The sequence below is a fragment of the Rhinatrema bivittatum genome, chromosome 11 (genome assembly GCF_901001135.1).
Source record: "Rhinatrema bivittatum chromosome 11, aRhiBiv1.1, whole genome shotgun sequence".
In the NCBI taxonomy this organism is placed as follows: domain Eukaryota; kingdom Metazoa; phylum Chordata; class Amphibia; order Gymnophiona; family Rhinatrematidae; genus Rhinatrema; species Rhinatrema bivittatum.
In genome coordinates this window covers 46266988-46389032 of record NC_042625.1, presented here as the reverse complement: position 1 = coordinate 46389032, position 122045 = coordinate 46266988, and the positions used below count along the sequence as shown (strand labels likewise).

At 45.8% G+C, this 122045-nt stretch overlaps 1 protein-coding gene across 2 annotated transcripts; it reads left to right on the top strand.

Annotated features, from left to right (window-relative positions):
- The first annotated feature begins 47931 nt into the window (after positions 1–47931).
- Positions 47932–121605, top strand: ZDHHC8 (zinc finger DHHC-type containing 8). 2 transcript variants are annotated; one of them, XM_029619989.1, is made up of 11 exons: positions 47932–48077; positions 93534–93655; positions 97084–97241; positions 106074–106246; positions 106796–106898; positions 108202–108293; positions 109037–109169; positions 109532–109646; positions 111513–111622; positions 112625–113664; positions 115421–121605. In XM_029619989.1, the coding sequence occupies exons 1-11, from the start codon at positions 47974–47976 to the stop codon at positions 115602–115604; spliced, it is 2334 nt and encodes a 777-aa protein (XP_029475849.1). In that variant the 5' UTR covers positions 47932–47973; the 3' UTR covers positions 115605–121605. The 2 variants fall into 2 exon arrangements, with proteins under 2 accessions (XP_029475849.1, XP_029475848.1); XM_029619988.1 differs by having other exon boundaries at positions 47935–48201.
- The last annotated feature ends 440 nt before the right edge of the window (positions 121606–122045 follow it).

Genomic DNA, 122045 nt, shown 5'->3' with positions numbered 1-122045 from the left:
CCAGTGCCCCCTCCCCCCCTTCCAGGTAGTCTTACCTCCCGGGGCTGCTGGACAGCTGAGTCTTTGTCTCCTGCTGGCAGTCACTTCCGGCTCTCGTCCTGGTGATTGTGTTCCCACTGCTGCCACCACTTGTCACCTGGCACATAAACTCCAGATCCTCTTGTCCCGGATCTGGTACGTGGTAGGCACACTCCTGTGTATAAAACTCCATCTGAAGTCAATTATAAATCCCTCCTCTGGTTCCCAGGAGGCTCCCCTCATGGGGTTCGAACCCAGTGTCTAGCTGGCTGGGGGACTGAAGCTCTCCCGGTGAGCTATGCTGTTTGTTTTTGACTACTGCAGCATACTGAGCCAACGATTTCAATGTATTAGTCACTTTGACTCCTAGATCTCTTTTCTAGGTGGTAGCTTAGTGATCTGGGTATGTACAGGGAAAGGAAAATTGGTTCTTACCTGATGATGATTTTTGTTCCTGTAGTACCACAAATCAGTCCAGACACCTGCCTGCGGTATAAGGGGGAGAGTACTCTGCTCGTGTTCATAGTTTGTCGGGAATTGCTGTAGACTGGTTAGGTCACTGAGCTGGGGTGTTTTTTTCTTTTTCTTCTGCTCTTGGGTTTTTATTAGCATGTTCACAGCATCACAACCCGCTTCTTCGTGGGAGTTAGGGTGGGCTGTTAAAATTCTTTGTTTTGGTATCTTGGATACAGTTCCATACTGAGGGACTGCAGGTGGCACTCTGTTTTATGTATCAGTTTCAATAAAACTTTCTGTGACCATATGCTGACTGCTACAAAACCCAGGAGTCTGGACTGATCTGTGTTACTAAAGGAGTGAAAATTATCAGGTTAAGAACCAATTTTCCTCTGCTCCTGCTGCATGTGGCAAGTTGTGCCTGCTTTGTGGTGAGCGAACAGAGAAGTTGCAGGCCTTAGGCTTATGCATGGCCTATGAGGAGGGTGGCTCAGACACCTCTCCTTCCACTAGGTGAAGAAGATAGCGATTAGGGAGCAGCAGTCCCATGTTACAAATGTATGTACCGGCCATATATTTGTAACATGGGACTGCTGCTCCCTAATCGCTATCTTCTTCACCTAGTGGAAGGAGAGGTGTCTGAGCCACCCTCCTCATAGGCCATGCATAAGCCTAAGGCCTGCAACTTCTCTGTTGGCAGTGACTGCAACCTTGCATAGGGAAGATATCCTTGTGTATTCCTACTTGGACTGGCTTATTCGGGCAAAGTCCATGGAAGATTGCCTGCAGTCATTCAGTGGATGGTTGTTATCAAAGGCTTTTGTTGGGTGATACATTTTCCCAGATCCTGGCATACTTAGGGGTGCTATTCAAGATGAATGTATGCAAGGTGTTTCCTACAAGACAGCGGATGATAAAACTGCAGGAGCAGGGTGACATTTGTTGTGTCTAAAAGTTGCCAGGATCTGGGATTATCTACAGATGGGGTCCCTGGTGTCAACACCAGACCTGGTTTCTTGGGCCTTTGCACATATGAAACCATTGCAGAAAACCCTTCTTGTACATTGGAGTCTTCCATCATAGGAAGATTCCTATTCCTAACTTAAGTCATGCATGTAGTCTAGGAGTGTTGATAAACTTTGATCTCTCACTAACACAACACATCTCCGCTGCAATTAAAAGGTCATTTTTCAAATTACATATGTTAAAGTGCCTCTGTCTTCTGCTTTTTTTTTTTATCAAGACTTCTGTATGGTTCTTCAATCCCTTGTTTTCTGTGGACTCAACTTTTGCAATGCACTCTACCTGGGTTTACCTAATTCAGCCATCTGTCCTCTCCAACTAGTCCAAAATGCTGCCGCTCATATATTATCTGGTACTTTATTGAAAAACCATATATCTCCAATACTCTACTCTCCTCATTTGGCTCCCCATCAAATTCAGAATCCAATATAAAACGCTGTCCATTCTTCACTCACTCATACACAACTCATCTTCAACTCGGCTGTTTTCCAATTTGCGAATCTACAAACCAACAAGACATCTAAGATCCTTAAATAAAAACCTACTAGACATTCCATCGGTCAGAGCTTTTTCTGTTGCAGGTCCATCTATTTGGAACACCTTACCAAACATCCTTTGTCAAATTTCAAACTTGCAGGAATTCTAGAAATCACTAAAAATGTACCTCTTTCAATTAGCGTTTGACACACTCATATCAGAACACTCCTAATTTCTCTTGATTAACCATCACTCCCTCATTTCTCAGCTATATTACCTAACAATATTTTTTGTTTTGTGTCCTTTTGTTTACTGAAACTGGATATTAATTTTATTCATTACTCATTTTTAATCATTATCATTCAGTCTTATTTTTGTTATTTACTCTGTTTTATACTATATTATGTTTGTTTTTGAATTTTCAATTGTATATGTGAACTGTTTTGATCAATTTTATTTTCTAAAAGCGGTATACAAACATTTTTTAATAAATACATTTATGATCAGGTTGCCTGTTTGGGGAATCTAGGTCAGGGCTTTCCTGATGGCTCTCGTGGGACAATTTGCCCAAAGGTGGGGGCTTGGAAATTCCAGATTGGGTAAAAGTGAATACAGGTGAGAGGCTGGGGAACCATTTCACGGACAGATAGCTCTGGGCTGGTGGGCTGTATCAGGCTTCTTGGTTCATCAATCGGTTGGTGACAAGGGCAATATGAATGGCCTGACTAGTCTTTCAGCTCTTAGACACAAGGCTGTGAAAATATTATTGCACACAGCATTGTGATGGTGTATATAAAGAGACTGGGAGGAACGAAGAGCCTAGTGGCTTACTTGTTGGTAACTCATGGTTGGTGTGGTGAATGCAAGCAGGTTATCTCAGCAGACATTCTTTGGACCCTGGGAAGGGGAATTAGCAGAAGAGACTGTCTTTCATCAGGACCATGAGAGGTAGCGCCTAGTTAGATCTGATGGCAAAGAGACAGAATGCCAAGGTTCTGAGATTCTTCAGTTGCAAAAAGGAGGTTGGATCAGAGGGTCTTGATGTCTTTTCCCAGTCATGTCTTTGAGAGGTTTTGCTTTGTCTTTGATCTCTGATAGACTAGTTAGACACACAAATGGCCTCCAGGAGAGGTGAATCTGGTGGCTACTAGAGTGTCCCAGGCATTCTTGGTTTGTGGATTTGATAAATCTCAAGTCTTATTTCTGTGTGTTGTTTTTTTGCATTGGGCTCTGATCTTTTTGGAATAGGTGGATCACTTTTGTTTCACAGCTTGGCTTTTGAGAGGAGAAGGTTAAGAATTAAGGGATATTCAGAGAAAGCTATTACAGTTCTGCCTCAACCAGTGATTCTATCCTGTCTTTTTGCAAAAAGGTTTGCAGACGAGTCTAGCCTCAAACTCTTTTAAGGTATAGATGGTGCTGTCCTGTTACAGAGGTAAGGTACGCAGTTCCTCATTGGCATCACACCCAGAGTTGCATTTTTTTGAGAGGAATATAGCATTTGCATATGATTCAGCGTGTTGTTCCTCTGTGGAATCTAAATTTTGGTGTTGATGGCTTTATGTAAAACCCCTTTGAACAAATAAGGGTATCATTGAAAGATCTTCCACTGAAAACTGTATTTTTGGTGGCTCTGTTCAGTGCCACCAAAGTTTGTTTCAGACCTTGTGTAGGGATCCCTTCAGTCTTTGGAGGATGGGTTTCTTTCACACAATACCATCCCTTTGGCTGAAGGTGGTTTTCTCCTTCCACTTGAGGTAGTTAGTTGTCTACTTTAAGGAAGCCCATTTTCTTCTGTACATGCCAAGGAGCTTTGTGTCTTGGCTGTATCTAGAGTTCTGAGATATTTGAAGGTCACAAATGACTTTTGTAAATCGGATCATCTTTGTTCAATAAATGTAACAAGAATGAAAAAGCGTAGAAGGCATCTATTGCTAGATGGGTTAAGGAGGCAATAGTTTCTGCTTACATTTATTTACAAGGGCTTTCAGGTTCCTGTAGTGTAGGGCATTACACTCATTCTACTAGGGTGCTATCTGTGTCCTGGGCAGTGTGTCAGTGGGTGTCCCAACAAGATATTTGCAAGGCAGCAACTTGGTCGTCTTTACACCCTTTCCAAGCATTATAGGCAGGATGTTCAGGCTCCAGACGCAGCAGTGTTTTGGGGAAAGTATGTTGCAAGCAGGTCTTTCTGGTTCCCACCCAGTTTAAGGAAGCTTGGGTACATCCCATCCTTCTGGGCTGTTCTGGGGGATGATAAGGAAGGAAAAATGTTGGTTCTTGCTTGCTAATTTTCTTTCTTTGAGTCTCAGACCAGGCCAGAATCCCACTCTGTTTCTGAAGACCGCTTTTCTGTGTGTGTACTTGATGATCAAATCCTCATGTATGAGGGGGTGTTCAAGTTTTCTTTTTTTTCTGGTGTTTCCTAGTAGTTTACCTTTGCCCTACTTGAAACAGAAGGGTTAGTTCTCTTAGTATAACCAAGCTAAAATTAAAAAAAAAAAAAAAAAAAGACTGTAGGTGGCACGGTAACTTAAGTACAAGTAGTATAGTAAAGCTTTCTTCTGTCTCCATCTGCTGGTAGGGGAGAAAAACCCACTCCTATGGATTGGTCTGTGGAACGTGAGAAAAGAAAAGTGGCAGGTGAGAACCAATTTTCTGTTTTTGGTTGAAGGACCCTGGTCTCTTCTAAGAGAATAAAGGACCGTTTGCCCATAGGAATCAGCCCAGATCCGCAAATATAGGCACTTTTTTTTTTTTTTTTTTTGACGCATGAGGCCAAAATACTGTTTTGACTAGAAATAGTGCACTGGAACTTAAGACCATTGTCTTATCTGTGTAGCCTAATGCCTGCTCTTTCAGGAGCACATTACTTTGCTAATATAATTGGCAGATTTAGCCTTTTTTTGTTTTGTTTATAGGCATAAACAATTGCTCTATTGTATAATTAACAAAGATGCAACCTGTTCTGTACAGTGTGGTCTGTCTTACATCCTATAACAATAAAATAGTTCTACCTGATTCCATCATATGGTCTCTTCATCTATACATTACACATAGTGAGAATGTGCCCTTGGACTGGGTTAAATGGCAGTTAGATTTATCACAGGACTAAAACTACCAGTGAGGACAATGACCAATGTAAATTATTTTGTTTCTATGAAATGCATCCAGAAAATCTTTATATATATATATATATATATATATATATATATATATATATATATAAAAGGTTTGCATAGTTTTGGGGTTTTTTTCTTCTAATAACCATTCATGCTGCAGTTTAGTTTCTTTAGATGTGAATCTGGTACTTAGGTTCAGAACATGTGATATCAATTATTTTTGGGGAAAAATATTTTGCCAGTACTCAAGTTATCTAATAGGGGCTTTGACTGTTTTTCTGTTTTTCTTTAAATTAATTTGGTAGAGGTGGTAAACTTTAAAAAGCAATAAAGCATATACACACTTTTGTTAAAATAACCAACCAACTAAAGCAATATCAGTACACTTCTCCTTAAGATACTTGTCATAGAATATGATGGCAGAGTCTAGTTGGCCTGCATTTTAACCTGATTCCCTACAGCTTTAGACCATCTGCCCTTGTCCCCACTCTTTCTCAAATTTCATAGTAAATGGACATGGTGTATGGTGACCAGAAAAAGACTAACCTACCCATTCTTCTGTCCTTATTTCCTTTCTACTCTTAAGGCTATGCCTCTGCTGCCCACCATACAGTGTGACTGCTTGTATGCATCACTATCAGTCTGTATCCTCTTCCTCTATTGTACTTTACCCTCCTGCATAGCTGAGCATGCAAGATCCCTTTTTTTGTTCATACCCAGCATCCCTCTGTTCTTGAACAACCACATGGTCCCACAATAATATATTGACTACTATCTTGGCTGATAGAACATATAGCCCTTCCACATGCTCACCCACTATGTTTATAGCCTGCTAGACAGATTCAGCTGCTACCCAACTTATTACAGCTTGATAGACAGAATTTTTAATGTTTTGTATTTACTTGGGGCTGCTGGAACAAATGGCCAACACTTTACATTGTTTGAGTAAGACATTTTAACCTGTAACATTAGGTCATGCTTCTGCTATTTTTTATTTATTTATTTATTTTGCAACAATGGCTCCTGTGTTTTTATAACATATCTTAAAGTCTGTTCCATTTTAACCTCCACCACTTTTTCTAAGGGAAAAAAAATGCCCTGGTGTTGCTCCTGTGTTTACTCCATTGGAGTTCCATTGAAAAAGTTTATTTCTTATAACTATTAATATAGTTCAGATATCTGAATGTTCTGTCATATCTCCCCGTCTTCTCCTCCAGCCTTTACATCTCATAGGGATGCTGTAGCTCCTGTTCTAGATGTTCTGTATCCTCTTCGAGGTAACTGGATGCCATTTTACAGATGAGGTCTCACCAACAATCTATGCAACAACAATGGTTTTCTTTTTACTGTTAGTTACCATAAGGGCTTGTTAAATGCATTTTCTTCCTGGGATTCATAAACTTCTCCCTTGGATTTCTGCATGGCTTAGTAGTGAGTGCTAGTTATCAAGTAATGAACTACTCCTTCAGCTTTTAGATTTGTTTCTCATACCACCTGCTCTCTCAAGTGTGTATACTCTCTTGGAGATCTTCACATCATTTGCCTAAAGATGTTTACTACTTCCAATATCAAACAGAATGAGCCCCAGTCTGGATCCCTGAGGCACTCCACTCCTCTCTTCAGCTTGACTCCATTCACTACCATGCTCTGTTATCTCCCTCAGCCAATCTAGCCTAATATATTAAGTCCTATCCCTAAACTGCTCAGTTTGTCTCCTATGTGACAGTGTCTAAAGCTTTGCTAAAACTTAAGAACACCACATCCAGCACCTGTCCTCAATCCAGTTCTGCAACGATCCAATCAAAGTAATTGATCAGAATTTTCTGATATTATCTCCCTCTGGTAATATACCATGCTGTAGAGGAAAAACTCATAATAAAAACTTTTTAAAATATATCTGAATCAAGAAAACTTTGAGGAAGTCTGTTGGACCATTAGATGACCGAGGGGTTAAAGGGGCTCTTAGGGAGGATAAGGCCATTGAGAAGGACTAAATGAATTCTTTGATCTGTGTTTACTAATGAGGTTGGGTAGATACCAGTTCCAGAGACGAACTGATCGAAATCACTGTGAACCTGGAAGATGTAGTAGACCAGATTGACAAACTAAAGAGTAGCAAAGCACCTGGATCGGTTGGTATGCATCCTAGGGTACTGAAGGAACTAAAAAATGAAATTTCTGATCTATTAGTTAACATTTATAACCTATCATTTAAAATCATCCATTGTACCTGAAAACTGGAGGGTAGCCAATGTAACCCCAATATTTAAAAAGGGCCCCAGGAGCGATCCGAGAAACTATAGACTTGGACCGGTGCTTTTCAATATATTTATAAATGATCTGGAAAGGAATACAACAAGTGAGGTTATCAAATTTGTAGATCTTACAAAATTATTCAGAGTAATTAAATCACAAGCAGATTGTGATACATTGCAGGAGGACCTTGCAAGACTGAAAGATTGGGCATCCAAATGGCAGATGAAATTTAATGTGGATAAGTGCAAGGTGTTGCATATAGGGGAAAATAACCCTTGCTGTAATTACAAATGCTAGGTTCCATATTAGGAATACCACCCAGAAAAAAGATCTAGGCATCATAGTGGATAATACTTTGAAACTGATGGCTCAGGGTGCTGCAGCAGTCAAAAAAGCAAACAATGTTAAGAATTATTAGGAAGGGAATGGTTAATAAAATGGAAAATGTCATAATGCCTCTGTATCGCTCCATGGTGAGACCACACTTTGAATATTGTGTAAAATTCTGGTCGCTGCATCTCAAAAAAGTTTGCAATGGAGAAGATACAGAGAAAGGCGACCAAAATGTTAAAGGGGATGTAACAGCTCCCCTATGAGGAAAGGCTAAAGAGGTTAGGGCTGTTCAGCTTGGAGAAGAGATTGCTGAGGGGGGGATATGATAGAGGTCTTTAAGATCATGAGAGGTCTTGAACGAGTAGATGTGAAGTGGTTATTTACACTTTCGGTTAACAGAAGGGACTAGGGGGCATTCCATGAAGTTAGCAAGTACCACATTTAAGACTGATTGGAGAAAATTCTTTTTCAGTCAACGCAAAATTAAGCTCTGGAATTTGTTGCCAGAGGATGTGGTTAGTGCATTTAGTGTAGCTGGGTTCAAAAAAGATTTGGATAAGTTCTTGGAGGAGAAGTCCATTAACTGCTATTAATCAAGTTTACTTAGGGAATAACCACTGCTATTAATTGCATCAGTAGCATGGGATCTTCTTAGTGTTTGGGTACTTGCCAGGTTCTTGTGGCCTGGTTTGGCCTCTGTTGGAAACAGGATGCTGAGGTTGATAATGGACCCTTGGTCTGACCCAGCATGGCAGTTTCTTATGTTCTTATGATGCTTTGGATCCTGTAACCTTCAGGATTCAAGATGGTTCATTAGCCGGTCCTGCTGAAAACTCTCCATTGGGTATTAGTGAATAACAAGTCTTTTTCATTATCTCCCTCTAGCATTTCTGCTTTTCTCCTTACATACCTAAAAAGGTCTGTCATCTTGCTTACCTCTTTAACTTTCTTTTCTTTTACTTGTACTTTTTCCATCCTCATTAGTTTCTCTGCCTCTTTCTGTCTTTCCCGTGCTCCTCTTTGTTTCCTAGCATGTAGCAGATGGACTCAGGACCAATGGGTATAGTGTGCTCCTGATAGTAGTTGGAGACGGATCAGATTTCAATCTGACGTCAGCCCCAGTACATATACCCCCTGCAGGACGCCATGCTCTTTAGTATTTTCCGTCTCCATAGCAGTTCGGGACTCTATACATGCTTGCACAGCGTTAAGAGTATTCTAACCAAAGAAATCCAAAACAAGAAGAAATCTTTCCTCTACAGACGAGCCCCGCTCTCCTGCGGTGATACCTATGGGTCCCTCCCCCAGTTGAGAATTCCTGAGGTGATTTCCGCGATCCCTCAGAGGTAAGCCTCGGTCCGGCAGCTGGTTCCTGGCATGGAATTAGCCCCCGACATCGGGCGCGGCTGAGAGGCAGCGGGTGCAACTTCGAGCGCAGCGGTGAAGGTACTTTTCCCTCTCCCCCCACAGCTGGAGACTGCCCGGAACAAGACCGGGAAACGCCGAGACAAGGTAAGGTAGAAAACTTCCTAAAAGTCTCTCGTCTCTGAGGCTCAAAGAGATGCACGAATCGCCAGCCAGCATCAGTGCCACTGGGTTGATCAGCCCTATCCAGGCTAGACCCTGGTCCGATAGGAGGGTCCTCCCACATGGAGACCCTCCGAGGTGGTTGCCATATTGCTCGTGTGGTTGCCGTCGCCATTTTCGCTTGATCACTGCCCTGTCTGCCGATTTTGATCCGGTGCGCACAAAAGTGCAGTGCGCATAGCGACGAGCACGAGGGTGCCGGGCACACAGCCACATGCTCCACTGCCTGGCGCACACTGCCCGTGCGCACAGCAGCGTGTGCATCTTATTGAGCACGCACTCTACCTACACGCACAACTTCGGCGCACCCGGAGCGCATAACTAAGCCTCCTGCCGTAGACTTGAATGCACAAACTGAAGGTTTCAGCAATCCCATGCGCACAAACCATGGCACCATCGGACAAGAAGCTTAAGGCTCAGGTCCTCTGCCCAGCATGCCACATTAGAGCTGCGCAGCACGAAGAGGCTATGGCCCTGTGCCTACAGTGCAAGGAGACTGGGTGAACCAGATCAACATCCTCACCAGCCAGTACTGGGATCCGGATCCACCGACAGTACACCGGACCTCGCTACCCCTAGCGGGAGCCTCCTCCAAACAGGGCTCCCGGGGATGCAGCGCCTCTCAATTTAGACCCAGCATCTTTTTTCTGGGTAGAATTCTTCAAAGGCCTACATACCTTTGTCCAAATGCAACTGGCGTCTCCGATGACACAACCACAGCGTCCCCCAGAGGACCCTAACAGGCCAGAACCCTCTAAACCCAGAGAAGTGCCTCTCCCGCCCAAAAGCCCTAACATTGGGGATACGGACACCTCTGACGAGGATCAAGACTCCCTGATGGAAGGAGAAATCCCTCCAGGAACGGAACCTTACCGAAGCATGAGGCGGTTCTTCACCAAAGGCGAGCTTTCAGACCTTGTGGCGCACAGCTTGAAGGAGCTCGCTATCCCAGGCACAAGTGCCACAGGGGAACCGAAGATGAACCCCCTCCTCGAGGGACTCTGTCAGACCTCCCACCATTTTTCTTTGCTGCAAGCCATCCAACAGCTGATTGACCTGGAATGGGAGTCTCCGGAGGCCACGTTCAAAGGGGGTCGGACCCTGACAGCCATGTATGACCTGGACCCCTCCGCCAAAGTGGATGCCATGGTCTGCGCGGTCACAAAGCGCACTACCATCCTAGTCAAGGGAGGAGTGGCACTCAAGGATGCCCAGGACAGACGTCTGGAATCCATCCTCAAACAGTCATTCGACATTTCACCTATGTCACTTCAGATCACTGCCTGCTGTGCCGTGGTGACACACGCCTGCTTATCTAAGACCAGGAAAGCCACCACGCCTGTCGAAGCATTAGAAACAGCAGTATCATTCCTCACAGATGCGATCTCCGACCTGGTATGCACCGCAGCCAGAGGCGTTTCGTCTGTTGTGGCAGCCAGAAGATAACTCTGGCTCCGAAGCTGGTCAGCCGACGCAACGTCCAAGATGAGACTCACAAGAGTATCTTTTAAGGGAACCCTCCTGTTCGGAAGCGAACTGGAGAAGTTAGCCGACAAATGGGGTGAATCCTCACTACCACGACTACCAGAGGACAAGAATAAGAGAAGCCAGCGCCCCGCTCCCTGAACATCTAAGGGCAGGGGATCACAGCGCTTCAAACCGTTCAAAGTGCATATCAAACATCTCGCCCCGCAGGCAGGGGCCAGTCCTTTCGGAACAAGCATAACAAAAGGGGAGCTAGCTCTGGTTCAGGCCCTAGCCACACCCCGCAATGAAAATCAGCCGGCCCATCCAGAGGAAGCAGGCTTGCCCTATTCTACCAAAGATGAGTCGAGATAACTTCAGACAAGTGGGTCCTAACCATTATTCTAGAGGGATATTATCTGGACTTCCACAACATCCCTCCGGACAAATTTGTGAAATCTCCCTGCCACGACCCCTCCAAGAGGACGACAGTGGAAACCACGCTGACCAAATTGCTTGCCTTAAAGGCTATAACGCCGATGCCCAAGCAGCAACAAAATACTGGGCACTATTCCATCTATTTTATCGTTTCCAAGAAAGAAGGTACGTTCCGACCCATCCTGGACCTCAAGTCTGTCAACCGTCACCTGAGGGTCCCTCGCTTCCGCATGGAAACCCTACGCTCGGTCATAAGAGCGATACAGCCGGGAGAATTCCTCACATCCCTGGATCTGTCAGAAGCCTACTTGCACATCCTGGTCCACCACGAGCATCAGCGTTTTCTACGCTTCGCGATCCTGGACCACCACTGCCAGTTCCAGGCACTACACTTTGGGCTAGCCACAGCGCCCCAAACATTCACCAAAATCATGGTGGTAGTGGCGGCGACGCTGAGGAAGAAGGAATCCTCGTACACCCATATCTGGACGATTGGCTGATCAGGGCAAAATCCCCAGAGGAAAGTCATCAGGCGACCACCAGAATCAAAACTCTATTGGAGAACCTCACGTGGGTAAGCAACACGAACAAGAGCTGTCTGCAGCCCTCCCAATCTCTGGAATACCTGGGAGTCCGGTTCGACACCAGACAAGACAAGGTCATTCTAACTCCTACAAGGAGAACAAAACTAATGAACCAATTGCGAAACTTGTTAAGCAGTCTTCGCCCCAAGATGTGGGACTACCTCCAAGTCCTTGGCCTCATGTCATGCACACTGGAAGTGATTCCATGGGCAAGAGCTCACATGCGGCCCCTATAGCATTCCCTACTGTAACTATGTAATCCGATGTCCCAGAACTACTCCGTCAGCCTCCAGCTCCCGGAGGAAGTTCGAACCCAGCTACAATGGTGGCTACAAGATGACCATCTGAGCAAGGGAGTAAGGCTATCCCCGCCGACTTGGATCCTTCTCATCACAGATGCAAGCCTACAAGGGTGGGGAGCCCACTGCCAGGAACTGACCATCCAGGGACAAGGAAGAATCAGGATGGAACATCAACCGACTGGAAGCACGTGCATTCAGAGTAGCCTGCCGACGGTTCAGTCACAGACTCCGGGGCGAATCGGTCAGTCATGTCTGATAATGCCACAACGGTGGCCTACATCAACCGCCAGGGAGGAAACAGGAGCCAACATGTGTCCCTGGAAATAGATCCCCTAATGGCGTGGGCGGAATCAAACCTACGAGAGATCTCAGCTGCCCACATTGCGGGAAAAGGCAACATCACTGCGGACTACCTCAGCAGAGAAAGTCTAGACCCAGGGGAATGGAGGCTGTCAGCCACAGCCTTCCAGTTGATAGTAAACCGCTGGGGAACCCCAGCATGGACCTCCTGGCAACCCAATCCAACACACAAGTTCCCAACTTCTTCAGTCGCAGACGGGAACCACAATCCCAAGGGATCGATGCCCTCGTCCAGGCCTGGGCACAGAAAATCCTGCTATACGCCTTCCCTCCGTGGCTGCTACTGGGCGGGATCATCCGCAGGATAGAACATCACAGGGGACCAGTACTACTACAGGCCCCAGACTGGCCAAGAAGGCCATGGTACACAGATGTGCAAAGAATAACAGGGAGCCCTCTACCTCTGCACAGGAACCTGCTCCAACAAGGCCCGATCCTCCACGAAGACCCAACTCTATTCTCTCTTACGGTCTGGCCATTGAGAGGACTCTCCTGAAGAAGAGCGAATACTCGGGGGCAGTGATTGACACCCTGCTCGAAGCACGCAAGTTTTCCCACATCTCTAACATACATAAGGATATGGAGAATATTCGAAGCCTGGTGTGAAGACCGCGACATCCTCCCCGCGGACAGTCAAAATTCCCACGATTCTGGAATTCCTGCAGAACGGCTTACAGAAGGGGTTGTCTCTCAACTCCATCAAGGTGCAGGTGGCCGCGTTGGCATGCTACAGAGTCAAGGGCAGCAGCCTAGCCTCTCACCCGGACGCCTCCCGCTTCCTGAAAGGGGTCAAACAGATCCGACCACCCCTAAAGTGGCTGGTGCCTCTATGGAATCTCAATCTAGTCCTAGATTTCCTAGCGGGAACCTCCTTCAGACCCATCCGTGGTCTGTCCCTCCGACTACTAACATTGAAGACTGCATTTCTAGTGGCAGTCTGTTCAGCCCATCGCATCTCCAAGTTTCAAGCACTGTCCTGTCGAGAACCGTTCCTCAGGCTTACACCGGGATCCATACAGCTTCGCACGGTCCCCTCTTTCCTCCCAAAAGTGGTTTCTCACTTCCATCTAAACCAAACCATCTCGCTGCCATCGCCAGACGAGCATAAGGACTTGGAAGAATCTTGCCGTCTTCGCCACCTGAGCATCGGCAGACTCCTAGTCCGATACCTGGAAAGGGAATCCGTACGAAAGACGGACCTCCTATTCGTCCTTCACAGCGGGAAGAAACAAGGGGAAGCGGCCTCGCGGGCAATCATAGCCCGCTGAATCAAAGAAGTAATCAAGGCAGCCTACGTAGAGGCAGGCAAGCCGCCACCTCTACAAGTCAAGGCCCATTCCACTAGAGCCCAGGCAGTGCCCTGGGCGGAAACCAAGTGGATGTCACCCGCCGAGATCTGTCGGGCGGCTACATGGTCTTCCATCCACACCTTCTCTAGGTTCTACCGCCTGGATGTTCAGGCTCGGGAGGACACAGCATTTATAAGGGCAGTACTGCGTGGGCCACTGGCAGCCTCCCACCTGCTTCGGGAGTAGCTTTTGTACATCTCATTGGTCCTGAGTCCATCTGCTACACACTAGGAAATGGAGAAATTACTTACCTGATAATTTTGTTTTCCTTAGTGTAGACAGATGGAGTCAGCATCCCGCCCATAGCTGCCGACACTCACGGAAATCTCGGGGGACAAACCCTGAGAGCAAGAGTTTTAGCCAAGCTTCCCTCTAATTAGGACACCCATACCTACTGGGTGTCTGTGTTTCTCGGTTGAGTGCACTGGGGATCTCCAGCTATAACCACATCAACCAGTTCAAATTAACCAAGTTATGCAAGTTAATCAAAGTTAGCCAAGTTAATCAAGTTATTCAGTCATACATATATCCATAATTGCTTTTCGAAGAGAATACTGAAGAGCATGGTGTCCTGCAGGGGTATATGTACTAGGGCTGACGTCAGATTGAAATCTGATTACTGCTATCGGGAGCACACTATACCCATTGGTCCTGAGTCCATCTGTCTACACTAAAGAAAACGAAATTATCAGGTAAGTAATTTCTCCATTTTAAATGTATTTAAAATGTATTCTGTTCTGCTGCTTCCTAGTATCTCTGTTCAGCACTGCTTATTTGTTCCCCTTATTTTAGCCACCTCTTTTGAAAACCATATTGGTGTCTCATATTTTTTTTACATAAGAATTGTTTCTATTCCTATAGTTCCTTTTTAGTTTAAGCAACTGTTTGGGGTTTTTTTTACTTTTCAATCATCCTCCGTCCCTCCGCCCATTTTATTTAAAATTTGTATTTTTGCAATCCAGAATGTTGAGCTATGTGTGACCCTTCTCTGCCATGCTATCACTGGGCCTGAGGTGGTCACCTACATGGGCATTAGAAATGCTAGTATTTGTAATTTCGGTACTGTTTGCAAACATGCCAATCGAGCCAGTTCCATGCATCCAGAACCTTATGTAAAAAGTTATTTCCATATGTTATTCTTAGGTTTAACCCCTTCTGGTTTCATGATTCCTTGACTGTAGAACTTCTTTTCTTTTAAAAAAGGCTTGACTTGCATATTATCCATATCCTGGAGCTACTGCAGTGTCTCTTCACTCCTTTAGTTTTTGGGTTCAGCCACCACTGATGTTTTTGTTTTAGTTTTGTTTTAGGTAGGTGCAGGCAATCCGACTATAATTTAATTGTAAAAGTTCAAAAGTTGGTATTGCATTTTATCTTAAAAGATAAAAGTATTTTTTAAAGTTGGCAATTTGAACTTTCCTATTAGCCTACTTTCAAAAGGGTAAAAGGCAAAATAATTGCTGTGTGTTCCTAACAACGTTTCTATTTAATGTCCTTTCGGAATGAAATTTAGAGGATATGTCGAAGGAAGGCATCTATTTATAAACAATTGATATTCTGCCTGTTTCCAAAAATGGCCTCAGGGCCGATTACATTCAAATTGAAATTAAACTTATAGGTACAATAACATTAACTGCAGAGTTATTTGCAATCATAATTGAATCAAGTGTAAAGCCATACTAGCATTACAGGTTTCTTTCTTCTCCACCAAGCAATCTATCGAATAGCCTGGTTAAACAGCCGAGCCTTAGCTTTTTCCTGGAAAGTGAGGTAGCACAGCTCAAGGCAAAGGGCTACCTCATTCCAGATTTTTGGTACATAGCAGCTGAAAGCACTAATTTTTGTACATCTGGCAGAAGCCAGAGGAGAAGAGGAATCAAGGGCCATTTGAGAAGAGTGGAGTTCTCTGGTGAGAGTGTAGGAGGAAAGACGAAGCAAAGGGTTTTGAATTTATTTTTCTTTTCAACTGGGAGCCAGTGCAACTGATTTTAGGGATAGGCCTTATGTGGTTAGTTGTTTTAGCTCCTACCAAAATTCTGGCAGCAATATTCTGCAAGAGTTGGACGTATTCAAGCTCTGTTGAGTGTTGCTGTTGATCAGAGGGTTATGATAGTAAGTTCAGTTGGTGATTAATGCATGAATTATGGTAGCTAAGTTGTTTATCAAGTTAGTTCTGCAGTTGACTAATATAGCATAGATCATCTTTGAGAGATGGGATTCTAGGGTGAGTTTTGAGCAAATTGTACCCTGAGGCTTTGTACTGATTACTTAGTATGGAGATTGGGGGGCCTGATAAGGAAAGTAGAGATTATAGGGGATTACTTAGCCAAAGAAGTTCAGAGTTGGAGGCATTCAATTAGAATTTGTGGTTACTAAGCCTTTGGGCTAATACAAGACAGATTAGTAATAGAAGAGGTTTAGTCAGCTCTTATTTTGATGCAGAGTCGGATGTTATCTATGAATAGCTGGCATTCAAAATTGAAGAGCTGAATAAGGTCTCAGTGGATGGATGTAAATGTTGAACAGAATCAGGGGATATCCATGGGGCTGGGTCCTGTTTTAGGCTGCAGATGAATCTGGGGGTGAATGATTTTCTGGAAGATTTTCTCCACCTCCTGTGAAGTGGTGTTCCTCAAATCTTGACAGCATACTGGCAGAAGAGAGGTGAGGTTATCCATCAGCATTCTGCCTGGTGTGGTGGTTTTATTCAGATCCACTTATGTGCACATCCTAGCAAGTAGGCTGGATTAATTCTGAGTGGAAATTCTTGTTTTTGGAATAAAGGATATGATGCAGACACTTAAATATTTCTGTAGATAGTGTACAAGAAACCAAACCTCTTTTGATGGTAAGGAAGTTCTAAAAAAAAAAAAAAGTCAAGGTATGAGGCTGTAAAGAGGTAGATGGGAGAAATAGCAGAAAATATATTTTTTCTTAGCATCCTGTCATATGAATCCAGAACAAGTGGGTTATGTACCAATACCAGCAGATGGAGAGGGAGCAAACTGACATCACAGTATATATACCTCTGCAGTGACATCAGCCTGCCAGTATACTCAGTCTCCAGCAGATGGGACATGCATCTCCCTACTGGGGATTGCTTCAATTTTTTTAAAAAGTAGAAATAAGAAAAGTACATTGCCCTGCTCTCCTGCGGTGATACCAATTGGTTCCTCCCCCAGTTGAGAATTTCTGAGGTAATTTCTGTGGTCCGTTAGCTGACTTTCAGCTGGTATGGACTTAGCTGCTTGAGCAGCTGAACGGCAGCGGGTACAGGAAGCCAAGCATGATGGTTCCGGCAGATGCCCTGTCCCCGTGCAGCCAGAGAATCTCTGTGCTCAGCCAGAAAAAAAAGACTTATAAGGAGATTTTGTGTTGGATAGGGCTTCCGCCTCCCTCGCTGTCTGTGCTTGGCATGCAGGTCCGATGTTCGTGCCGCTCTATGGGAGGTTGAGTGACGTGGGCAGCTTGGTGGGTTGAGCAGCCTCCTTAGGCTAGGCCCTGCTCTGAAGTGTTTTGCTGCGCACCACGTGGTAGGCCGCAACAGCTTTTCATGCGCCTACTAAGGCTGCCCTCTACAGGAATGTCAATCCAGTGTGTGCGTCCAGGTTGTGTGCTCAGTTTTGGGCACACTGTCTGGCCTTGTAGTCTGTGCACCCACGTTAAGCGTCATTTGCCTCTGTGCACAAGTAGTGCTGAACGCTTTAAGTTCTTGTGCGCTCAATTTTTTTGTCCACCTAGGTAAGCGCTCCTAGGTTTTGGACGCATTAATTTTTGAGTGCCTAGTTAAGAACATAAGAAATTGTCATGCTGGGTCAGACCAAGGGTCCATCAAACCCAGCATCCTGTTCCCAACAGAGGCCAAACCAGGCCACAAGAACCTGGCAATTATCCAAACACTAAGAAGATTCCATGCTACTGATGCAATTAATAGTAGTGGCCATTCCCTAAGTAAACTTGATTAATAGCCTTTAATGGACTTCTCCTCCAAGAACTTATCCAAACCTTTTTTGAACCCAGCTACACTAACTGCACTAACCACATCCTCTGGCAACACATTCCAGAGCTTTATTGTGCATTGAGTAAAACAATTTTCTCCGATCAGTCTTAAATGTGCTACTTGCTAACTTCATGGAATGCCCCCCTAGTCCTTCTATTATTTGAAAGTGTAAATAACCGATTCACATCTACTTGTTCAAGACCTCTCATGATCTTAAAGACCTCTATCATATCCCCCCTTGGCCGTCTCTTCTCCAAGCTGAACAGCCCTAACCTCTTCAGCCTTTCCTCATATGGGAGCTGTTCCATCCCCTTTATCATTTTGGTTGCCCTTCTCTGTACCTTCTCCATCGCAACTATATCCTTTTTGACATGCGGCGACCAGAATTGTACACAGTATTCAAGGTGCGGTCTCACCATGGAGCGATATAGAGGCATTATGACATTTTCCATTTTATTAACCATTCCCTTCCTAATAATTCCTAACATTTGTTTGCTTTTTTGACTGCTGCAGCACACTGAGCCGACAATTTTAAAGTATTATGCACTATGATACCTAGATCTTTTTCCTGGGTGGTAGCTCCTAATATGGAACCTAACATCGTGTAACTACAGCAAGGGTTATTTTTCCCTATATGCAACATCTTGCACTTGTCCACATTAAATTTCATCTGCCATTTGGAAGCCCAATCTTCCAGTCTTGCAAGGTCCTCCTGTAATGTATCACAGTCCGCTTGTGATTTAACTACTCTGAATAATTTTGTATCATCCGCAAATTTGATAACCTCACTCGTCGTATTCCTTTCCAGATCATTTATATATATATTGAAAAGCTCCGATCCAAGTACAGATCCCTGAGGCACTCCACTGTTTACCCTTTTCCACTGAGAAAAATGACCATTTAATCCTACTCTCTGTTTCCTGTCTTTTAACCAGTTTGTAATCCACGAAAGGACATCGCCTCCTATCCATGACTTTTTAGTTTTCTTAGAAGCCTCTCATGAGGGACTTTGTCAAATGCCTTCTGAAAATCCAAATACACTACATCTACCGGTTCACCCTTATCCGCATGTTTATTAACCCCTTCAAAAAATGAAGCAGATGTGTTAGGCAAGACTTCCCTTGGGTAAATCCATGTTGACTGTGTTCCATTAAACCATGTCTTTCTATATGCTCTACGATTTTGATCTTGAGAATAGTTTCCACTATTTTTCCCGGCACTGAAGTCAGGCTTACTGATCTATAGTTATCCGGATCGCCCCTGGAGCCTTTTTTAAATATTGGGGTTACATTGGCCACCCTCCAGTCTTCAGGTACAATGGATAGATCAGAAATTTCATTTTTTAGTTCCTTCAGTACCCTAGGATGCATACCATCCGGTCCAGGTGATTTGCTACTCTTTAGTTTGTCAATCTGGCCTGCTACATCTTCCAGGTTCACAGTGATTTCGTTCAGTTTGTCTGACTCATCACCCCTGAAAACCATGTCTGGAACTGGTATCTTCCCAACATCCTCATTAGTAAACACGGAAGCAAAGAATTCATTTAGTCCTTCGCAATGGCCTTATCTTCCCTAAGAGCCCCTTTAACCCCTTGGTCATCTAATGGTCCAACCAACTCCCTCACAGGTTTCTTGCTTCGGATATATTTTAAAAAGTTTTTATTATGAGTTTTTGCCTCTATGGCCAACTTCATTTCAAATTCTCTCTTCGCCTGTCTTATCAATGTTTTACACTTAACTTGGCAATGCTTATGTTTTATCCTATTTTCTTCAGATGGATCCTTCTTCCAATTTTTGAAGGATGTTTTTTTGGCTAAAATAGCCTCTTTCACCTCACCTTTAAACCATAACGGTAATTGTTTTGCCTTCCTTCCACCTTTCTTAATGTGTGGAATACATCTGGACTGCGCTTCTAGGATTGTATTTTTTTAAACAATGTCCATGCCTGTTGAACACTTTTAACCTTTTGCAGCTGCACCTTTCCGTTTTTTTCTATTTTCCTAATTTTATCAAAGTTTCCCTTTTGAAAGTTTAGTGTTAGAGCTGCAGATTTACTTATTGTCCCCCTTCCAGTTATTAGTTTAAATTTGATCCCCCTACCCCACCCCTCCCTTCATCTCAGTTCTAGCCACACCTTTCGCCTCACCAACTTTTCTCAACCCGCCACCCCCCCAAACTCACCTTTCCTCTACAATATCTTCCCTGGTCCCTTAATCTTGTCACCAAATCACTGTGACTGTAAATACTGTGTATCGTTGTGTTATTATACATGCCGCTTCCTTCTTGACAGTCTTCACCCCTTCCTGGTCTAGGCTGCTAGTTTTTAAGCTGTTGTCTATATTCTTTGATGTATTGTCAAATTGTCACCCCCCTGTGATTCCAAATTGTTAGCTTTTAAATTGTTCCTAATTCAGTTCACAGTTTTCCTGTAAAGCCCATTTGCTACTTTTTGTTAGATGTAAACCGATGTGATGTGCCTCTACGAATGTCGGTCTATAAAAATATTCAAATAAATAAATAAATGTTATCACTGTTGCCAATTGGCCCCACCACCACCTCTCTCACCAAATCCTGCGTTCCACTAAGAATTAAATCTAAAATAGCTCCTTCTCTTGTTGGTTCCTGAACCAATTGCTCCATGAAGCAGTCATTTATTACATCCAGGAACTTTGTCTCTAGCAAGTTCTGATGTTTACATTTACCCAGTCAATATTGGGGTAATTGAAATCTACTTAATCAAAGGGAGTTGGTGGTTGACCACAAAATATAATCAAAAACAACAAAGTGGAAACCAAAATAATATATTAATCTTAGCCTTGAAAGAGTCAGTAAGCCTGACGTTGTGTAACTTCAATAGTAACCAACCAATCTTCTAATCATTCACCTTCAAAAAATCTTTTAATTCAAAAAGCATTTATTTGTTATTTTTATGTTATTCTAAAAAAGTCCTCTGTTTTCAAAACAATATATATCAGAAGACTCTTTAGTACTATTATCAAAAACAGCCCAACACAGCTGGTGTTTTGCAATATATCTTCCTCAGGGGCATGTGAATATCTTTGCATAGAGTCATAGAGGTTTCACCTGGAAGCAACAATAACAATATTGTAAAAAGTCATCCATAATAAAGATGAAAGGTACTTAACTGAATGTCAAAAGGCTACCATCTCAAAATGGACACTGCGTCTTGATGCCTCTTCACTGAAAACGGAGGAACCAAAGCCGAGGCTTACATGTCTTTAAATGTCAAGTTGTCGTGTGACGTCACTGAAATACAAATCATCAATGACACCTCTTCCCATTCACCAAGATAGCTGTCAAAAAATCTTAATGACTCAACAGCATTCTTTTATCCTAAAAAGACATGTAAATCAAGTTTAGTGTTTAGCCCACATGGGGCAACAGTGTTGAGTCTATAGATCCAACACTGTTCATTTTGTAACAAAAGCAGTTCACGGTCACCTCCGCACCAATGTATTGGAACATGGTCAATAGCACAGAAAGAAAGATCTTCAAAACAATGTCCTAATTCAATGCAGTGTGATACCAATGGTTCATCAACTCGGGAATTTTTTATATTAGATCTATGCTCTATTGTCCGAGTTTATAGAAGACGTTTCGTTTTTCCAACGTACAAAAGCTCGCAAGGGCAGTGGATTAGATAGATGACCATAGTAGAGAGACATGTAGTTTTATATTTCAATTTAATCCTGTAACCAGAATTAACAGTGAGTCCTGAATAGACATTGAAGATGCACATACTGAACAACTGTTGCATGGGAAGTGTGACCCTTGTAAAATGTCATTTAAATCTGGAGAAATGGAACAATCAGATCTCACCAACATATCTTTTAAATTAATTGCACGTGAGAAAGTGATCCATGGAGGAATATGAAAAATATCATGTATTTGTAATACATGCCAATATTTAAAAATAGATTGTCGAATCAAGTGAGCATCTGAAGAATATGGTAAGACACAAGTATGGCGGGAAGTGTCATCTTCTGTATGTGGGAGAAAAAGCCACTCTTGTTGGGAAAATTTTGCCCGCAGATAAGCTATGTAACTATGATTGATGGCAAATTTGTAACATTATTTTGGAAGCCAGTGAGTTCCAACACTTATTTGCAATTTGACAGTGCTCATCCTAGGAATTTTATATTGATTCTCCTTGTAAGTCGGTTCATACGACTCAGGCGGTTATGTACCACCTTGTCTGATTTTGAGACTGTCTAAAATGTTACGTGAACGTTTTCTGGCTCGTGGCTATCCATGTTCAAATGTCCGAAAAGCTTATCTGCGGGTGAAATTTTCCCAACGAGAGTGGCTTTTTCTCCCACATACAGAAGATAACACTTTCCGCCATATTTGTCTTACCATATTCTTCAGATGCTCACTTGATTCGACAATCTACTTTTAAATATTGGCACATATTACAAATACATGATATTTTTCATATTCCTCCACGGAGCACTTTCTATATTGCGAAACACCGGCTGTGTTGGGCTTTTTTGATAACAGTACTAAAGAGTCTTCTGATATATATTGTTTTGAAAACAGAGGACTTTTTTAGAATAACATAAAAATAACAAAAAAATGCTTTTTGAATTAAAAGATTTTTTGAAGGTGAATGATTAGAAGATTGGTTACTATTGAAGTTACACAATGTCAGGCTTGCTGACGCCTTCAAGGCTAAGATTAATATATTATTTTGGTTTCCACTTTGTTGTTTTTGGTAATTGAAATCTCCCGTTATTATTGCACTGCCAAATTGGTTAGCTTCCCTGATTTCTCTTAGCATTTCATCATCTGTCTGACCATTTTGTCCAGATGGACGGTAGTATCATTATACTCTTACCCAACACACATGGGATTTCTACCCATATAGATTCTACTGAGCATTTAGTCTCTTGTATGACCTTTATCCTGTTGGACTCTATACCCTCCCGGACATAAAGTGCACACCCCACCAAGTTGATCCTCCCTATCATTGTGATATAATTTGTACCCTGATATAGCACTGTCCCATTGGTTATCCTCCTTCCACCAAGTCTCTGTGATGCCAATTATGTCAATCTCATCATTTGCTGCTATACACTCTAACTCTCCCATCTTTCTTCTTAGACTTGTGGCATTGGCATGCAGACATTTCAAAGTGTGTTTTTTTGTTTGTATTAACAACCTCCTTTTCAGTTGTTAGGGATAATTTGGAAATCAATAGCATTGGTGATTTTTTACATATAGACACATGGACTATGTTTGCTTTTAATTTAACCTCTCTGTTGGGATGCCCTAACTCTTCTGTTTCATTGGTATCCTTCAAGGATACATTTCTCCGAATCATGCACTGCTGAGTGACTGTCGGCTTTCCCCCTTGTTCTAGTTTAAAAGCTGCTCTATCTCCTTTTTGAAAGTTAGTTGAGCGCATATAGCAAAAACAAAGTGAAACAGCTAGACATACACCTCTGGCAGCCGCTCAGCATGCTGTTGGCCATTATGGCACCTGTACCTAAGAAGCCTAAGCATCTTTCTCTTTGCACTGCTTGTCATATTTGGGTGTCTCAGCCTGGAGTGCCCACTGATTTGTGCCAGTGCTGTTTGTAGGCTCAGGGAGAATTGTCTTCCTTTGATTTCACTAAGCCTGGTTCTTCCCTGCCAGATGTGGGTCTGGATAAAGCCGACTTGGGTGGGATGCCTGATTTTTGCAATTCCCCTAACTGGTTTCTCAGCAGGGGAAGATAGCTCAGGGAGTACTCCTTCCCTACCTCCTGGTCTGGATGCTTCTACCATTTTTCTTGGGTAGAATTTTTCCAGGGTTTGCAATCCTTTATTCAGGTGCTGTCCTCATCACTGTCCAGTGCTCCCAGAGCAGAGGTGCAAGTAGTAACCTTGCTTGGACCTTCTATCAAGCACAGGAATAGTCCTAGAGTGGCAGGGGGACCTCTGGATAGAGATTTGTATGGCATGGATGATGCCGATCCTAACTTTCATAAGGATGGTGAAATTCCCCCAGGATTAGAACTGTATAGATGAACTGCCAGCTCTGATTTCCCAGACCTTGAAAATGCTTGGAGATCCTGAGTCAGATTTGGTGTCTGAGCCAACAAAAAATCCCATTTTGGTTTCCTTGCAAAAAGCCTCTTGTTTTTTTTTCCCTGATATGGAGGCCATTCAAAAATTGATCTTGAGTGGGGTGCCCCAGAGGCTAATTTCAAAGGGGGTCTGGTTTTGGAGGGCCTGTACCCTCTGGATGCAGCAGTAAGAGAGCCCTTATGTTTTCCAAAGGTAGGTGCACTTATGTGTGCAGTCTCCAAGCGGACCACTATTCCTGTGGAAGGAGGAATGGCCTTGAAGGATGCTCATGATGAAAAGATTCTCTCTATCCTTAAGCAAGCATTTGAAGCAGTAGCAATGGCCTTGAAGATCGCTGCTTGTTCCTTGGTGGCTCGCTCTTGTTTGCTTCTCTCCCAGGAGATCGCTGATTCTAGCATGAACTCCAGAGCAGTTACAGAACCAGCTGCTGCCTTCTTGACAGATGCGGGCTGTGATTTGGTCTGCACTTCGGCCAGAGGTGTGGCTTTAATAATAGCAGCCAGGCATCAGTTATGGTTGAGAAATGGGTTGGCAGATGCAACCTCCAAGGTTAACCTCACTAAATTGCTCTTTAAGGGCTTGCTTTTGTTTGGCAGTGAGTTGGAGAAGCTGGCCAGTAAGTGGGGTGAATCTCCGGTTCCTCATAGGCTGGAGGATAGGAAGCAATTGAAGCACTCCCTCCAATATGAGAGGTCATGCTAGAGGATCCAAGCGATTTTGATCCTATAGAGGAGTGACTCTACCTTTTGTTAGGTCACAGTTCTTTTTTCCCAAACAACCCAGAAGGGGCACAAGCTTGGATAGTGGAACCTCCCAATGAAGGTTTGCTGACCCACCCCTGGGAAGAGATAGAGGGACATCTCTTTTTATCAGAGGTGGGTCGAAATCACATTGGATCAGTGGGTGCTGGAGGTGATACAAGAAGGATATGCGATGGAGTTTTGCAGTATTCCTCGGGACGTGTTCATGGAGTCTCTGCCACTCCCCGCAGAAGAAGCAGGCAGTGGAGGGTACGGTGGCAAGGCTTCTCAGTCTGAGGGCTGTGGTCCCAGTGCCACGTCTCAAGAAAATACGGGGCGATATTCCATTTATTTCATTGTGCCAAAGAAGGTGGGCTCCTTTTGTCCAATCCTGGACCTCAAAGGCATCAACAGTCATCTGCGAGTGAAGCATTTTCTCATGGAAACATTGCGCGTAGTAATGGCCATGCAGTCGGGGGAATTTCTGACCTCTCTCGAGCTGTCCGAGATGTATCTCCACATTCCCATCGCTTCCTGCGGTTCGCAGTTTTGTGGCACCACTTTCAATTTTGAGTGCTGCCCTTTGTTCTGGCTACTGGTCCCAGAAGCTTTTCCAAGGTAATGGTTGTAGGTTGCAACAGAGTTTAGAAGAGATGGAATCCTCGTACACCTGGATTTGGACAACTGGCTGATTTGCACCAAGTCACTGGAAGAGAGCTGCCTGGTGTCTCGCAGGGTGATTTCCCTGTTGTGGGAGCTTGGCTGAGTGGTGAACCTAGGCAAGAACAGCCTTCAGCCTACTCGGTCACTGGAATACCTGGGACATGAAGCAGGACAAGGTGTTCTGCCGGAAGCTCAAATTCAGAAGTTGCTAGCTGAACTCCATCTGTTGTTGAACACTCTGTGCCTGTCCATATGATCTTACCTGCAAGTTCTTGGCTTAATGGCAGCGACCCTAGAAGTGGTACTGTTGGCGAGGGTGCATATGCATCCTCTTCAGTGCTCCCTTCTTCCTTGTTGGAATCTGGAATCTGCAGTCTCAGGACTATTTGATTTGGCTCCACCTGCCGATAGGTTTCCTCCCAGCTACAGTGGTGGCTACAGGCGCATCATCTATGGAAGGGAGTCTCCTTGTCCCCTCCAAACTGATTAGTACTGACAACGAATGCGAGTCTCCTTGGTTGGGGAGCTCATCATTAAGAATTGACAGTGCTAGAGTGCTGAAGAGTCTCTCGAACATCAATCGGCTGGAAGCCAGGGCAGTCCAGCTGGCATGTTTATAGTTCAGCAACCAGCTGCAGGGTCAATCAGTCCATATAGTGTCAGACAATGCATCAGCTGTGGCTTACATAAATCAGCAGGGAGGTACCAAGAGCCAACAAGTGTCGCAGGAGATAGATCAACTTCTGGAGATGCACCTCTACTCATTCCATATGATCTCAGCCTCGCATTTGCAGGCAAAGACAACCTAAGAGCAGACTTTCTCAGCAGGGAAAGTCTGGACCCAGGAGAGTGGGCATTGTCAGATGAGGCGTTTCAATGGATTCTGGATCACTGGAATCTCCCATTCCTAGACCTGCTGGCGACTTCTTGCAATGCAAAAATTCTGCGATTTTTTTTTTTTTTTTTTTTTTTTTTTTCCAGCCGCAGGAGAGAATCGAAGTAATTGGATCGATGCCCTAGTGCAGGAATGGCCAGAAGACAAGTTGCTGTATACCTTCCCTCCATGTTGGGCAGATTGATTCAAAGGATCGAGCACCACAGAGAGATTTTGCTCTTGGTCACCCCAGATTGGCCCAGAAGGCCTTGGTATGCATATTTGCAGAAGCTTCTGGTGGATTTGCCTCTTTTGGCTCCCAGCACACAGGCACCTATTACAGCAAGGACCTGTCCTCCATGAAGATCAGTCTCAATTTTGCCTTATGGTATGGACCTTGAGAGGACTCGGTGGAAGTGTTTTCCACTTTGCTTAGAGCTAGAAAGTTTTCCACTTCCTTTGGCCTATGTGCAAGTTTGGAGAGTGTTTGAGGGCTAGTGGGAGGATCGAGGTACTCTTCCTTATTCGGCCAAGATCCCACTTATTTTGGAAGTTTTGTAGGATGGCTTGAATAAAGGTTTGGCCCTTAATTCCCTAAAGGTATAAGTAGCGACTCTTGCCTGTTTCAGGGGTCAGGTGAATGGTAGTTCTTTGTTGGCTCATCCTGATGTGGCCCATTTAGTGAAAGGAGTGAAGAATCTTAGTCTTTCCTTGAGGTTTCCAGTACCCTTATAGAGTCTGAATTTGGTCTTGGATTTTTTTAGCAGGTCCAACATTTAAGCCTATGGGTAGCCTGTACTTGCAGTTACTGACCTTGAAAACTGTATTTCTTGTGGCAATTTGTTCTACGCAGAGAGTTTCCAAGCTGCAGGCCTAGTCTTGCCAGGAGCTGGTTCTCCAGGTGACTCCAGGAGCAGTACAGCTGCATACTGTTATTTCCTTTTTACCGAAGGTGGTCACTGAGTTTCACTTGAATCAGTCCATCTCTCTGCTATCCCTGGACAGAGAGGAAGCTGCAGAAGAGTATAGCCTGTTGCAACCCCTGGATGTCATCCAGTATCTGGTAATTACTGAGCCGGTACGGAAAACAGATTGCCTACTTGGTTCTTCACGGCGGTACTAGACACTGAGAGCTGGCCTTGCAGGCTACAATAGCTTGCTGGATTAAGGAGGTAGTCACAGCAGCATACGTTGATGTTGGCAAGCTGATACCTAGTCAGGTTAGGGTTCATTCCACTAGGGCTCAGGTAATGTCATGGGCGGAAGTTAAATTATCTCCCGTCAACATTTGCTGAGCTGTGACATGGTCCTCCTTAGACACTTTTTCCAGGTATTATTGTCTGGATGTGCAGGCCCGGGAGGACACAGCCTTTGCACGTGCGGTTTTGACAGGACCACGGGCAGCCTCCCGCCCTATTCAGGAGTAGCTTGAGTACATCCCACTTGTTCTGAATTCATGTGACTGGATGCTAAGAAATGAGACATTGCTACTTACCTATAATTTCCTTTTCTTTAGGACAGTCAGATGAATCCAGCTTCCTTCCCTTGGCTGCCTGTTTGTAGTATGGTCCTCCTGTGTGACTATGTATGACAGGGGTTACTGTGTTAGTTCAGTCCATAGACTAATGTTATTACATTCTTATCTGAGCTCAGTGTTGCCTGTTGGCTGAGTATTGAAAAGGTTCACTGCTTTTAATCAAGTTTTTTGCTAGTCTGTCCACAGTTGCTTTTGAAGGAGATACTGGATGGCTGATATAACTGCAGGGGTGTATATACTGTGACATCAGTTTGCTCAGTCTCCATCTGCTGGTAGAGGTGCATAACCCACTTGTTCTAGATTCATCTGACTGTCCTAAAGAAAAGGACATTATCAGGTAAGTAGTAACTTCTCAATATATAGATTTTTTTTTTTGTCACAGAAAAGGTAATGAATATAAAGAAAATTCTTCCAGGAAATGTGCTAGAAACAAAAACAGTAATAACTTGAGAAAGTGTAGTAGATTCTTAGTTGTAAAGAGGTGAGGGAGAAAGCCAGATCAGCTGTGGTCTATGCTATAACAGGATCTAGAGTTGGCAGCACAGAGGCCCCTTTATGATTTTTTTGTCATTGTAATCTGTTTTTATAAAAACAGATTACAATGGCAGAACAAAGTTAACTAAAGAATTGGGGACATAACCAGATTTTAAACTTTTTTAAATAGTGCTAAAAAATGTTGGTAATTGTGATATATAGCTTATCGCTCAAGGATGGATCAGCCTCAAATTTTAAAAAAGTACACTTTATTTTATTTCTTTTTTTTTGTATAGGCATAGAATGTGAAATGTGTCCCTTGAGAGAAGAATATAATAAAACCACTTATGCTGTCATCTTGATAGAGTGTAGATGGAGCAGGAGTGATGACTGCAGCATCAGAGGTTGTATGGGGTGGTAGAATTTTGCAGTTGATCAGTTGGGAGTTTGTGGCCGCCTCCTCCTAATAGGTAGGTTTTATCAGGCTTCTACTAAGTGTGCATCTACTTTACAACCACTGTAGCAAGTATTGACTTTTGTCAAAATATTTGGGGCTTCAAAGTCTGCTGTGCCTTTGCTCCTCCTGTCAGTAGTTCCCTTGCTAGTAAAGATGAGCAAAGGAGGTCACGTGATGTGGTGAGCTCGGTCGCAGCTAAGAGACTGACCTCCAGCCACCACCCCGGTTAAATCCCCCACCATCACGTTCTCCCTGGACTCTACCGCATCATCTTAGCAGCTGCTCCATCCTCGCTGTTGCAGTGCACCTGTGCGAGAAGTCTTTAACTCTTATGGCGACCCGAATGGCGCGAAAAGACAAGGACAAACTCAAGGCTCCAGAAGCTAAGATGGCCGCCGCAATACCCGAGGGTGATCACCAACTGGATGAATCATTGGAGGAAAAAATATCTCAAGGGGTGGTATCGGCGCTGGACATGCGTTTGCATCAGCTATCGGAGCAAATCACAGATGTCCGTGCCTCACTTACAGAAATTGACTTACGAATCGAACATGTGGAGGGACGCGTTGGCCTCATGGAAGACTACACTGGGGCCCTGAAAAGGAAGGTTGCTGACCTGGAAAAGACGGTGAAACTCAGCGAAGAAAAGATTGATGATTTAGAAAATTGTTCCCGCTGCAACAACTTGATGTTTGTGGGGTTCCCTAAGGCGCTCGCTGAGTCAGATCTTCCTCACCTTCTAGAGGTGTGGTTACTGGGCCTAGTTCCCTCGCTTGCCTCTCCATCGGGTGGCCTGCTGGAGCGTGCCCATCGCATAGGCAGAAAATCTGAAGGGGAGCAGAACCGTCGCCCTCGGGTTATTATAACTATTTCTCACAGGACAAGCAAGATGGTAGTCCTCACATATGGGTGACATCACAGGATGGAGCCCAATCATGGAAAACTTCTGTCAAAGTTTCCAGAACTTTGACTGGCCCCTACTGGGCATGCCCAGCATGGCACTAACCCTGCAGCCAGCAGGGGTCCACCTTCAGTCTTCTTTTTTCCGCGCAGCAGTAGCCTCACGGTAAAGGAGCTCTGCAGAGATTCCTGACAAGAATTTTCCTCACGGAATTACTACAAGTTAATTTGCCCCACAGGGGTCCCTCCTTTAACTTTTTTCAGACCGCGGTACTCCGGTAAGTTTTTACCCGTTTTCCGTCAATTACTGTTGAGTTTGGCCCTCACGGCCTACTGGCCGTCGACCGTACCGAGGCTCGATTTTTTTTTGCCATGGCATCAGGGTTCCGTCAGTGCCCGGACTGTACTCGCACCATGTCCATCACAGACCCCCTTAAAGTCTGTGTTATGTGTCTAGGACGTGAGCATGATGTCTTGACCTGCACCAAATGTGCCCTAATGACACCAAAAAGTCGCAAGGCCAGAATGGAGAACATGGAACTTCTCTTCCGTGCTCAAACCCCGATTCCGTCCATTGCATCGATGTTGTCAGAGCCGGCACCGTCAACTTCGGGCCAGCATTGACCACCGTCCGCTGACCGCCCGTCATTGACGACTTCTCAGCCATCGACACCCTCTACTCCCCCTCAGGAGCGAGGGGATCGTAGGGAGAAACATCACCATCGACACCGAAAGACTCGGACCATCGAGGGAGCGAAATCATCGACCTTGCCATCGTCCGAGCCACCATCGAAGAAACCCCATCCAGAAAAGGCACCGACCATTTCTGCAACCGGGTCACCGAGGCAACTCTCACCCGACAGGGGATCGGGAGCCGCAACTCCGCCTTTAACGGTGGTCCCTCCGGCTATGCCTCTGCCTCCTTCTGTTCCGGAGCTGGGGCTGCTTGTTCCAGGTCTCCGAGAAGAGCTAGACTGGATGGTTCAGGAGGCCATCGACAAGGCGATGCAACGATTCCAGGTTCCTCCGACACCGGTACCGACTGCGGAACCGTCCACCGACCCGATTCCGGCAGCGTTGGCACCGCTGCTCTCCAGGATGGAAGCGTTCATTGCTGCTCTTCCACCGATGGATCCTGGGTCTCCGATGGCGCCAGTGCCCTCCCCGCTTACATTGTCATCGGGAGGAGAAACACTGTTCCGCATCCCTCCATCGGGGTTTCTGCCTCAGCCATCGATGCCGATGCGTCCCTCACCACCGATCCAACCATCGGTGCCGATATATCTGTCTGCGCCACCGAGCCATCCATCGATGCCCTCGATGCCTGCGCCAGTGCCTTCGATGCCTTCATCGGTGCCTCCGATTATTCCTTCGATTCCTATGGAGCCTAGACCAGGACCTTCAGGTATCCCACCACCCTGTCCCCCTCTAGTTCCTAGAGGGACAGGTGCTGATCCCTACGGCACCTGGACCAATGATTCCTCTCCAGATACCGATGATTTACCTTTGCCACACTCACCCACTGAAAGTAGGAAGTGTTCTCCTCCAGAGGACCTCTCCTTTATAAATTTTGTGAAGGAAATGTCTGAATTGGTCCTGTTCCAATTGCAGACTGAACAGGATGATAGGCACCAGATGATGGAGTTGCTCCAATTCCTGGATGCCCCCAAGGTAATAACTTCCATTCCTATGCACCAGGTTCTTCTGGATCTCCTGAAGAAGAATTGGGAACATCCTGGCTCCATTCCTCCAGTCCACAGGAAAGCTGACACTACCTATTTGGTGCAGTCAGCTCCATGTTTTCAAAAATCACAATTGGATCACCACTCTGTAGTGGTAGAATCTGCACAGAAGAGAGCAAAGAGGTCAAAGCCTCACTCTTCTGTTCCCCCAGGCAAGGAACAGAAGTTCCTAGATGCCATAGGTCGCCGAGTCTTCCAAGGGTCAATGCTCATCTCCCGGATTGCCGCCTATCAGCTCTATATGACCCAATATAACAGGGACATTTTTAAGCAGATGCAAGACTTGTCGGACTCCCTGCCTCAGCAATTTCAAGAACAGCTACAAACCCTAGTAAACAAGGGTTTTGAGGCAGGCAAGCATGAGATCAGAACATCTTATGACATCTTTGATACTTCTACTAGAGTATCTGCAGCTGCTATTTCGGCGATAAGGTGGGCCTGGCTCAAGTCTTCTGACCTTCGCCCCGAAGTACAAGACAGGTTATCCGACCTGCCTTGTGTCAGAGACAATCTGTTTGGCGAACAGATTCAACGGACGTGGCGGAACTTAAGGACCATCATGAGACCCTAAGACAGCTCTCTCTGCCTTCCGACTATTCTTCTAAGCAGCCCTTCAGGAAGGACTCTAAAACGTCATTCTTCCGCCCAAAGAAATCCTATCCGCCACCAGCCAGATCCCATGCCACGAGACCTTTTCAAAAAGCACAGTCTCGTCAAATACGTAACCAAAGGCCACAAGCAGCTCCTCAACCAGGGCCTGCTTCAGGTTTTTGACTTCCACCTAGAGAGCAGCAGCCAGATTCCACTGCCTCACATACCAGTGGGAGGTCTATTGTGCCACTTCCACAACATATGGCACTCAATCACCTCAGACCAATGGGTACTAGCAATAATTGCTCAGGGTTACCATCTGAACTTTCTCTCTGTGCCTTCAGACTCCCCACCTCTACCTATGTGGATAACATCCGATCACTCCATTCTTCTGCATCAAGAGGTCTCCCTCCTTCTCCAGTCCAAACCCATAGAACCCGTACCATCCTCTCAGCACAGCCTAGGGTTCTATTCCCGGTACTTTTTAATCCCCAAAAAATAGGGAGGTGTTCGTCCTATTCTGGACCTATGGACCCTCAACAAATACCTACAGCGAGAAAAGTTCAAGATGGTAACATTGGGCTTGCTTCTCCCTCTTCTACAAAGGGGAGACTGGCTCTGCTCTCTAGACCTCCAGGACGCACACACTCATATTGCGATAACTTCTTCTCATTGCAAATACCTGAGGTTTCTAGTAGGCCCCAAGCACTATCAATATCGAGTGCTTCCAATCGGCCTAGTGTCTGCGCCACGACTCTTCATAAAATGCCTCGTAGTAGTTGCAGCCTTCCTCAGAACCCAAGGTGTTCACGTCTACCCCTACCTAGACGACTAGTTAGTCAGGGCTCCCACTCAACAAGCTGCTCTGTCGCCCTTCAATCTAACCTTACACACCTTAATTTCATTAGGATTTCTCGTCAACTACAACAAATCATATTTAGTTCCATCTCAAACCTTGTCGTTCATTGGGGCAGACTTGGACACCTTGCAGGCAAAGGCTTTCCTGCCTCGACAGCGAGCACTAACTCTCATATATCTTGCTCACCAGCTGCACTCTCAGCACTCTGTGACGTCACGCCAATTTCTCATTCTCCTGGGACACATGGCATCCTCAGTCCACGTCACACCAATGGTTCGCTTGGCCATGAGACTCATGCACTGGACTCTAAGGTCACAATGGACTCAATCCATTCAGCCCCTGTCGACCGTTGTCTGCGTCATCGACTCACTCCGTCTGTCTCTCGCCTGGTGGAAAAATCAGACCAATCTCCTCCAGGGCTTGCCCTTCCAGGCTCCAGGCCCTCAAATCACACTCACCACCGATGCTTCCAACCTCGGCTGGGGAGCCCATGTGGCCAATCTGCAAACACAAGGATCTTGGTCTCCAGCGGAAGCCAAACACCAAATAAACTTCCTGGAGCTTTGAGCAATCAGATATGCTCTCAGAGCTTTCCAGGATCGCCTCTCAAATCAAGTCAACCTGATTCAGACGGACAACCAGGTGGCCATGTAGTACATCAACAAACAGGGAGGCACAGGCTCCTTCCTTCTGTGTCAGGAAGCTGCACAGATTTGGGCAGAAGCTCTCTCCCATTCGATGTACCTCAGGGCCACCTATTTGCCGGGAGTGGACAATGTGTTGGCAGACAAGCTGAGTCGAGTCTTTCAACCACACGAGTGGTCTCTCAACCCCTCGGTAGCAAACTCTATCTTCCAACAATGGGAATATCCTTAGATAGACCTCTTTGTGTCTCCTCAAAACCGCATAGTAGAGAACTTCTGCTCTCTCATTCGCAGCAAACGCTCTCAGCCCAGAGATGCATTCTCCCTCTCATGGGCAACCAGTCTACTCTATGCATTCTCTCCACTTCCTCTTCTCTCGAAAACTCTCGTGAAGTTACGTCAGGACAAGGGAACCATGATCCTGATAGCACCTCACTGGCCACGCCAAGTGTGGTTTCCAATACTCCAGGATCTCTCCATTCGCAGGCACATTCCCTTAGGAAAGGACCTGCTTCTGATCACTCAAAACAACGGGTGCCTATGCCATCCCAATCTTCACGCCTTGTCGCTGTCGGCATGGATGTTGAAAGGTTAATCCTTCAGCCACTTAACCTTTCTGAACCAGTTTCCCGTGTCTTGATTGCTTCACGGAAGCCTTCCACGAGAAAATCTTACTCTTACAAATGGAAAAGGTTCACGTCATGGTGCTCTTCTCAGTCCCTTGACCCCTTTTCCTGTCCAATCCCGAAATTTCTGGACTATCTCTGGCATCTATCAGAGTCAGGTCTTAAGACTTCTTCTATCAGAATGCATGTCAGTGCAGTAGCTGCCTTCCATAAAGGTGTTGGGGATGTCCCTATATCAGTACAACCCCTTGTAACATGTTTTTTGAAGGGCTTGCTCCACATCAAGCCTCCACTACGTCCTCCGACCCCTTCTTAGGACCTTACTCTGGATTTGGGTCGGCTCATGAAACCACCATTCGAGCCTCGATATCTCACATGGAAAGTGATTTTCCTTTTGGCTATCATTCCAGCTCGCAGAGTTAGTGAATTACAGGCCTTAGTTACCTATCCGCCTTACACTAAACTTCTGCAGGACTGGGCGGTTCTCCACACTCACCCTAAATTCTTACCTAAGGTAGTTTCAGATTTTCATCTCAATCAATCTATCATACTACCTACCTTTTTTCCCAGGCCCCATAACAATCCAGGAGAACAGGCTCTGCATACCCTTGACTGTAAACGGGCTCTAGCGTTCTACCTAGACCGTACAGCTGCCCACAGGGAAAGCACTCAATTGTTTGTTTCTTTCCACCCTAACAATTTAGGGAAGTCTGTGGGTAAGCAGACACTCTCCTCCTGGTTGGCGGACTGCATATCCTTTTGCTATCAACAAGCGGGCATTCCATTTCAAGACCGTATTAAAGCACACTCTGTGAGGGCCATGGCGACTTCAGTAGCACACCTGCGATTGGTGCCGCTTCCTGACATTTGCAGGGCTGCCACCTGGAGTTCTCTCCATACCTTTGCAGCTTGCCGGAAGACAAGATTCCATCTTCGGACAGTCTGTCCTTCATAAACTATTTCCAACGTGACATACCTACACCCTTCCGCCTGCCCGGTGGGGTTCAGGATGCCCTCTACCAAATTTCCACCCCAGTTGTTGTGTCTGTTGCACACCTTTGGGTACATTTGGTGCATGTTCGGACATCCTCAGCTCGGTACTCACCCATATGTGAGGACTACCATCCTGCTTGTCCTGTGAGAAAGCAAATGTTGCTTACCTATAACAGGTGTTCTCACAGGACAGCAGGATGTTAGTCCTCATGAAACCCGCCCGCCGCCCCGCGGTGTTAGGTTCGTAACGTTTTATTACTTTATTTTTCGGCACTGCCTGTAGCTTTTAAATAAGACTGAAGGGGGACCCCTGCTGGCTGCAGGGTTAGTGCCATGCTGGGCATGCCCAGTAGGGGCCGGTCAAAGTTCTGGAAACTTTGACAGAAGTTTTCCGTGATTGGGCTCCATCCTATGATGTCACACATGTGAGGACTAACATCCTGCTGTCCTGTGAGAATACCTGTTCCCTGTACGTACCTGGATCAGTCCAGACAGTGGGTTATATCCCCCGACCAGCAGATGGAGTCACAACAGAGTTTGAGAGCGTCAGCATATAGAGTAGTGCACCCTCTGCTGGAGCTCAGTATTCTTCTGAATCCAGCAGATGTGAGCAGGGGGATCCACTAGCTCCCCCAGATTGACAGGGTTCCTTCATTTTTGGTTATTTCTTTCTTTTTCTCCACAGTATTTCCCTGTCTTATGTTTCTCTTCATTTTGGATCCTTAAAATTTAAAAAAAAAAAAAAGACTTTTCAGTTTTTGAGGAGGCGTGTGTCTGTGGCTCTGCCTTCTCTATTCTGTACTCCTTTCCTCTTCCGTTGGGGTAAGTGGAAGTTTTTTGAGTTTCTTTCTCCACAGGTTTGCTTCTTTTTGGTGGTGCCCCGTGGATGCCGGTGATTCCGGCCGCTCCACGCGTCGTTTGTGGGTCCCGCGGTTCGCAAGCTCCGCCCGCGGGTGTGTGCTCAACTGAACGGGGGTTTTCCCCCGCAGTTCCTGGACCCCTTCGGTGGGTTGTTAGGGCCATTCCAGGCCCCCCCACGGCACTAGCTCGTTTTTGGCCCTCCCCCCCCCCCCCCAAGGCTTTTTTCCCGGTGCTGACATGCCACAGTCCTCGAGGTGTGAGGCCTGCGGCGAACCGGGGAATCAATTTCTGAGGGAGGGGCTTTGTGAGCGGTGCTTCCCCGACGGGGAAGGCACCCTGCAGTCCTCCAGTGCGATTTCGGACCTGCCTCCTCCTCAGCCCGGGCGGTGCGGGCCGGCCACGAAGCCGCCTTTGGCGGGATCGGCGGCCATTTTAGGGGGACAGCGTGAGACGGACTCGCTCCCAGATGCAGACAGGATTGGTTGCACTGGCTCTCAACAGGCTTTGCCCCCGGCGGGGGGTTTGCCCGACCGGGGCTCCCAGGACGGTCCCCCGTCCCCCCCTCCCAGGGATTCCAATCAGCTCCCCGTTTTTCTCACCTGATTTTATTCTGGCAATGCACATGGCTTATTTGCAGGGTATGGGAGCGCAGGCGCCGAATCCCCTGGGGGCCCCTCCCCCCAAGGTTCCTAAACTTGCTGTTGGTCTCACCGCCTCGCCCGTTACACCTGGATCCCTGCCGGGTCCCTCTCCCGTGCCACCCCGGCGTACCACGGGGGCGGCTTCGCCGGTGAGAGACGACTCCCCGGAACCCCCGGAGGCGCATCCGGATGGACATACGGAGGGGGACGACCCTCGAGCCCTACGGATTTTTCAAAAAGAAGAGCTGGATGTACTCATCCACCATATTATTAAGGAGCTGGACCTCGACCCACCTCCAGATCCGCCGAGCCCTGTGGCTCCTGCCGTCGCCACCTCTTCTCGCAAAGGGGATCCAGTACTTGCCGCCCTCCGTCCTAGGGCAAGGGCTTTCCCTATCCATGAGTCCTTCCTACAGCTTCTCACCAGGGAGTGGGACACTCCCGAGGCGTCCTTGAAGGTCACACGCGCCATGGAAAAGCTATACCCGCTCCCTGAGGATTTTTTGGATCTTATCAAGGTGCCCAAGGTGGATTCAGCGGTGTCGGCAGTGACCAAGAGGACGACCATCCCGGTCACGGGTGGAACGGCCCTGCGGGATACGCAGGACCGTAAACTAGAAACCTTCCTCAAAAGGGTCTTCGAAGTCTCCGCCCTAGGTATGCGGGCCGTTATGTGCAGTTCGCTCGCGCAAAGGGCCAGCTTACTCTGGGTACAGCAGCTTCTCACCTCTCAGGAGTTGCCCCACGAAGAGGCCGCCCAGGCGGACCACCTGGAATCTGCCATAGCATACGGGGCGGACGCCTTGTATGATCTCTTTCGCGTAATGGCGCGGTCCATGGTTTCGGTTGTAGCAGCCCGACGGCTCTTGTGGCTTCGCAACTGGGCGGCGGATGCTTCCTCCAAGTCGAGCCTTGGCTCCCTCCCCTTTCGGGGGAAGTTTTTATTTGGAGAGGACCTGGATCAGATCATCAAGTCACTGGGGGAAAATTCGGTGCATCGGCTGCCGGAGGATAGACAGCGTTCCTTCAGGTCATTTTCTTCCGGTAGAACCAGGGCCAGGGCACAGCGACGTTATAGGTCTTACCGGCAGTCCGGTTCCCGGACACAGCCGACAAGATCCCAGCCTTGGTCTCGTTCCTTTCGTGGGCGGAGGCCCGCGAGAGAGGGTCCAGGGCAGGGAAATCCGCCCACAAAGTCCTCCCAATGATGCCAAAGGAGCCCACTTCTCACCTCCCCGGATCGGAGGCCGCCTCATGGACTTCTACGAGGAGTGGGCAGTTATCTCCACGGACCAGTGTGTGCTGGACACCATAAGAGACGGTTACGCCTTGGAGTTTGTCCGCCCCCCGAGGGACCGGTTCATCTTCTCCCCCTGCGGTTCGGATCTCAAGAGGATAGCGGTTCAACAAACACTAGACCGTCTGCAGGAAATAGGGGCCATCGTTCCCGTCCCCTTCGACGAGGTGGGCTTGGGCCACTATTCCATTTACTTCATCGTTCCCAAAAAGGACGGTTCCTTTCGGCCCATCCTGGACTTGAAGGAGGTAAACAAGGCCCTCAGGGTCAGTCGGTTCCGCATGGAGACTCTGCGATCAGTGATTGCCGCAGTGCACAAGGGAGAATTCCTCGCTTCTCTGGATCTCTCGGAAGCATACTTGCACATCCTGCCGGCTCACCGGCGGTATCTTCGCTTCAAGATTCTTGGTCAACACTTTCAGTTCAAAGCGCTTCCCTTCGGTTTGGTGACCGCACCTCGGACCTTCACAAAGATCATGGTAGTGGTGGCGGCGGCCCCCCGCAAGGAGGGTATCCTAGTACATCCGTACCTAGACGACTGGCTGATTCGAGCGAAGTCCTTCTCACATGGTCAGACCTCAGTGGCCAGAGTAGTACAATTCCTACGCTCTCTGGGCTGGGTGGTGAACCTTCCAAAGAGTTCCCTTGTGCCCTCGCAACACCTGGATTTCTTAGGAGCGAGCTTCGATACCCGGCGGGGTATGGTGTTCCTGCGCCAGGACAAGGCGTAAGCCCTGAGGGAGCACGTGTCTCGGTTTTCGGCTTTGGAAGAACCAACCGCCTGGAATTATCTGCAGCTCCTGGGAGTAATGGCCTCCACCATCGACATGGTACCCTGGGCGTTTGCACACCTGCGTCCACTGCAGGCGTCCCTGCTATCCCGTTGGAAACCAGTCTCCCAGGAGTATCAGGTGATCCTGCCGCTTCCACCATTAGCCAGGAAAAGCCTGGATTGGTGGCTTGTCCCCTCGCATCTGGCTCGGGGAGTCTCGCTCGAGGTTCCCAATTGGTGGTGGTGACCACCGATGCCAGCCTCGCGGGATGGGCGCCGTCTGCGAAAGAAGCGCCACGCAGGGGACTTGGACGCCAGAGGTGGCAAAGTGGCCGATCAATCGCCTGGAAACGAGAGCCGTGCGTTTCGCTCTCCAGCGTTTTCTTCCCCTGGTGCGACACAGAGAGGTGAGGATCCTCTTGGACAATGCCACCACCGTGGCCTACATCAATCGTCAAGGGGGGACAAGAAGCAAGCATGTCTCCCTCGAGTCAACTCCCCTGATGGAGTGGGCGGAGAGCAATCTCGTCCGGATAGCGGCCTCTCACATCGCCGGGGTGGACAACGTTCAGGCGAACTTCCTGAGTCATCAACAGCTAGACCCCGGCGAGTGGGCTCTCTCCGACGAGGCAATGCATCTCATCGTCCGTCGTTGGGGGACTCCACGCCTCGATCTAATGGCGACCTTTCTCAACGCCAAGGCTCCATGCTTCTTCAGCCGCAGAACAGAGCGCGGCGCGGAGGGGGTGGATGCCCTCGCCCTTCTGTGGCCGTCGGATCAACTGCTCTATGTGTTTCCTCCTTGGCCTCTGGTCGGCAAGGTTCTCCGCAGGTTGGAACATCATCGAGGGACTGTAATTCTCGTCGCCCCGGAATGGCCTCGTCAGCCATGGTTCGCAGATCTACTTCAGATGACGGTGGACGGCCCACTTCGCCTTTCCCATCTTCCTCATCTTCTGCGTCAGGGGCCGGTATTTTTCGAGCAGGCAGAACTCTTCTGTCTTGCGGCCTGGCTTTTGAACGGCGCCGTCTCCGCCACAGAGGCTACCCGGAGACAGTGATCTCAACGATGCTTCGTTCCCGCAAGCCTTCGACCTCCGTCGCTTACGTTCGAGTTTGGAAGGTCTTCGAAGCCTGGTGCTCCGACCGCGGGGTCCAAACCATGGAGGCGACTGTCCCGCTGATCCTTCATTTCCTACAGGATGGTCTGGATAAGGGTCTCACCTATAATTCGCTCCGGGTTCAGGTGGCGGCCTTGAATGTCTTGGTACAGAAGGACTGCTCTCTACCCCTTCAGCCGGATATCGCACGTTTTCTGAAGGGTGCCAAACACCTACGGCCACCGGTCAGGGATCCTTTCCCTTCTTGGAGCCTCAACTTGGTGCTGCGAACGCTATCGGGCCCTCCTTTTGAACCCCTGAGGGGGTCCTCCCTCAAGGACCTGACCCTCAAGATGGTTTTCCTGGTAGCCATCTCTTCTGCTCACCGGATCTCAGAGCTCCAAGCCTTGTCCTGCCGGGACCCTTATCTGCGTTTCTCCGACTGCGGGGTTTCCCTTCGTACGGTGCCATCCTTCCTACCAAAGGTGGTCTCGGCCTTCCACGTCAATCAAACGGTGGAGCTTCCAGCGTTCGCTCCAGAGGAACCCCGGTCTCTCCGGCTCCTGGATGTCAAGCGTGTGCTGCTCCGTTACCTGGAGGTTACCAATGACTTCCGGGTATCCGATCATTTGTTTGTCCTCTGGTCAGGACCGAGGAGAGGTTCTCAGGCATCCAAGACGACTATTGCGCGCTGGATAAAGGACGCCATCTCATCGGCTTACATTGCGGTGGGGCAGGTGCCGCCTCACAGCGTGTCGGCTCATTCCACGCGATCCCAAGCGGCATCCTGGGCGGAATCTCGCTCCGTTTCCTCCCAGGAAATCTGCCGTGCGGCGACGTGGAAGTCGTTGCACACTTTTTCCAGACATTACAGACTACACCTGGCGCCTCAGTACACGGGTTCTTTTGGCGATCAAGTTCTCCGAGCAGGTCTCTCAGAACCCCACCCGGTTTAGGAAAGCTTGGGTACATCCCACTGTCTGGACTGATCCAGGTACGTACAGGGAAAAGAAAATTATTCCTTACCTGCTAATTTTCGTTCCTGTAGTACCATGGATCAGTCCAGACGCCCGCCACTAGGGGTTTCATTAGGTCCTGCTCGGATTCTTCCAGGTTACTTTCATTCTGTTTCTCTCTGATTATTGTTACTGTTCACAGCGCCTCACAAGTTGACTGTTGGTGGTCCCGTTGACCGTTTGTTCACTTATATCTTTCTCTGTTCCTTTTTGGGGACGGATCTGGATCCAAAATGTTGTGTTTTGCTTTTGGGCTTTGCTATGCGTAATACTGAGCTCCAGCAGAGGGTGCACTACTCTATATGCTGACGCTCTCAAACTCTGTTCTGACTCCATCTCTGGTCGGGGGATATAACCCACTGTCTGGACTGATCCATGGTACTACAGGAACGAAAATTAGCAGGTAAGGAATAATTTTCTTTTACAGGTAAGCAAAATTTGCTTTCTACACTTTGCCCACAAATCTTTGGTCTTACAGCACTACCACAAACAACGGGAGTTCCGCTACGAGAACACTAAAATACTAGTGTTCCAAGATTTTTCCCCAAGTGTCACTGCCAAACGCAAGGAATTTACAAGTGTTTGTCAGGATCTCGTTGCAAAAAAAATTAGATTTACTCTCTTGTATCCGACACAGCTCCGCATTTCATACCATGGCTCCACAAAAACTTTTACTTCTGCTACCGCGGCCAAAACATATGTACAGGGCCTACCAGATCCTAACTTGGTAGACAAGTCCTGATCTATCATTTGGGCCTCATACGATGGTGTATGTTACCAGGTTTTTTGTTATATAACCCATAACTACTCTTTTTTGGACACTGGCTAAAATCGGGCATAAATGCGCTGAACAGAAGCTACACCATGGGCATCCAGTGAATTTCAACTGAGTACCGACCCAGATCCTTTTATTTTTCTTCTTGGTAATTTTCATTTCTCAGCCATATTTTATTGTTTCATCAGGACATTATGGTGGACGTGAATTACTATTTACCAGTTTTGGCTTATCTTTTTGTTTATCTAAGGGGTGGTGGCCGAGCACATTAAGTATTCCTGTGACTTCTATCCCTATAGTGGGAGTGTAATACGGTGCAGGGATAATTACCCTGACTTCCAGCTCATTGTTATGTATGTGTGGAAGGTATTTCTAATGCATAACTGGACTGGGGAAGGGGATGGGTGGGAGGAGAGTATAGAGAATCTCAGCAACACATGGAAATCTGGTATGCATATGTGCTTCCTATCTCTCACTTTATTACCTGCAGGCTCAGTGTGGATCTTATTCTATGTAACAATGCCCTCTCTTCAGCAACAGAGCTCTTTTAGCTCTTTTTTATGGGCATAGAAATTATTACATGGAACGTGGTGGGGTTGGGTACTCCGGTGAAAAGAAAAAAGGTGTTAGCCCATCTTAACAAACTCCACATAAAGGTGGCATTTCTTCAAGAGACTCACATGTCTTCGGAGGAAGTGATAAAATTAAAAAAGAAATGGGTCTCGCAGCTATTTTTATGCCTCCAGAAATACCAGAAGTAGAGGTGTAGCTATTCTTATTCATAAATCTGTATCTTTCATGGCCCGTGAGTCGGTGAAGGACAGCAAGGGAGATTTGTTCTTGTTAAGGGTGACTTGATGGACTCCCCTGTGCTGCTGGCCTCTGGGTACGCTCCTAACTCTTACGATCACTCTTTCTTTAGCGATCTCCTTTCCCAATTTATCTTGGGGGGCAATTTAAATGTTGTGGTAGACCCTTTATTGGACAGACAGCCTCCCAGAGGTGGCCATCAAATAAGTGACAAGAAAGGACCAAATTTCTTATGCAAGCTCTTGCAATTGATAGATCTGTGGAGAACCCTACACCCAGGGGAGCACGAATTCACACACATAGCACGTGCACATCCATCAAGATTCCGCATAGATTATATTTGAGGTACTATTTCCCCGCTTCCCAAAGGCTTCCATTGGGACTTTGGTGATCTCAGACCATTGCCCAGTTTTGGGGGAATTTGGATCCCGTGATCCGTAATTACAGGGTCAATGGAGACACCCAGCAGACGTGTCTAATGATCCAACCTTTCCTCCGTATTTAAGAAGGAAATGGCATGATTTTATGATATTCAATGCACAACATACCACTCAACCTGTGCTACTGTGAGAAACAGCAAAAACAGTTCTCAGAGGAGACATTTATTAGCTATGCCAGTCACAAGCGAAGGCGGGCGGATGACGATATTCTTTCCCTTGATAAACAAATGAAAGCTCTCAAACGTAGAATTAATATTAATGGTGAAGATGACCTAGTTCCCCAATATAAGGCGACACAGGTGGCTCTCAATGATCTTTTGCATGAAAGAGCTCACAGAGCATTAAGGCATAGACAATTCAACTTTTTTTCAATTTGGGAATAAGGCGGGATGTCTCTTGGCACACCTTTTAAAAGCGCAGGATCTCTCGAAATTCATAGCTAATTTGCGGTCTACAAAAGGTGACATAAATCCACATCTTCAGATATTGTGCAAATATTTTCTGATTATTACTACACCTTGTATTCTGAAGAACAGGTTGATGAGATGGCCATTGACAAGTTTTTGCATTGCCTATCACTCCCTACTCTAACTGAAACCCAACAGACACACTTAAATCGCCCTATTGGGGTTCAGGAGGTTTTGGAGGCTATCGGCTCGTTGAAAGATAATAAGGCTCCAGGGCCCGAGAGCATGACGGTGATTTTTTATAAATCCCTAGCACAGGATATGGCCCCTTTACTCCAATCCTTGTTTGAATCTATGGCCAGCCTAGGTGAGATGCCTGCTACTTTGAGATCTGCCACAATTGTGGTTCCCTCGAAACCGGGTTGGGACCCCTTACTATCCTCCCTCATACCGCCCAATTTCCTTATTGAACCTGGATATTAAATTATATGCAAAGATTCTAGCAAATAGATTTCAACCTATCATGCCACATATCTCCAGACCAAGTGGGCTTCGTGGCTGGGAGAAGATCTGTGGTAAATTTACATAAAGTTCAAGCCGCCTTAAGAGTCCAGTGCTCTCTCTCACAGATCCCCTGCTAGTTACCTGTGATGCAGAAAAAGCCTTTGATAGGGTCACATGGCCCTTCCTAAAAAAGGTGCTTTCCAAAATGGAGTTTACTGGGAGGATATTTGATTACATTACCCTTCTTTATTCTAATCCTAAGGCGAGGGTACTGGTTAATGGCTTACTTTCCGAGGAATTTCGATTGGGAAGGGGAACTCGGCAAGGCTGTCCACTTTCTCCATTGTTATTTAGCCTAAGGGTGGAGCCTCTCATCAGAAAATTACATGAAGCATCAGTAGTTTCGGGGATCCCCGTGGAGATGCAAACATTTAAAACACTCTTGTTTTCAGATGATATCCTTCTCCTCCTAATTAATGGATGTACAGCGCTCCCTGAGGCGTTAACATTTTTTTCTATTTATCAATCTCTTTCTGGGTTCAAGTTTAAATCTAGATATAACTGAAGCCCTGGACTTAACGGGGATGCTGCACAATGATTGGCCATTTTTTCCGGAGAAATGGGCGGACTCTACCATTAAATATCTAGGGGTTCATATACACCCTAACCTGGAGAAATGGTATGCTTTAAATATCCCTCCAGCCATAGACAAAGTTACCCGCACATTAATTAGTTGGCAAGCTTTACCCCTCTCTCTTCAAGGCTGAATAGCAGTAATAAAGATGGTTACTGCCCCTAAATTGATTTATTTACTTTGCATGATTCCATGCCTCCTTTTGCTTAAAGATAATCACATGCTGCAAAAGGTGGTACGGAAGTTTGTTTGGGGAGGCAAAAAAACCTCGATTAGCCTATGCTACTTTGGCCACGCCACGGATTCAGGGTGGCTTTGGCCTCCCCGACTTTATGGTCTACGCTAGAGCAGCCAATCTTCGTTTTCTGGGGACTGGATCCTTGGTACATTGCAGCATACAGATGCTCAATTAGTTCATGCTTATGTGCGCCATTGGAGCCAAGCTACGTTTTACATTCCCCTCCCTGTGATTTAGTAGGACCCTAGTTAAAATTTGGTATGATGAGAACCATTTGGAAAATTTCGGGAAGGTGTCTCCACACTATCCTATGTGAGGTTCCTTTAGAGACTCTCACCACATCCCTAGATTCCATAATTTTAATATTTCTACTACTTGGCCACTTAAGGAATTTTTAGACTCTACTACAGGAAACTTTTACTCCTTCGCACAGTGCCAAGATAAACGGGGGATGCAACCCCAGCATTTCTTATTGTATGGCTCTCTCCGAGCAACTTGCTGTGAATTGATGAAGGGGATTATGGGCCCTATTGACTGTTCTCAATATTCTGATTTGATTGCCAGTTTCAGTGCCAAGACTGCTAGTCTGTCTAGTATGTATTCATATTATAGTTCTGTACAGGTTTACCAGGTGTTCCCCTCCCTGCTTCCTAAATGGACACGAGACTGTGACGAAGACTTGACTGTCAGAATGCTCAAATATGCCTACAAACAATGTCAGTCTCCGCGAACTTCAACAACGTATATTCCATAGAACTGTTTTTTCACCGGCCAGAGCGAAGAAAATGGGCCTTATATCAACAGACGTATGTCTTAAATGTGCTCAACCGCAGGCCTCATTGATCCACTGTCTGTGGAACTGCCCCATCATACAAGTGTTTTGGGAAGATATTCGCCGCTACCTCTCTTCACTTCTGGGCTCTGAGGTGCGATGGTCGAGCTCCTGTATTCTGAATAATGACGTGGGAGAGTCTAGCCTTACTGTTGACAATGTACTTTTTCTGTCCAAAGTTTACCTTATCGCCAAAAAATGTATCTTGCTGCGCTGGATAGAACCTGCTTCCCCAACATGGCAACACTGGATTACCTGTATGACTGAATTATTTCAATTGTATTCATGCTTCACTCCTAATAAGAAATGTCTCTTCAGGGATATATGGATAGTGTTTTATAATTCACTACAGCCCTCTCTGTAGGCACTCTCGCCACTTGATGCTTAAGGAGTATGCCGGAAGGCTGTAAGGTCCTCATGTTGAGCCTAATGGTGTTTATGGTACTGGCAACATTCTCTTTCTCTCCTTATGATTGTTCATAATCACGTCTACACTTAGAGGTAGATCTTATAAAAGTACGCTGGATTTTCTAAGATACGCACGTAGCCGCGCGTATCTTATAAAATCCGGGGTCGGTGCGCGCAAGGCTGCGCAAAATCGGCAGCCTGCGCGTGCCAAGCCGCGCAGCCTGCTTCCGTTCCCTCCGCGTCCCCCCCCCACCTTCCCCTATCTAACCCACCCCCCAGCCCTACCTAAATCCCCCCCTACCTTTGTTGTGCAAGTTACGCCTCTGCATCCCCCGGCACAGGCCACAGTGCTGGGGGACCCACCCCGGACACACACCCTCCCGCCCCTTTTACGAAGCCCCGGGACTTATGCGCGTCCCGGGGCTTTGCGCGCTCTGGCACCCTATGCAAAATCGGCGCGCCGGCGTGCAGGGCTTTTAAAATCTACCCCTTAGTGTGGTATTCCTTTAATTACCAGTTTTCAGGTTTTAAGCAGTGTATTTTGGCTTGCTATTGCTAGAGATTCTCTGTACTGGGGTGGGAAGATGCGGAAGAAGAGGACGGAGGTCAAGTTGGGAGCAAAATGTTAAAACTTGTTGAGGTACTTGATATACAACTTGTATTGTTCATGGAGTGTTTTCCTTATTCCTGCCTCAATAAAAGATATCTTTCAAAAAAGATTTGGGATTGGGATACTAAGCTCCTTCCAGCGATGTTGTGCTATGTACTGCCAGGAACTATGTTGGATGATCATTTAACATGCCAAAGCACCTCCGTGTTAACTATATTTAACCATGTTCTACTTGCCTAACTCTTAATTTTGGTAATCTGCTTTGAGACCAAACCTGCCAAATGTTTGTAAACATTTAAAGACAATTTTGGCAAGTACACGAGCCTAGAAAAATTAGCTCAGCAAAGACTAACTGCCCAGTGCAATCAAATAGAGGATCAATATTTATTTTGGAGATGTGTACTCACAAGGGCTCGTGGGCCCTCCCTTCTTGGAATTTAATGACTAATTGTTTTTGTAACTATTCCTATGATTTTGTGTGTTATAAGTAAACACATAAGAAGCACTATGCTATGTCAGACCAATTGTTCATTGACCCTGGTGTGCTGTGTCTGACAGTGGCCAATCCAGGTCACCTGTAAAGTACCTGGTGCATCCTAAATAGCAAAGGCTGTTCCCTGCAGTAAGAAGTGGAGATATTTTATCTAGTAATAATTATGGTTCTCCAGAACCTTGTCCAAAACCTTTTTTTTAAACTCACTTATGCTATTACCTTTAATTACATTCTCTAGTAATAAATCCCACTCTTTAACTCTGCTGATTGAAAAAAAAATTACTTGTTTACATTTTATATGTGCTATTATTCCCCTGGTCATAGTCGTGTTTGAAAGAGTAAATAATAGATAGCAGTTACCTTGTTCCATCTGGTTTACAATTTTATAAACTTTTATCATATACCCCCTTGCTTGTCTGCTCCATTCTAACGTGCTCTAACTTGTTCAGCCTTTCTTCTCTGTACCTCCTTGTTCTGTTATATCTGTTTTGAAATGGGGTAACCCGAACTGCACATAATACTCAAGATGCGGTTGTGCATTGAATTGCAATAGTGGTATTGGGATATTCTGTTTTCTTCTCCATTCCTTTTTAAATATTTCCTACCCGATTTTTAGTTGAGCTGAGGATTTCAATGTCTTGTCCATAATGACTCCAAGATCCTTTTTCTCAGTCACAGGACCTGATGTGGAGCCCAGTATTGTGTACCTATGGTTTGGATTATTTTTCCCCATGTGCATCACTTTGTACTTATCCATATTAAATGTCATCTGCCATTTAAATGCCCACTCCTCCAAATCCACGTTTGTGTACAATCTAATAGCTTCATAAAACAAGACTTTGGTAAGTCCATGTTTGCTCTATCCCGGTGTCCAGTAATCCCTATTTCGTTTTGTGTGCGGGATCTCTCCATCCCCGTTCCCTGTTGGTACCCCCTCCCCGGATGCCAAATCTGCATGCGGCTATCATCTGTCTCCCTCCCTCCCTGCCTGCCCTGTACCATCTGAGGCGCTGCTGCAGCTCCACCTTAAGAAGCCGCCGAACCGCAGCGGCAGCGTGGGCCGGGCTGGGGTGGGATTTCCTGTGCTGGAGGTCAGCTGTTCTCCCGCTGCCTCCTTCCTCCCTCTCCCCACCCCCTCCGCTTGGAAGAAAACCAGGGATGTGTGAGCTACAGGATGCCCAGCAGCAGCGCGAAGAGGTTTAAACCCACCAAATACATCCCGGTCGCCACCGCCGCTGCCTTACTCGTGGGATCCAGCACTTTGTTTTTTGTTTTCACGTAAGTCCCTGCTCTGCCCTGCTCGGGCGGGCTTGGCTGCATTTTGCCTGCCGAAGTTTGCAGGAGGGAGCCGAGCTTCCCCCAGGCCTGATTGCCGCTCGGCTCCCTCGCCTGCTACTCTATGGTGGGTGACAGCCCTCATTAACTTTTTCTCTCCACTCTGTGCAAGCCTTGTTTGATTTGGCAGAAGGGGATTTGATGCTGGGAGTGAAATCGGTGCTGCCTGGTGGGGGTGATGGAGGCTGAGCTGTGTGGCCTGTGGTAGATGATGTTCTGATGGTTTCTGGGTCACTGGTTAAACGAGGGTTGTGGATTTCCTCTGACATTTGGCTGTCTAGACTGGCATTTATTACTTTTCATTTCTGCTGCATGATTTCGTTTTTGTAAGATAACTTATTGAGAATCTGGGTGCAGGTTTCCAGTCTCCAGGCATCTGCAGTTTATGCTTTCCTTTAGGTAAATGTATATTTTGTATTCTGCAGCTTGGGTTTTCTAATGCGCTGGTTGATATGTGAGCTCGTTCTCTGCTTAAATTCTTGAATGTATGTATTTTAGTTATTTGGCACTTTGTGTATTTTTTTTTTCTTGTAGGCAGGTTTTTTACTAAACCGGATCCCTGCTAGACTATGGAATATAACAAACCCATCCCCAGAATGTTGCTTAAGGCTTTGGAATTGTGTTTTTGTTTTTCAAAGGGGTTTTAATAAATAGCAGTGCATCAGAAGTTGTCAGCAGATGGAATGAAATATATGCAGTTCCATGGGACACTAGAACCAAAAGCTGTTTCAGGTGGCTCCTGACCTTGCTGTCTGGCGCTGTCAGACCTGGGATTCAATAACCAGGAAAGCTGTCTGGCAGTGTCAGGACAGGTGAGACGTTCAGGCAGAATGTCCTCTTTTTTTGCTCTGAGCCAAAGAAGGGATTGCTAGCTTCCAAGAGCTAGTCAAGAAATGTATTGTTAGCCCCATAAAAAATCTCAGTTACATTTTTTTTCTGTTTATTAGCCTTTTATTTCTGCACATTCAGCTATGCTAAACTGTTGTAAAACAGGAGACTCTCTACCTGGTCTTGTTATCAAACAATGTAGTCAAAGTCACTATCCTGTTTGCATATACAGTGAATCCTTTTTGTATGCACATCTCTGCAATTAAAAAAAATGCACACATCCAGAATTGCATCCATTTAAAGTAATGAATGTGCAATATATATTTTATAATGTTATCAGATATTTACCAGTCATGTCTATTTTCATTTTGCAAGCTCTCAAGAGCAGAGTGTAGTAGAAGTGGGGGTTATTTGGGTTTCTTAGCAACAGGGATGGAATTTAAGTTTTTGCGGACATACATGATTTCCCCCCCCCCCCCCCCCAGTCAATCAGGTTTTCAGGATATTCACAATGAATATGTATGAGAGAAATTTCCATGTCTGGGTCTTCAGTGCCTGCATGCTTAGCTCAGGCATATTCATCGTGGATATCCTGAAAACCCAACCAGCTGCAGGGGTCACCAGGAATGGTATGGGAAACCCTAGGTGGTATTATCTGCATGTTTCTGGGCATGTTAGTGTAAAACACATGCACACAATTGAAAGAGAACTCCTCAAGGGCATCAAAGAAAGATATCCGAATATTAGAATACATTAAAAATGGTTGGGGGGGGGGGGGAGGGGAGGGGAAGGGCAAGAGGGGGGATATGTTATAGTGGTAAGAAGATGTTAGAGAGGAGTGGCCTAGTACTTAGAGATGAGAAGCAGGGAGGCCAGGGTTCAAATTCCACTTCTCCCACTGAGTCGTCATGACCTTGGGTAAGCCACTTTGTCTCCGGTTGCTTCAGGCAGCCACTTAGATTTTAAGCTCTTTGGGTAAGGTACCTGAATACTAATAATGCTGGAAGCTGCCTTGATCATTAATCGGAAAGGATGGCTAAAAATCTAAAGAGAAACAAAAAATTATTTCTGGAAGGGAGTTAACGCCACTCCTCTCCCTCTGCCACCACAGCTGCAAAACTCAGGTCCTTAAGCCCTTTTATGCAAAATACGGCTGCAGAATTGCTAACTGGAAGAAAAGCAGAGTGATCATGTTACCCTGATTTTTTCCTAAGCTCTGTTGGTTTCCTGTTGAGGCTGGATCAGGTTTTAGTTCACAGATGCTCACGTTCTGGGGTTCTGAACTTTGGTTGACTGCTTGGACCCTGGTGCTGCTGGTGCTCAGAGCTCATTAGCAGTGGCACGCCTCCGATCTGCCACGATACAGGCCTTCAGTTGTATGGGTCCTCAGTGTTTGAGAAATTCGCTCCTACTGGAGCTGCTTGAGGAAGATAAGTATTTGAACTTCAGGGAAAAAACTTAAAGCTTGGCACTGTGAGTGAAGCTGTTGAAGTGGGATTGAGACTTGATTTGGTTAAAGTGTTGTGGAAGGGAGGTGTTTGCTGGAGAATGAGGGACTTTATTGGATAGGATTGGGGAGGGAGGGATTAGAATGGTGATTAGTGTCATTGCTGTGATCATTTATGGTTGTAGCATAGTAATGATGGCAGGAAAGACCAAATGGTCCATCCAGTCTGCCCAGAAAGTTTCCTATGGCTGTAATGCCACTTCATGTAGGCTATGCCATGTTACTGTTAAGAGTGGTAACTACCGCTACGTGTACGTTCCCCCCATGTTTATGTTAAGGGCAGTAACTTGTGCTCCATGCAGGTTACCCCAAGCCTTATGTTAAGGATAGTAATTCTTACACTAAAACCCATAACAAAATTACCTCTAGCAGCATTTTTACGCGGTGAACAGCCTTCTTGATAATTGATAATGCCGCTTGACGTGCTTTAATTTTGACATAGAAGTAGTCCTGTGCTTTGTCCCTAATATCTGTGTGTAAGTATCCTGGACCGTAAAAGTCGGGGCCCTGTGTGGCCGACCTCTGAATCCAATTCCCTTTCTTCCCTCTCGCCACTGATATTTCTGTTTGAAATGAATGCCAGATTATCAAATTTTACTAAATAAATAGTATTGAAGTGATTGATTATTTTAACTTCAAATTCTTGATCTTATGCTGTTCTGAATTTCCTTTTTGTTGACTCCTGATGATAAGGGCCACTGATGCTGTGGTCTGGCCCTAAACTTGTTACCTTGCTCTTCTCTGTGATGTGATGTGTAGTTTTTTCTTGTCTTGTAACTTCTGGCTTGTTCTGTTGCATTTTCTGCATTGAGTAATACACACTGTATTGGAGGAGCAGCATGAATAGGGTTCAATGTCTTTCCCATGGGGATAACTGTGGGGTCCTGTGATTGTGCTGGCAGAGTTTACAGCGTGGTACTTTGCACAGGCTGTTTGCCATTTTCTTCTTTCAGTTTCTGCTTGAAGCTTGCTCCTTATTGGAAGTCTAACTCAATAGCCACACTGCTTCATCCAAATATGAATCAGTCATGTTCCACTACTCCCCCAACAGGTTGGGGGGATCACATGGTTCTCTAGAGAGGAAAGTTACTTCCGGGAAAAAAGTGGCTCTTTGCTTCAGTAGTTCAGGGGCTGTTTTTGAGCTCGCTGCTCCTGGTTGCCTTCTAAAGCTTTCTAGACATGCTTAGCATGAAGGAAACCTTAGGAAAAAGACCATGGTAGGAGGTGAAGGAGCCAAGAAACGAGCAAGACCAGTCCACTAGTAAAAGTGTGAGGGAGCCAGGGCAAAGGACTTCCTTTTCTGATTTGTCTACGGTGCTGTGTATCCATTTCGGCAGCGCTGAGTTCTGAGTCCATTATCTTGAAAAGATTCTGATGTTTACAAGACGACCCCTCCTTATCCCACCCAATTATGGTAGCAATGCAGCCATTAGTGTGAAATGGAAATAACTGATTCTTGGTGATTTTTCTCCTGAACACCCATGTTCTTATCCTGTTACTTTTTCTGATCACCAAAGGTGCTAGCTCCCTAATTACAGGTGGGCGATTAACAGATGCTGATATATGATAGTATTTTTGTAACCCGCCCCTGAACATTGGAGGGCGTAGGTAATAAATTATTTTAAATAAATAAATATTGGCTTATTGCCTCTTCAGCCAGCAGTGTGATGAGAGATGAGAAGAGATGCTGAGGGCTGCCTGGTGCTTGAGCGCTGGAGGAGAAGCTTCTCGTGAGGCCGAGCCTCGGTTCCCTTCTCTACCAACAGGGAACCAAAAGGCTCCCTACTTCTGCCACTGCCCAGGCTTGCTCTTCTAGACCATGGTTAATATTCATGAGATGCATTGGCATATGGCTGGTCAAAGAGCCATGATAACTGCATATTCCTTATCATCCTGCTAGACCAGTCATTACAAATTGATTTCCCCTCTCCACAACTGATGCAGTCAGGGGACTCACCCTTTTCATGACCTCACTTGAGTATAAAGGAAGTGCAGCCCTAGCTGAAACCAGTAGTCCCCTGTCTCCAGCAATGACGCAAGTGAAGATGAAGCAGCTCCCAGAGGCAGGGTGTCCGCTGGGCTGGTTGAATCTTTGTTGTTCCTGGGATGATTACCCTTAGGGGTTACTTCTTTCAGTGGGAGCAGTCTCCCAGACCCTGCCCTGGTTGAACTCTTGGGTTTTCTCAGTGGGAGCAGTCTCCCAGGCCCTGCCTGAGGTCACGGGGGTCCCTCCCAGTTGCCTGCGAAACTCCCGGAGGACTGTGCCCGGCCCTGTACCCTGCGGGAGCTGTAGTGTTTCCAGAGCACAATAGTGATTGCTTATCTACAGAGAATGGTTTCCAGATTCCCAGGATGCTTGCAAGACACACTTGCTCTCTCCACCCCTGCCTCCCTCTCTTAGGATGAAGAAGCAGCAGAAGTCGGGTTAGCTACCAGCAGGCAGGAGCCTTGTCTGGAGGTGGTAAGTAGCGGCTGAGCCAGTCTTCCTTATGGATTTATACATGCTAGAGAGAGGAAAGTAGCAGCTTGCTCAGCCACTGCAGGGGAAGGTAGAGCTCCTGCTGTTAGGCTTCTGTCCTGGCGGTTTCCATAGCATTAAATGCTACAGTTGTGTGATACACCTAGAGCCCCAAGCATGCTGGGTAGAGCCTGTAAGAATACTACAAGGCTCAAACGTCACTCAGCGTGGGTTTGACAATTTGCAAGCAGAGGGATCAATTGGTACCTAGCAGAGGAGGCCAAGATAACAGGCTCAGCTATTTTAGAGCTTGTAACTTCTTAATGGGCTACATCTCTGCGCAAGTATCGCCTACTGCAGTACCTTAGTGCATGCCCTGCAGCTAGTGGATGCTCTCTGGGGAAAAAAAAAAAAGTTAGGCAATGCAATCCCCCTGCTGCATGAGTGGAGGAATAGTCTACTCACAGTCTCCCAAGTGGATTATTGCTCTCAGCAGGTACGCTTAAGACTAACATCATAGTAGAAGGCTGGCAAGGAAGCAGCATGGTCATCTTTGCACCTTCTAGGACCCCAAAAATTGGTCATATGTTCTAAGTCAGTTGCCGCCCTTGAGGCCAGGATTGGTAAGGCAGCTCTGTCTTCTTCCACCCTGGCTAAAGGAGAGCTTTTGTACATCCCATTTGTAATGACTGGTCTAGCAGGATGATAAGGAACATAAAATTTATACTTACCTGATAATTTGCTTTCCTTGAAAACTGCTAGACCAGTCAGCATCCTGCCCAGTAAGTCAAGGCCGAGGAGGGCCAGGGGGACTAAGGGCATCAAGTGAAGTACAAGTGATGTGACCTCTTGCCTACATCCGTCTCTTATCTTACATTCGGGAATCGGTCCCCCATGGTAATATGCTCAAGAACAGGGTATGAAGGGGAGAGCTAGAGCTTTTGCAGGAAGCTACTGGTTTCTGCTAAGGCCACACCTCCTTTATACCCCTGAGTGAGGTCATGAAAAAGGTGTGTCCCCTGTCTGCGTTGGTGGTGGAGGGGGAAATCCCATTTGTAATGTGACTGGTCTAGCAGTCTTCAAGGAAAGTAAATTATCAGGTAAGGATAATTTTACATTTTGGTTATCCTGAAAACCCAACATCTTTGGATAGAGGAAGGGGAAAAGGTCTCAAAGATGACTTTCGGAAACCCCTACACCACACAGCACTTATCCCCTGGCCCAGATGGCTCACCAGACTGCAGTGGCTGCCAATTTGAAAGTCCAAGGCTAGTCAGTTTCCTGGAGTCTAGAACTACAGCACCGGAAATACTGCTTGCAGGATCCAGGGCCATAAGTCTTTCAGACTCTGTTTAATAGACAATGCATGAAAAACAGTTGTAGTTTGTTTTTCTGTTTTGTTTTTTATAGACACAAGAAGCAAACTGTTTTTAGCCCTGCCTGTATCAGTCTTAGAATGAAACCTATTTTTAGATGTGCTGAGCAGTTTCCATGGAGCAGGCCTATGAGCCTTTATTTCTCTGGTGAGGTAAGAAAAAAAAAATCCCTTGTGGTGAATGGAAAGGAGAGGAGAGGCAGGAGAATGCTTTTGGCCATTTCTGTGTTATATTCCTGGTGTACAGACAATAAACATGATCACCAGTGATCTCCTCAGCTTTCGCAGTGAACATTTCCCCCCGGAGCATCACAGATGCAGTCAAGAACAAAGTGCGTTGAGAAAGTGAAGGGAGCTAGTGGCTTGTTAAAAATAATTCCCTGTTGTAGAGGGGTAGGTAATCCTCCTCCCAGGTAGCAATAACGTGTGACTGTGATGTAATTCTGCATACCCACTCAATCCACCTCCCTATTCCCTCTCTTCCAGGACAGATCTTGCTTAATATGGTTCAGGACTAAACGCATTCTCCTCTTCCTCCTTCACTTTGGCAGGCCTAGAATATAATTTCTTTAAAACAAAATTAATTTTCAATTAGTTAACTAAGCTTTTTTTTTGTTTTTTTTAAGTTGGAAAGACAAAAAGCAGCCACACACGGTCAATGCAAGAATGTGTTTGCATGAACCGTGGAAGGTTTGTCCTAGATTATGGTTCAGTAAGTGCTAGAACAGAGCATACGTGCACACAGAAGTGAAAACCTCAGGCTGTGGTGCAGAAGGTGAGTGGAGTGAGCCCAGTGGCTGGGGAAGCTGGGGAATTCCGTGCAAAGTGTGACAATCAGGCACCCGAAGGTAAACTGACATTCCCCTGTAGACAGAGAGCCTGCTTTACTAAAGCTTAGTAAATGAGGCCTGAAGCTTGTAATGGTACCAGCTGAGAGATTTGTGTCATTGTGTGACTTTTCTCTGGCTCCTGATGTTCTGCAGAGTAAAAGCTCTTTTCTAACCGGTGGCTGACTTTTTAGGAAGAAAGCGAGTGAGAGCTGTTGGCTTGAGATGGCTGGCGAGTCGGGAGAAGTCTTGGGACACGAGTTCAAGGCTCCCCTACGCAGATTCCTTTATCTTCTTGTGTCGCTGGGGCCCATTTGAAAACAGGGGCATTTATTTTAATCTAGCTTTCCTGCACCTGATGAATTTGTCTTTGGAGCCTCTCTTGCTCGCAGCCAGACTTGGGTTACAGAAAGTATGAGCCTGTGTGGGTTTTCCGTCTGTACCAGCCTTGATTACTCGCCGTTAATGGCTCCAACTGAAACAGTTACATGACTACAGGCAAAACAGGAAAAGTAAAGGGGCGTCAGGAAGGAAGAGAGGTGGATTATTTGTTCTGTCCAGGAGATCTTTAACCTCTTGTGGGCTTTCAGTAACGTTTCTTTTCACTAACTGATGGGCACCTCACTAGAGCAAAGATTCAGCATTTGGACCTCCAGCAGCTGGAGAGAAATGTGCTTTTATATAGTCTTGAAATTAATGAGAAAACTACGCTGTCAGGTTAGTGCTTCTGCCCATTAGATGAAATCACAGAAAGCTCAGTGCCTAGGAAAGCTGCAATGAATGGTACAGGACTGTGGTTTTGTCCACTCGATGGAGTCTGTAGGTATTACATGCCTGCTCTGCTCCAGCTCAGCACTGAAAGAGTTGAGCGCTCCAGACATGGGCCGGCCCAGCGCCAGCATTGCCATAAGGTGGATCCAGAATTGATTCCCAGCTGCCCAGTGAGGGAATCTTGGCCTTCACTTAACAGCAACACCCGGTGTCCAGGTTCGAGTTGCCCATGTACTGGGTTATTTATTTATTTATTTATTTATTTTGATCTCTTCTATACCGACGTTCCTGTATGGAATACAGATCACACCGGTTTACATTGAAAACAGAACAGTCGCTTGGGGCGATACAAGGAACATTTACATTTAAAACGCGGAACAATTAAATCAAGTAAATAAATAACTTCAGTACACTAAATCAACAATTAAATCAAGTAGGTAAATAACTTCCGTACAGAAATAAGTAACTTCAGAGCAGATAAAATTATTATTATGTTACAATCAAGTAATGAACCAGGAGGCCTAGGAGGCTGTTGAGTGTTAGGTGGAGGGCTCACAACTTGAGGAGCTCGTTAAGGGAGAGCCTTGGGCTGTGAAGTGATATCTGCTGAGTTACAGGATAAATACAGGTTAACTTGAGCAGGTAGGATAATGGAATTAAAATCAAACAGAACCGGGATGCCATAAGGGGAAGAACTATAAGGGGTGGCAGGAACATGAAGGGGGCAGAAGTGCAGGCTAGGTTTGAAAGGGGGGGGCCCCTGAAGAGGGCTGGGAGGACTAATTCGAGCGTGCGGCATGACCTAGTCTGGGAGGCGGCTTCAGAGAGAGCTTAATTCTCCGGTAAAGGCTTGACTGAAGAGCCAAGTTTTAAGTTACTTTTTTTTTTGAATGTCTGATGGCAGAGTTCTTGTCGGAGATCCGGCGGAAGAGTATTCTAGAGGGTGGGACCCGCTGTGGATAAGGCTCGCTTCCTTAAGGAGGTTTTAGCAGGGGGGGCATAGAGAGTGCCTTTGTAGGCTCTTCTGGTAGGTCTGACTGATGTGTGTGTGGACGTAGCTGGATGCTTAGCTTAAAGGGGGAGATGTTGTGAATGTCCTTGTGGATCATCATGAGGACTTTGAAAAGAATCCTAAATTTGATGGGTAACCAGTGGAGTTTCTGAAGGATGGGAGTGATGTGCTCTCTTTTGTTTGAGCTGGTGAGAATCCTGGCGGCGGCGTTCTGAACCATCTGCAGGGGTTTAATGGCGATTGCAGGGAGACTGAGGAGGAGGGAGTTGCTATGTAGGGAGCTGTGATCTGTGTCCCCTGGCCAAGGACCATCATCAGTGTAATGGCTGGACTAGGTGGAGGCATTAGAAGAAAATGACCCCAGGTAGTTGTAAAAGAAGATCCATGGCCCACTGAGGCTTCTTCATATTGAGCTGGAAGCCTAGGATATAGGAGGAAATTGCTGCGCCAATGATGCTAGACCTAGGTGCAACTGATTCTTTGACTACTGGCTGACGAGTCTGGCAGATGATAAGGAAGAAGTAAACCAGGGTACACTGCACCTTCCTGTAGCCAGCAGGGGCCCCCAAGGTGCATTGTTTTTAGTTAAGGTCAGGGGATGGTGCGTCCCAGTTACTGCAATCTGGGAAAAATGAATATCCTCAATTCTAGGCTTGACAGCCTGCATGACTCCTGCATAATGTCCACAGATGTTCCTTCTGAGTGGTAGAAAGAAACTTCTTTCTTCCAAGAGCACTGTATCACTAGATCAGTGGAGAACTTTTTTCACCGATATGTAATAATTAAAAAAAACAAAAAAATAAAGCAAAATAAACACACAGAACACACAACCTAAGAAAACACAAGAGCATAGTATTAGGAAATACACAAAGAGGACTTTTAAATCTAATTATTTTTATTGAGAGACTGTTAAGAAGCTCCTCTCAATATGCAAGGCAGTTTTGCTGTTGAACTGGTGGGGTTTGTATGTTTGTTCCAGCATCCTCTCTGTGCATGCGCTGGAGGTCAGTAGTGCATGCTGTGTCCCTCCAGGGCATGGGCAGATTGCCTGCGGGGTACGCTTACAGCTTGGCAGGCACCATTTTGCATGGAGCAAATGGCCAACGCTCCTGCCCCTAAAGAGTGCAGTATTCTGTGGGTTAAGGGGACGGGGAGGCCAGGGATGTGGGCTATCAGAGGTAGGAGGAAATTAGCAGGGGGGTGGGAGCCAGATGCAAGTGAGGGGGTGGCAGAGCCGTGGTCTTATGTCCACGTGGTGTGGAGGCACAAGAGCATCTGGCTCATTCTGTCCCATTATTTTTGATGGACTTTCCCCACCAGTGAGAGGATATTAAAGTTTGTAGATTAAGGTTCTGATTCATGAAAGTTTTTCCCCCATTCTGTGTCTATGGGGAAAAAGCTGAGTAAATCAGGGCCCAAGTGTCTTTGTCGTAGATAGGGCACGCTCACATACCTGCTTCTCCAGTGTGTCTGTCTGTATAGCAAACCTCTCCCCCACACTGCAGAAAAGTAACCTTTCGTTTTCCTCCGGTTTGTAGAATCTCTGTCACCAAATAGGACAATGGGCACTACTATTCTTTCTAGAACAAGGACAGGCTATTCCCGTCCTGGAGTGCCACAAACAGGACAATAAATATGCATGAGACACATTTGCATATAATGGTGACTGTGCAAGCAGATAGATCTTGTCCATTTCATTATGGATAGCTTCAATTTCACTCAGCATAAGACGAGTAACTAGTGCAACTCTTATTTATTTTTTAATTTAGATTTTTTTATATTCTACTTTTTGGCTAGGTATTTCCCTATTCCACAAGGCTTACAATCTAATTTCATGTAAAAAAAGTAACATGGTCAGGTTTCTTAGACCCAAAGATTATTTTAGCTATCTGCAGTCATTTAATGAAAATTAGTGGTAAAGCGCATTGCGGTAATCTAAGCAGTTTAACACAAGGGTTTGCATTGGCATTTCAAGGTCTTATTGGTCTAGAACAGAGGTAGACAGCTCTGGTCCTGGAGGGCCACAGACAGGTCAGGCTTTCAGGATTTTATGCCTGGTTTTTAAATCCTTCACTGAGGGCATCCAAGCTACCTGGCTGACCTTGTTGCTCCCCCTACAGTCCTGCTCGATCTTTGTTCATCCCAGTTAGGACCTCCCTCTCCTCCCGACATCAGGTTAGAAATCAGCCTTTTGAGGGGGGGGGGGGGGCATTGTAACGCTTCGATCCAAGATGGATGCTTCACTCAAAAACTCTCATCCTCTAGCTCTCAATTCCATCACCTCAGATCATTTCTAGTCTGATTTATTCAGTACCATTGCTTCCCTACCGGTTCTTATCTTTTACAATGACTATCAGGGAAAAAACAACGGACCTGAAGCAATTTTCCTTCAGCAACCATGCTTCCGACCTGCATAGTGATGATGCAGAGCAGCCCGCAAAAATGGTGGAGGATCCCAAAGGAAGAACCTCGGAGACCTTTTCAATTGCTTTACAACCTGGTTCAGAGTCAATTGACTTACCATCCAGATCGGAGTTATGGGAGTGGTTTCTCGAGCTCCGTGCCGATATGCGGCAACATAAATCTGATTTATTGACATCTATAACGGAGGTACGAGAGGATCTCACAGCGATGGGGCACCGAGTGGATGAGCTAGATTCCCGAGTTGAGCATCACGGAGTGACAATAATTTAAGTACTCAACACAAATCTGTGCTCAAATGATCTCTCTCTCTCCTAACAGATACAATAGAAGATTTGGAGAACCGCTTGAGTTGCTGTAACATAAGGATTCAGTGGGATCCCTGAAACAGGAGTTCACGGACTGTAAAGTTATGGCAGCTGCGATCTGTACCCTTCATTCTCTTCGGCCATTCTGGCCTTACAGTTACTTCCATTTGCCATGATTTTAAGAAATTAAAACTGAGCGTGTGCATAGAGCTCTGGGCCCAAACAGGATAATAGTTCTAGAGATATCATCCTATGCTTACAGCGCTTTTCTCAAAAGTCAAGTATCGTTGAAGCAGCTAGAGAAAAAACAGACTGGTATTGGGAAGCTCATAGAATAGCTACAATGATTTGGCCCCGACTACGCTCCACAAGCGCTATGATCTCAGGGAAGTTACCGGTGCATTGCGCACGGAGGACATATGATATCAGTGGGCTTTTCCTTTTGCTCTCCAGTTTGTGTTTAAGGGGACCTCTTTTTGGATACTGTCCCTTTCTGAAGCGGAGTTAGTCTTCAAACAAGTGGACTTGCCTATTACTTTTACCATTTCAAATGCAGGAACCACTGTGATGACGATTGATTCCTTTCCAAGTTGGCACCAAACCGGATAAGAGGGAGGCGGCTATGGTGCCATTGTGAAGAGTCATGCTCCGCGCTCTCTATCAGGGCTGAGAACATAACTTATTGCTCTGCTCTTTGCTTCTTTACTACTCCTGAAGTTTGATGATCTGTCTTTTCCTAATATATTATGTGTAGGATGATTTGGTACATATGTTTTCACATATATTAGGCATTTTATTCTTCATTTATGGTGATGGTCAGTTTAAGCTAATATTTGATGCTAATTAGGGTGGGGAGGTTGGGCGTTTATCTTGGTTCATCAGCAAGCCTCTTTTGTGGAGGGATTCGCCATATGGGTTGGGCGGATCGGTGGTTTGTTGGGGGGGGGGGATATTGGGGGATGGAGTTTCTGCCAGCTTGTTTTTGCTTCATTATTTTTTTTTGTCAGGGAGCCGTTTTTTCACTTTTGAATTCAAGTATACTGGGTTCTTAATTTTACCTATGCAGCTAAATTGTTGATTCTATAGTCATGTCTGCTAGAATAATATCTCTCAATGTCAAGGGTCTTAATTCCCCTAAGAGAGGATTTCTTCTCTCTCAGGAATTAGTTCACCACAAAGAAGTTATTACTTTTCTACAGGAGACACACTTGTGAAAAAGATATGAGTATTTGCTGACACTCAAGGAATACCCATATAAATTTTAGCAGCCAGTACCATAGGTATGAAATTTGCGGGTGTAGGTATCTTGATCTCTTCACGATTGGCGCAGAAGGTGTTATTTCAGCTCTCAGATCTATTTGGTAGATATGTTCTTTTAAAAATACATATAGGGACGGATGTATTCACTTTTGTTCATTTATGCCCCTAATCATGACCAGGAATCATTTTTCCATTCTCTAAGGCAGTAACTAGACTATTATGGGGAGGGTTTTGTTATTTTAGGTGGAGATTTTAATTTCACCCTATGACCGAGGCTAGATAATTCTCATCCTACTAGCACCACATTGAAAGGGAGGGTCTTCTATTATGTTTGATTGGAGTCTCATGGACATATGGAGGCAAAGGTTTCCACACTTTTTTTATTCATCCCCACACGCAATATATTCACGCATCGATTATTTTTTAGTAGATAAAACCTTGCAATCTTGGGTGACCAGTGTCGAGCTTGGTACCATTACCTGGTCAGACCATGCTCCTGTTTGGTTAGATCTGCTCCTTCTTAAGGACTGGGGACAATATTACTGGCGTCTGAACGAGCATTTACTTAAAGATGATTTATTTGTGAAGGAACTGGGAGATCATTTACAAGAATATTTTCAGTTAAATGCTCATTCCTGTACCCCCAAAAGAGTAATATGGAATGTTCCAAAGCAGTGGCGAGGGGTGTTCTTGTCTCAAAGGCTCTTGCAAGAAGGCAAAGGAAAGGAAAAGGTTATCCTTGATGGCCAAAATATAATACCTTTCTCACCAGCATATGCTTAAGCAGTCAAATTTAGTTTACCGTAGGCGTTTTGTGCCAAATCTGAATTACAAAGTCTTGATGAGGACATGCTGGCATTTCATTTAGTTAAGGCCAAACAGGCCCATTATGAAGGGGGTAATAAGGCTGGTTGTTTCTTAGCTTAGCAATTAAAAGCCCAAGTGGCTCAAAGTTCCATAACTAAAATTAAGGATATACAAGGAAACCTTCATAACACTTCAGCTGAGATCTGGGGATGTTTCATCCAGTTCTGTGCCTCTCTTTATAGTAAGAGTGCTGTCATTAATGACATGGATATTGACCAATATCTTCAGAGTACTTCCTTGCCTTCGCTTTCACAGGAACAACAGCATTTGGACAGCCCTATTACTACTCTGGAGTTCTTTAGGTTATAAAGAAGCTTAAGTCTGTCAAGTCGTCAGGATTAGATGTTTTTTCTAGTGGGTATTACAAACAACTATCTCATATTTTAGTTACGTCCCTGACTGACATGTTTAATTTTATACAAGATGGTGGTTCTTTCCCTGAGCATTTTAATGTGGCCGGGATTTCAGTTATAGCAAAACCAGGTCGAGATCCTTCCTTTTGCGGGTCATATAGACCCAGGAGCGGATTGGCCTATCGGGGGATCGGGCATCCCCGGTGGGCCGGTCGCGCTAGTCACGTGGTCTGCTGAGCGCAGCCGGGACAGAGCCGTGCTCAGCAGACCATGTGGTATCTCCCGGGCCGATATTCATCGGGAATCTGCCGCTGTATAGACCCATCTTGTAGATAAATTTAGATTTGAAAATATTAGCAAGGGTTCTGGCCTTGCAATTAAATAACTTTCTCCCAGCGCTTGTCCACTCCGACCAGGTCATGATTATCCTCAACATATGGCGGCCAACAATGTTCGCAAAATTATAGACCTCATGTGATGGGTTGCTTGGGAAAGCATTCCTTCTGTTTTATTATCTATCAATGCTGAAAAAGCTTTCAACATAGTCCATTGGTCATTTTTATTTAAAACTTTATGGAAAATGAACTTTGGACCTTTCTTTCTTCAATGGTTAGTAAAATGTATATGAACTCCCTAAAGCTAGAGTGAAAATAAATGGTGGGTATGGGAAAAGCTTTAATATAGGTAGAGGTAGTAGACAAGGCTGCCCTCTTTCCCCCTTACTGTTTGCATTGTTTTTGGAACCTTTTGCCTCCAGAGGTAGACTGTCTCCTCGGATTAAGTGGGTCAGTTTGGGTAATTCCCATTTTAAGTTGTCATTATTTGTCACTTTGTCTGATCCTAGCTTTCAGTGAAAGGGGTTTCAAATGAGCTGGAAGTGTTTGGTGGAGTCTCTGGATTCAAGGTTAACCTTGATAAATCCAAGCTTTTGAATATTAATCTGCCAGATCCAATAGTATATGATATAAAACAATTCCCGTTCCGATGGGCCAGGGTCTCGCTTACATATCTGGGAGTTTCACATTGGAGCCTGAATTTCAGAACTGATTAGTTTTAATTATATTCTCCTAATGGAAACCATTGATAGAGACTTAGAGAACTGGCAGAGGGGCAGCTTTTTCTGGTTCTGTCATATTGCTGTAGTGAAAATGAATGTCCTACCACGTCTATTATATCTGTTTTCTACACTTCCAATCTTTATTTCCACAGCACGTTTACACCTTTGGCAGAAAAAAATATTTGATTTTATTTGGCGTGGCATCCTCCACAGATAGCATGTACGCTCCTCTTTCAGCTGAAGGCGCAGGGTGCCTTGGGGTACCCAATCTGTAATGGTATTATGCTGCTTCTCAGCTCAGAGCATTTATAGATTTTTCTAAAACCGAATCAGTAAAACAATGGGTGGTCTTCAAACAGTCATTGATAGGAAGGATGCCGATAGGTGCTTTACCATGGCAGCCTCGATCTTCCTGGCACCCATTACAGTGTCTATTGCTTCCTCTCCACACCACATTGCAAGTGTGGAAGCAATGGAAGATTAAACTAGTTGGTGACCATGCTTATTTCCACCATACTTACCTTTTTCATAACATGCAGTTTCCAGCTGGTTTCCACACTAGTTCTTTTACATTCTGGGTAGCGGCGGAGATTATCACTATTGGGCATCTTTTAGGGCACAGCAGCTTGTTAATTTTAGATACCCTCACGAAAGCTTATTATCTTGGGGCAGTAGATTTCTTGGCATATGCTCAGGTTAAGCATTTTATTAACTCTCTCAGCAGAGGTTAAATAACCTGAGAGAGGGCAAATCTTTGCTTGAAAACTTTTGTGATCAAATACCATCAAAGGTCTAGTATCTAAATTATATATGCTTCTTAATGGACCTGTAGCAGAACCCTTTCAGTATATTCAGAAGTGGGACTTTGACCAAGAGACGTCCCTAGATCCAACGGATTGGGATCTTGCATATGCTTGCATGGCTCAACTACACGAGAATGGTTTCAAGATATTGTACTTTTGGTACATTACTCCAGATAAACTCCACCGGTTGTTTCCAACTCATTCGGATATCTGTTGGAGAAAGTGTGGGTCTTTGGGTACCTTTTTTCACATTTGGTGGCAATGTAATAAAATAATTCCCTTTTGGAAGCAAGTTTCAGATTGGCTAGCAAGTTTGTTGGGAGTGGACATCTCCCTTGAGGCTCGGTATGTTTTATTAAACTTACCAGCTCCTGGTTTAGAAAAACACCAACAGCGATTTTGTTTGCAGGTTTATATTACAGCACGCTGTGTGGTTGCTAAGTGTTGGAAACAAGCCAATCCGCCACCTTTTCAACTACATAACACGCCATCGTTTGGCATCCTTAACTGCTGTCTGCCATAATCGAGGGCCTTCTTTACTGACTTCTTTGCATGCCAGGGACTACGAGTTTGAGGGGCACATGCAGAGTTGCAGATCTCTAGCATTTGCTTCTTTTCCTTCCTCTCTCAACTTTTATTCCTTTTTCGATACCTGTCTTCTCACTTCTCCTGTGGTGGACGAAAGCCTTCTCTCTTTGCCTTTTATTGAAGGGATAGGCCCTTTACTATTCTGACGGCATGCTCCTTTTAATGTGACTTTATTATTGCTTTATCTTCTGTTCTTCATTGCATTTCAACCAGTACTTCTTCTGATATAGGGCTATAGTTCATGATATTTTAATGTTTGTATTCTTGACCTGACTTTTGCTGAAATGTATTTTCGGGATGGTGATCATGCGCTGCTAATTGACAACACTATGCAATCTCTGTGGGGAGGATTAGGTTATCACTGTTGCTGTTCCTCAAATAAGTTGATGTATATGTTTGATTACATTATTGTATTTGAATGGCTGTTAAACTTAATAAAAAAAAAAAAAAAAGCTTCAAATATAAAAAAAAAAAGAAATCAGCCTTTTGAATGCCTCTGGAGATCTGCATAAAAAAACTTTTCAAAAATAGCGTGGATTCATGAAATAACCTTACTGTTCCTATTGCATTTTCTGAGTAGTTAGCCCTATGATTTCTCTAGTTTACATTTGGTGTATATTTATTTAGATTTAGTTTAGTTACTTTAAGATGTATGTTTGGATGTTTTGGGGTTTTTTTCATTGTTTTGTACATATGTTTAGAAAATGAATTGTTTCTATTGCTGAATGTTATTTGTTGTGTAAACTGCTTTGATTTATAGTAGCAAGGCAGTATATTAAGCTAATAAACTAAACCCAGTACCAGCCCCCCTCTCAAACGATCATTTAGTAATTACAGCATATTTTTGGTAGTCCAGGAAATAATGTGGAATATTTTAAATGTTATATCCCTGGGTAATAAACTCTTTAAATGAGCCCATGTACTAAACCTACTTATTCCGCTCTCTGAAAAGCTCCAATGCAGTCTGATTCCAGTTTCTTAAAATCATTCTCTGGACAAAGCAGGAGGGCTTTCATCTGTTTAGTATATTTCTCTTTCAGGACCCTTTCCAAATCCGTTCTAAATAGTGCCCACCAGGCTGTTAGGAGTGTAGGTCAAAGTAACTGTCCATAAAGTGAGGAACCAGCTTGCATGCCTATATGTGGAAAGGGGACATTGAGATGATAAGGACCTGTGGGGGAAGGAAGATGCTGTTCTTGAGACTGTGTGCTCCTGGAGAGGATGAACACTCTGCCCCGAGAACTTTAATGCTTCAAGGATATGTACACAACCACCTCTGAGGTGGAATGTCAACCGTCCATTAGATAAGGCAACAAAATTAACATTCACAGGAGTGACGGGGAGAGGGCCAATGTTGCAGCGTAGATTTACTCAAGTACAGTTGAGGGAAGAGGATTTGCCCTCCACATGGACAGAGCATGCATTGTTTAGCGATGTGGAGGAGGAGTATTGCATAGCAATGTAGAAATGAGCTGTCTTTTGCTCTCTCCCTGATGACTGTTTGGCAGCTTTCCATATGATATTTGCAGTCCTGAGGGCACAGAGCTTGGCACTGCCCAGAGCTGATAATGCACTGGTCTGTTGTAATAAGACTCCTGTGTCAGAGTGCTAAGTTTTCTCTCCTTTCAGGAAAGGCAAACCAGCACCGTACTGGGTGTGGGGCAGATCAAACCAAGGCATTGAACTTTTTACTAGAGGACATCATGCATGTGAACATAAAACTCTCCATTTATATCCATAAGAGTTACAGCACAGGCAGCAACGTACAAGCTACGTAGACACCTAGAGCATAACGGCAGATAAAGACTATAGGACCTAGCCACATCCCCTGCTCAGCTTTATAGTCTCATCCTCTCCCTCAGAGATCCCCCGAGTTTATCCCAGGCTTTCTTGAATTCAGATACTGTACTTGTCTCCACCACCTCCTCTGGGAGGCTGTTCCACGCATCCACCAACCCTCTCTATACAGAAATATTTCCCTAGATCATTCCTGACTCTACCCCTTTCACCTTCATTCCATGACCCCCTCATTCTAGAGCCTTCTTTCTGTTGAAAGAGGCTCCCCTTCTGTGTATTTATTCCTTGGAGGTATTTAAATGTCTGTTATATCTCCCCTTTCCTCCTGGGTGTACATGTCTAGATCTTTGATTTATGATGGAGACCATTTTAGTAGCCACCCTCTGGACCAGCACTGTTTGGTTTACATTCATTTGAACATGCAGTCTCCAGAACTGTACACAGTACTCCCAATGAGGTCTCATCAGAGGTTTGTACAGAGGCAGTATCACCCCCTATTTCCTGCTGGCTATTCCTCTGTGCACCCAAGAATCTTTCTGGCATTTTCCGTCACCTTATTCACCTGTTTGTCCACCTTAAGGTCATCAGATACAATCCCCTCCAGATCCTGTTCTTGTTTTTTGCACAGAACTTCACCCCTATGCTGTACTGCTCCCGTGGGGTTTTGCAACCCAAATGCATGACCCTACATTCTTTAGCATTAAATGTTAGCTTCCAGACTCTAGACTGTTCCTCAAGCTTCACTGTATGGCAGCATACAAAAAAAAAAAATTAAAAATAATAAAAACAAACTAAGAATGGAGTAAAAAGACCAGCTCGCTCCTTATGGTTTCCCACACCTTCCAGCATGTCTACCCTATTGCAAATCATCCATGGAAAAAGAAAATCATCCCTTTCCTGATAGCCTTTCCACAATATCGAAAATATTGAACAGAATCGGACTGAAGACCATTCCCTGTGGCACACCACTAGTAACCCACTCACCCAGTTTCTAACCCATTCAGTCATTTTAGGGATCATATCAAGGGTGCTCAGTTTATTTATACTGTAAGTCACTGCGTCAAAGGGCCATACTGAAATCCAAGTACATTACATCTAGTGCTCTTCTGTGATCCAACTCTCTGGTCACCCAGTCAAAGAAGTTGATTATTTAAAACATTTTCTATACCACACATTTCTGGGGGAGTTCACGCAGTTTACAAAATTACATACATAAAAGTGTACAAAAAGCAATAAAATAACTAAGAATAACAGATGCAAAGAAGCAAAATCTGTTTGAAAATGTAGTGTGCTGTAATACCAAAGTCTTTGAAGGCATGCAGAAAGAGTTGCATTTTCAAGGATTTAATTATTGGGGCGGCTTTGGGGAATTCCTATTCCATATGCGTGGTCCAGCAAAAGAGAGAGCTCGATTTCTGGTTATTTCAAGTCATGTGACCTACCTTGAAATGCTGAAAGGTGGAATATAAAAAAAAAAACCAAAAATCAAATGCAGCCTCCAGTCCTGTAATCCATTGGATTCCAGAAACTGCATTACCCTCTTGTTTTAGCTTGACCTCCGTGGTCGCTGCTAACTGGCCTTTAGTTTCCAGCCTTCCACTTTTGTGAAGAGGAGCCACATCTACCTGTCTCCAGTCCTTTGGACCCACTCCTGACTCTTTAAAAAAAAAAAAAAAAAAAAAAAAGTTGAACTTCCCTAATACTCTTGGCTGCATCACATCCAGCACCATTGCTTTGTCTGCTTTTAGTTTTACTGGCTCCTCATGCATGCAGTCTTCTTAAAACTGGGTGAGGTTTGCATGCACACACTACCTCAGCACAAGTAGTGGCAGTGCATGCTACACACACCCCAGGTAAGGTACGGGCAGCAGCAGAGCAAGACAGACAGACAGACAGACAGACACACACACACACACACACACACACACCCCCATGGTCAGCAACAGTGCCAACTTCCCTACACTGCTTTGTCAGTTTGCCTTAACCCTGCTCTAGGGTGGGAGGTAATCTAGCTTCTGTGTCTCTGCAATCTTTGGCCATAGTGCTAAGAGAGCCATTTTGAGAAGGCTTCCTGCAAGTGACCTTTTTTCAATTTGAGAATTGTATCATTAAGGTATGAGCAGTTGTGCACAATCTGGGAGTGATGCTAGATTCTGCACGGTCCCTGAAGACCCAGATCAAAGCTGTTGTAAAATCCTCCTTTTTTTAAACCGCAGCTGCTACAGAGATTGAAGCCTCTCCTTAAATCCACAGGATTTTAGGATGGTTTTTTAGGCCCTTGTTCTTTCCAGACTAGACTACTGTAACTTCCTGTTATTGGGGGATCCCATCATATTTATTGAAGGTGTTGCAGATGATACAAAATAGCTATTAACTGGTACTGCTCAGTATGAACACACCACCCCAGTCTTGAAGTCACTCCCTTGCTTGCCACTATAGTGGCATATTAAACATAAGGTTCTGACACTGGTACATAGGTTCTTTCACAATAATTAAAGCACACCCTGGATAAATGCTGTTTTGTAACTCTACACACCATCTTGATCATTCCAGTGTGCGGGAACTGGAAATCCATTCGTTTCGGGTGGTACATCTGGTCAAAGCTAGAGAACGGGTTTTTTCGGGTTGCAGACCCGACTGTATGGAACATGCTTCCAAAAAGTGTCACGCCTTCAGAAAAGCTGTGGAAACCATGCTTTTTAAACCGGCTTTTGGCTTTTTCAGTTTTAGGGCTTTCCTCTGTTAGTTTGGAGGCATATAGCTGATGTTGTTTCACCATCCTTTGAATTGACCATGATTAATTGCAATGCTGGGCCTGTGGGCAGGATCGTTTATTTGTTTGGGGTTTTTTTTTTAAAGTGATTTGTGTTTTGTTTTGTATTTTATCTGGTGGTTTCAGTCCAGTCCCCAGAGCACAAGTCTATATCACTGAAACTGCCATCACAACAAGGCACGTATATCCTTCTTGGCTATGACTTTATTAAAAATTTCTATTCCACTCCTATCATGTCATTGAGTGCATTCATAATTCATGTCGCTGACGGGGGTAAGGTATTGGGCAACACAGGACATTTTCTGGTTGGATCCTGTATGACTTTCAGGTGCTACAACCTGAGCCAGATTTGAACCGGTGACCTGGGATGAAAGCCTTTGTAACTCTGTGCCAATCCCATTAACCATTCATTACTCAAACAAGGAATTGTTAACATATTTGATCGCTTTTAATAGCCCTAACCTTCCAGGAAAGGCAATGGAGATAATTCGCAACAGCCAATGGATGTTTTGATATTATTTAATTCGGCACTATAACTTTGTCACCGTTTTTAAACTTTCTTTTGTATAATTCCTTGCCAGCATTAAATTAATCTTGCATGCCAGACACTGCTTTCTTACCTTGTAGCTCAGGCCTTAATCCTTAAATCTTTGTGGTTAAAGAACTGAAAAATTAATGATCCTATCACCCGGCTCTCGATTTATTACTCACTGTCCTTGCAGTGGTGGATCAGATTTAATACCTTCCCTGCTGCTGCAGAGACGTTTCCCTCATCCCAGAGGATAACAAGAATTGATGAAATCATTTGATATTGTTTGAGGATCTGCAAAAATCCTGTACTGAATTTTTTTCTCGGGGATGAAGCCAGACAGTCCCTGGGCCAGACCAGATTTCTCTCTTGCAGCTTGAGAAAAAATAGCACCAGTTGTAAAAATCTTTGGATATTTGTCCATTTACAAGGCTCAGGATATAGAGAAGGGAGGTGTGGATCTGGCTTGCATTTTACTCTGCAATGTTTAAAAAAAAAAAAATCTTAATTGCCCATATTCCCAGCCCCCCTGGTTTATTTGGTTTTTTTTTTGTTTGGGGGGGGGGGGGGGGGGTGTCTGGGCAAAAAAAAAAAAAAATGAAATGTCAGCAAAGCTGAGGTTAAATTCTGTTTATTGCTGTGAATGCGGAGAAACCAGGAAAGGGACAGTGCATTCTTCCAGCCTTGTAAATGCAAGGGATCAGGGTGGATTTGGTTTCAAGCGCTGAATAGTCTACAAAAATTATTCATTAAAACCAATCCATATCGAGGTACTCTGGGAGCATATCTTGCTAAACTGATTCCAGTTCAAAACGGTAATATTAAAACTTGTCTTCTGTGCTTTAGAATGAGCTCGGCTGGGTGCCCTAGAAACACATGAATGTGAGCTGTTGCTGCTGGGTGTGGGTCACTGCACGCTCCACTGGCTTCCTTGCCTGACAAATCTGGCCATCTTTCTGAGACTTTGGGCTGGATGAAGACACACAAGCTCTCAGGATTTCTCCTTGAATTCCTGTCCCTTATAAAGAGGATCAACCTTTTGAGTGCAGGAAAGCTACTCTTGCAAAATGCTGTCTTCTGAGTTTCATTACAAACGATCTATCAAAAGTTGTTTTTTTTTTTCCCTTAGCCACCGATGAAAATAAATCCCTTGATGGAGTTCCTTATGTTGTAATCTATCCCCCTCCTCCTTTTTTTTCCAAAAGCTTAAGATTTAGCAACAGTTTATAGATGTAATGTTTAGCAAGACTGTGCAATGCTATTATGTGCCACAGCAGGCATCAAATTTGCTGATGTCACACCATCTCTGGGCTTCTCTGCTGCTCACAGGCCTGCAGATTCCCCTGTATCCACTGCAAACAAACAAACAGATTCACAGATGGGAGGAAGAGACCCCCCCCCCCCCCCCCTTGGCACTGGCTGGGAAAAAAAAACTGCAGAGACTAACCTTTTGTTTATAGGATGATCTCTTAGTTGGTAAGAAAGATTGCTCACAGCATCTATTAAATTATTATTTAACACATAAAAACTGATATCTTGAATTGAAGGTCACTGTGTTCTGAACTTTGCTCCTGGGCTGAGCTGGTGGACCAGGTCAGCTGGGCTTTGAAATGATTTCCCTGTAACTTGTTTTCCTGGACGCTTTGCGCAATATTGTTAAGCGTGTTAAGACCATTAATGGAAAGATGTTAAGATTAAGCCAGTGATATTCCTCGAGCTGCTGATGCATTTCTTTGTGGATTTTGTTCATCACATATATAGTGGTTACGGAAAGGCTCCACCTCCTTGAACATTTTCCACATTTTGAGGTCCCAGTGCATCAGACTTGCATACATTTAAATAAGGAAGTTTTTCCACTCCTCAACACACCATACTCCTTTGCCTTTCAGGGCCAAATGTGATCTGCTGAAGGACAACGCAAGTATCTATTCAAAATGAAATCCAGCAATTGGATAAATCTGCATCCCCCAAGTCAAAACTTGTTGTAAGCGCTAGTGGCAATAATCCCCACCAGCTTTGCACATCTAGATTTCTCAATATGAGACCATTCTTCTTTGCAAAACTGTGCCAGCTTTGTCAGTGTCTGCAGGGGGTGTTGATGGACAGCAGTCTTCAAGTCATGCCACGAATTTTGGATTGGCTCCAGGTCGGGGCTCTGACTGGGCCACTCCAGTGCAGATTTGGCTGTGTGCTAATGGGGAAACTTGGATCCCAGTTTCAGCTTTCTTGCAGAGGGCATCAGGTTTTCCTCAAGGACGTTTCCATATTTTTCCCCATTCATTGTCCGCCTATCCTGACAGGTATGGTAGTCCCAGCCAATGAGAAACTGGCCCATAATCTGATGTTACCACCACCATACTTCACAGTAAGCACAATATTTGCAAGGGGATATGCTCTGTTAAGTTTGCACCAAACATAACGCTTTACAGTCGACCAGAAATCTTCTTGTTTCCACATGGCTACAGTATGCTCTGAGTGTTCCTTTGCATACATTATAGAGGATTCAAGGTGGGCTTTCTTGAGCAATGGCTTCCTTCTTGCCACCCTGCCTTACAGGCCAGACTTGTGGAGAGCTTGAGATTTTGTGGTCACATGCACACTTTGACCAGTCTTAGCCATGTAAGCCTGTAGCTCTTTCAGAAGTTGCCATTGGCCTGTTGGTTGTCCCTGATCACTCTCCTTCTTGCTGAGTTGTCCAGTTTGGAGGGACGGCGTGCTCTAGGCAGTATCTGGGTGGTGCCATTCACATTCCACTTCTCAATAATCATCTTGATCATGCTTCAATTCTTTTATATAAAAAGAAGTTGGTGCTCCCAGCTTTGGTGTCTGTGCACATATGTGGACTGCAGGTAGTACACAGTGATACACACAGTCTGCACATTTGAAAGAGTGAGTTGACGCCATATTGGCTGTTGCTGTCAGCAGGATAGGAGCGCTTTGGTATCGCTCCTGCCTCTGAGAAATGACACTTTCTGTGGGTTAAGGGAAGGTGAACCAGTGGAGAGGTGAAAGGGAATCCTGGTGCTTTGGGGGGTTGGGGAGGTTTTCGGTAACAAGGTGCCAGGAAAGGAGGAGAAAAGTGAGTGAGTTCATGCTATCCTTGCAAACAGAATGTTGGGAATTATCAGAAAGGGAATGGTGAATAAAACGGAAAATGTCATAATGCCTCTGTATCGCTCCATGGTGAGACCACACCTTGAATACTGTGTGCAATTCTGGTCGCCGCATCTCAAAAAAGATATACTTGCAATGGAGAAGGTACAGAGAACGGCGACGAAAATAAGGGGAATGGAACAGCTCCCCTATGAGGAAAGACTAGAGAGGTTAGGACTTTTCAGCTTGGAGAAGAGCCGGCTGAGAGGGGATATGATAGAGGTGTTTAAAATCATGAGAGGTCTAGAACGGGTAGATGTGAATCAGTTATTTACTCTTTCGGATAATAGACTAGGGGGCACTCCATGAAGTTAGCATGGGGCACATTTAAGACTAATTGGAGAAAGTTCTTTTTTACTCAACGCACAATTAAACTCTGGAATTTGTTGCCAGAGGATGTGATTAGTGTAGCTGGGTTTAAAAAAGGATTGGATAAGTTCTTGGAGGAGAAGTCCATTACCTGCCATTTATTAAGTTGATTTAGAAAATAGCCACTGCTATTACTAGCAATAGTAACATGGGATAGACTTAGTTTTTGGGTACTTGCCAGGTTCTTATGGCCTGGATTGGCCACTGTTGGAAACAGGATGCTGGGCTTGATGGACCCTTGGTGTGTCCCAGTATAGCATGTTCTTATGAGATGGGCTATTGTATTAGTATTGCCCTAAAGGCCAAGTTCTGACTCCTTATCATTGACACCTTTTGAGGAGAGAGGATGTGATGCCTTTTTTCTTCCTGTCTCAGATAGCATTGCAGCGTGGAGCTGGCATCAGTGGAGCACTGTCCTGCATGCTCAGGATGGCGATAACTTCTTCCTACTTGCGCTGTCAGCCTTCTGCTACCTCTTCCTCAGCTGCTAGAAAAAAAAAAGCTGTCAGTCTAGTATTCAGCCGCTATCTGGCTAACTTTGCAAGGATATTCAGGGGCCGCATATCTCTGTATGTGTAATCTGTTTCTATAGGACCCAGGCAAGCTGCTCTTGGGAGTTCAGTATGGTTCTTTTAGACTAACGGGTTGGCATGATGGCGTTTTCTTGTTCTTAAATCCAGCGGGCTGAGGACTTTCTGAGGCCAATCTATGACTGCAGAGCTGTATGAAAGTAAAGGGATGACACGTTGATTGATAGCTTCCATCTTATTCTGTACTGTTAAAGTACTTTTTGGTACCAGTTTTAGTCTTCTGCCATAGTCTTTGCTGACCTTTTAAGTCAAGGTGTTATGCTGAATTGTTGTATCTCCCTGCTCGAGTTCCTTTATATTATAGTCTTCAGTCAAGGAGATGTTTTCAGTATTTCTCTAACAAAGGTCTCCTTAGCACATTCGTCAAAGCCAGATGTCATCTTGGTGTCATTTCAGAAGCTCTTCACCACTCGGAGCTGTTCAGTTAAATGGCAATCGCAGAGCTGTAAAGCTTCAAATCTACTACAAGTACTAAGGTCTGATCATTTGTGCAAGGCCCAGGGATTTAATAGAAGTACTCTGTGAATTCAGTGCAAGACAGCGCCAAAGTGTTGACAGGGAATCCTCCTAAAATATTCCTGTCTGGATCCTAATATTGGGAATGACATTGTGACCATGGAGTGTAGTTTGCCACATTTTCATGGTGACCTTGATGTACTCGGTCAAGCCAGGGTTTATTTAGTATGTTTCAAGGCAGTTAATAATTTGAACCAACATGGTCAACAGCTGAAATTAAAATAGAGGCATCAGCAAGCCCATTGGCCACCAGGTCAGTTCGATCGTCCACCTGGAAAATTACCCAAAACTCTTTTTAGAGAGAGTTTTTTTTAAGCAAATAAAATGAACACAACAGTCCCGATGTCAGAAACAAGCCCAACACAACCAGTGCTTTCGCTAAACCAGCTTCTTCAGGGGTGACGACAACATTCTTGACGATTCATCTGACTGTTGTCAAATGTCCGTTCTTGACAATTCCTCTAACTATTGTTATATATCCAGGTCTGAAGGTTTCAGGAACTTATTTTGAATTTCCAGGTGGTCTAAACGTTTAGTCACGCCAACAGACTTGCTGACGCCTCTAGTTTCATTTCAGCCGTTGACCATGTTGGTTTAAATTTTTTATGTGGTTTCCCTCATTTTGTTGCTATTATGTTTGGGTTACCTTGGCTCTTTGTATGGTTTGAGTTTCAAGGCAGTTAATGACAGAAGAGTATGGAATCCTTTCAGATACTTTCTTATAGCTGGCTATGATGGCTTTATTCAGTATTAACTAGATTTGGTTCCATATGATCCTCTCTCTTGTTGCTTTTCTCTTCTGTTGCCATGATGTTGTATGATTATATATTCTCTCTGCATCTATTTCAGCAGCTGTTGAGGATGGGTCAGTATAGACTAGATTCTTATGCATTAGATTTGTTAACAGGCTTTCGTTATCCTGTGTGTTGTCCCATTTATAGAGTTGTAGGAGCTAGCATTGCGGTGTTATTTCTACGCCATGGATTTCAGTGTAGTGCTTCATAGTGGCTGCACATTAAAATTCTGCAAAAGGAGAGCAGATGTCACTAAGGGAAAGACGTGAGGTGAGCGCTTTTGTTTAGCTTTTATCTGTGACCACTCTGCAGCCTTCTCACCAGTTTGGGCGTGGGCTAGAAACTGTAATGCAGATGTACAGTTTTTCTACCGGTTACGACAATGTTGAGTGATGCATGGTGAATGGTGGCTGAATGCTTTTGTACGCTTAAGTGCTGGATGACTGTGAATAGGGGCTCATGTTAAATGAGGAGATGGAGGCACTGACCCTCAGGAGATGCCCTCCGCTTGAATTTCCCTCATTTCAGTTTGAGGGATGGATTATTCCCATCTCCTTTCAGCTGCAAAATTTAGGGGTGTTGCTAGAACCTGATTTATCACTTCAGCTACAAATAACGGCAGTTGTCAAAAGTGTGTTTTACAAGCTTCGAATTCTGCATTGGCTGAAGCCTTATTTATCCCCTGGTGACTTCCGCTCAGTCCGACACTGTCAGAATTGGATTATTGTAACTCTCTTTATGTAGGTGTCCCAGCAGCATTGCTGAAGAGCCTACAGGCTGTGCAAAATGCACGGGAACCCGGTTATTCAAGCGATCATTCTGCTCATGTGTTGCATTCCCTCCACTGGTGATCTATATGTTGGAGGTTTAGGTTCAAGATTGTAACATTGATGCACTATGCACAACGCTTTGCCCCCGGGGGCCCCATAAACTTATTGGGGTTCAAGTCTTGCAATTGCAAGTTTCTCTGTTGGGTACGAACAACTTATGACTATCTGCAAAGGTACGAAGAGAACCCAGGAAACTTGCTCAGTGACAGTCTAAGGGGAAAATAATAGATTAAAGTAACCCTGGTGATGGAAAATAACGTTTGTTCTTTTAGTTAAAAAAAAAAAAAAAAAAAAAGAATCTCATTTTAGAACAGAAGGAATTCTGGCCATAGCCGCCTCTCGGAGAGAGAGGCAGGAACGGATCTAACAAAGTTGTGTAGCTCGGAGAGACTTCATCACCCTACAGCCCTCCGCCCCGGCTGCTCCTATTGTCTCATTTAAAATAAATGAGCTTCTCTGGAATTTCTATGAAACCCAAACCATTGTGGGTTGGTTTTTTTTTTTTTTTTTTTTTGCTCCCTGTGGATGCTGGAATAGCTCATTGCTGACCCCAGCCCCTGGCATGTGTCTGTCTGTCTGTCTTGCTGTACATGTGTCTGCATGCTGGCTCTTGGGGGAAGGATTGCAGTCGGAGAGTGACCTCATTCTGCCTGCTGCCAGATACAACAGAGCAGAAACGACAGCCGGCAAAGCTTTCCAGGAGGGGCAGTGGCGAGGGGAAAGGAAAAAAGTAATAGGAGGGAATGGAATGAGGAGTGCAGCGCGTGTTATGAGACGCATATGGAAGTCTCTAGGGCTCAGGGTGAGGGTTTCCCACATAGATCTGTGCAGGGAGGGCCCGAGAGCTGACCACATAGGCAGCGCTGCCAAGGATGGAATAAGGAAGCCCTCAGACCATCCAGGCTCCAGCTTTTAGGTAACCCAGCTGTTAATTTACTGTAGTAGGGTCTCTTTCCAAGGGTGTGAAGAGCTAGTTGTATTTTATCTTCCTGAGTGTGGGTAGTAGAGGGCTGGCTGGCAGTTATCCTTAAGGAACTGTATTACAAGTGTTCCTTCTCCGTCTGTCGTCGCCCGTCTCCATGTTGCTGCCTCTTGGCTGTGTGGATGCAGCCCAGGAGCCCTGCAGCTCTGGGGGCAGGATCAGGTTAATGTGCATGGAGAGCCCAGCTGGATCCTGGTGGTCAGGGAACAGCCCGACGTCCACGTGTCCAGAGAGCAGGGGGCTGTGTCCCATGGTCACACGTGCGCCGGGTCTAGGCCTTGGCATGGCCAGTTCTCGATACCGGGGGCAACAAAATGAGTAATGCTCAGGCTTCGTCGTTAACCCTGCTGATTCCATTTATAAATGCGATCTTCATGGGTACAGAAGCCAAGACCTCAGGAAGAGCCTCCAGTCCTGGGTGCTGGGCTGGGCAGCTCTAAGCCAGTTTTATATTCTGGTAATTTCCCACAGCCTCTGAACCTTCCAATCTGCACTAAACTGATGCCGAGTGGACACATGACGGAAGACGCAGCCAGCAAACTCTGGCAATCTGGATTGCGTCAACTCTCTAACATGAGATTTACTCTCTGGAGTGGAGAAGAAAATGTGGGGGTGTTTCAGGTGAGGGTTTTTATGAGGTTGGATGACTATGCACTCCAAACTCTTTAAACCCTCTGGTTCCTACACGGGAGGTAGCAGGGAGGTGGCAGGGTTATTTCGGATTATGAATAGCACAGGCTCACCTTGGTTTTCTCCCATGAGGGTAAGGTGGAAAAGTTGTTTTGAAAAAAAATGCCAGGCACTGATGCTATTGGGAATGCTTGAGATGTCATAAAAGACTAAGGGTGAGTTAGAAAAACAAAAGAAAGCACGCAGTGGCTTTGCAGCAGACGCCGGCTCTGTATAGCACAGCTGCTGTTCCTTGCCGGACTCCTCAGAGCCTTCTGGGTCACAGGTGCTTGCATGAGGCTTCTGAACAGCGAATCTCGCTCCGGGTGTCTGACGCTTAGCTATATTTTGGGAGACTGCTTACACCTCTCCTGGGCAGCCAGCTATCTGTGCTTTGGCGAGCCGTGTGTGGCAGGCAGGTGAAACTGGCCAAACGAAATTCTGTTTTAGGATGCTTGGGTCTCTGGTACCACTATGGACCTCTTCGCGAGGAAGAAAGCCTGTTTTTTATCTGCGTGCCACGAGCCACCCGTGAGCGTCCTGCAGCAGTTCGGGGGGGGGGGGGGGGGGGGGGGCAGAGGTCGCACTCATCATCTCCTACAGTTCTCCAAGGAATTTCCGTGCCGAGGCTCAGACCTCCAGCTCTTCTCTAGACTCGCAGTTGGCACAGGCTAGGCATCTTTGTTTAAGTGCTATTATACCTCTTCACTTTAACAGCTCGAAGCCTTTTGCTGTCAGTTTTGAGCACATTTGTCTGATGCTATAGAGCAGCTAATTACTCCTTTTTTTTTAATTTGTGGGGTTTCAGTGATCTGTCACCTATAAGGACCCCACAAGCTTTTGGTTATTTTGATGTCCCCAGTGAGATTAGCAGCTTGAGAGAGAGAACTATGATGGGTTTTTCTGCGATAATCTTGTAATTCGGTCCCCTCAGTATGTGAATTTTCTTGAAACGTGTCTGCTCCATTTCTTGGTATTTGTGGGCCTGCTAATTTTGTGTTTCTGGGTATAGTTAGTGTTTTCATTGGGTATGCCGACCTTGCGCTCCATCTCGAACTGTGGAAGTGTGCGGAACATGCATTTTTTAGATAAAGAAAGGAGGACAGGGTTACTGACTGCCTTCACTTTTTTTTTTTTTTTTTTTCAGAGCACAAGGATCTTGTTCTGGTTTTTGCCCCACTGCATGCAGGGAGATGTAGTTCTAGGAAACAGTAATAACAAAAATGCATTTCTTGCTCACTCCTTGGCCCGTGGCGAGTTACAGCAAACATCTTGTATTTTAAGCGCCATGCGGTGGGCGGCCAGTGGAGTGACTGCAAGACTCCCGGAGCCGTGTCCCAGTCAAAATCCAGGCGGCTGCACTCTGAACTAGCCCTGGGGCTCTCTTCACATCGGGAAGGACAGAATGGCAATAGTCAGGTCCTTTCAAAACTAAAGGCTGAAGCATGGGCCAAAAGTCTGAAGGAGAAAGAGCAGATTATTTCTTCAGGTCCTTTCTCTACACGGTCTTCCCTTCATTAATGAAGATGGCCTAGCCCTCGCTGCTGACTGCTGGGTGCGATTAAAAAGGGTTTAAAACCCCAAGATACAGCACAGGCCACAAAGGGAAAAAGTGCCTTATAGGTTTAATAGAAACTGTGTTGCGGTTGTATTAATTCTGTCCTTTCTGAAAGTAAATGTATATGATTTATCTGTTTATAAATCTTATTGAAAAATGTAATAAAAAGTCTCCTCTCTGGAACTTATTTTGGCAGAGGACGTCGTGAAAGTTTTTAACAGGGCTCATAAAGGTTTGGGCGAGTTTCTGGAGGCAGCGCCACTAACGATTAAATGGCGGATGGATGTGAGGCCTGAGCATCAGGAAATGGATTTTCCTGTCCGGATCTGCCGGCTACTTCCCGAGGACCTGTTCTGACCTGTCCGTCTCACCTAGTCTCTTTCTGAGGCTACGAGACCTTTTCATCAGATGAACAAAAAATGCAGCTTCCTGGGAGCTCGCAGGCCCCTCTTCTAGCTGCGGAGAGGAAACACAGGGACGTTTTAATTCAGGCAGGTCGGAGAACGAGTAAAGCCGCAGAGGCCCCGAATTCCCTGCAGGTTGTGATAGCTTCATTGGACCGCCATAAAGACCTCTCCGAAAGGCAGGATGTGGCCGTGAGCTTTGGCGTGCACAGAGTCCCCCTTTTTTTTTTTTTTTCAGATGTCTCACCTCGTCCTCTTTTGGATAAGTCGTTTTCGTTGGTCCAGTAAGGGCCCGCGCAGAACCTTTTTCCAATAGGAACATGGCTATAATGTGATCCGGGGAGCCGCACTCCCCATCTCTTGCCGCAGTCTCTTTCTTTGTGATATTTTCATTCTGTCACCGCGGTTGGGGAAGCGGTGACTGACTTGATGCTCTTTACTTTGGATTCTAATTTTAAAGCCGGGTAGCCTCGGGGGATAGTGCAGGGCCACGTGATTCTGGGAGATGGCTTTCTGCAGAGTCTGCACTTCTGGTCCTGCGTCGCCAGGTAAGAATGGGAACTGCAGCATCGCTGCTTTCCACAACAACCCCCTCTGCCCTCCTGATGAGCCTCCCCACTGCTGGACATGACTGCCTTTTGGTCATAGGATGGGAGGGAGGGGGGGGTCTGAGGGTAAGATCCCTATTACATGCAGGAATAGCAGCTAGGCCGCGGAGTTAAAACTGTAGCTGTTGTGTTTTCTCCTGTGGTGGTGCTGGTGACTCACCGCCCCGGCAGAATGGCACAGATTTCCAGCACACGCAGCTCCTTGCCTGGCCCTGACAGTCTGGGGCTGGTTTGCGAACCACCTGCAGCTGCTTGGGAAGCCTCTTTGGCAAGGCGTTGCTTTCATGCCGGAGGAGCCGACCCGTGGGAGGACTGGAAGCAGCGTTACTAACGTGGGTGTCTGCAAGAGGGCTCAGCTCACACATCCAAGACTCTGGTTGGGAGGAAAAAGACAGACATAAAAAAAAAAAAAAAGAGAGAGAGAAATCCTAAATGCCAGTTAGGAGACCGTGGGTGACAAATGCCTCTCTTGCTATTTTGATTTAAATTCTGCAGCACATCTGAAAGGGCTTTGTTCTGAAGCTGCTGCTTTAGGCTCCTTGCAGAAAGAGGGATTTTTGTCCAGAGAGTTTTCTCAGCACCGAATGATGGGGCCCTTGGATTAGAGGGGACAGACCCCCCCCCCCCCCCGTGCTGTCCCTTCTTGTGGCTGTCTCGCTGAGCTCCGGACTGTTCTAGGTGTCTGTGTCCTAGGGGAGCAAAGAGTAAGGTGCTCCTCTCTGTGCCAGTGGGTGCTCTGATAACCCCCTCCCACATTGTCCCTGGCAACTCTACCCATGCTGGTGCTTAGCAGTACTGCATCAGCCGTGCTGCTAAGCATTTGCCATTTACTGCTAAGCTTTGCCATTTCATCTCTTGCCAGGCCGAACTTGGCATCAGAGGCTGCAGCGTCTCCGGCTGCACTCCTGCTATGTCGACTGCCGGAGGCCACATGCTTCGTAAGGATGGGGCAGCAAGTCAGAGGAGGGCCGCCGGTGTGGTTCAGGGCCTGCATCAGAAACCCTACACAGGGAGGCGTGAGGCTCTCTGCAGAAAGGAAGAGAATGAGGGGGAGGATGATTGAAACGTTCGGATATCTAGCCGTCTTTAATGAAGTACAAGGAGGAGGTGTTTTCCATAGAAGTGCAAGAGGCCGAGCTATGATTTTAGGAGGAGGGAGGCACAGAATAAATACTTCACTGAGAGGGTGATGGATGCCTGGAATAGCCTGCAGGTGGGGATGGTAGAACCAAAATTCAAGCCCACTTGGGACGCATACAGAGGAAGGGAGATGACCAGAGTGGGGTCTGGGATGACAAGATGGGCAGAGGGGCCTGATCTTCACATTAATTCTCTGTCATGCTGGCTCCCGACAAAAGGGCAACCTGACTCTCCCTGTGATTAGCAATATCTCCAGGATTATTGCTGACTCCTGAAGGATGAACTATCGGAACCTTAACATTTCCTGCCTGTGATCAGAAACTCCCAAATTTGCATCAGCCTGGGATTGCTGTGCTAAACAGATGGCCCTAGATTAGAACACAGCACCAGAAATAGAGATGTGTGGGAACTAATTCAGCCAATCAGAAAGCAGCCGGTTAATCACAGCACAGGCTTAGTTATGCAGCAACCAATCAGAATGCAACAGCTTTATCAGATTATGGCCAAAACTGGCCAATGGGAAAGCAGCACAGGAAGGCTGGACTAGCATAGCTTGAGCTCCTGGTCAGAAGATTAAGGGAAACCAGACCAGCTTGGGGTGAGAGGGCCTGGACTAATTAGTAAATCACACAAACTCTGCTAATAGACTCAGCCAGAAGTTGATAAATCAGAAGGGTTGTATGCTTTTGGCTGGAGGGCTGCCACTTCTTTAATAGACTGCAGCTGGCCTGTGCATTAGCCTTCTATAGTCAATAATTAGGAGCTGATTGATTAGGAAGTCGATGTCTGGCTAAGAAGCAAGCCTAGCTTTCCTTTCTGTTCAGCACGCCTATGTGAATTTAAAGGCCAGTGGCTGCAATTCTGAATTTTTTGCATTTGGAAAATGAAGACATGGTTAGGTCTTATTTGGTAGTCAGCTGTTTCCTTCCTGGAGGGTGTGCTGTTTATGTAAGCTTCAGGAAGGTGTGGCCGCACATTGCTTGTACAGTAAGTAGCCTCTGGCTCTTGGCTTTCTTCTACATGCCGGGTGTTTTGACTCCTTCAGGGAAGCATAGCAGAAAAATCTCAGATATCAAAAAGGAACCAAGTCCATCCTACTAGAAGGGCTGGCTCTGTGCTTTCAGACGACCAAACGTCATTTTAAATACCGGGATGCCAGCCTTTGAGCCAGCATTGCATTTATATTTAGACCTCCTTCTTTGCTGCACTCTGATTTGTTGTCACGTTGCAGCTGTTATCCAATGGGAAAGTAGCTTAGGAAAGAGTGGGGATGTCTTCATGAGATTGTTCAAGATGGCTGGAGTTTCTCATGGGGTCTGAACTTAATGAGCCAAATTTATAAAAAAAAAATTACATGGATGAAAACCCTTAATAGGAGAAATAGAAGAAATCCCTTAATATACTCTGCAGTGCTATACACATGATTATTAATAAAAATATACATTAGGCTCATTAACTTTCTTTTATAATGCAGTGTTGCTTCTTTAGTAATGCTGCAAATGCTTGACAATAGTGCAGTGCCCTGGTGAGGCCTGTCCCAGTAATCCTGACCAGGATTTGCTTGTGATTCCTACTCGTTTGGTTCTGTTTAAACTCCACCTGCCAGGTTTTGGAAACAGCACCAGAAAAATACCTAATTGAGATTACTGATGTCTCTGGAATTTATTTATCCCAGTACTGCACTCAAAAGCGAATACTTGGTTCTCAGGATGTCCGTCTTAATGCAGATGTTTTATTAAGGCTCAGATAATGTAACACTTTTTTACTACACAATGGTATTCAAAACTGCTGAGCTAGTTTGACACATTAATTAGGAGCCATAGAGTGAGGGCAACCTCCTGCCTGTCTGTGACACATCTGGATAGTTTAATATCTGTTTCCAGATTCTGTTCTGTATAAAATGCCACATGGCACTGACTCCAGAGACAGAGGCTGCATCTCAGTGCAACCAACCGGGTTGCTATCACGGTCAGTCACTGTCACACTTCAGTTGATTCCTGGGCTCTTTTGGTCAGGAATGAAATGATTTGCTAGTATTCCAGGCTTCCTTCTATCCAGGGATCCAGAGAAGAGCAGCTGCCTGGTACCAGATGGTAATTCCCTGGCACTCGTTCTAGACTTTCTCCATGAACACACATACTGCACTTAAGAGGAAACCTCACCCCCTCCACTGCTCTGGCTGGATGTGGGGCAGAAACCAAAATCCCTTGCCGGCCAGAAGTTGGACAGCAAGTCATCTCAAAAGCTGAGCCCTGCAGTGTCCTCTCCTGCCAGCAGGGGTTTGCCCCCAGTGCTGTCTTTGGGGTCCCTCCACTACCCCGACCGAGAGCAGGCTGTATGGCAAGTCTCTTACAAAACAGCACACAGGGGGGCACATAGGAGTTGTTAAGAATAATTTTGCAGGTACCCCTTCCTCCTTTTCATGTGAAGTCATCAAGACTCATTTTGCTTACAAAAGTAGTAATTTTTAAAGTTTTTTTCAAAAATAAGCAAAGGAGCAGATACTGTAGATTAAGTACCTCCTGGATATCCATTTCATTTCCCAAAAGGTCAAGTTACGGAAACAGTAACAACAGTAACAAAAATTAATTCTTTCTCTGAGCTCTCAGTCAATCAGCCCAAAATTCTTGGATAATAACTGCTAGCTATAGTATAAATAATTGCTCCCATTGGTGTGTTGGGTGCTGATATTTGGGGACTGGATGGCTCGGTGGACAGACACTTTCACACTAGATCAGGATGCTTCCCATTTCAATCAATAAATAATACCAAGAGTCCCCTATCTGATGAGATGGTGGTCTGTTGTAATTACTCTGATTGCTCCTTACCTGTAGCTTAAGGGTCGTTCATCACCCGGCTTTGGTGGCAGGCAGTGTCTGGCAGTACCAAGGCGTTCTGACAAAGGTCCTGGTTCTCTGCTGAGCCCTCCAGGACAATGCCCTCTTCTCCCTTGCACTGGAAGAGAAATGTCTTTTGTCTGAAGGAGGCTTTGCCACCCTAAGGCTGGATTTGTAAAGGAGAGGACCTGTCTTATCTGTAGCTCTACAGAATAAACACTTCAGGGCTGCCCCTTTTTTTCTAAACCTCAGACCTGAGATATACTGAGAATTGTAGGCATGGTTTTCACATGGAGACAGGCATTCCTTGAAGAAACATTTGCAAAGACTTTAACCCATCCTGTAATGTACAGCGGTCATGGGGCAACCTTTGCAGAAAGGTGCGCATGGTAAGATTAGAAGGCAGGTGGTGTGCATGCTTGTAAAGAATGTGGCAGATAACAATACATGATCATAACACAATGCAATGAAAAAACCCAGGGCTGCAGCAGTCACAGGAGCTCTCCTGGGACCCTGGAGTACCAGTAAAGCTGAGGGAGGAGAGGGGCTAAGAGTTCCATGCGCCTCCATTATCTGCCCCCCTACTCTTCCGTAGTACAGAGGGCAGAGCTTGGCTGGGAGCTCTCTCGGCCTTGCCCACATGCTGAAACGCAGCAGTGAAAACCCAGCTGGAATGGATTTTACATCACCCTGCAGAAATCTGAAAATTATTCTCGTCCCACTTTTTGGCTTCTGTTGGGGTTTTTCCAAGTAATGGATGTTTTTGCCTTCTTTCCAGCTCAGCCTAGGAAATTGCCCTAAGCTCAGACGTACACAAAGAGTGCCACCTCCCTTCCCTTGAGGGCCTTCAGTACCTGAAGCTGGCAGTGTCTCTTCCCAGGGTTATTTCTTCTTGACCAGATCAGTTTTGTCAAGCGCACATCTGAGAGAGGCTACTAAAGTGTGTTGGCTTGCATACGTTTTGGTGCATTTTTACAGGACAGGGTAAAACAAGCGGCTGTCTTTGAATGCAAAAGAGGCTGCTCTCTGGTGCTATCAGATGTACTTGGAAAATGTAAGCAGATAAATTGATGATATCCACATAAACAGGCTCTGACCCTGAACACCTGATTTATCCTGCTAAAACCTTTTTCACTTGGAGAAATCAACAGTGATGGGGATGGCAGAAAATTCAAATCCTGTGATTTGCCCAGCTAGGTCCAAACCAGACAAACTGCTTTGAATGTCTGGTACTCTTACATCATTTTTTTAATTGTAAAAGGTGAGCATGTTTTACATTCAGATTCCAGCTTTAAAACAAAAAAATCTCCTCCTCTGAATTCCGCTTTTCAGCTCTTCTTGGTGTTTTCGGCATGATGTCTGCATTGTGAGGGGGAAGGCGGAGTTCTGATGATGAATAGGATGTGCATGGGTTGGGGAGGAGGTTCTGATGATGAATAGGATGTGCACAGATTGAGGAGGACATTCTGATGAGATCAGGATGTGCACGGGTTGAGGAGGAGGTTCTGATTAGATCAGGATGTGCACAGGTTGAGGAGGAGGTTCTGATGATGATTAGGATGTGCACAGGTTGAGGAGGAGATTCTGATGATATCAGGATGTGCACAGGTTGAGGAGGAGATTCTGATGAGATCAGGATGTGCACGGGTTGAGGAGGAGGTTCTGATGAGATCAGGATGTGCACGGGTTGGGGAGGAGGTTCTGATGAGATCAGGATGTGCACGGGTTGGGGAGGAGGTTCTGATGAGGTCAGGATGTGCACGGGTTGGGGAGGAGGTTCTGATGATGATTAAGATGTGCACGGGTTGGGGAGGAGGTTCTGATGATGATTAAGATGTGCACGGGTTGGGGAGGAGGTTCTGATGAGATCAGGATGTGCACGGGTTGAGGAGGAGGTTCTGATGAGATCAGGATGTGCACGGGTTGGGGAGGAGGTTCTGATGAGATCAGGATGTGCACGGGTTGGGGAGGAGGTTCTGATGAGGTCAGGATGTGCACGGGTTGGGGAGGAGGTTCTGATGATGATTAAGATGTGCACGGGTTGAGGAGGAGGTTCTGATGAGATCAGGATGTGCTCGGGTTGGGGAGAGATTCTGATGATGAACAGGATGTGCACGGGAGAGGGGGTTTCTGATGATCAGAACAGCAGCATCCATTAACTCAAAAAATAGTGTGATGAGGCTTGCATGCAAAAGGAACTTTCAGAAACTTATCTCCTCCAGGGTGAAATAAGAATCAAAATGAAAAATGTCTATAGTAATGATTAACTGCCAAATCAGTTAAAGAAAGCAATTCTGCCAGTGCTCCTGCCATAAGGAAGACTTTGAAAAAAACATTTACATGAAATTCTCAAGTCATTCTTTTGGGATTTCAATTTGTCTCTCTTTTTTTTTTTTTTTTTCCTCCCTATAATTTTCTTCTTGAGCAGCATTGATTTAAGGAATAATAAACCTTGCTGGGATAACGTATTTGGGTAGCAGAAGAAACAAATGATGCTGTTGATTGATCGTGAGCCTGGAGTTTGGCTTACAATGATGTCCTGATAGCACTGAAGCCATCATACAGTCGCTGCCTTTACATAAGGGAAATGCATGGATGGGAGTGCATGTATGTGTGTCTGTTATGTATATATGTGTGTGTTTTGTATATGTGTGTGTGATTCATCTTTCAAGGTGCTTTGACATCTATTTGCACTCTGACACTCGTCTGGCAGAACATCAATTTGTTCACCATAAAAATGTGTTTTCTTTCACTGATAGAGCCTAGTATATAGCAGCATAAAAACGTGCTGGCGGCTGTTCTAGTGTGTAAAAACAGCATTTTGCTAGTGAAATAGAAACTCTGCTGAGGCTGGCTTAAACGGTTGTGTTGCTGCTTTCCTGCACATACGCCTTGTGTTCTGATGGGAGATGACACAGAGAGAACTTTAGATATGTGAACGCTGGTGGCTGCCATGCGGTGAGGGTCCTGGTGTTCCTTGAAGTCTGAGGATTTGAATGTTAGTGTTGATCCCAGTGAGGTTTGACATCCGCCTAGGGGAGCATTAATGCATTTGGATGAGATTTGCAAGGGAAGGGATAAACATGAATGGTAAAATGTGAGGTAAACGGAGAGATGACCTTTAACCCTTTGTGCTCTAATTCCAAGGATTAATATGGTTACTTTATTCAAATTTTAGGGCTGCCGGAACCTAGTGTTTGGCTCATATCCTTTAGAATTAATTTTGTGTTTTCTTTAGGGAGAAACAATTCTAGGTGCTATGAGGTCAGTATTCAAAGGCATTTATCCAGATAACTTTCAAGATTGCCAGATAAATGCCGACGGTGGAATATTTCCGACACTTATCTGGATAAGTTAGGGGTTTTTCGAGGGCATTCCAGGGTGGGGATGAGTTAGCCGGGTAATTTATCTGGCTGATGCCGAGTGGATAGAGCAGAGGGTGGAGAACCAGGAAAGTCCAATCGCTGACACGCCTTGTTACTTTGACCTCCATTGCCTCGGGTACAAACTTAGGACCTGATTTTTGAAGCGTTTTTTCCCACAGACGTACAGAATGGGAGAAAAGAGTTAGCAAATCGGGCCATTGGATTGTGAGCCCTCTGAGGGCAGGGAAGTACCGACAGAACCCGAATGTAACTCACCTTGAGCTACCAATGAAAAAGCCTGAGCTAAATACCCCAAAATAAATACATACAGGGGTTTTGGAGGGTAGGGGTGATCTGAGGGGCCAGAGGTAAGTTGTTGTTTTTGGGGGTTTTTTTTTTTATAATAACCGTGGAAGGGAGGAGGTCCGTCTGTGAGAAGGGTGACGACCAGTTTCATACCACTTTACCTTTTCAGCAGTGCTTAGGGGGTGGTGCTCAGGCCAGTGCATGCTCTTAAAACCAGAGGCTTAAGGTATCGCCAGGCATATTACTTAGTATGATTCTCCTCCATTGGACAAGTAACCAAAGACTGTTCGCTTGCTCCTGGCCGTTTGCCAGCTGCACAGCCCTGCACTGATGCAGTTTATAATGCTGTCGTGTACCATCACAGAGGGGTGTGAGAGCCATATCCTTCCCCATATGCATTCACAAGTGATTGATCAGGACAGCCCAACCTTCTGTGTGTCCATCGCCAACGTTACAATTGGCCTGCTCCCCTGACTTCATATTTTGGCTTGATATTTACATCTGCCTGTTGAATCAAGTGCACACGCAGCAGGGTGAGGATGATAAGGAGGGCACTGGGCAGTGGGGGAGATCTTCCAGGATATTCTGGGATACTCTCTCAAACCTTACTAAGGTCCTTGGGAGGGAGAATCCGGGTTAGAGCAGAATGATGGATTAATGCAGCTTTCTCTTTCCTGTGCTTCCTACGAGCTGCCTTTACCTTTCAGAAGACAGATGAGCTATCTTGGAAAGAAACTGGGAGTGGCAATGGGCTAAAAGCCGCATTAATCTTCTCATCCTCTCTGCACTGTGCCTCCTGTGGACATAGCTGACAGCTCGGCCATCAGCAGCTGACAGAAGTTTGTTACTTTGCCAACTGTAGAAATGGATCAGCAAGAAGATGGAGTGACGCAGGGTACAGCTCTTGCCTGGCCTGCCTGGCCTTGGTTGCTGAGTCTCATCATCCTTCTAGTTAACTGGCAACCGGAGAGAGCTCCTGCGTTCCCACACAGGGCCAGTTAGGAGTTGTAGCACAGCTGTTGGACAGTGAGCATTGCATTTGGAGGAAGCTCGCACCCCTCTCTCTCCCCCAGCATGGGAGAGGGGGAGGAGGGGAATTTTAAATACAGCTTCAGGTTTATGTTTTGTTCTATTTTGTTTTACGTGCCTTTTCTCCAGGAAACTCTGAATGATTACATCCCTAGTTCTTTCTGTTAGCGAGGTGAGTGCCAGTGCACTGGCATTAGAAGACCTTCACTATGCAGGGAGGGGCAGCAGTGCAGCCGCTTGCCATGCAGGCCCATCACTGTTCCTGGCATTACCATGTCTAGAAGTGAGAGGGGCATCCAGTCTTCATTCCCTGGCAGTGCCTGACCTCTCTGCTTGAGGCTGCCATATCTGATTTTGGTGCCTTGCTTCTGGGATGGGTACCAAAAGAGGCAGAACTAGGCATTTTAGCATCTGGGTTGGGTACGCAGAGTTGTGTCCCATCTACCTGATCCCCATTCCTCTCTCTTCCTCCATCTCAGATGTTAAAGGAGGGTGGCATGCTTCCTGGCTTCTCATCCTGTGGGCCCATGATTGCATTTCAGTTAATTTTCCACCCTCAAAGGGCTCTGTGCCTCGGGCAGCTGCCTCTCTAATCCCACCCCTAGTTCCTGCCCTTTATCTTGAAAAAATAGGTAATTATATACCCACCCGACAATTCAGATTACAGTTTGGCTAAGCTCAGTATTCAAAACCGAGAGCCGGACAATGGTTTTTTTGATGCTTCCAGTTAAGGAAGCTGACCCTTGGTACAGTTTTTCTCCTTGCCTCCGGCTCAGATGTCAAAAGAAGACCAAGGGACAATCAGCCATTAAAAAGGAGACATGAGCCAGCGTGAAATCTATTTAAGAAAAAAAAATCTACAGCGAGCTAACAGGCAGGAAAAGAGGGTGAGGTGGAGCGATCCTGAGAGGCTGGTTGGAGCTCCCCTGGTTACGTGTTTGGCCTTCACTTGGAAATCCATTTAACTGAGTCACAGAATAGGGCTCGGAGGGGAGAGCAGGGAGCATCTGAACCAGCAGCTCTCAAACTTTACCGATGATGTAGGAAGCACGATGGGATTCATTCGCGTTCCCCTCGGGTGCGTCTACTTCTTAAATCTGCAGAATTCCACTTAGAAGGGCCTGAAGATCCACCCCCTCCTCTCAAACTCCTGCGCTCCAACTCTCCGGCACCAGAGCACCCAACAGAAGCAGCAAATCCCCATCTGGGCTCTCATTACCGCTCTCCAGCCATCTGGTATAGTGACCTGCTTCTAACTTCCCCATCCTATTTCTATCGCAGGATCCTTGGTGGAGCTTCGGGATGGCCTGGGGTAGAGTTAAGTCTTTGCCCTGGGCTTGCCATATCCTGCTGCTTGCGTACTTGGTGTGCAAGGATCTGTAGCTGTGGGTGTGTATTCATAGTGGTTGTTTAGTGTGTGTGTGTGTGGGAGAGCTGCAGCAGTCTAGCCAGGAGTCTGGCTGCTCCACGGAGGTCTCTGCCTTTCACAACCAAGGAAAAGTCTGCCTGGCCTGATGTCTTTTGCAGCCCTCCTGGGGGTAGGGAGAGGGCTTTGCCTTCTGCAGGACACGTGATCCTTGCTGTCTGGAGTGGGCATTGTGTCTCTGGTCGCTGGTGCTCCTTACTGCCCTCTGCTTTCGACTCCTCTGCCCGCTATCTGCTCTTCTGACTTTTCTCCCCAAATGAGAAAACCTGATCCAGTTTTTAGTTTATTGCAACCGAACGCCTCCGAGTGATTGGAGACGGGGCTCCCGACTTGTCTAGCTCCCATTCTGCTGAGGTTTGGGTCTTTTCCCTAAGAAATATCTGGAAGGCGAACCCCAGAATACAGCTGGATTGGCGTTCTTCAATGGGGGTAACCTTCCTCATGGCAGGACACACGGATCCGGACTCCCCGGTGGAATCACAGACTAACTTCTCTCCTTAACCTACTCTGCAAGTTGTCTATTGTTGAGAAATGATTCAGCTATACCAGTCGCTGCTTCGTGAAGGTCAAATATGTGTCATTTGGATATAACATTTGGATATAACAGTCCACACTGCAAGTGGTTGCCCTCCATGAATAAATGCCTTTTTTGTCTCTGCTCTCTGGCTCCAGCGCTGACTGGATGACTTGTCGGGCAGTCTGAATTAATGCCCCAGCTTCTGAGTTCTGTTTCTCCTCGGCTGAGCAGGTGCCCTGGCCCAGCAGCGTGGATGCAGCTGGGATCACTGCAGACCTTCAGGCAAATTACTTATGCAGAGCATCAGGACTGTAATATCAGTGCTCCAGGGGACGTCAGCGGCATTTGGCTGCCTCCAGAAGGTCACAGCCTTGTCACAGGCGTTTAATGGAACCATAAAATGAGCTGCCAGCCCCTTCTTTTCAATAATTTCCTCCCAAGTAGTAGTTATTTTATTCAAAGATTAGGCTGGAAGAGGAGCTGAACTGGAAAGAGAATCTGTCACCTCTAGGACTGGAGGGCTCAGGGAGGGGTACAGGGATACAGAGCCTGTCACCTCTAGGACTGGAGGGCTCAGGGGAGGGGTACAGGGATACAGAGTCTGTCACCTGTAGGACTGGGGGGATAAGGGGAGGGGTACAGGGATACAGAGCCTGTCACCTCTAGGACTGGAGGGCTCAGGGGAGGGGTACAGGGATACAGAGCCTGTCACCTCTAGGACTGGAGGGCTCAGGGGAGGGGTACAGGGATACAGAGCCTGTCACCTCTAGGAATGGAGGGATCAGGGGATGGGCGCAGGGATACAGAGCCTGTCACCTCTAGGACTGGGGGGCTCAGGGGATGGGTGCAGGGATACAGAGCCTGTCACCTCTAGGACTGGAGGGCTCAGGGGATGGGTGCAGGGATACAGAGCCTGTCACCTGTAGGACTGGAGGGCTCAGGGGATGGGTGCAGGGATACAGAGCCTGTCACCTGTAGGACTGGAGGGCTCAGGGGATGGGTGCAGGGATACAGAGCCTGTCACCTCTAGGACTGGAGGGCTCAGGGGAGGGGTACAGGGATACAGAGTCTGTCACCTCTAGGACTGGGGGGCTCAGGGGAGGGGTACAGGGATACAGAGCCTGTCACCTCTAGGACTGGGGGGCTCAGGGGAGGGGTACAGGGATACAGAGCCTGTCACCTCTAGGACTGGGGGGCTCAGGGGATGGGTACAGGGATACAGAGCCTGTCACCTCTAGGAATGGAGGGATCAGGGGAGGGGTACAGGGATACAGAGCCTGTCACCTCTAGGACTGGGGGGCTCAGGGGAGGGGTACAGGGATACAGAGCCTGTCACCTGTAGGACTGGAGGGCTCAGGGGAGGGGTACAGGGATACAGAGTCTGTCACCTGTAGGACTGGAGGACTCAGGGGATGGGTGCAGGGATACAGAGCCTGTCACCTCTAGGACTGGAGGGCTCAGGGGATGGGTGCAGGGATACAGAGTCTGTCACCTGTAGGACTGGAGGACTCAGGGGATGGGTGCAGGGATACAGAGCCTGTCACCTCTGGGACTGGAGGGCTCAGGGGACGGGTACAGGGATACAGAGCCTGTCACCTCTAGGACTGGAGGGCTCAGGGGATGGGTGCAGGGATACAGAGTCTGTCACCTGTAGGACTGGAGGACTCAGGGGATGGGTGCAGGGATACAGAGTCTGTCACCTCTAGGACTGGAGGGCTCAGGGGATGGGTGCAGGGATACAGAGCCTGTCACCTCTAGGACTGGAGGGCTCAGGGGATGGGTGCAGGGATACAGAGCCTGTCACCTCTGGGACTGGAGGGCTCAGGGGATGGGTGCAGGGATACAGAGCCTCCCCTGTACCCCTCAGAGGATGGGTACAGGGATACAGAGCCTGTCACCTCTGGGACTGGAGGGCTCAGGGGATGGGTGCAGGGATACAGAGCCTGTCACCTCTAGGAATGGAGGGCTCAGGGAGGGCTCAGGGATTAAGCGTCTGTTTTTAAACTAGTAAAGTCTCACCTTGGCCTCTATCTCAGGCGAGTTTCCATAGTTCAGGTACCAGAAGCAGCTTCCCCAGAGGCAGGGCTGGATGGCTGGACGTCTCTGCAGTGAGGCCAAGGAAGGAATGGGTTATAGGTTGCCTCTGATCTGGTCCCTCTGGGAAGGGTGGGACAATGAGGGAATTACAGTGCAGCTCTCTTTGCTGTGCTTTCTAATTGATAGATGGAAGACTTTCTGTAAATCCGGCAGTTCTCACAGACATTTCATTCCGTACAAAGTAAATCAGAATAATAATTTCATTATGTGAGCAAAGTGCCAGTATGAAACGTCAGCTCTGCAGCCCTCAGTGATGCTCCTCGTTGCTCGCTGTGCTGTGGCCTGGGGATATACAAAACAGTTAACAGTGCATATAACACGTGGTTTAGGCTGGAAAGGATTATTTCTGGTACCTTCTATGCCCGCTGTCTTTACTCCCAGTGGAGTGTGACATCACAGAGGTCCTGCTTTGTGATTAGAAAAGAAAACTCTCTTTCAAGAGAGAATTAAAATCCCCACTCTGCGACAGACCTTACCGTTCTGTGGATCCGGATTTATACATGGCATTTCTTCGCTTCCTGGCTGCTGGGAATGTGCTACCGGGAAATCCACACCAGAGTTTCTGCATGTTTGCGTCTGAATTCATAAATTGTAAAGTGCCTTGAGTTCCTGTCCGAAGGATGCAAGCTGTGATTTATTGTATGTCCCATGCCTCCTCTCTCTGCCTCTCCCTAGGTGCCCCTGGCTGTCCACGACGATCTCCTCTATCATCCCTCTCTACAATGGCCTCATGTTTCTGTTTGTGCTGGCAAACTTCAGCATGGCGACGTTCATGGACCCAGGCGTCTTTCCACGAGGTAAGCACAAAGAGAGCCGGGCGTGTGGTGCGGCAGCCGCAGAAGTCGGCCCTTCTGGGTCTGACCCATGTTCCCAGCCAAACACAGCCACCTCATGCCACCCCCACGGGGGATGCCCTCCTTTTGCTTGAACTGCTCGCTTATAGAGTTCTGTGGAGACTGCGGCCTATGAGCCTGACTTACAAAAGAGGGCTCGCCGCCTTCATTTGTCGCCTCTTTAAGGCTGTTAAATGTAACTTCAGACCCCTAAAGATAGTCCAGCTAGTGGAACAACCTACATTAAAGCGCCTTTATCGAGGGGCTGAGCACTGAATATCGACGTTTCCCCACCCTGGCCCCACTCCTTAATTTTAACACTGAGCCCACTGACTTTTTAATCTAAGTCAAGGCTCCGACCTCTCTCTTTTGAAGATCAGGCTCTATGGGGATAATATTCAGCTACTAGCTGGCTAATTTTCAGGCTTGGATATTCAGGACGCAGCTGCACCATTGAATGTACCCAACTGTCTTAAAGAAAGCCAGATAACCTTATCATGCCCAGATAAACTTCTCCTGGCCAGAGTTAGCCAGATAACTTATCTGCCTAACTCTCTGAATATTGGAATTAATGGGATAACTTATCCGGCTAACCTAACTCCTACCTGCAATGCCTCTATGTTATCTGCCTACATTTTAGCTGGCTGAGTATCCAAAATATTCAAACATTGCCATTTAGCCAAAGAACTCGCAAGCAATGCAGCTAAATGCCTTTTGAATGTGGGCCCCTGTGTGTCTGTGCTCAAAGGCTGAGGTTCCGAGATTCAGAGGGGACGCTGTGCTCCCTCTTGGATCTGCTCTTCCAGATGCCAGGGTTTTCTCAGTTGTTTTGTTAATTCAGTTTTGGAAAGAAGAAGGTTATGTGCTAGCAGTCTGACCGTGACTGCAGTTCTTATGGGGCCCGTTCCCTGAGGTGGCTGACAGATGTCTGGTGCTGCAGGTAACGGCACTTGAAGCTGGCAACTTGAGCACTGAGGAGACCCTTGTGATGCCCTGATGCTGGTGCCATTGGTACGGGGGGAGGGTCCGGGGGGGGGGGGGTGTCAGGAGGGTAAAGAACCGCAACAGGCCCTTCTCTAGTTGATGTTAGACTGGAGTTTAACTAACTACCTGTCTTTCAGAAAAAGATTGAAAAGACTGTTATTTCCAGGGCATGGGCAATTTAGGCCCTTCAGTGAGCCTTACAGGGTTTATGTCTATCAAGTTGGGGCTTGCATTTTGGAGTGAGTGTTTATGGAGTACTTGTCTGAGGCGGGCTACATTTTATGTTGTATTTATTGTGTTGTATTTTGTTTTGTTTCTGTAATTATTTTTATACTGATGTACCCTGCACTGGGTCAGGTCTTAGGACCTGGTTTTGCAGTATATAAGCAGTCAATGAAATGAAGTTATAAATGTGGAAGGAGGAGCTCTCCTCAGGTGGGAGCCTCACTTATAGGGGATGTAGCTTGGCGAGGCTGAGATGCAGGACAGACCGAGGGCTGCTTGCTGATGATACGGTCGGCACTAGTGGGAACATCATCATTAAAACCTCAGAGGTTTCAGCTTTATAACCCTCTCTGCCTGAAACCCAGCTGTGAGAGAGCTGCTCTGCTGGTACTGGGCCCCTTGGATTTTTCTTCATAATAATAATAATAGGGGAAGGGATATGAGCAGTCAGGCTAAAGCAGATAGGGATCTCCCACTAGTTCAGCTAGAGGAGCTGCTCCCTATAGCTCAGCAGTAGAGTCCTTGCTTGGTTCAAATCCTGAGAACCCCAATTTGGAATGCACTGGGAAGCCATCGCGCTGCAGGACACGAGTCTGCGATACCCAACAAGCCTCTCCCACCAGGATTAACCTGGCAGTCCTAAGCTTGAACGCAGCGGGCTTACAAGCATCTCTCGCGCCACCTCTGGCTCCTGGCAGGCCTGAGATCTCCTCTAGCACTGTGGCGCTATGAGCGCGTGAGCTGAGCTAATGGACAAAGGGACGGACACGCCCACCCCTTCTCTGAGATGATTTTCAAATCCAGAAACCACAACACTTCTTTTCATCTTTTTACTTTTAATGCTCAAGTGATTACTGGAAATCATTTGTCTTGTCTGTGTGTCTCAACTATTATAAGCTCCATGGAGCAGGCACTGTGCAGTGCTAGGTAAGTCTAGGAGGGCTATAGGATTGTGACGTATCGCGGTTGGTGTGTTAGAGGACAGCTTGCATCGCCTTTGCGATAGTTCTCACCTCGCCCTATAGCTTTCTTTGCCGTAGTTTCTGCAGGCAGCGAGAGGCGAACGAGTGCAGCGGCAGCAGCAAGGGGCCGCCAGCATATCTGGTGCGTGCCATGTACAGGGGCCGTGCACTGAATCATTTCATGTCACAACAAGAAACCCGTGGACTGAAAATGTGAAAAGCTAGAACCGAGAGGTAAAGAGAGATCATGTGATAGTTCTTTATCACAATAAGGATTTTCTCTTTTCTCCTTTCTTGCTTTTTTTGGCCTCCCTTACACACGCTCACCTTTCATGTGACAATCTCTCAGGTCCAGCACGCTTGGCTGCATCAGAAGTGACTGTTGAGACTCCCAGAAAAGCAGCAGCCTGCTCTGGGAATTACAGATGTGCCCACCCTGGAACAGCAGTCGCTCGTTGACTCCGTCACCATTCCTAGGGCCGGTTGGGTTCTCTTTAAATCAGTTTTCACATGAGCTGGTGCCATTACTGGGGCAGAGGGGCGCCATGCAGGTGCATGTGTGCAGCCACCCTGTGACGCCTCGCTCCGTTTCACCGGACAGATTACATCTTTTACTCACTCTAGGTGTGGGTAATGAAAATAAGTTCATTGAGTTTGTATTCTGGCATTTTAAAGGGACTAGGATGATATTTTGCTGTAAATGTTGTACAATATAGACATCAACCAGAAAGTGTGGCCTACCCCAGCGATACCCAGTCCTCAGTCCCTCTGCCCCATCTGTGCATGCATCAAGCTCTAGAAATGACGTTTCAAGAACGCTGGTTTTCTCTGAAATTGGGGTGTCAGCCTTTTATTTCCTCCTTGGTGACCCTCCAACCTTCTCGAGGACCCCATCTGTATGCTGCTTTCCTATGAGGGCCACTGCTGAACTCATCAGGAGACCAGAATCCAGAAGAAAACAAAAAAGTATATATTTTTTTCTCTTTGAAAAGGGTGTGTAGTCCTAGGTGAGGGTATTAAATCTGACTTGTATTTAGCGAAGTCAAATTGCTGCTTTGATGAATAAGAAAATGTTGTTGTAGGTAGAAAGTGCTCCCTTGGAGAATGGGAGCGGGTGGATAGGGAGGGTGGCTGCAGGCATGAAACAGTAGAGGCCTGCTGGCCCCGGGAGCTGCATGGATTCGTGCGTCACCCCCGTTTCTTTCTTCTTGGATCCCACAGCTGACGAGGACGAGGACAAAGATGACGATTTCCGAGCTCCGCTGTACAAGAACGTGGAGATTAAAGGAATCCAAGTGCGGATGAAGTGGTGTGCGACCTGCCACTTCTACCGGCCTCCTCGCTGCTCCCACTGCAGTGTGTGTGACAACTGCGTTGAGGTAAGAGGCTCTTGTGTGTTGGATGTGTTCTGCGCACGCTGCATCCTACAGCGTGAATCCCATGACTTGTAAGGGCACTGCCCCGGAGAGCTTACAGGTGCAAGCACGGGCAGTAAGAGGGTGGTGATAGGAATGAGTGTGATGCCCTCTCTTTGCTCTCATCACCAGCCCGGTCATCCTTAGCAGCTGCACCTTGAGTGCCCATCTCAAGAAAAAATGTAGAAGAACTGGAAAAGGTGCAGAGTGGGGGACAAAAATGATAAAGGGAATGGAACAGCTCCTTATGAAGAAAGATTAGGGTTCAACTTGAAAAAAAGAGATGACTGAGGAGGGGATCTGACGGAGGTTTATAAAGTAATGAGTGGAATGGAACAGGTACATTTACCTTTTCGGATAACACTAGGACGAGGGGACACGCCCTGAAATTAGCAAATTAAAGCAAATTGGAGAAAGTAAAATGGTTTTCATCAGTCTGCAACAAATTCCACAGCCAAGCTGTGGAATTTGTTGCCGACGGATACGGCCAAGGCCTCTAGCAGAACTGCATTTAAAAGGGGATTAGGGCAAGTTCCTGGAGAAACAGAACAGTTATTAGCCAGGGAATAAGCAGCAAGAAACTGGATCTATAATTTGGGATCTGCCAGGTACTTCCTAATGACCCATAAATGCCACTGTCGGACTCAGGACCTCTGGTCTGACCCAGCATGGCGCTCCTTATCTTCTTACGTTCTTATTCCGCTATGTATAATATAGCGAGCTCCCCCCATCATAGTGTCATTAAAAATAAAGAGATGCACTTAGGTTGCAATGATTCCCGTGGGTGGCATTTCTTCATCTCTCTGGGCTAAGACTGTGGTGTCTGGTAACAGCAAATCTTCAGGTGCTGGGAAAGGATCAGTTCTCTCTCAGATTCTGTCTTCATACCATTCTGGTCACACGACCGCTCTCGCCAGTTCCTATTGTTTGTTTTTTTTCTCAGTCTACCCTTAACGTACAGTTATTTCTAAGGCCTGCTCTCCAGCTTTGGTCTCCTGGGGGCCGGGGAATTGTGCCATTCGATCGTTTTCCTGGAATGACAGCCTGTGATGCAGCTGCCATCCTGCTGTTCTATTTATACTGCACCAGTGCTCTGCACGCCCTGTCAAAATAGCATGCAGCACTGCAGAGAGAGAGAGAGGCACATGGGGAGAAACATTTCCTGGGAATCCAGACAAGTTTATAAATGACATATAATAAAACAAGCGGGAGAACATCCATGATGAGACTAGGTGGCATCTTATTGTCGGGAGAGTAGTACATAGATATTCCTGCTCCCGCGCACATCCAAGAATCTGCAGTGCATAATGCATTCCCCTCATCTGCAAACCCAGGGACAGGAAGAATACCACAAGCTGAACTGATTGCAAAAAACCCCCCAAAAAAACGGATTTATTGATTTAGTTATTGCTTATATTTTATAAACTGCCAATCTAAAAAAGCTGAAGGTGAGGTACAATATAATCGTAATATACAAGTAACACAAATTATATATCTATCTACAAATAAATCCATGCATCCAAAAAACACCAGACAAAATGACATAGTCTAGAAACAAATGTAAACATTGATTATTTAATTCTTATTGATAAATACTTAACAGTACCTGAATCCTCTTAGAATATAAATTTAAAAACTCCATTCTTTAATCATTGGCATCAAAACATGTTACATGTAAATCTCTCTGAAATACCAAGTACTGGTACATAGTAACCAGGCTGACCTAACAAACCAACAATAAAATCTGACTGCTCCTACCCTGTCAGCCTCCCTCTGCGCCCTATTTGATCTCAAAAGCAACCAAGAATAATCGTGCCTCAGCTTCCTTCCAAAAGGTCAGGTAGTTAGTTTTGCACTCTGAGTTCCTTTGGCAGATTATCCAAAGTTGCAGTGTACATACTATCCAAAGGATCAGTGTGGGGTCTCTACAAGCTGGAGAACACCCCAAATGGCAAAGTCAAGAAAGCTTGCTCGGAAGACCTCCAAGGTCTCCCTGGCCACATATATGAGGGAACTGCTGAATGCAAACAATGGAAAATAATAGAAGGAATCTTGAATCGGACCTAAAATTCAAGTGAAAGCAATGCAGCACCTTCAAGATTGGAGTAATATGATCATTGATCCTGGATTCTGTTAGTAATTTAGTCACCGTGTTTTGTAAATACTGCAAATGCTGTAAACTGAACTGGCAGACCCTGATACAAAGCATTGCAAAAATCAAGATGACTGGTCGCTAATGCATGTATCACTGTGGCCAAATTATTTTGTTTAATTGAGAAAGGGGCAAATCTGTTGGATCTGCTGTAACTGACAGCACACACTCCTTTTCCCTCCTGATACCTACTTAGAATCGAGAACACCACCCAAGCTCTTAACTGAATCCATGGGCTCCGCTACTATAGGAAAAGTCGCCAATGCATTCCTCTGTGTGCTCAGCTGCAAAGCTTCTGATTTAATCGGGTTAAATTTGTTTTTGGCTTTTCCTGGCCGGTCCGTTCCTGTAGCTAAACAGCAATTCAAATTGCTTACCCTGCCTTCCAATCAGAATCGATAGACGCCACCGGGATATCATCCGCACAGAAGGCACAAGCCACCTAAAACTTTATCTCAAGGAGACTAAAGGTGACAAATGCAGATTAAAAATAAACCGGAAGAGCACCGAACCCTGTGGATCCCTCACGTCATCAATCTGTCTTCCAATTGCTGCTGGTTCCACAGAGCCCTCTGATACTGCTGAAGCAGAAACTAAGCTGGCCACTTCAACACCATCCCTTTATAAACCTGTCTTTTTCAGCTGCCATGCCAACAAGCCGTCGTCGGCAATATGGAGTTCTGCAGCCTGGCCGAACAGCGCCAGGCTGCAGAACCCCCCCCCCCCCCCTCCCAAATCCACCTGCATTCAAACACAGTCAACCAGTGCCAACGACATCGATTCAACACTATGACTTTTACAAAATCCTGACCGACACTTATGGAATCCTCCTTTTTCCGGTATATGCTCTGATAGCTGCCGGTAAACCACCTTCTCCAAGATCTTACCTAAAAATGGGAAATGAAATGCCAGAGGATAATTGCCGCTAAATTAGGATTTTCCGGCAAAGAGCATAACATGGCTTCCTTCAAAGATAATGAGACAGAACCTTGGTTGAAGCTTTCATTAACTAAGCAGGCTGCTAACTCCTGGCTTTTTTTTTTTTTTTTTTTTTTTATAAGTGAGGGAAGTGGCTCTGATAGACATTGTTGTCCTCATATTTTGCAACATCTTCTCAATTTTCCCCAGTTGTAACTATCCTAAATTAACTTCTCTTCACTCACTAAACCTTCAAATCTCTCTGGTCAGCCTGAGGGACTGTAGAAGTATTTTCCTCAGATAGTTTGTAAATGGAAAAACCCCTATGCAAGATCATATATAAGATGCATCTGAAGAGTTCACGTGCTATGTGTGCCTGACAGTTGAATGACCAAACTTTGCAAAGCTTCCAGAACTGTTCTGGGTTTTTCAATGCCTTGAGGCTCTGAGGGAGAGAATTCTGTAACACTGGACTGAAATATTCGTATCCACAACTTTACTTTTAACAAGCATCTCTAGCAGTAAGTGTCCTAAGGATCCCAATGACCTTGTATAACCTGACACAGTATCAAGCAAGTTTCCAGATACTTGTGTGCAAGATTATTTAAAACCCTGTAGACTGAAAGAAGGATTTGAAATTGGTTGCTAAAAGGGAGTGGAAACCAGCGCAATGATCTTAATGCTGGCACAATATGGTTATATCTTCTTAAACCCAGCAATAAGTGGGCTGCGCTAGTTTGCACTATCTGCCTAGCAGTTTCTGGGGCAAACATACATAGGGAGAATAATTTTTCAAACAAGTGCACACGGCAGCATATACGCACGTACATGGCCGCACATTGTTCTACAATAATATTTTATAACCCACGCATATTATAAAATACATTTATCTCTACCCCACAACATACATGGATATATGCAGTTCATTGAAACAACGTATATCAATGCATTGAAAGCACATACTTCTCCTACCTATTTTAAAAATATATGCGCGTATATTTTATGCGTGAAAATAAAGTAGGACTTACCCGCGTAAAACCTGATTTTATTTATTTGAGCATTATATATACCGTTGTTCCAAGAGAAGATCACAATGGTTTACAAAGGCAATATTCATATTCTAGGTCACTATTCATCATCTTGGTCTACACAACAGCAAATACATGTTCTAGGTGTACACAACATCAGATACAAGTTAATTAGAGGCTAGGACAATAGTTTGTTATACATAAGCTCCACTTCAGTAACCGTCACGTAATAGTAAGCTGTCATAATACACTTTACATGGCTCATTACTTTTGCTCGTTCTGCTGATAATATCTGTAATATTCTTTTATAGTGAAGTTGTCTGCATATTGATAATTTAAGTTAAATCATATGCCTTTTTGAAGAGCCAGGTCTTTAGTTCATGTTTGAAACTTTCTGTCTGTTATCAGGCGTATGTCTCTGGTAGTGATTTCCACAACTTGGGACCCGCTATGGAAAACATTCGTTCTCTTATTTGTGTTAGGTGTGTGCTCTGCGTTGTAGGCACAGTTAATAGTCCTTTGTTTTGCAATCTTAATGTTCACTGCAGTGTGTATGATTGGTGTGTCACTGCTATTAAGTAGGGGTTTGTGTCGATGATATTAAAAATTGTTAATACTTTTATAATGAATTCTCAATTGTACTGGCAGACAGTGCAGTGCCATCAGCGAGGGGGTGATGTGTTCAAATTTCCTTACCCCAAATAAAATTCTTATTGGGGCATTTTTTAATAACTGTAGAGGTTGTAATAGTCTTGAAGGTAGGCTTAGCAGTAATCTATGTTTGAAAGTATTAGTGTTTATAAAACAGTGCGGAAGGCTTGTAAGGTTAGTAAAGGTTTCAACCAATGCAGTATTCTCAGCTTAGAGTATCCTGATTTAATTAATTTGCTTATGTGCTTTTTCATTATCAAGTTCTTATCGATCTGTATTTCTAAGTCCTGTACTTGATCTGAGGGTGTCATGTTTAAAAGTACCTAGGTCTAGAAGTGGCGGTTTGACTACAGAGGAGTTTCTCCTTAACCACACAATTTCATTTTTTTTTTGTGTTTAGAGTTAAGTGTCAGTTGAGAGACTTTTTGTTTTATAGCCTTCATGTATGTTGACCATGTCGATGCAAGTTTTACACTGATTTGGCGAAAGGAATGTAGAACTGTAAATCATCTGCGTATAAGAAGCTGATTCCTAGTTCCACTAGTAATCTACACAGAGGCAGCTGTGTAGATTAACAACACAGATGTTGAATAGTGTTGAACCCTGGGGGACACCAGTATCAATTAGATTGTCTAATTTGACTTGGAATGTCCTATCCGCTAGGAAGGAAGAGAACCATTTGAGGACATTTCCGTCTATTCCAGTTTTTCTCAGTTGAAAACATAGCAGGGTATGGTCCACTGTGTCAAAGGCTGCTGTTAAATCAATTAGTACCAATATATAAGATTCGTCATTGTCAAACCCTTGTAGTACAGGGTCCATTAAAGAAATGAGTAAAATTTCTGTTGAACAATTTTTTTTGGAAGCCAAATTGATTTGGATATAGAATATTATTGTCTTCAAGGTGGTTAATTGAGATAACGCTGCTTTTTCTAGGACCTTTGCGATTATAAGGCAAGTTGTATATTGGTTGGTAGTTGTTCCAATCGACAATTCTGCCAGATTTATTTTTTAGGATTGGTTTAATCGCTGCTTTTTAGCCCTAGCATGGACCGATCCTTCTGATAGCGAGTGGTTGGTTATGGTTGTGATTGTCGGGGTAATTACGTTGTGCACTATTTTCAGGGAACTTGCTAGGATAGGGTCCAGCGGGTGTGTAGCAGGCTTAAGTTTTGTAATGATTTGGATAATTTCGAGTTTTGATTCTGTGTCGAATGTGTTCCATTTTACCAGCTCGAATTTTTCTTCAGTTTTATTTGTTGGCGAGCAAGTTGGGAATTGTGTTTTTAATCTATTGATTTTATCTAACAAAGAAGAGGCAAATTTGTTGCAGAAATTCTTTGAAAAGTAGTAATTACTCGAGATGGAGGAAGATGATTAAATTGTTGAGGGTTTTGAAGAGTTAAATATCACACCATGGATCTGTTTAGCATAGTAGTCTGCTTTTGCTTTATTGATTTGTGCACGGTATTTTGTCAGGAGTGATCTGTATTTTCCTAAAGATTCTGCAGATGGGCATTTCCGCCATAGCTTCTCTGTTTTTCTCAGTGTCTGTTTCGTGCGTCTAAGCTCTTCTCTGTACCATGATTTCTTATGTTTTGAGTTATTCCATTCTTTTTATGTTTTTATCTGAACTGGGCTAAGGGTGTCTGCTATCTCATTGACAATCTTATCCCAAGAGTCAAAAGCTGAGGAGGCATTGTCTTGATTAAAATCAGTTTAATTTTAATTGATTTTTCAAGTACTTCAGGTTTAATCTCTTTTTCTGAAGGAGAAAGATTGACTATTCTTTGAATTTGTTTGTGTTGTGTTGTGGAGGGTTATTTTTGCTTTAGTTAACTGATGAGCAGACCAGGGCAAAATTGTTTATTTTACAATTAATGTAATTAGCAAATATTAGGTCAAGGATATGTCCAGCTTTAAGTGCACAAGGCATATTTTAAAAATAATCGTGCATGATTGAAATGAACCAGTTTACCAATGACCCTACTATTTCACCCAGTCCTTCTCCAGGTCATCGAGACCTCCCAGCCAGTCAGCACTGCACAAAAAACAAGTCTGATATCAGTTGCACCGGATAATTAGTAGGTGTAAAATTGCGCAAGGAAGCTGCCAAAGATACGAACGTGTCTTTAAAAATAGCAGAGTACCCCTGCTGGACTTGCCCCGGAACACCTCTGGACCGCTGCTTTTTTACACGCCTATATGTGCGCACGTTTTCAATTTTTATAAAATGTGGATTGCGTGAGAACTGGCTGCTTGTGCACGACTATCCTAATTTTTACATCTGCAACTCTTTTTTGAAAATCATCTCCCTAGTACATTATATTTTTTTTTTATATATTTAATACTTATATATTCAGTGCGGAACCCAATACACTTATGAAGTTTTAAGACGCACAATACATACACTGCACATGCAATAAATCGGAAGTACCAATAAAATCGTGCCACTTCTCTCCACAGCAATAACTTCCAAAGTACAACAGCTACGTATCATCCAAAGCTTGCTTAGAAAGCACAGTTTTCTTCATCTTTCAGAATGATAAATAGTCATTGAAATAGTGAAGCCACCTTGTAAATAATGCGTGGATCATCTATTCCTACAAATGCACAAAGATTACATGTATTTTCAAATGGAAAAATGACTTTTTGAAACACTACTGATGTGATTTTGAAATGTAAAATGCAAATCTAATATTGCATCTCACTTGGATAGACTTCTCTGCTCTTCATAGTCATCTGGAGAGGGAGACGAGGCTCAGCCAGAGGACTCTGCTATTTAACCAAGCCTGTACTTCCAGCGGATATTCATTAAGTTTAACCATCTGCTCTAGCTGGTTGCAACAATAAATCTGTACATCAGCTTCTGTTCTGTTATTAAATCATTTCAACAAATGGTGAAAAAATGGAAGAAAGTAAGTCTTGCCTTATCTCCAATAAATACATTTTTAGTTTCCTCAGAATAAAACTGGTACCTGACTAAGCTTCCTGACCTAAGTTCCCTCTGGAATTTTAGTAAAGGTTTTGAGGAAAACAAGCAGTACATGGAGGGCCCTACAGTCCGTTTTGGTGATTAAAGCAGGGATTAACGTGCATAGAGGAATGTTGACTGTCCATTTGAAGAAGGAAACTTTGTAGGGTCATGGACACCATCAGCTTTGGCTAATCCAATGAAAAGGTTAATTGTCCGTTCAACTCAATGGATTGCTGTTCCCATTCATGTCAGCTGGGGGTGGATTTACAAAGGCAAGAGTTCCCAATATGCTGCTGCTCCCAGAATGAGGTTTACGTTCGGGTCGATTCTGTAAAGTGCACTTGGCCGATCGCACTGTTTAACACGGGTTTGGCTGTGTGTTTTCGAGGGGTGTCTATTATCCCTTATACTGTAAGGGGTTTAGCGCCTCGAAAGTGTGCGGCCAAACCCCCTGAAAACTAATAGCGCTTATCACATGCAAATGCACATTGATGAAACCATTAGTCAGTCACCCAGGATTCAGAAAGTAAAATGTGCGGCCAATCCGCACATTTTATGCTCATAAATTAGCACCTTCCCAAGGGCAGGAGTTAATTTATGAAGAGCCCAGAAAAGTGTACAGAAAAGCAGAAAATACTGCTTTTCTGTACACCTTCTGACTTAATATCCTAGCAACATTGAGTCGGAGGAACCAAAAATGAAAAAGAAAAAAAAAAAAGTGCCGTCTGGTTAAGAGAACGGACGCTCAATTTTATCGGCGTCTATTTTCCTAACCGACGCTGGTAAAATTGAGCGTCTGTTTGCTGAACCCCCCGACAGAGCCACCTCTCCTGGGCCAAGGAGAGGTGCAAGGGACGCGTAATCGTCTCTAGTGCCTCTTTTTAGCACAACCCCCTCATTTAAATATAGGATTGCGCACCCAGGAGAGGTGGCTGGGCGCGCGTCGGGAGAGTTGAGCGTTCAACACGGAGCGCCTGTTCTCCCGCGATCCTTTCTGTATCGGGCTGTTTGTTTGCTGAGAGCTCTGTCAGACTATTCTGTTTCTCTGGCTCTTTTTTTTTTTGCTACAGGATTTTGACCATCACTGCCCCTGGGTGAACAACTGCATTGGACGGAGAAACTACCGCTATTTTTTCCTCTTCCTTCTGTCCTTAAGCACACACATGGTCAGCGTGTTCGTCTTTGGCTTGATCTACATTTTAAACCACATGGACAGACTGGGGGCAGTTCACACCACTGTCACGTATCCTGTTTTTGGAAGGAATGGTGGAGGAGGGGGGAGCAGGTGGGGGGGGGGGGAAATATGATGGAAACCGAGAGAGGGGTTTCCCACTGGCTCCCCAGACAGGTTCATCCAGGCCTGCCGCTATCCTGCTGCCTGTCTACTCTTCTTAAGGAAATGGGAACAACAAGTCCCAGCATGCCAAGAGGGTAAAGCAGAACTGGATGATCCTGTCAAATGAGAAGAGAGGGCCAGCTGGAAACCACAAAACAGACACCGTGTGGGTCTGTGCACGATCAAAGCCTCAGTGTCTAGAACATTTGAGTCATTACCCAGAAGGAGCAGGTCCTTCCAATAGCTGGCTTAATTTGGGTTGTTGGACAAATAAGAAAAAATAATTGTATTGCCACGACAGCTAAATATTCCTGTAAGGGAGGGGAGGAATCTGAGAAGGGACAGTGTCCTCTTTGCTGGGGGAGAAGTGCCAGCCAGTGATGCTTATTGTGAAACCTCCCTATCTGCCGTCTCTCTTTGAGCGTTGGCGTTGGCCTCCTTAGCGGCGATGCCCAGCGTGGCAGTGATGTGCGTGACTGGGCTCTTCTTCATCCCCGTCATTGGCCTGACGGGTTTCCACATTGTCTTGGTGGCCCGAGGACGCACCACGAATGAGCAGGTAAGCTCAAATTCTGTCACCGTGCGCTGATCCGAGAGACTGAACTGTGCCTGCACGGTCTGCCAAGTTCCCTGGCAGAGTTATAAACATCCACTCCCAGGTTCTGAAGGAAAATGTTCAGATTTTCTGTGTCAGAACAGCAAAGCCACCAGCTGGCCGCATGTCACTGTGAGATTTGTTTATTGAATTTTACATCCATTTAATCCACCAAGCAAAATAAGATCCCGGTGAAGTACAACACAGCATTAAGTATATTTAATCATAAGATAAATAGCATTTGTTTAAATAATTAAAGCCCAACAATATAATATAAAACAGAATAACAGTTAATAAAAAGAGAGGAAAATCAGCTTAAACTTTCAAAAAGACAGAATGAAAAGTATTCCCTGACCTTAAGAGACGGCCTCGGAATATTTAGCAACCTTTGCTGACAAACAGTCTGGAGCCAAACCATGAATAACCTTGAAAGCGAGACAAACGACCATAAAATGAATCCTAGAAAACGCTGGCAGCTGGTGACTGTAAAAGTAAACCATGGTATCAGTTCTGTAGTGCAAATAAATTAAGGGGGAGGGAGCTGCTTTGGGGAAAGGGAGGGACCCAGTTTATGCAGGTAGAGATTTTAAGAGATCCTGGGCCCCTCAACACCCCATGAAGTTCGGCCCATGCCCGAATCCAAACTTGTTCTTTCTCTTCTATTGGCCTTTTTTTGCCGCAGCTCAATCAGTTTGGATGGATTTAGATATTGGATAAATAGCTCCCACAATTGGAAAACATAAAACTCTGATGGGAGTGCAGCGTGCATGCTCGTCTCCCATAGATTGTACAATGCTAAGGAGATATTTTGAATTTCATGGTGCTCTCGGGATACTGCGAGATATTGGCATGTGGTCTGGGTGAGCTCCTAGCGCTCTCAGAACATTGAGATTGGTGCCTGCAGAGTGCTGACAGGTGTCGCGCTATGGGCTGGGTGCCTGCAGAGTGCTGACAGGTGTCACGCTATGGGCTGGGTGCCTGCAGAGTGCTGAGAGGTGTCGCGCTATGGGCTGGGTGCCTGCAGAGTGCTGAGAGGTGTCGCGCTATGGGCTGGGTGCCTGCAGAGTGCTGAGAGGTGTCGTGCTATGGGCTGGGTGCCTGCAGAGTGCTGAGAGGTGTTGCGCTATGGGCTGGGTGCCTGCAGAGTGCTGAGAGGTGTCGTGCTATGGGCTGGGTGCCTGCAGAGTACTGAGAGGTGTTGCGCTATGGGCTGGGTGCTCTCGGGATAGGGCGAGCTACTCATCCTGGCACTGTGTATGTTTTGCAGGTGACTGGGAAGTTCCGAGGAGGAGTCAATCCTTTCACTCGAGGGTGCTGTGGCAATCTGGAGCATGTCCTCTGCAGCCCTTTGGCTCCCAGGTAGAACAGGAATGTTCTTTTATAAGTAGAATAAAAGGCTTTAAAGGAAATTTCACAGGTGTTTACTTTCAGAATGTATTTCTAGCTTCCTGCCTGTTTAGACGGGTTACAAATTCTCTCTTACATTTTCAGAATAATATCAGAGCGACTTGCACTAAGAGGATATGTTTCTGTGTAAGTTGTGATGTCATTAGCATAGCGAGCACGTTAGGGGCATCTCTGCATCCTACAGATGCCGACCTAATGCACTGATTACGACCTGCTTGTAGCACGAGGCTCCCTGTGTAACCAAGGCAGGGATGCGCCGATGGCAGGGTGTCTAAAATTGAGAAATATAGATCTCTTTTCTGACCCTTTACACCTCAAAAAATACTCCCTGCTGGGAAAAAAATGATCTTAAAAGCAGACCTTCCCCCTGATGAAAATGATGATGAGATCTCAGGACAGCTGTGGCTTTCAGTCTTGCTAGCTCCCCCCTCACACCCTGTGCCACTCCCCCTGTCAGTGCAGCTTAACAGACCACAGCCCAGCCCTCGCCCTGCACCTCCCGTGGGCTGCAACAGTCCCCCCTCTCCTGTGATTGAATGCCTGGGGCTGCTTCGGGTACTGTTACTGCTGGTGCCACTGCTGCTAAAGGGGGGGGCTCCTTTAACTGGAAGGCTGCTGTTAGTGCTTCCCACTTCTCAGTCTCACTAGCAAATATTGTTTCTCTTTTTTGTTCCTTTTATTTTAAAATTGTGTAGATATATTGTCGAGCCAAAGAAGAAACAGGCTGTGAGCGTGAAGCCTCCTTTTCTTCGACCTGATTTGTCAGAGAAACAGATCACTGTGAAGATCAGCGACAACGGGATCCCAGCCAATCTGCAGAGGACTAAGGTAGAGTTGCAGCGGGGTGAACCAACTCGATCCCCTCCCATCTGTGGCAGAGTGAAGCAGCTCGATCCCCTCCCATCAAAAATAAAAACAAAATAGCTTTTGCTGAGTGGATGTGGTTTGTCTCACTCGGCCCATCCTCAGCAAAGACAGCTCACAACCTAACCATCAATATGGGGGGAGCTTCATGTTGGTCCAGGCCTTTTACCTTCTGTCCCAGTGCACTGTGGTACTTGTAGTTTTGTTGTAAATGGGAACGGGAGTCCTGCTGACCATACAGCAGTATCTTTTTCTGTTCAGTGCCTGGACAGCATTACAGAACGTTGTTTCCTGAGGGAGGTGATTAATTGGCTCTCTCTTCCCAGTCTAAAGGTAGCCTGGAACATCTGGAGGATAAGAGCCTGGACATGCAGCCCCCTCTGCCACCGAAGGGAGACTCGAACAAGCACAGCGACCTGAAGAGCTTGGGTGCCAGTGAAGGTGAGCACATCTGTCCGTGTTTGCAGAGCAGGTGATGGTTTCACGCATTATATGTGCCGGCTGACACACTGAGATGCAATCCCTACTGCCTGACTAGCATTCCTTTTTAGTGCAGCTTTCTCTGACCTGTGTGAAGCTTATTAAAAAGCTCTGACAGTACCATGGGGCCCATTACTAAACCTCAGGTCTCCAAGTCCAAATTTAAAACAGATTTCGGTTAGCGCTAGGAATACTGCAGCAAGAAACCCCCCCCTCAGGATTTCAGAAGAAACAGAGAATAGGGTGGCTGTGCGTTGCCTTGTGGAGGACCGGGGGTTGGATGCCTGGCCTCTGCTCCCTGGCTCTGCAGAGGTGCAGTTCACAGCCCCTAGCGAAAGAGGGAGAAAAGTAGCATCTGGCATCGGAGCCTCCCGAGTATCCTGACACGGAGGTGGGGGGGGGCACGTGCCCCGGATTCAGGTGGGAGCCCAAGGCTGTTGCCGCAGTAGCTGGAGTTTATTGGAAGAGGACAAGGGGGTATGTGGGGTTTATAGCAGGAGAAAGATCTTGCATAGTTGCAAATGAAGGTTCATGGCGTCGTTGCAATTGAGCTTGAAGCTAGAAGGAGCAAGAGGAGACTGCCAAGCGAAAACGCCCCATCCCCCCCCCTCAAAAAAACCCCCAAACACTGCCAGGCCTCCGGTGTCTGCTCAAAGAATGGAACAGTCTGAGCAATTACTACGGAAATTCTGAAACTGACGTTACACTTCCATCTGCTTTCCTGGATCTCATGCTCCTGAGGGAATTCTGAACCAACCATGCAACACAGAATTTGTGCTGAATTCTCCTCATGCCCAGAATTTTTATATTTATTGAGCAGAATTTGGTGCATGGACCAGGCAGCAGCAGTATCGGCGTCGGTCAGTATGGGCCAATAGAGGAGCGTCAGCCCACACAAACCACAAGAGGAGCACAGGACTCAGCAGCATCGGCCAGTGTGGTCCAGAAGGAGCCGCTCGCCCGCGTGGCTACTGCTATGGCATTGTTCTGTATAAGCCAGGATGGAGGGAGGGAGCAGTGAGAGCAGAGGCTGGAAAGGGAGAGCTGGGGGTGGGGTTTGAGCCTGGGAGAGAGAACAAGAGACCTGGGGGACAGTTGGGAGGGGTGAAGCCTGGGGAGGGAAGAGAGCAAGCTTCAAACCTGGGGCATGGGGGAGGGAGTGAGCTGGGGGTTCATACCTGAGAGGGGGAGGAAGACAGTAAGCAGGGAGGGGGTCGAGCCTCGGTTGGGAAGAGAGGAAGAAAGTGAGCTGGAAGACTGATGAGGGGGAGGAAGAGAGCAAGGTTGTGGGGGGGAGGGCTAAGGGAGAGGAAGAGAGGGGTGGGAGGAAAAAGAGTGAACTGGTGGTGAGGGGGTGATCCTGGGGAATGGGCTGTGTCCAGCTCTGGGGGGGAGGCTGGGGGTAGGGTCCTGGCTTTGTGATGTTCTTTTCCATGACTCCCGGGGAATTCTGCACAAACAGAAAACTTCTGTATCTTTGAAGTAAGAAGTTTTCCTGATTGCATTTTAATTGATCCTTCATAAATGGTGATTATATTGTATAATTCTGAGACATAAAGCAGTCGATATTCAGAGAGTTCATCTGGGTAACGTTTATGCAGGTAACTCGTGAGCTGCTTGGCATGTAGTCGGATAAACTGAGATAGCGCTGTGGGGGCGTTCCAGTCACTTCTCTTTACATTCTGACCTTGTCTTGTGCACTTGGCACTGGCAGAGGTGGAGGCTGATCTTTGGAGTCCCTTCCTAGTAAAGCAGAACTGTTTATTATGGAATATTTAGAAAAATCTTTTACACTAAAAACTTACTTTCTATATTGCTGTTTTTCAGAAAGTAGCCTCTCACCAAAACTGATTAGTCCTCCAACTCCTGCAATGTATAAATACCGACCAGCATTCAGTGCAAACCCCAAAGTGCAGTATCATGCTACAAGTGAACAGGTGAGTGTATGCCCTGACCTCTCTAACCAGCCCCTGAACCCTCTCTAACCACTCCCTGTATATGCCTATGCTCCCTATAAGCCAACTGTGCTGTCTAAACTCCCCCTGCAGTCTGTGAACTTCCTTCTGCAGTCTCTTTACTTCCTATACCCACCCTGTACTCTCTCTTTACTTCCTATACCCACACTATACTCCCCCTGCAGTCTCTTTACTTCCTATACCCGCACTATACTCCCCCTGCAGTCTCCTTACTTCCTATACTCGCCCTGTACTATCTCTGCAGTCTCCTTACTTCCTATACCCGCCCTGTACTCTCCCTCTGCAGTCTCTTTACTTCCTATACCCGCCCTGTACTCTCCCTCTGCAGTCTCTTTACCTCATATTCCCGCCCTGTACTCCCTCTGCAGTCTCTTTACCTCATATACCCGCCCTGTACTCTCCCTCTGCAGTCTCTTTACCTCATATACCCGCCCTGTACTCTCCCTCTGCACTCTCTTTATTTATTATTTATTTAAAGCTTTTATATACCGAGGTTCGTTTGCACATCACATCGGTTTACATGGAACAGGGTGATTAAATAAGAAAAGAACGTTTACACGGAACAGTTGGTAACATAACAATAAACAGAACTGGGATATAGGAAAGGATATCAGAATTTCAAGATAGGATTATAACATTCCTATACCTGCCCTGTACTGTCTCTGCAGTCTCTTTACTCCCTGTATACTGCCTGTGCTCCCCCTTGCACTCCCTTTACTTGTCTTGTACCTCCTGTATACCCACTGTAACTCAGCACAGTTTTAAGACTGCAAGAGTCAGTAGGGATGAAAGATTTTACTGTAATGCAAAATGATCGCAGTAGTATGGTCGCAATAGTAACCGAGTTTGAGGATAAGTTTTTCTGACAGTTTTACTCCATTTTTGGAATTGCTTTCTGTGCATGAGCCATAGATACATCTGGCTGTGCTCACCTCACTATCTGATGTGGATTTCTTTTCTCAGATTTCGTTGTCAGAAGGACACAGAGAAGGAGCTGCGATGGAGGAGGCCTGCAGGGCTAACGACTACCAGTCCGAACCCAGTTTGGACGTCCCTGATTACCGAAAGAGCTCCCTTCACAAGATCTACAAATCCTCGCCTCTCCAACTGGATTCGCTGGTTGTCAATTCCCGCTCGCTGAGCCTGAAGTCAGCGAGCAGGCGAGGAACAGAGAAGGTCCCTCTGCACGTCTTGAAGTCGGAAGGGGTGGCCTCCATGCCTTACAAGAGCATTTTTTCCCCCAGTGCCTTGTCAAACAGGAACGGCAGCTTGTCGTACGACAGCTTGCTAAATCCTCTGTCCCCCGCTGGAGGGAGGTGCATCGCCCACAGCGGTGCGAGCTCCGTAGGCTACCACTCTCCGTACCTGTCCGCTAAGATGTGCCACTTGAGAGGCAGTGAGCTGCAGTGTCAGCCGCCCGTGCAGAGTTTCAGCCCGGTGCTGGGGAAACCCGCCCCGCCTCAGCGAGACCCGTCGCCAGTGCGCTACGACAACCTTTCCAAAAGCATCATGGCCTCCATTCAGGAGAGGAAGGAGGTGGAGGAGAGGGAGAGGCTGCTGCACGCTCGTGTGGAGCCCGTGCTCGTGGACTCGGGGGCATACGACACCCCCGGCAGTTACGGTCTGCAGCAGGTGGGCGCTCTCTCTGAAGACCCACGTGGCATGGCCATGAGATACGGATCGAGGGACAGTTTGCTGACCGCCACCGGCTTTAGCACAAGGAACCCTGTAGTGCAGTCCTCTGTGTCCCCGCTCTCCAGTGCCATGACCAGGGCACCAAGGACTTCTACGAGTTCCCTCCAGGCGGATTTAGCCAATAACAATATCCAGTCCCATCAAGCCCTGCAGGGCAGGGTGAGCAATGGATCGTACAAGTCACCTGGCCACCAGGTCCCCCCATCCCCCACGGGGATTCCAAGGTCACCATCTTATGGGGGACAAAAGGCAGTCACATTTCTCAGTAGTATGGAGATGGTGGATCCACAGTCGATAGGGACTCAAAGGTATGGATTCTTGTCCTCACTTTAAAAGAAAATACAGTAGTCTAGCTTTGTAATAAAACGGAGTCGTCATAAACTGAACGGCTGGGCCTAGACCATGTGGTGGGTAGTAAAGGCTGTACAGTATTTGTCAGGAGGAATCAAAGTTTGCCTTGGTAAACCACTTGCTAATAAAGTTTGTTGGCTTCCAGCACTGATGAAGCACATGACTTAGGAGGTTAAGGACATGTGCTGGTTTGCTCTTGTTCTTGCTGTAATAGTGGCCCAATGGCTCCCTGGCCATGCTGTGTGCTGCCCTGCATGAGATCAGAGCTTCCTTCCCAAGTCAGGGTTAGATCAACGAAGGGAAGAAAGGCTTAAAAATTGCTGGGGGTGGTAAGAGCTGTCAGGCCGATACAGTACAGGGCGCACTGTTATCCCGCGTTTGGCCGCGCGTTTTTGACGCACTATTTTACCCCTTATACAGTAAGGGGTAATAGCGCGTCAAAAAACGCGCGGCCAACCCCCCCGAAACTAATACGCCTGCAACATTCAAATGCATGTTGATGGGCCTATTAGTTATTCCTGCGCGATTCAGAAAGTAAAATGTGCAGCCAAGCCGCACATTTTACTTTCAGAAATTAACACCTACCCAAAGGCTGGCGTTAATTTCTTCCGGCACCGGGGAAGTATACAGAGAAGCAGAAAAATCTGCTGTTCTGTAACCCTCCGACTTAATATCATAGCGATATTAAGTCGGAGGCCCCAAAAATAAAAAAAAATTTAAAATTTAAAAAAAAAAATTAAAAAATCTTCCCGCGGCCCACGGGTTGGAAGATGGACACTCAATTATGTTGGCATCCGTTTTCTGAACCCGTGGCTTCAGCGGGTTCGAGAACAGACGCTGGTAAAATTGAGCGTCGGCTGTCAAACCCGTTGACAGCCACTGCTCCTGTCAAAAAGGAGGCGCTAGGGATGAGCTAGTGTCCCTAGCGCCTCTTTTTACCGCGGGCCCTCATTTGCATGCGGGCCGATACTAAATCGCGCGCACAGGAGAGTGGCCTGTGTGCGCGGCTCTCCCGCACTTTTTTCTGTACCGGCCCGTGTGTTAGTTGCTCATTAGGGCCATAGTCCCAGCTGAATTAGAAGCCCAGAGGAGCAGAAGGAAACCACTGAGCCCACACACAGAATGCAGCTGAGGTGCTGCCGAGAGAGATCCAGGGATTTGCAGACAGACAGATGGAAACAAGGGATGCATGGAAGAGGGCGTGGAGCTTCAAAGTGAAGCTTTCGCCTATACTGTGCAGGGGAGTCGGACCTCTGGTACTGGCCAAATGCTGGGAATAGAACTGGAGCCGCTGATGTTTGGATCTCCTTCATTGTTTATAGCTTTGGGTTTTACAGTGTATAAGATCATCAGGAGATGTAAATGCTATGCAGAATTCATTGCCAGTGCTCCTTATTCCTAGCCTGCACCTCCCTCTGCTAGTCACTAATTAGGCTTTCTCCTGCTCACGTTAGTATAATGTGGTGTTTTGTTTTTGTGGCCATTTCTCACCCACTGGTCTCTCTCCCAGGGGGTAACAAAATTGAAGCAGGTAACTGAGCTGAGATCTGCCAACGTCCTGTCACTGGGGCTTTGGGCCTGGTTTTCAGCAGAGGGAGGCACCCTCCATAATTATTCTAATGCTCAAGTCCCTCAAGTCCCTCAAGTCTTGGATTCTGTCGCTAACGCACACTCTCTTTTCCTTTGTTTCTTTTTTTTTTTTCTTGGACACAGGGAAGATCTCCAGGTGAAGACGCCTCACAGTAAAATTAATGGACAGCCGAAAGGGATTTCCCGGGCCGACTGCCGGCTGGGATCAGCCTCAAGTTCCCCGAGTAGCACGGTCAGCCCCTCCCGACACTCCAGTGTTAAAAAGGTGTCTGGGGTTGGAGGGACGACGTACGAGATCTCAGTGTGAAAGCTTCGCCCATGACTTCTAGTCCTGAAAGGAGGCGTACCATGGGGGCTCAGAGGAGGCGGCCTACACCTTAATATCTACCTTACTGGGCCAGTCAGCTGCCGCCTGATTTCCAAAGGGCAGAAAGGTGCGGTGGCTTGGAAACTCCACCCAGCCTGACTAACTCGGGGAGGTGGGTGGTGAGGGGGAGACGCGAAGCCACTTAGCATCCACAGCCATACAGATTTGTGGTTTCTTTGACAGAACGTAAACAAAATAAGCCATCGTGGTTGTGTCCGTCAAACCGGTGTCCCATAGAAGTTGTGCTGTAACATAATAAAAGGAAACAAAATATGTTTTAACCAGGAGCGAGGCGTTATCCCCGCCAGGCTTCTTGGCGGTAGCAGCAGCATCCTGGCGACCTGCCACAGGGCACACGATCGTGTTCCTCGTAGCCAAGGTAGCCAGGGAATCTGCAGGCCGTGGCTTTTCCTTCTCGGGAGGGGAGAAGTGGCCCTCCAGAAGAGTCGTCCTGTCCTGTGAAAATGCGGTGTGTCTGTCTGTCTGTCTCGTACGATGGCCGTCCCTTAGCGCTCTCTCTTTATCACACGCGTGTGCGCATGTATGTGTCTGTGTGGAGGTGCAGTGCCGCATGAATCAGCAAAGCCAAAGTGGTACCGAGCTGAGGATTGGAGGATCCTCATCTGTTTACCACTCTACCAGGTTCTTGTTTTTGTTTTTCATAAATCCAAGCTTTCCTGGAGGGAAATGAATTTCTGGAAAGGGCGTGCAATACGGTGAGAAAGCATGGTACTTTGGTCAGCCAGTCAAACGTCTCTGGATTGGTTGAACGTTCCAGGCCTTCCGATTGTGCATAGTGACGGCCTCAGCCGTGGAATCGGTCCATGCAGACTTTTTACATTTCTAACTCCAAATGAATGCCCAGACCCGCTACATATTGTGCAATACTGCAAAAGCTCACATACTAAACGGTGATGGTCAGCCCCGTTTCAACTGAATATGTAAGTACGTCTTCATTTTTAAGACTCATTAAGCTGTGATCCTGGGGCAGGGAAGGGGGCGCCCTTGTTTGGAAGAGACTCACAAATGGCATCCTCCGCAGCGGTGACGGGAGTGGCCTATGTCGCTCGTGGCATCGCAGCCGGCTCCTGGCAGTTGGGTCAAGGACATTGTGCACCTGGCTTACCGGTGCGGAGTCAGTGGCAGCTTAAGTCCCCCACCTAAAGACCGTTACGTTTTTGGGGCGCTTTCCTGTCGTGCTCTGCATCTCGTGCTCTTGGGTGTGATGTGCGTTGGCTTCACAGCCTGACTCTCCTGACCACCAAGGACTGTGCTGCTGTTCCTGGAAGGTGGTAGCTGTAACCGGGGTCACCAGAAGCGGGTGCTGTACTGACTGCATCTGGGGCTTCTTTGCAGTTTTAGGGGAAGTTTCCAAGTTTTTATGCTTTACAGTGTGATTTGTTTTTTCGTTGTGGCTGGTAATTAGGGAGTCTGGGCAGAGTGATTCCATCCCCGGAGAAGAAAACTTCCCTTGACATTCTGTAAATCAGTTATCACTGTGTTCTTGCAACACTTTTGAGAAGCTGCAGCAATGCCCTGCTGGTTCGGGGGTGCCCTGGTGTCTCCCCTGTGGTTTCACAACCCTGGTTGGTGCATCCTTGAAGTCATCAAAGTTGCAACCCAAATCAGAATGTGGCTTATTTGGGCTCACATCTCCGTCATCATTTTGGTGTTTCTCAAGTGACGTTGAGACAGCTTGCAGAGCTTGTATTGACTGGTCTGCTGTTTGCCTGTTGGTTGATAGTGTATCGGTGTGCCAGCGTTGTTTAGGGTGATCAGTCCTGTTGCCATTCGTGATTTGTTTTGTTATGGCCCGATTTAACTCTGAGTTTTAAAGAGTGTATGTGTGTCTGCCCATAGGAGGAGGGGTGACCATATCCACCTGGTGACGGATGTTCTGCTCCTTTTCTGAGTCCTCTTTAGGGTTACTCAAGTAGCTTCCAAGTCCACCAGTGTGCCGGACTGGATAGCAATGAGATGTTCTGTGCTCACACCTAACGCAAATCTTTCCCATGGTGAAAGGACGTGCAGCAGAGATGACACAAGATACAGTAAAGGCTTAGAAGGAGCTGAAACTGGGCATCAAGGGAAGAGATTCCTCGAGGCGATTCCTTGGAAATCACTGGTGTCTCCTTCGTTCATTATCTTTACTGCCGATAGACGCCAGCACCCGTTTGGACATTGTGTGGCTTTATGGAGAGGGTCCGTAATCCATACAGTTGAGTAGTTAAAGAGGGAGTCACATGACATCTTGGAAGCCAAGCGTGAGGTTGAACAATATAAAGCAAACCCAAGACAGGTGGCGTTCCCTGGGCATTTGCTGGCAGCACATCCAGCTCCTTGCTGTGTCTGTTATGGAATGAGTTTAGTACTCTTCAAACACGTGAAGCAATTGAAATAGCCAGTGGTGACCTCCTGCACAAGTGGATAGCGGCTAGCTCGTTTGCGTGTGAAGGTGCCACTGTGTTTTTAGAATGTTAATATTTTGAGCAGCTGTAAAATCAACTTAAAGAAATGATTGTGTAAGAAGCTACCTTCGACCTGTTCTCTGACAGTAATGAGGCTCTGCATGGTCCCTGCCTTATGAGTTACTGCAGTCCTAGAGTTGTTGGTGAAGAACCAGGATCTACCAGGGCTTTCTCCCTCTTATTTGGGAGAGGTGCACTAATTTCTCAGGCAGGCTCTGCCTTGTTTATGGTGCCTTGCCTTGGGTGCTGCTAGATCCCTGGCTTATGTGACACTGAGCCATAACATCTCTGTCTTGCAGAGTCGCTGTGGATGTGGTTAATATGTATATTTAGGCCTCACTAAGGCCCATGAAGAACTTAACAGCAATACTTTCCATTGCACACAGAGAAGGGGATGACACTATCCAGAGGCCCATCTAAGCTATTTTCAGATCCCTGCCTCCCGTTAGGATGAATAATAATCACGTTTATCCATCTTAAACATTAAAAGGGTCAGAACTCCTTTCCTTTAAGACTAACTGGGAGTGGACATTAAGACCACTTCTAATGCGGCACACTGGGTGATTTATAACCAGATTCACCCTAATCCACTACCACCTGATCACTGTCAGAGATTCAAAACAACACTATGTCTTGTTTAATTAAAAATCATTGCTAATGCTGGGTATTGGTCCACTTTACACTTAGCTGTGAAGCATGAAAGCTACAGACAAGCTATTTGGGTGAGCAATCATCAAGAAAAAATTATGATGATTTTTGGATGGATCGGCTTTTTAATTTTATTTCTAAGTGTAGGTCAGATGCTACACACTCTGATATTTATAGTAATAATAATTGGTTCCTTAGATAGTGTCAGGGCTTGGAGCACCTTACTGGGGTATTCAGGCACAGACTGTAGCCACTTTTCCTAGGACCCAAAGGGAACATGGTTAGTATGGAAGGAAGAATGAAAGGCCGTTTACACATGAACCATACAATCAGAGGTGTGCCTTACGGTTAGTATCATCTACTATAGAACTGCCTGTCTGGTCTTTTTTTAAGGCAGGAATTCCTTAGTTCAGAGGACTTTAAACTGGTGTACTGCCAGCATCTCAGCTATAAAATGTTTACCTGATCCAGTAGCCCTTAGAGAGGGAAGGCACAGAATGGGTGGAACTGCTTGACTGGCCAAGGTTGTAAGGTCCAGATGTGCCCAGGGGGGTGTCTACGGGGTTTTAAGAGTAAAAATGAAGGAGGGACTTCCTTTTCAAACTGAGGGCAGTCAACTGCTGTTCTGGAGTGCCTGCCACCGATTGTGATTTTGAACAGAAATTATTATGCAAATGAACTCGATTTAGACAACCGTATGCAAATGTATCACTGGAATTCATTGTGGATGTTTGCAAAACCAAAAGAAAGCAAGGCATTTGAGAACCACAGTTCTCCAACCTCTGCTGAAAGTTTGGGACATCTGGCATAAAGGTGAAAGAGGTAGACATGAGAGCTGTGCTGGGGCGCTGCTCCCCGGTTTTGGAGCTGGCCTATTGGCTTTCTGTGACTGGCGATCCCGTGTGAACTGCACCACGTGAGGGCCCCGCCAAAGACCAAGAGAGGAGTTTACCCCAGTGGTGGGAGTTGGTCTGAAAGGGAAGCTGGCCCATTGAGCAGGGGCCATAGCGAACCAATGGTCTCTACAGCCGCTGCTCCCTAGCCCCTCTCCTGACTTCTATGTCATGATGTCTGTCATTCGCCCCCCTCTGTTTTAGCTTCTGATATTGCATCTGCTGCAAGCGCTTGCAGATTATTCTGGATTAGAGCTCAGCCAGACCCTTCATCTCTAACTCTTCCTGCCTCTGAGCTCCGTAATGTGGCATGTCCATCTTTGCACTTCCAAAGCAGGTTTCCCCTTTATTTCTTCACTGCATATTTTCCAGTATTTCCTTTTTTTTGCAATCCCTAGCATATGCCCTTAGTGCTCTCCTCCTTTTCCTGCATGGCCATACACATGGTTGCCTTAACAGTTCTGTGCTCCTCTGACTGCCTGCTACAGGCTGGAGAATTGTTTGTTACCAACTCAATTCCAGGTCACTATAAGATTTTGATCCAGCCCTGGTCTCTCTCATCCAGCTTTATCTGAAAGCCATTGGGCTGGGAGTTAGAAGACCTGTTAGGCCCTGGAGTTTGGTTGACTGCGTTGGGGGTTTGCCAATGCAAGGCCTGGGTTTCTGAACAATGCACTGAAAACACAGTTGGTTCCCCGCGAAGTGGTGTGCAGGATTTAGAAAGGCCCTGGAAAAGTGGCCGCAGCATTTTGCCAAGCTGTGGATGCACAGCGCCCAGACCTAGCTTACGATAACTAGAGAGATGGCGGGCTCTTGAGGCAGTTTAATTGTGTATACCACTTGGGAGGGAACAAGAAAACAACCCCCTGCTTTTTCTTAAAAAGAAAGAGAAAAATGATTAAGCTGCTATGTTTCCATGAAGAAACAGTTTACTTATTTCTTGTCTTTGTTGAGTCAATTTAATGTTGTAAAAGAACCCTATCTATGTATGCATAAGTGTGTGTGTGTGTGTGTGTGTGTGTATATATAATATATATATATATATATATATATATATAAAAATAAATAAACACACACACACATACATAGGGAGGGTCATTTTCAAAGGGACTTCTGCTTTACCTGCAGAATTGGGCCCCTAGAAAATGATGCCACTGATCCGCCCATAAAATTGGGAGCACACGCTGTACGTGCATGGGGAGAGGCACTCCAGGGGGCAGAGTCTGGCCGGGGTTGGGAGTGGCATGCATGCTTTTTTTTTTTTTTTTTTTTAATTTTAAAAAGCGTGCTTGTAAATTCTCTCAGCAAATAGCGGGTGGAGTTGCGGGCGGGGAGTTTGCTGGGATGATTTCAAAGTGGCACAAGTCCGCTTTGAAGATTGGTGTAGCTTATGTGCATATTTGTCAGCTAAATTTATGCGTGATGTTACAAAATGACCCCCCCCCCCATATATATATATTTATATATATATATATCTTATGCTGTATTCCCAGCACATGGCAAAAATCAAAGAAGGAATCAATGTATGTTGGTGCACAAAAAAACATTTCCTTTGCTAAAGATGTTTGTTTAGCCAGAGCAATTAATTTTTTTTATTTGTATAGGGTCCTGGGTGGGGAAGGAAAGAGGGGGTTAAAAATCAAAATTGGGAAATTTTAGTAAAGAAACACATCCTGCATTAAGGGCCTGTGAGTGTAAATATAATTTGCATGAATTTATTTAACTGTTAAAGGCTAAAGAAATATATTTATTTTCACTTGTATTAAAGCACAGAATGGCTACTTTTTTTTTCAGAATCTGTAACCCTACCTAGATAACATGTCATGCTAGTTTGCTGTATTTTTCCCTTGTTTTTTTAAGTTTATAAAAATGTTCTCTATTGGTATTTTTTCATTTAATTCCAAAAATAAATTTTCTTGTGTTTTATCTACATGCATTATTTTGCTGTCTCTTACTATGCATTCAAAATCTTGTAATATTTATCCAAGTTTTTAAAAATAGATGAAGTGCAAATTAACATATTAGTGCATTTTTTGCATTATTAATATTTTTTTTTTTATCAAAGGAGTGCACACTGCACTAACACTCAGAAAACACTGCTTTTATTACTGCACTTCAGTGTAAAAGTTAAGAACATGCCATGATGGATCAGACCAAAAGTCCATTGAGCCCAGCATTCTGTCTCAGACAGTGGCCAGTACTGTTTTCTTGTTCTCGCTCACAGCTACAAGTAGTGAATTTTGCTGGAGTCCCTGGTTAATAACTGTTCATAGACTTTTTTTTTTATTTATGAAATTTTTCCATATTCATTTCAAGAAAACACATGAATTGCAAAGGGACTAAGAAAATACTTATTTCCCCCCCCCCCCCCA

Coding starts and splice junctions, on each gene's coding strand:
- ZDHHC8 (XM_029619989.1), top strand. CDS start 47,974: ATGCCCAGCAGCAGCGCGAAGAGGTTTAAACCCACCAAATACATCCCG. Junction 97,242..106,073: donor TGTGTGACAACTGCGTTGAG/GTAAGAGGCTCT, acceptor TTTTTGCTACAG/GATTTTGACCATCACTGCCC. Junction 111,623..112,624: donor ATCATGCTACAAGTGAACAG/GTGAGTGTATGC, acceptor TTCTTTTCTCAG/ATTTCGTTGTCAGAAGGACA.